General features: G+C 43.3%; 1 protein-coding gene across 1 annotated transcript; it reads left to right on the plus strand.

The window, feature by feature from the left end:
- The first annotated feature begins 8,364 nt into the window (after positions 1–8,364).
- MASP1 (MBL associated serine protease 1) lies at positions 8,365–104,187 on the plus strand. The gene is made up of 11 exons (XM_066602271.1): positions 8,365–8,451; positions 50,096–50,321; positions 65,494–65,671; positions 67,250–67,381; positions 78,485–78,681; positions 79,997–80,144; positions 80,393–80,511; positions 82,446–82,524; positions 86,990–87,127; positions 100,839–100,913; positions 103,296–104,187. Exons 1-11 carry the CDS (start codon positions 8,447–8,449, stop codon positions 104,153–104,155), a joined length of 2,157 nt encoding a protein of 718 aa, XP_066458368.1. The 5' UTR covers positions 8,365–8,446; the 3' UTR covers positions 104,156–104,187.
- Positions 104,188–144,179: the final 39,992 nt, after the last annotated feature.

The following is a 144,179-nucleotide window of genomic DNA, read 5'->3' on the forward strand; positions in this document are numbered from 1 at the left end:
TAGATACGTGGATTTTGGGTTGCAGTTTGGGCACTCAGTCTCTAAAAGGTTCGTCATCACTGCCTTATGGAGATGGCCAAATGTGAACACTCCAGGCAGCGAGTACTGGCTGTGCAGGAGATCTGGCTACAGCATCCGTCCCATAGATCGTTAGCGATAACAGACAGGATCCGGCTGCGCAGTTATGGCTGATCAGGCTGACTAGGTAAATATAGCTGATCTGGCTGCAGCATCCGTCCCCCCATGGATCGCTAGGGATAATAGACAGGATCTGGCTGTGCAGTTATGGCTGATCGGGCTGACTAGATAAATATGGCTGATCTGGCTGGCTAGGCGGACGTCCCCTCCTCCCTTATAGATGGAGGAGCTCCAGATCTCCAGACACACCAAGCATAACGCTGCATAGGGCCGTCTGTCCTGCTGGCATGGAGTTTTCTTGCATGGCTTAGCTATGTATGACATCGGTACAGTTGCCATAGTTACTGCAGGTGTATATCACCAAGAATAAGCAAAAAAGGAGTATGTGCTCACCTCACCAGCAGTATGTCCAATATAGCAGGGAAATCTGGATTTCAACGGGAGCTCCGTCCTCAAACAGCTGACGGCAAGCGGCTAAATTCCATGTAAGAAAAGTAAAAGCGGAGAGGAGCCGCTACCGTTAAAAAAATATGTTCTTTATTAATAAGAAAGCATACAGCTCACAGGTCCGCTAGTCAATAGTAAAAATACAAAAATCACATTGCACTTAAGAAACTTGCATTTACATTAGAGTGCAATTTTTTACTTTTGCTCCCATAGGAAATAATGGGTGATTCTCAAACAGAATCACCCAAAATAGGATACACTATGAGTTTTACACTCATTTTAAGTATTAGGTTTAGAGATGAGCGAACGTACTCGTAATGAGTACTTACGCACCCGAGTACCGCCATTTTCGAGTACTTCAGTACTCGCGCGTAAAGATTCGGGGGGCGCCGGGGGGCGGGGAGAGGCGCGGCGGTGTGGGGGGTAGCAGCGGGGAACAGGGGGGAGCCCTCTCTCTCTCCCTCTCCCCCCCCCACTCCCCGCTGCAACCCCCCGCGCCGCCACGGTGCCCACCGAATTTTTTCGCCCGAGTACGGAAGTACTCGAAAATCGCGGTATTCGGGCGAAAAAGGAGCGGGGCCGAGCACGTTCGCTCATCTCTAATTAGGTTCTTTTCACATGAGATTTCTGTGAATCTTGCAACACACATAAATTGCGCATGAAAATCGCCTGTGTGAATACACTCTTAGGAATGTGCAAACTGCACTGAGTATCAAAAGCAGCAGTCTGCACATCATTATATAGAAGAAGAGCTAGTGAGAAAATAGAGACTGAAGTAAAGGTTATGAGAGGTTGTATGCTTTAGGTTGCATTTAAAGAGAGCCTGTCATTTCTCATGACATGCTCCAGATTTCTTATCTCATGGGGAATGCAATTACTTACTAAAACATACGTGTCCGGAGAGGCCATGGGTCTTCTTTAAAGTCTGACACTACTGAGTTTTTTTTAGAATTCCCCAGTCATCATGTTGCATTTGGCAAAAACACATGGCCGTATGTGCAACTACACTCGCCGCTAAGGAGCGAAGTTGCGCATGGATATTCAAACTCCACACTATAGCTACAAGCGGGAAAGATAAGGCAAGCCCTATCTTTTCTCTCCTGTACTATTAGCAGGTAAGAATACCGCTAATGAAAACGAAACCATTGAAATCAATAGCTTTCGCTTCGCCTTGTTATGCAGCCGTAATTATTATGACCGCATAACTGGACAAAATCATGTCCTTGTGAAGAAGCCCTGAGGTTCATTCTTCCAGATTTTAAGAGAACAAGAAGTGTGATGTTCCATCATTGTATTCTATAGCTGGATTGTAGATTTATACATTAGTAATTATTTATTTGCATTCCATAAGTGCAATTGCCAATATTTTTTTTGCCTACCCTTGCAGCTCAGCTAATAATTTTGTGTTAATGTTATTCCTAATACTACTTCTACACATACAGCAAAGACTACACTTGTATAATGCGGAGCGCAAACAGTTTATTCTTACAACCATTACACAATAAGGATTCCTTAAGGCCAGTTTCACACAGGCGACAAAAACGCATGTATGTGAAGCCCTTGCTTTCCAATGGGTTCCTTCACATGAGCGGTATTTAGTAGGCTGCTACATTGCAAGAATACAAAATCACGGCATGCTCTATACAGCCACGATTTACTATGTTTTGTAGCCCATGTTTCGCTAAGGAGCCTTCCTTTCTGTTGTATCGCATGGCACGAAGATGCGGTTTTCTTGCGGTGTAAAAGCCCTAAATAAAGGCCTATCTGCATTTTAAAAAAAAAACAATACATCACCTAACAGGCGTTGTCGGCGCCTGTTAGGTGATGTATTGGTTTTTGGTTTTTTTTTAATGCAGATAGGCCTTTTTTCAGGAGAGGGTTTATATTTCAAGCCCCCCGAAAATCGCTACAAATTCACGCGACAAAACAGCGATATCGCACAGAACACAGATGCGATATTGCTGCCATTTTCTCACAGCGATATCGCTGTTGCCCGTGTGAAAGAGGCCTAAAGGGAACACGTCACATTGATAATGCAGTCTCATTAGGGGGTATCATGTTATAGAGCAGGAGAAGGCAAGCCGCGCTGAGCTTTCTGGGAAAATATTCAGTCCATACCAGATAGCTGTCAATCACTGAATAGGACCATCTACTCCATCTACAGAATAACCAGAGGTTTAAATCAGTAAATTACTAGTTTGACTGAATATCTTTCCACAAAAAACTATATATCAATCTGCACAGCTCCTCCTGCTCTATAACAGGATGCCAGCAGATTGGACTGAATTTTGAACATTGAGGCATTCACTTTAAGTACCTTGAGGGCCCGTTCACAGGGGCATCAAAATCGCACTGAAGTTCGCCACGCAAAAAAATTGCAGCAAATCACCCGAAAATCACCTGAATGGATGAATTTCTGCAGTCAAGTCCCGAACCTCATTAAAATTTAAATCGTCCCATTCACACGATTGGAAGAGGCGTGTTGCCGAAAAAATGCGCTGCTATTCAAAATTCACTCGGTCGGTAGAAATCCTCCTAATGACTTCTAATGTCTTAAATACAGGCAAATGTCTTCTAATCAGAGCATTGGACGCAGCTAAACTCCCTCCCCCTTCCTTCCATTTTTTTCCAGCTCCCATAAAAGTCTATGGACACTCCAGCATTTTTCAGTTAAAACATAGGTCAAGAGTTATCTTTATATGCAGCGGGTAATGTCAGTCGCTGAGTTCAGTCTCTTATATCCTATATTTTTAGGTGCGATTTTTTTTTTGTGCAGCTTAAAATCGTTCATCTGAAGGCTTACATAGGAAACCATTGGTTCTATAAGTCACGATTCTTTTTTTTAGCGTGGGTAACGTAGCTGCATAAAAATCGTCCATGTGAATGAGGCCTAAAGTTTGCAGTCAGTTTTTGGCCTGGAGATCACAGAGTATTTTTCCATTTTGCCTCACTGTATTCTGACAACTGTACCTTTTTGTTTTCCTGTTTACATACATATATGAGGGATTGTTATTTGGGGATACATATATGTTAGTATATATGTTTAATTTGTATTAATTTCTTTGGAGCGGTAACGCAAAAGCCATTCTGCTATTCTTTGCATTCCTTTTACACCATGCTAACTTTATACTGTACATCTACAGGGGTATGAAATATGTATGGTTTTCTATGTTTGTTCTCTTTTATTCAAGAAATGTTTAGTAATGTTATACATTATTTGAAAAGGATTTTGCAAAATACTACACTTTGGGCATGAGCAAAGAATGCATCTTGCTAGTGTCGTCAATAACTAACTCAAAAAGCTGCAACGTTGAAAACACCTTTAAAGACCACCATGATAAGTGCATCCAAGCTGAGAAGATATTCATAGTATGCAAATCCCTTAGAACAGTGTTCTCAAACCAGAATTTCCTTGTTAGGGGTTCCCCAATCCATAGCAGGAGAAACCTGTCACTTTCACAGTCGGGATGGCAAATTGATTTTACCCTGCTCATACATACTTGGCAAAACAGAACAGTCTGACTACCATGCCAGGTAAGAAAAATAGAATGCTTTACCTACCTCAAGATGAAACTTCTTTGACATGGAAATGGAGAGAAAGGCTCCCGGGAGTAGAAATAAGTTTCAGAGATCCTCACACAAAAAAATGTGAATCACTGCTTTAGGTCTCATGCACACGGTGCAAATTGAATTGTGGATCCCAGCGCGGGCGATACGCTGCTCAATTTGCCCATGTATGTGCGTGGAGATTTCTATCTCCACGCACATGTGCAGATTTTATTTGCGGACACAATGTGTCCCGAAAATAAAACGCAGCGGGCTACGCACGGACGGCTTTCATATAGCCATCAGTGACTATAACATTATTTTTACACTCAACAAAGGCATCCAGGCTCCACTTGTACTCTTTTAGTAATTTTGCCATCACCACATCCTCAGGCAGAGAGTTCCATAGTCTCACTGCTCTTACAGTAAATACCCCCCCCCCCACACACACACACACACACACACACACACACACTATGTCGGTGTAGAAACCTTCTTTCCTCTACACCAGGGTTGTCAAACTCATTTTCACCGAGCGCCACATCAGCCTTAGGCCTTAGTCAGACGGGCGTTTTTTGCCGCGATTTGCGCATGCGTCCGGCGATTTTATAAAACCATTGCTTTGCAATGGTATCGGACACATGAGCGCTTTTTATGCGCTCGTCCGATAAATTATAGAACAGAAATCGCAGATCGCACCTTGGCTGAGCCAATCAGGGGGCAGGTCTGACTCACACCCCCTTCACACCCACTGCAGGCCGGCCGCACGGAACTCCGGCTGCCGGGAGCAGGTAAGTATATATATATTTTTTATTTTAACACTTTTCTGGATGAATTGCAGGGAAGGGCTTATATATTTAAGCCCTTCCCGACAATTCATCCCACACTCGCCCGCAGCCCATTGCTTTCAATGGAGTCGGCTGTATTGCCGGCTCCATTGAATGCAATGCGCTGGACAGCTCCGGCCCGTTTCTAATGAAACGCGGCTAGGAGCAGATTTTCGGGCGATTTTCGGGCACTGGTCACGCGATTTGCGGATGCGCATCCGTCATGCGATCCGCAAATCGCGCGAAAAAACGCCCATCTGACTAAGGCCTTATGGTGACCTTCAAAGGGCCGATTGTAAGACAGTATAGTAAGGGCCTGTCCACACAAGCGTATTTGCATACATAATATGCAGTGAATAGAAGCCATTGATTTCAATGAGTTCATTCACATGATGTATATTTTCGCACAGCACGACCTATTTTTTTGTGTACTATGCACCCCAATAGGCCATTGGAGTGAATGGGCCACACAAATACATGGTCAATGCGCAGGAAACCTGTGTATTCACTGCATATTTGCAGACCATTTCAGTGGGCCCATCTGCGTTCTTTTTTGCATGCCCAAATATGCAGGGATAAGTGATTTTTGATTGCACAAATACGCAGCGTATTTGTGCGACCAAAATACGATTATGTCCGTGTAAACGAGCCCTAATAGTAACCTCCTATAGTGGTCGCAGTAATAATAGTGACCCATATAGTGGCCCTAGTAGTAATATTGACCCCCACAGTGGCCAAATTAGTAATAGCGACCCCCCAGTGGCCAAATTAGTAATAGCGACCCCCACAGTGGCTCCAGTAGTAATAGCGACCACCACAGTGGCCCCAGTAGTAATAACGACCCCTACAGTGGCCTCAGTAGTAATTACGACCCCCACAGTGGCCCCAGTAGTAATAGCGACCCCCACAGTGGCCCCAGTAGTAATAGCGACCCCCACAGCAGGCATAAGCGATTTTCAATTGCACGAATACGCAGCATATTTGTGCGACCAAAATTCGATTACGCCCGTGTGAACGACGCCTAAAAGTGACCCCTATAGTGGTCGCAGTAGTAATAGTGACCACTATAGTGGCCCCAGTAGTAATATTGACCTCCACAGTGGCCAAATTATTAATAGCGACCCCCCACAGTGGCCAAATTAGTAATAGCGACCCCCCACAGCGGCCAAATTAGTAACAGTGACCCTCACAGTGCCTCCAGTAGTAATAGCGACCCCACAGTGGCCCCAGTAGTAATAAAGATCCCCACCGTGGCCCCAGTAGTAATAACGACCCCCCCCCAGAGGCCCCAGTAGTAATAACGACCCCCACAGTGGCCCCAGTAGTAATAGCGACCTCCACAGTAATAATATTTACTCCCTCAGTAGTAATAACCCCACAGTAAAATTATCCCCTCTGCAATAATATTATCCCCCTCAGCAATATTAACCCCCGCCAGTAATAATATTATCCCCATCGGTAATGTTAACCCCCCACAGTCATATTAACCCCCCCCCACAGTCATATTAACCCCCCTCAGTAATAATAACCCCCCTTCAGTAATATAAACCCCCCTCAGTAATAATAGTTCCCCCCCAACCCATATACTTACTTCCTCTTTGCTGTCAGCGCTGCTCCCCCTCTGCTCGCGCTGATCCCTTGGTGCACACTGACATCACACATATTAACTTATTCCACAACACTTTTGCCCTATTCAGCAATTCCAGCAACCTAATTGGTTGTTTGGTGAATCAGTCAACCCAAACAACCAATCAGGTTGCTGGAATTGCTTAATAGGGCAGAAGTGTTGTGGAAAAAGTTAATATGCGCCCGGCACGCTTCCTCCCTGAGTCCTCTCCTGTGGAACTGATGAGCAGGGGACTCAGGGGAGGAGGATCCCGGCTGCACACTGACATTAGAGTGTGCTCCGGGATCAGCGCTAGGAGCGATTACCAGCGGGGAGCTGCGGCACCCCAGTTGGTAATCGCTTCAGTGGGGAGCAGCCGTCGGCATGCTGCGGGCCAAATAAAATAAGTTAGCGGGCCTGATTCGGCCTGCGGGCCTTGTGTTTGACACATGTGCTCTAGACATAGAGGGCGCTCTCTTGTTAAAGTCCTGGGTATAAACAGATGATGGAAGAGAGCTCTGTATTGTCCCCTGATATATTTATACATAGTTATTAGGACGCCCCTCAGCCGTCTTTTTTCTAAACTAAATAACCCCAATTTTGATAACCTGTCTGGGTATTGTAGTCCGCCCATTCCATTTATTACTTTAGTTCCCCATCTTTTTCCCCCTCAAGCTCTGATATGTCTTTCTTCAATACTGGTGCCCAAAACTGTACTCAATATTCAATGTGTGGTCTGACCAGTGACTTGTAAAAGGAAGAACAGTCTTCTTATCATGTGCCCAAAGACCTCTTAATGCATCCATGATCCTATTTGCTTTGGCAGCAGCTGCCTGACACTGGTTGCTCCAGTTAAGTTTGCTGTTAACGTATATCCCCAAGTCCTTCTCCATGTCAGTGTTACCCAATGGTTTCTCATTTAGGGTGCGTTCACACGAGCGTAGGCGTATTTACGTTCGCACGTGCGCAGCGTATAATCGCCCGAAAGAACGTTTTTCGGCAATCATGACCAGAGCTAGAAAGCGTATTATCGTTTGTTCCTACTTTGCAAACTATCTTTTTGGCCATCGAATATGCGTTGGCGCGTATTTCGGTCGCGTATGTTCCGTCTTTTTTTCGGGTTGCCGTTTTTACGCGCCGTAAAATCGCCCGTGCGAACGAATACATTGGAAACCAACGCATAAGATGATCACGTTTATACGATTGAGCGCAGAAACGCGCCGTTTATGCGCTCGTGTGAACGCACCCTTAGTGTGTAATGGTGACATGTATTTCCCCTGCCCATCTGTATAACCTTACATTTAGAGTGTTAACCCTCATTGACCACTTTTCTGCCCAAGCCTCAAGCTTTTCCAGATCAATTTCAACTATATACTGTCCTCTCTTGTGTTAATTACTTTACAAGTAATTAAGCACACAAAACACCATGAATATTAATTTCCATTATTCTATGCACATATACTATAAGTATTTTTATATATATAAATCATAATTTATATATTTTTTAAGTTTATAATATTGTTACCTATTGATCAGTGCAATTTCATAAAGCTTGTGGAGGTCTGGAAATTGTAATTGTGTTGCAGCACTTCAAGGAGTACATTTGTAAAAATACTTCAACTCTTTTTCCTTTTCTTGTTCTTCTCTTCCAACTTAAGTACTTATTTTAAAGTCCTGTCAGGCATTTCTTTTTTTCTCCTACTGAAGAACAGTTACAGACTAGAAGGCGTGACCAGAGTACAGAATAGCAGCACTCACTCCCAGGCACACAACACAGAAGCCACACAACAAAGATAGACCCAAGCAGAGCAGCAATTGGGACAAGGCACACACACACATACACAAAGGAGATACAAGGCAGAGAACAGCACAGGCTGCCAACATGAGGTTAGTAGGAAAAGTCACAAGGTGCAGAGGAAACTTTAAGAAGTCATAACTTGGAGGTGATTTAGAATGAGTGTCTGACTGCTCGAGTGCTGTAATAGAAAGTTAGAAACAATTGGTATTAAGAATCTGTGATATGGATGTTGTGTGTAGCTCAGCTTGTCTGCTAGTGTAGCTGGCATGTTTCATTATATTATTCAATTCTTCTGTTAGCATCTAATCTTTTGAGAAAGATTTCAAAGGCGACTGACAAAACCTCATTCTATTGCAATAATAGGATATATAGATATATATGTTATTAGTGATATGCAGCAGGTCACTGCATTATATATATCTTGCACATTGATGAAGATTAATTCAAGTTATTCTCACATGCTCTTTATATGTAACTATTACTGACAAATGTAAAACAATATGACATAATGTGAAATTTACATCTCATTAGGTATTACTGCAAGAGACTGTAGGTTATAATTAGTAGAGAATGTCACAATAAAAAGTAATTGCACTGAAGTGATATACAAATTTACAAGGCCACAGATTGATTATACAGGCCACAGTAGTACTGTGCCTCTATCATTAGTGCTACGTGTACTTTAGTTCATGTAGTAAGACTTCACAGTAATAAAAGATGGGAATTACCTTTAAGGTAAACCCCACACCCAAAAAAATGTGTTCTTGCACCAAACCCAGGTTGACATTGAGAAAAAAGGAGGATATCAAAGGCTGTGTAAGCACAAGTGCATGGTACTGTAGAGGAGTAGATTGCATAGATTATTGAAATACATTGCAGCACTATTCATTCTTATCACCAGATTGTGTGAATGATACAAAAAATCATCAGATTATGTCATTCATTCCTTATTGCACTAGTGTCATAGGCTACAACAGTGATATTAGGAACAAAACTTTATTGCAATATTTTATTACACATGGAAATAATATTAAAGGGATCACAAATGAGCAAATGTTGGGGTAATTTTGTTAAAAAAATTGTCATTCTCAGTTCCATGTTAGAGCTTACGCACTGAAATGTTGCACACATATTCACAATATATGCTGGATATGACTTAGAATAGGCTGACAGCTTTTTGGTATAGAAAATGTTTTACAAAAATGGTTCTAATGTTTTCCAAGTATGGCACGTGCTTGGACTGTTCTACTCCATGTCTAACCAATATCCCAGTTTGTGATGCGTTTTGTTGACATGTTCCCAAAACTTCTAACTTTCATGCTCAGCAAAAAATTAAGTCCCTAAACAATGCTATTGCAGTCTTGCTTATGGAGTGAGTTGTGTTTGTTTAAAGATGTCTCATGACCCTTGTCTATAGAGTTACTTCATGTGTAGTGTAGTGTATCTGTCAATGCAGATAAAGCCATATGGATGCAACAAGTAGTTGTCAAATCTTTCTCTGAAGTAATATATATATTTAAGGGCTCCTGTCCATGGGCGATAGTTCATTACGTTATCCGCAGTGAACGCTTTCCATAGTGTTGCTATGGAAATCGCAGGCCCGACGTCTACAAGCAGAGAATCATAGCGATTCTCCGCTCGCGGGATTCAAATCGCTGCATGCTGTCAGATAGGCTCAGCGCGGAGACCTGACAGCTCTTCCCCTCCTCCCCGCAGCGGAATATCACTTGCGATATTGTATCAGGGCCTTGGATGGGGGGGCCTAAGTAAGTATATTTACAAAAGGGTTGTCCCACCACAGCATGTATCCCCATATCCACATGGCAGGTGATAACATGCTGATTGGTGGGTGGCCAACTGCTGGGATCCCCAGTGATTCCAAGAATTTAGCTCTGGCGCATCCTTACATGTGAGAAGTGGAAGACATGCATACTCACCTCCACTCCATTCACCTCAATGGGACTACTGGAGGCAATGGAGTGCTTGAACTTGGCTCCAGTGCTTCTATTGAAGTGAATAGAGTGGATACTGGGCTTCCTCTGCTGCCCACACTTCAGGGTTGCATTCTTGGGATCGACCCAGCAGTTGCACGCTCACCAATCAGCAAACTTATCTCCTAACCTGTACCTAGGGGATAACTTGTGGTGGAAATACCCCTTTAATGTTGTATTCTACATATAGATGGTTTTAGGATAGTATTGTTACAGATGGTATTCAAAAGGTTTTTCTGTTTTTCCTAAATTTGTATATTCTTAATTAATGTACCGACACTATAAGTAAAATATTTAGTAAAAGTTAGTGTCAATGTACAGTAAAAAAGGCTCTTCACATTATTGTACCATAGTAGTACATAGTTTTTTAAAAGCCATACATACCACACCCATATGATTCTACAACTTAAGTTGTATGCATATGCTTCAAGGAGGGGACTCATGAGAACTTGTAATCTTATCTGGATCTCTCTGAGCTATGAAAAAGGAAATTAATTGAGATGAGCAAATATACTCGTTTCGAGTAATTACTCGATCGAGCACCGCGATTTTCGGGGGGTAGCAGCGGGGAACAGGGGGGAGCCCTCACTCTCTCTCTCTCCCCCCCACTCCCCGCTGCAACCCCCCACTCACCCACGGCGCCCCCTGAATCTTTTCGCTCGAGTACGGAAGTACTCGAAAATTGCAGCGCTCGGGCGAAAAAGGGGTGTGGCCGAGTACGCTCGCTCATCTCTAAAATTAATGTTTCATGTATTTTAATAGGCGACTGTAACCAACCCATAGACTTGTCAATCTAGTAATCTGATTTTTTTCTGTTGATAACATAAGTATACTATAGATCTGTGTGCATCACATTTTCTATTTACTTTTGGACACATTTAATTAAAAAACATGTTGATACTTCTACATTAAATAGTGTATATATAGAGACAAAAGGGATGTCAGAAATGTGTACTTTTAACATTTTAATAATGTCAGTTTCTCAGATTTGAAACTGTTTATAACTCCATTGTGGCAATGAAGATTTATCCCGCATTTGAGCTTCTGTCAAATTTCTCCCACATAGTTGATAATGTTCTAATTTGTGGACTGTTAATGCAAACTTCAGTCACTGTCTAAAAGCTCTTTATTGTTCTGCTAAGCACTTGGGTTGTATAGTTGTAAGCATAGTATTGGTTTAATATTAGATGAAGGGAATATGTCAAAAGGAAATCACCTACTGTTTAAGTCAAGTTTTTATGTTAAGCATAGTTTTTTCCATTTTCCATGTCACTGAATATTAAAAAAATAAGCCTAATGTTTGGCAGTGTTTGTTCTGGCCACTAAGGTTGGGTTCACACAGGGTGGATTTGCTGCGGAAATTCCGTCCGGAATTTTGCTGCGGCAAGTCTGCCTGCGGCCACTAATCCCTGGGTTAGCCAGCCATGAGGACGAGATTCCCTGGCCGCAGCATGTCAATCTTTTTTTTCCGTTGAGGCAAAGGAAAAGCATGTGACCAAGCCGCTCCAAAAGCTGCGGCCAAGTGCCGCGGGTTTTGAAGCAGCACTTTCCCGGCGTAAATCTCGCGTTTTTTCGCTGCGGCCAAGCCGTGAGATTTTCGGTGGGATTCCTCCCTGCGGAAACTCAGCCTGAGCCTAAAAATAGGCGGACACTTCTGATCATTGCAGGTAGAATTACAAAGTTGATACCTCTAAACATATAACACAGGATCGACCATTCATAATTCACACTGCATGGTCACAGCTCCTCTCCCTCCCTGCACGATGACCTCTGTAAAGGTCATAAAGCATGGCTTAATTTAAACAGTAGGTTATTTTCTTATGACACATCCCCTAAGAAGAACATTGATGCTCATTTTTGTCTAACCTAAATTGCTTCCGTGTTTCTTCAATTGAACTGGAAGTTCTTCAGTGGGCTTTCATGGCTTCATGCTTTTAAACTGTTGCACTGAATGCATTTGGCTTCTCGGTGGAAAATGATGTCTCTAACACTCTCATATTGCAAAAACATTTACTTTTTAACATATGCAAGTACTTGTAAAAATCTAAAGGAAAATAATATTTTTCAATTTATTAAGTCAGTACTGTCCAACAGCTTCAAATCCGAAGTCTCACAACTGTTGCACCAATCTGAATGCATTAATTTACACCACATGAGAGTCTCAGTGAGATTCTGTCTCCAGATCACTGCAGCTGCAAATGACTGCTGCGTAAGGCCGCCTGCAGACGAGCGGGTCGGATCCGGCGGCAAGAATTCTCGCTGCGGGACCCGACCTGAGCGCCTGCAGAGACGAGCGCGTACTCACCCGTGCCCAGCGGCCCCGACTCTTTCATGTACCGGCTGCCGGCGCATGCGCAGAGAGGAGCCGGCGGCCGGGTGAGTGACGTATCTGTGCGAGACTCTGCGAGCCCCGCACAAAAATAGGACATGTCGCGGTTTGTTTGCGACATTTCGCGCGGCCGTCTGCATAGGAATGCGTATTGTAATGCACTCCTATGCAGGCTTTGAGCGGCGGAAATCCAGCGGGAAATCCCGCCGCGGGATTTCCGCCCGTGTGCAGGTGGCCTAACTGTGATAGAACCACTGAGGCCGGTCTCTCACGACTGGATTTTAATTGCGAATTCCGCGATCAGCGTCCGTGCTGGCGATCTGCCGTAATATGCGAACATTGAAAGGCATGTGCGGAAGTTTCCTTCGCACCTGCAGGTATGAATTACGTATTTCATGAGCAAAAGAAAAGTCACAGCACGCTCTTTTTAGCACAAAATCCACAACCATAGAGCCTCATGTGCTTTATGGTCGCGGATATACTCACATCCCATACGCAATTGCATTGCATATGGCCTGCGGGTACTCATGTCCTCGCTAAGCGACGGTGAAGGAAATCCAAACAAAAAAAAAAGCTGTACTGCACTTGACCACCTGCGTGAGTATGTGGTCATACGCAATATAAATAAATGGCGTACGCAGGGTTACCCGGTGGGCGCACAGATGGAATCCACTGCAGGTCTCCTACATGCGGAATCCGACCAGGCCGTGTGAGCCCAGCCTCATGCAACAGGTATAGTTCAGGAAATCTGAATAATAAATGTAATGTAACCTTTGCAATTCATTCCTATTAGAATGCAACTCAAGGCCATACGTTTGTGTGAAATGAAAGATGACCTCTCCATGTAGCCCGGAACTTTCGGTTTAGTTCAATTAAATCAAAGTAACTTGAGAAAGGAAAACTGTATAATACCTTTATTTTTTGAATTAACTCAAAGAAGCATAAACTACTGCTGCTTTTAATCCCATTTCTGCCATATGCCTCTAATAAACAGTAAAATCTGGGGACATGGCCAATGCTTGACATGACAAATCACATGTCCTAAGTGCTCCAGCCAAAAGTCGATCAATCGATCCCATCAATCTTGTCCCCATCCTGCCAAAGACTAGAGTTCCAGCAGAGAAGCAAGATATATTGCACCTGCATAGGGGGAACAGCAGCACCACTGGAACCCTGAACTGGCATGATGAACTGCTTTGCGAGCGTGGCCTACCCGAATTTCTGCTCGCACTGGCGGTGGCTCATCCCTCTCTTTGGCCGCCTGCAGACGGCCAGGTCGGATCTGGCAGCGAGAATTCTCGCCAAGGGACCCGACCCGAGCACCTGCAGAGAGCAGCGCATACTCACCCGTGCCCCGCAGCTCCAGATCTTTCATGTGCGCAGACCGGAGCCGGCGGACAGTGAGTGACGTTTCTGTGCGGGGCTCGCAGAAATAGAACAGATTTTGCGCGGCCAAACCGCAGCCGTCTGCCTAGGATTGCGTTTGCTAACGCAATCCTATGGCAGCTTCCAAGGGTGGAAATTTCGCAGGAAATCCCGCCGCGGAATTTTCGCCCATCTACAGGCGGCCTCTTGCGGATAGCGTGGCTTTGTGGAATCACCAGCTGTGGCTATACCAGCTGAGGATGGTGGCTACAAGCTGCCTGATTGCAGCGACACTGCTGCCCTTCCTAATTACTCAACGGGCTGCTGCACCTTACCGCTAGCATCTCAAGGCTCTCACATGCTGGATTATTACCAGGCATCATATTGGGGTGCTGCCCTCAGAGGGACCTATCTAAGTAATACAGACCTCCTGTAGGACCCTTTGGTTCTACTGCCTGATATGCTGCTGAGCTACAACAGGAGGTTGGTGGATTACATTTGTGTGGCTATTGTGGGATCCTGCCTTAATAATTGTTTCAGTTCCTCTAAAGTGACTCCACTAACTACTACTCCCATCTTCTCTGGGCTTTTTAATTGACTGTGGGGAACAAGGAGTGTGTGTTGCATTCTTTCATTACTTCACCTCCAGACATATATATTCTTTGGACATTACATTACTTGCTCCTTGGGCACACAGACTCTGCTGGAGTTGTAGCCCCTGTTGATTGTGTACTTATTCCACAAGTGCATTCTACCATGGAGAAGCATGGCTGTAGCTCTGCAGGGAACCGCCTTAAAGAATTTGATTTAGACAACCAAGAGAGGATTCGCTTCCCCATCCTGCAGAGAACATCTGCAACTAGAACCAGCGCTCAACAGCCCTCTGACTCTAGCATATCAGACACAGTAGAGGACCTTACACTTAAACAAGTCTCTGACCACGTTCTAGCTGCAATTGCTGCCTGTAAATCATCCCTGACTGGGAAAATTGATGAGGTGAAGGTAAATGTTGGGCTGGTAAAACAACTTCTAAGAGAGCATGTGGAGCAAACTGAAAACCCTATTAGCTCCCTAGAAAACCATACTGCAGATGTTCAGAATATTTTATCAGATCTTGCTAAGAAAGCGGAGTTGCTCTAACAGAAGGCTGACCGTCTTGAAAACAAACTATGTGATAATAACATTAGAATTACGGAGAAAGTGGAGGGTAGAAACCCAGATGTACTAGTTGAATCCTGGCTGAAAGAGCTCTTTCCTTCGACCACTTTCTCGTCAGCCTTTGCAGTGGAACGAGCACACGGGTAGCCTGTGCGGCCTTCTCCTACTTGAGCCCCACCCCACACATTGCTTGCCCTAATGCTTAATTGTTAGGATAGAGACAAAGCTCTCCAATGTGCCCGAGCAGCGAAATAACTGCATTTTAAAAATACCCTGATCTAGATTTTTCCTGAGTTTTATCTGGATTTACAGAAGCACAGGGCCACCTTTGTAGATGTTTAGAGGCGCCTCCATGATCAAAATATCCCATACGCATTGGCATACCCTGTCTGTCTACCTGAGGTGGATGGAGACTGGGCACTTTTCTCACATCTCCCAGGGAAGCCAATGATTTGCTGCAACAAATGCAATATTCCCCTTATCACTGACTTGAGGACACGGCGTCAATATCATAGTTATCACTGGCTCTCCCTGACATTTACATTTAGCTTTATGTTCATTGATGATTTTTGTTTCTTATGCTTTTATGTCTTGTATAATTACCACTCTTTTTTCATCTGTATCGGCTGACCCAACAACGGGAAGCTTATGAACCTGAGGGATTGCTTCCCTATAGTGGGCTACATCCTTATATTATTTTAGTGCCACGTTACGCTTTGTCCTGTTGACGAAGCAACAATATCTAATGGCATCCTTAATATTTGTACTAGGTTCTGTTCTGAGTTCCAGCCTCATTGGCGTTATGTTTATTTATTCACAATCTCATTTCAACTGCAGATGTAAATCCCTCATTACTAGTCATATATAATAATATACAGTTGGTATTTGGCTTGGGATGTGTGCTGTAGGTGCGGCGGGCAAGCCAAATGTGGGCGAGACCACAGGTAAACAAGGTGGTTGTCACAGGTGGCTCTGCAATCCCTCCCAACAATGACGGCAAATGAGCCCAGCTCGGTTGCACGCAGTGGAACAAGAATAAAATTTATTGCGACTATGTCCAACAGTTGTGTCACGTGACGCCAGTACCTTTGGGGTGTGAATTTCCATAGATGGTAATAAAATAACTGAGATGGGTCCACTTCAGCTTTGTTGTAAATCGAAGGCACACAGTTTACTAAGCAATTTAGTAACTTAAAGCATTTATACAATTCACAGTATGCAGGTTTCAGTTTAGCCAAGTCAATAATGCTGGTTTCAGTACATTTAAGAAATTAAGCAGTTCTATCTTCGATAATCTCTCACTTGGTTTAAGATTACTCTAGACAGAATCCCATAAGGCTACGTTATTATGGAGACTTGGGACAACTGTACTTTCCCTGCTTTGGTGTTAACAGAGGCTTACATCACTCACTGTTGTGTAGAAAAGATCCCAATCTGTTTTCCTCCACACTGCATGTGTCTTTAGAAGCCTGTAGTCTCTCCTTCTCTCCAAACAGCCTTAGTTCCTGCAGCACTGCTGTACACCTCCTCCCTCATCTGCCTCTGTAGGACTACTCCTCCTAACGCCTCTTTCACTTCCTCTCTATTCTTCCACACTTGCTCTCTAACTCCTCCCCACATCCTACCTCGCCCTGCTCATTTTCCCAGGCTTACATCCTCCTCTTTTAATCAGGAATTTTTATGGCAGAAACCAATCTGGAGCCAAATGTTACCGGGCAGAATACGCCATCGCCCATGAAGAAAAAGGAACCACTGGGTCTTTCTGATGTACAATACCAGAAATGTCTCAGAAGAAGTACATAATCGGGTGTTTAAGGACCAGTGATTGTGTAACCATCCTGTTGAACATCCCGGGCCACTACAAAGGTTAATGGGCAGAGTACTGATCCTGAACTGATCATTTCAGTCATTTTAAATGGCAAATCTTCACGTATTCTCTTAGAATGTTAGAGGTCAATTATCTGCTCACAAACGTACTCTAATATTCTCTCAGATTCAAAAATATAACCCTCAAATTATCTGTTTGCAGGAGACACACCTTATTAAAGCATACTGTTTAGCATCTTCACAAGCCATGGATACTATGGGAAAAACACTTCCACCATATTTCATTTTCTAGAGGGGTACCGCTGTTGGTCCATCGCTCAATCACATGGGAAGAAATTTCCACTAATGTGGATTCTGAGGGCTGATATGTGTTCACATCTGTTAAGATCAATTTTATCCCTTTTGTTATCCTAGCTGTTTACTTTCTGCCTCCAGCGTCCCTAACAATTCTACAGATGGCTGCAGCTTTTGCAGCTCAGTTCCCCACTGCTAAGCTGATATGCATGGAAGATTTAAATTTATTGCTTGACCCGCTTAAAGAAAAATGTTCTCCTCTTCTCCCAGAAGTTCAGAACTATCTCCATCCAACCCCACTCTGCCAGCTGTTGGCAGGGTTAGGAAGGCATGATTTGTGGCACTTGAAACATCCCAAAACTAGTCTCTTTTCAAAGACACACCCTTTCTAGAATTGACTATATGATAGGGAATCTAGGTGTATTCTCTTTTGTTGATGCAGTGGAGTATCTACCACAACAATATTCCCCTATGCTATTGACTCTTTCCTTCACTAATAACTTATGACCTATACACTGGAAAATACACAGATTATTGCTGTCTCTTATTGGAAACAATGATGGAATTCCAGACCATTTAACTGTATATCTTGATGATAATGCAAACTACACAAATCCACTTATAAAATGGAACACCTTCAAAGCTTATTTGAGAGGATGCTGCTGGTCCACTATCTCTTATATTGAAAAGGTCATCTCTCTGAAAGAAAGTGAATTGGTGGAATATTCATCCAGTCCAAAGTGGTGTGTATCTCAGACCCACCAGATGTTAATAGGGAGGCCTGGCTGGGTGCGGGTACATTATATATGCAGCATCTGCATAACAAAGCAGCAAGATATCTGTTTTTTTTCACCAGGCAATCCTTTTATGAGCTGGGGAATCAGTCTGGCAAATTGATGGCTCATATGATCAGACAGTCTCAGTCGTCCCCTGCTGTGCTTCAAATTAGAGTAGTTGATGGTACTCTTCTCGTGGATAATTATGATATCTTGCTGTGTTTCCAAGATTTCTATAATACATTATATCAATCTGTCTCGTCCTCCACTCCCACGGAGATTGACTCTTATTTAGATCATATTCAATTCCCTTCTCTCTTCCCTACTTTTATAAACTTTGTTGATGCCCCTATTACTTTGGATGAAGTGTTGGAAGCTATAGGGGATCTTGCCAGTAGCCAATAGTCACCTGGCCCAGATGGGTTAATCATAGAGACATCATTGCACCATTGTTACACCAGACATTGAGAGAGGCTTTTGAGGCTGGTAGCATACCAGCTTCCCTCTATAATGCCAATATTATAGTTCTCTTGAAAGACTCCCTAAAGTGTGGTTTTTACAGACCCATTTCATTATTAAATAGCGATTACAAGATCTTGACCAATGTATTGGCTACTTGCCTAAATTCTGTCATCACATTTATTGTCCCCTCTGTAGTACTCATTCCTATTAAAAATACCTTCTATTAATGATGAGAGTTGAGTGGAGATCCTGGAGTTTCCGACACTCGTTTCTCCTGCAGCCAATAACAAACTAACTCGGTTATATATTATTCATCAGGCTGATTTAACACTGGTGCATCTCCTTAGAGTGGGAATAATTCCATCCCCATTGTGTCACAGGTGTCAATATGCACCAGTTGATTTCTAGCATATGCTTTGGGATTGTCCCTCCCTCCTAGCTTTTTGGGGACAAGTATTAGACACTATATCAGATGTCTTGGGTTTTCTTATTCCATCAGACCCCTTGATATGTATATTTGGTATTCTTTATGCAGCGCAGTGACAACATTACCACCGTATTTTCATTAGAGTAAGATTTTTTTGTTCGCAAAGCTATTGGTTTGCATTGGATAACTCCAAGACCGCGACGACGAGTCAATGGAAAGTCCTAGTTAATCAGGTTGTCTCATATGTCTACAAAAACCACAAATGTCTTGAAAAATTCACTCACATTTGGGGGCCCTGGTGTAACTCAATCGCTACTCTTAAAGGGGTTGTCCCGCGATAGCAAGTGGGGTTAAGCACTTCTGTATGACCATATTAATGCACTTTGTAATATACATCGTGCATTAAATGTTGGCCATACAGAAGTTATACACTTACCCCCTCCGGTGCTGGCGTCCCCGTCTCCATGGCGCCGACCAAAGCCGCCTTCTGCCTGGATTAGACGCGCTTGTGCTGAAGGGGCCGCTCCGGCGTGCTCGCACTGCACAGGTCTTCTGCGCATGCGCAGAAGACCTCTGCGGCGCGAGCACGCCGGAGCCGGACAGAAGAGGGCAGACTGCGCAAGCGCGTCTAATCCAGGCAGAAGGCAGCTTTGGTCGGCGCCATGGAGACGGGGACGCCAGCACCGGAGGGGGTAAGTGTATAACTTCTGTATGGCCAATATTTAATGCACGATGTATATTACAAAGTTCATTAATATGGTCATACAGAAGTGCTTAACCCCACTTGCTATCGCGGGACAACCCCTTTAATGCTACAAGGGCGATGTAAGTTGGGTGCAAGCTCTTGCCAACTGCATAATGGTTACTAATACTTTTCTTCTTTTCTTTGTGCATTACTGACTTCTAGAGTATGTTTTTACTTTTCCATTTTGTGAACACTTTACTGATTGTTTGACTTTGTTTTACACTTTGTTTAGTTAAGGGGGTTTTCCGTGAAAAATACTATTGATGACCTATACTCAGGATAGGTCATCAATATTTGATCGTCTGGGGTCCGTCACTCAGGTCCTCGACAGATCAGCTGAATGGGCGCATGCTGTCAGCACCGTAAATACACAGAGGTCGGAGCTGAAGCAGTGGAAATCTCTGCGCTGATCTCTGTGTAGTGGCCGGTGCTTGTAACTGCAGGCACAGCTCTCAATGAAATCAACACAAGCTGTGCCTGCAGTTACAAGTGCTGACCACTATACAGTGGTCGGAGCAGAGACTTCTGCTGCTTCAGCTCCGACCTCTGTGTATTTGCGTCGAGGACAGCATGTGCTCGCTCAGCTGATCGGTGGGGTTCCTGAGCAACAGACCCCAGTCGATCAACTATTGATGACCTATCCTGAGGATAGGTCATCAGTAGTATTTCACTGGAAAACCTTTTTAAGCAAATCACTTACCTTATCGCTTGCCTCCAAGACTTTTTCTATGCTGTATCTCTTTTATAGAGTTCTTGCTCTAACATTTTTCTTTCTTGTTAGGCCTTCTTCGCAAATGATGTTTTTGTTATATTTTATAAGATTTTAAATCCTGATCACACTTTCAGTTAATGTTGCAGCTTTTGATACAATTTTTCTTTGTTATACTAATGATGGATCCAAAAAGAAAGAAATGTATAAAGAAAAAACTGATAATTCTCTCTTGTATCTACATCTGTATTTGCCACTAAAACTGTATGTGTGATTCAAGACTTAATACTTTTATACTTTTCCTTATTTTTAATTACTGTTTTTGTCTTTGGCTAAAAAAAAATTACATTAAAGCCTCATCTGTGAGACTAGTCTAAAACTCCCAGTGCTTCTTTTAATAGCAGAATGAAACAGTTCTTGAATGCCAATTCTGGTTGGTGGGTAAAATTACAGGTTTTCACACATCTATTGAATGGGTGAAACTGATAGATCGTTGGGGTCCAATCGCTGGGACCACCACCGATCCTGAGAATGAGGTACCTAATTCAAAGTTCATGAACCCTTAGCCTATTTTTGTAGTGTTGTGGTGAATAGCCCATGCACGGTAGTGGCTCCATTCTTTTCAGTGGCTTAGACATATAGCTGAGCGTTATGCCAGTACTGCTTAATTCATTTCAATAAGACTGATGAAAATATGTTGTGCTCAGCTATCTCTGCCTTCCTCAATGAAATGAATGGGGCTGCGACCATGCATGTAACCTGCCTCTCTATTCATTTCAATGGGACAGCCAGACATAACCGAGCACAGCATTCGGCTATTTTCACCAGTTCCACTGAAATGAATGGACCGGCATTTAATTTTACCCTCCAATCCCAGGATAAAACAACGTGGCTGCATCGCTATGCATTAGGTAGTCACAAAAGTAGTGTAGCCATGTTGGTTTGTTCCAGGGCCGGAGGTTCACTTTAAAACAACCTTCTTAAATAAACACATTTTAGCATACTAAAATGTATGTAGGGTCATAACTAATAATGCCTAATAACCTACACTCAATATCTCTACTGTATAGCTGCAATAGCTAACATGAGATGAACTGATTCTTTTAGGATTTCATATTCACCAGAGGCCTCAGCATCTTTTAGGAGTTTAGTTGCAGAGGCTTCCGAGTGGATATGGGTACCTAGGAAGTTGACGCCCAAGTTGCCTCATTTCAGGTCGCTGAAAGAACCATCAGAAATGTGATGGAAAAAGTCTTCTCTTCTTTTTAATATGTGAAATCTACCAACGTATGCAGCAATTTACAATAAGGGCTGATTTATAAAGTTGGGCATGTACTGGCTGAGTAGTGCAGTAGTGAAAACATAATCTAAACCAACAAATAATTTGGATTTATTTTAAACCTCAATTACTCTATACAAATATATCAGAACACTGGTATAATTTCTTTGATAAATCTCTCCCAACATTCAGGGGAACACAAAATCAAACTCACAATAACAGTAAATGGAGTTAGTGTTTTAAAGTAAGCAACAATGTATAGCATTTTTTTTTAACTGACATAGCTTAGAATCACAATATGGGCAGATATAACAAATTGTATAGGTAGCCCACTCAAAATAAATCTATACAAATATACCAGTGATTTTCAATTTTAGCGCTCCAGTACCATTTAGATTCTGTTCAGACTATGTTGATGTATACGCCAGTGTACATGCAGAGAAAATATCCCAACACATACCCTAGATGCTATCTCTAGGCTTTTATGTCAAAAGAGTGATTATACATTCAGCATTCCCATCGGGAGAATGGGCCTCAAGGCCCATTTACACCAGCAGATGATCGCTCAAAGATCGCTTAAACGACAGTGACAGCTTTAAGCGATCATTTTGCATAAACTATTAGGTAGCTACTTAAATACCAATTAGGTGTGTAAATGAAGCCTTCCCTAAATGCAGTTCATAGCCCGAGGCTATTATCTGCGCTCAGATCCTTTGTTCTCCATGGGGAAACAATGCTATTAGCATTCCCCATGGAGAACTTCTGATAAGAGTGTACAATGATTTTTAGGTTGGACTGAATTTAATGGTCAGCTAGCAGTGCACGAAAAGCGCATGATGGGCGCACATTTACATGCACCGATTATCGCTAAAACTATCACCAATTAGTGATTTTTTAGCGATCATCGGCTGGTGTAAATGGGCCTTAAAGGGGTTGTCCCGCGGCAGCAAGTGGGTCTATACACTTCTGTATGGCCATAATAATGCACTTTGTAATGTACATTGTGCATTAATTATGAGCCATACAGAAGTTATCAAAAGTTATTCACTTACCTGTTCCGTTGCTGGCGTCCTCGTCTCCATGGTTGCCGTCTAATTTTCGCCGTCTAATGGCCAAATTAGACGCGCTTGCGCAGTCCGGGTCTTCTGCTTTTCTCAATGGGGCTCTGTGTAGCTCCGCCCCGTCACGTGCCGATTCCAGCCAATCAGGAGGCTGGAATCAGCAATGGACCGCACAGAAGCCCTGCGGTCCACCGAGGGAGAAGATGTCGGCGGCCATCTTCACCGGGTAAGTAAGAAGTCACCGGAGCGCGGGGATTCAGGTAAGCGCTGTCCGGTGTTCTTTTTTAACCCCTGCATCGGGGTTGTCTCGCGCCGAACGGGGGGGGGGGGGGGGGTTGAAAAAAAAAAAAAACGTTTCGGCGCGGGACAACACCTTTAACACATCATGATGTGATAATGTCCTATAAAAAGAACACTTGGAGAAATTCCTGGCCATAATTACATAAATACAGTACTAAAAAATACAAAATGACTAGTTGGGAATAATTAAATAAAGATTTATATTGTGGCCCCAAAGTACATAATCTAGACTATAATTCAATATTATTACTAGAGATAATAATAATAATCTTTATTTGTATAGCGCCAACATATTCCGCAGCGCTTACATAGACGGGGGGAACACAGAAAGACAAAATACAAACATTACCGAACCACGGTTACATATAGTAATCAGTTGATGGAAACAATAGGGGTGAGGGTCCTGCTCCAACGAGCTTACATACTACAAGTAATGGGGTGATACAGAGGGTAAAGGGGCTGGAGATGTGCACAGTATGGCGAGGTGCAGAGTGAGCGATGCTATACACATAGACAATGGTCAGACATTTAGCCGTGTGACGGCAGAAACGGTGTGACTGCAGGAGCGGTTTATGATGGCTAGCAGGGATTGCAGTCAGTAGGTCAGGGAGCATGTTATCAGGCGGAGTACAGAGAGGTTTGTTTAGGGAATGCGGTATGCCTCCCTGAAGAGGTGCGTTTTTAGAGCACGCCTGAAATTCTGCGAATCCTGGATTGCTCGGGTAGCCTTTGGTAGTGCGTTCCAGAGGACCGGTGCTGCTCTGGAGAAGTCTTGGAGGCGGGAATGAGAAGTTCGAATGAAAGGGGCACTCAGTCTGGTTTCATTAGCAGAGCGGAGAGCCCGGGCTGGTTGATGGATTGAGATGAGGGAGGCGATATAGGGTGGCGCTGTACTGTGGAGGGCTTTGTGGATGAAGGTAGCGAGTTTGAATTGAATTCTGTATTTAACGGGCAGCCAGTGCAGTGACCGGCACAGGACAGAGGTGTCCGAGTAGCGGCTGGACAGGAAGATGAGCCTGGCTGCCGCATTCAGGATGGACTGGAGAGGGTAGAGTCTGGTGCAGGGGAGGCCGATCAGCAACGAGTTGCAATAATCGAGCCGGGAGTGGATGAGGGCGACAATAAGCGTTTTTAACGTCTCCACAGTGAGAAAAGAGCGGATTCTTGCGATGTTCTTGAGGTGCAGCTGACATGTTCGGGCCAGAGATTGGATGTAGGGGGTAAAGGAGAGATCAGAGTCAAATATGACCCCAAGGCAGCGGGCGTGTTGTCTAGGAGTTATGGTGGCGCCACACACTGAGATGGAGATGTCAGGATGAGGTCGGTTAGTGGAGGGTGGAAATACCAGTAAGTCAGTTTTAGAGAGGTTTAGTTTTAGGTAGAGAGAGGACATGGTGTTAGAGACAGCAGACAGACAGTTAGTGATGTTTTGGAGGAAGGGTGCAGAGATGTCACGGGCAGAGGTGTATAGCTGGGTGTCATCAGCGTACAGGTGGTATTTGAGGCCAAAACTCCTGATGGTTTGTCCAATAGGGGCTGTGTAGATAGAGAAGAGAAGGGGGCCAAGGACCGAGCCCTGGGGGACCCCAACAGCAAGGGGAAGAGGAGGGGAGGTAGAGCCAGCAAAGGAGACACTGAAAGAGCGGTCAGATAGGTAAGAGGAGAACCAGGAGAGGGCAGTGTCCTTTAGGCCAATGGAGCGTAGCATACTGAGGAGGAGTTTGTGGTCAACAGTGTCAAACGCTGCAGAAAGGTCGAGGAGGATCAGTAGGGAGTAATCGCCCCTCGATTTGGCTGTCAGTAGGTCATTGGATACCCTAGTAAGGGCAGTTTCTGTCGAGTGTTGAGGTCGGAAGCCAGACTGTAGGGGGTCTAGGAGAGAGTTCTCTGATAAATAGCTTACAAGGCGGGAGTAAACTAGGCGTTCTAGTAGTTTGGAGATGAAGGGGAGGTTTGAGATGGGTCTGTAGTTGGCAGCATCAGTTGCGTCCAGAGTCGGTTTCTTTAGCAGTGGGGATATGATGGCGTGTTTGAAAGAAGAGGGAAAGATGCCAGAGGTCAGAGAGAGGTTGAATATAGTGGTGAGATGGGAGATGACCACTGGGGAGAAGGAACGGAGGAGGTGTGAGGGGAGAGGGTCGCTAGCGCAGGTGGTGGGGCGAGCAGAGAGGAGCAATTTGGAGACTTCTTCCTCTGTCGCTGGTCTGAGTACAGACAGTGAGCAGGAGCTAGATGCAGTGCTGACAGGACTAGGGTCAGGGCTAGTCTGGGATTGGGAAGTTATTTCCTGACGGATGTCGTCTATTTTCTTTTTGAAGTAAGCAGCCAACTCTTCAGCACTGAGATCCGTCACTGGGGGCTGCGGTTTTGGGCTGAGAAGGGAGTGAAAAGTATCAAAGAGCCGTTTAGGGTTGTGCGATAATGAGGAGACTAGAGAGGTGAAGTAGACTTGTTTGGCATGGTGGAGGGCGAGGTTGTAGGTTCTGAGCATGAATTTGTAGTGGAGGAAGTCTGGTGCCGTTTGCGATTTCCTCCACAGCCGTTCAGCACTTCTAGAGCACCGCCGGATGAAGCGTGTATGAGGTGTGAGCCAGGGTTGCCGTGTTCTACATCGAATGGCTCGGGTTCTGGGGGGCGCTGCTTCATCCAGGGCATGTTTGAGAGCGGTGTTGTAGTGAGCGGCAGCCAGGTTGGGGCAGGCGAGGAGAGAGATAGGGGACAGAGAGGACTGTAGGGATTCAGCAAAGTCCTGGGTGTGAATGGCCTTAAGGTTCCTGTAGGTACTGTAGGTAGGTGGGTCTGGAGAGATGGTAGGGAGCGTGACAGAGAAAGAGAGGAAGTTATGATCCGAGAGCGGGAGAGGGGAGTTGGTGAAGTTGGAAACAGAGCAGAGCCGGAGGAAGACCAGATCCAGAGTATTGCCATCCCTGTGAGTGGGAGAGGCTGTGAGTTGAGAGAGACCAAGGGAGGAGGTGAGTGAAAGAAGCTGAGAGGCAGATGGTGACATAGGGTCATTAGTGGGGATGTTAAAATCACCTAAGATGAGGGTTGGAATTTCACAGGATAGGAAGTGGGGGAGCCAGGCAGCAAAGTGGTCCAAAAACAGGCGAGGAGCACCTGGGGGGCGATAGATAACTGCTACTCGCATGGACAGCGGGCGGAAAAGCCGTAGCATATGTACCTCAAATGATGGAAAAGTGAGTGAGGGTACAGGGGAGATGACCTGGTAGGTGCATTTCGGGGAAAGAAGAGCACCTACTCCTCCGCCACGCCTGTCATCTGGTCTCGGGGTATGGGAGAACTGCAGGCCATTGTAAGACAGTGCAGCTGGGGAGGCCGTGTCAGACTGCTGGATCCACGTTTCTGTGAGAGCTAGCAGGTTTAAAGATTTAGCAGTAAAAAAGTCATGGATGGTGGGGAGTTTATTACATGCTGACTGGCAGTTCCAGAGGGCACATTTAAAGGAGTCAGGGGAGGCTATGCATGGGCTATCAGTTGGGCTTGGGGATTTTCTTAGTGAGTCAGGTAGGGGGTGATAGCTAGGAGCAGTGGAGGGTGGGCCAGGATTGGGAGAGATATCCCCAGCAGCTAGTAGCAGCAGAATAGAGAGGGTTAGCAGATGGCTGGGAGATTTATGAGGGCGGCTGTTATTTTTGTTAGTGGCACTAGGGGGTTGAGCGCGCACGCTCGGTAAAGGCAGATACTCGAGCAAGCATCGCTCTTCTTGAGTAACTGCATACTCGTCCGAGCAAATGTGGGAGGTGGCGGGAGGGAGCAGGTGGGAGCGGGTGAAGAGGGAGAGAGCTCCCCCCCCCCCCCCCGCATTTGCTCGGATGAGTATGCAGTTACTCGAGAAGAGTGATGCTCGCTCGAGTATCTACCGTTACCAAGCATGCTCGCTCATATCTAATTATTACCTTTTGAAGTTAAAAGTGGGTTTGTGAATACTGAACGTGATTCTCTTAATTTGTCATTATTTGTTCATTATATTACAGTAATACATTTTTTAGATGTATGTTAAATGATATTAGTAAAATACGTAACAAGTGAAATAAACATCTTGTTATTCTAGGGCCTTCAGATAATTCATTATTCAACAGTGAGAGTAAAGTTTGTTACATTCTGCTATATCTCACAACCTGTATTTAAACTGCCAATACAGGCTGAAAACATGTGAGTAATGTTCTTATTCATATTTAAAAAAAAAAAAAAAAAAACATAAAATAAAAAGCAGGAAACAATGAAACAGTGGCACAAAGAGTGGGAAGAATTCTAATAAAACTAGTGTCAATTTACTAAAATGTATAATTTTGTTTTCTCAGAGCTTCTAATTGTCATGTAAGTTTATTCCTCTACATACAAATGTGAATCTAAATCACTTGACTTGCTCCTAAGATTGCATTGAATAAACTCATTTACATAAGAATTATGTGCACGAAGATTGACACTCATGCACAAAATGGAAATCATTCTCGCTAATGTCTTGAGTTTTAGAAGAAAATCTTTGAAATGCAAAATGCTGCAGTAATCAAATCATTCCCACTGATATGCTCCATAGTACAGAATCTCAAGCGCCTGTTCCTATTCTGTTTTCTTTGGGATATATAAATCTGTAATAATTTATAAACAATTTCTATAAATTTCCCAAGAGTCTGATCCTAACTCTTATGTTGTTTAATTTTCATTAAAGAGATTATAAATATTAAAGGCCTGTTTTGGGTGACTCTTCATTCAATACATAGTGGAGTTGATAAAGAGATTTCTCATTTTACTCATAGATCAATGCTTTATGAAAATACGTGTAACCAGAAACCTAGCTGAAAAGAGAACATGATTTCCCAATGCAAACCACCCATGTTTTTTGAACTCTGCAACATTATTTATTTAGTTTTGTAGAAACATGATGACGTGTCATTGGGACATGGCCTACTTCATGATGCATTGCTGCTGATCTATTGAATTTATCTCTATGGAGATAAGCTAAATGAAAAAGTAAATACAATAATATAAATAGCACTAATTTCAGGCTGGATAGAAATCAATATAAATTAGAGTCAGATTAGCTTTTGAATAAATCAGTAGATTATGTGAATCTATGTAATATATTGTATTACTTATCTCTTTCCTGCAGTCTGCAGTTCCCCCATTTACTGCCACTAAGAAAAATCCATCTAGTATAAAACAGTAAGTGAGGATTGCGAGGAAGTTGTAGCAGTGTCTCCCTTTCATTGTCCACGCGAGACTCATGCTGGGAGAGAGTCAGGGAGAAAGGCATCTGATTGGCTCACAGCACAGAGCTCAGTTTGGAGACCAGACCAGATTTATGGTCGAAATTGGCCCCTATAGTACGCTAACAGCAACAAAACAAATGTAATCTCATCATAATAAATAATGGTGATGCTAGAGATTTTAGCTAATTTATATTTCGCCCAGTCTTTTTTTAATTACATTCAAAAACATTATTTTGTTGCTGGTTTCTTAAGTAGATTTTTCCAATTACAGTTTGAAAGAGAAGTAAGTGAGCCCTTTGAAATTATCTGTATTTATGCATTGATTGATGATAAATGTGGTCTGATTGTTATGTAAAGGTGCATTTACATGCAAAGACAACCTTTCAAAGGATTGAAAGATTCACAGTTTTAGCGATTGTTTTGCATAAGGTGTTAATGGACACTAATGTTCATTAACACTTTATCAGCTTCATTTGCAAGTAAAAAGGCCTCTGGGAGCTATTTGCAGAGCACAGCATTTGGTCTGAGCTCTGCACACAGCACCATTGTTCTCACACAGGCTGTTGGCAGAATACAATATAATCACTGACTCCCATGCAGAACACAGCATGCGGTCTGTGTTATCTCTCTCCCACTAAAAGATGGATTTTAATCGCACTTAAAAATCATCGTTCAGACGAAGAGTGAACGATGGCAGAGTTTACATGCAACAATTATCGCTCATATGCCATTCTTTGAAAAAATTTTGAGTGATAATTGTTGCTATTAAAGTCACAATTATAGACAAGCACAATCTGACTACGCTAATTACAACAAAACAGTTGTATTGTTCATGTCTTTTATTGAACACATTGAGTAGGTATACATAGTGCAGGGAGAAAAAGTAAGTGAACTCCTAAGTTACTATCTTTTCAAATAACTAATTGGCAAAAGGTTTTTTAGTTAAAGCGATAAGATCAAAAGTTTGGTTTCAGGTGCTATGCCTATTGTATAAAGGCATACAAAGCCTGGTTACTGACAAATCTGTTTTTCTCAAAAAGGATTGTTTAGTGGGAACTATACTTTGAAGACGTCACATGATGTGTTATAGAGAATCATGAAGCTGGAAAATACTATGAAAGCATTGCTAATGGCCTAGGTTTACATTAATTTGAGGTCTGACAAGTTATCTAAAAAAGGAGGAAATTAAGGATGATTGTTACTCTCCCTAGGAGTGGGCATCCTGTTAAGATCACTCCAACATCACCACAGGCAAAAGAAGTGAGAAAGAACTCAAGGGTGAGAGCGAAAGACCCACAGAAGACCTCTGTAAGCTTCAAACATTTGTTCATATGTCTACTGTTAACTAAACACTGAACAAGAATGGTATTGATACTGTCCCAGAAACAAATGCAGCCAATCCTAAGTTAGCCTAAGGCCACCTGGATGTTGTACAATGCTTCTGGCAAAATATTCTATAGATAGATTAAATACAATTTTAGCACAAATCCACAATGTTATGCTTAGAAGAAAAAGAACATTGCACACCAACACTAAAACATCATCTCAACTGTGAAGCATGTTGGATGGGGCATCATGGTTTTGGGGCAGCTCATTGAGGGAACAATGCATTATAAAGTGTACAAAACATTTTATGTTTGAATGCAAGGACAGCAAGCCATGACTTCAAGCTAAACAGATGTTGGGTAATGCAACCAGACAGTGACCAAAAACACACACATAAATTAACTAAAGAATGGTTGAAAAAGATTTGATTGAACCTTATTGAGATGCTGTGGCAGGACCTCAAATGGGTCATGCATGCAAGACATTCCAGAAATACTGATCGACAGAAACACATTTGCAGAAATAAATGATTTAAAGTTCCTTCTCAATGCAATGCAAAGCTTATTTGCTGCTACAAGATACATTTGGTGGTTGTTAAATTCAAGGATTTGCTTACTTTTTCTCAATGCACTATGGTTGTTTATTCAATGTGTTGAGTAAAAGACATAATGATACAACAACTACGCTAATAATGCTGAAATCCATGTAATTCCAAAGAGTTCACTTACTTTTTCTTTCAAGTGCACATGCATGCTTCGCCGACTGTGCATGTTGATTTCAAATGGGAGAGGGAAATAAGCTACTGCCAGACACCTCTGTCAGGAGCTTATCTTCCTTGGGAACAAAAAGTTGGGTATGTTGCCCAATATGCCTGATCTTTCTTCCCCCAGACTTCTGCTCTGTAATGTGTATGTGTACTTCTATATTAAAGTAATTCAGAAAAAAATAATTTCTAAAAGGAAAGCTAAGAGAAGGAAATCTGTCTTGAACCTAAATCAAATACAACTATACTTTACTGAAAGACCTTGCACACCAAACCTCTAAAGTAGCCAGTGGACAGACAGTGTTTGATATTAGGCTGCTGTTAATGAGAAATCACAGTGGTATAGAAATCTATATATAAATTTTTTGAAACCCTTCACAGATATAGATAAAAATTAATAACGTTTATTGAGTTATTTAAAAGAACGTGGGTTTACACTGACACGAACACGCACACAAATAGGAGACAAAAACAAGAAAGAAACCAAAGAATAAGACCCTGGTTTAAGGTAAACTGGGAGATTCAGCTCTTTGATGATGGAGAGGTAAGTATATTTATCCCTTTATGGTGTACGGATGGATAACCTTACGGGATTAATATGGACATAGTTTGTTGAGGGGTAGGTGATATCCAATATATCGGATCTGGATATATCGTTCGTACTAGGATATCCTCAAACCAAGTGTGTATATGTCCTTATTGAGAAAGAGATATCAATCTAGACCTCTATTCGTATATTGGATCCCCAGTGGTGCCACATTAATTTGAAGGTTGTTTTTAGCTAGGGTCTGGTCATAGTGCACTATGATAGTATTGTTGACCAGATCCCACAAAAAACATACTCTTACAATGCCAAAATTGGCTTTGGCGTACGGTAGAAGTAGGTCTACCGATTAAGCGTTCGCCAAAAGGTAATATAGTGGCGTAAAAAGTAGATTTATGCTCGGAGATAGACTCAAAAGCCAAGATTGGTTTTTGCGTTTGGCAGGTGTAGGTCTACCAGTTAGTCGTTCGCCAAAAAGTAATATATTGGCGTTTAAAGAGTAGACTTATGCTTGAAGATGGGCTCGACGCGTTTCCCTACCCAATTTTTTGGATAGTTCCTCAGGAGCAAAAGGTACGTATACCATCAATACAACTTTAGTCCTTTTCCTGTGGACCATTCAAAACCAGGGTTGGTGAAAGAGAGAATTTTCTACAATAAATTGATTCTCCGATGAATAATATCACCGGTTTCTTGTTAGAAGAATGCCACAACATATGTAGTATGCATTCCCACTATTACTCTTCTGTCTAGGTGTGTCCCTCAGATATCCACATTGGCTGTTAGGCCAGTCGATTATTGATCACAACCGTCGGTTCAATAAGTCGATATGTGGAATAGACTAGAGCCAGGTAACCATTGGTATATATCAGTGGCTCAGCAGGAAATCATCCTATTCTGAGTTAACACCGATACAGCCTTGGTTTCCTATATGTCTGAATGCTCAGTCTTTTTGAGAGGTTGCATAAGCAGGGTCCCCACAGGTTAGTGAATGACTCCTGTTTTATCGGTGATACGGCTATCGATCAGTTTCTATATAGCCAGAGTACCATACGATAATACTACTGCAATGTTCAGAAAGCCGGAGGCAGAAAGAACCCAATTGGTAATTACAGGGTTAATGCTTAGCAGAGCCGTTGTAGTTGTAATTGCAAGCTCAGCAAAGCAATTGCAGAAAAAGCAGGGTCCCCACAGGTTAGTGAATGACTCCTGTTTTATCGGTGATACGGCTATCTATCAGTTTCTATATAGCCAGAGTACCATACGATAATACTACTGCAATGTTCAGAAAGCCAGAGGCAGAAAGAACCCAATTGGTAATTACAGGGTTAATGCTTAGCAGAGCCGTTGTAGTTGTAATTGCAAGCTCAGCAAAGCAATTGCAGAAAAAGCCTAGACAGGAGGACAGCACCACCCCTAGAAATTAGCCCCATCCACAGTCAGATGGGACCTGGGTAAGTGGTCCAAATAGGGAGAGCAAAAGATAGTGCCTGCGGCTCTGATGGTGAGCGGCCGGCTATGAGGTGGTGAAGCTCATGTCAGGGGTTTTAAAGGGATCACTCCTCCTCTAGAGGGGAGGAGGAAGGACTGGGTAGCCTATCAAAGCCTTAAGGGGGCGGTCTCATCCGCACTTATTTACTACTCAATGTATGTGTATGTCCAAGGTAGTTATGTCATGATTTTTAGCACTGTAATTCGGGCAGAGTTATTAGGCGACCGAAACCGCAGAATCGCTGCAGTCGATTGCCCCTGCTGCCTCCCGATCGCTCTCCTCACTGGCGGTGTTGTTACTTCCGCGTTCCACCTTGGAACGCTCAGCATGATGCGTGGATGACGTCATCACGCTAATAGGACGCCCTCTAGTGTAGCGCAGTGACGTCTGTGGCGTGCCGCGTCACTATGGGGGTAGTCGGAGCGGGACGTGCGAGGCGACAGCGCTCCATGTTGGAACGCCCCGTACGCTGTGCAATTACGTCAGCACGTCAGGTGGACGCCAGATCGGCAGTGCCGCAGCTACGCCGCTGATGCGTTCCAGGCCGGAACGCATCACGTGATGTGCCAGCTACGTAAGCACCGCTGATCTCAAGCATTTGGAGAGCGTTATTGCCGACAAGCTGTCCCATATAATGGGCGGAGCAAGCTGGTCCAGGTAACATAGCGCTATAACTTGTAGTAAATTATGGAGAGTATATATATAGAGGTGGAGTTGCTGATGGTAATCATAGTGGGGAATTAAGGCTATGAGTACAGGATTCCCTGGTATTGTTGCTAAGTTTACAGACATAAACCCCTTTTTTGCATCATAATATAATAATTTTAGCATTAGCTTAGTCAGATGTAAATCCAGTTAGATTACATTGATGCCTATTTGATATGTCAGAGACTATATTTATAGGTGCCTAATAATTGAATATATATGGACAATGCCGTAGGGTAATACCTAGCTATGTCAATTTGAAGGTCCAATAAGTAATCATATTTTGAGGAATTAGGTAGTCAAAGCTTATAGAAAACAGTTGAAGTTCAGAATTGCGTTGAGACCGTCCGGTTTAACTGTGTTCAATCTAAAGATCCAGCTGGCTTCCTTTTGCAGGAGTTTTTTATCTATATCACCGCGTCTTGCATTGGTTCGTAAAAGTTCAATGCCTTGAAATTTTAGATCTTTCACTTCCCCATTATGAACATCGCGAAAATGATCTGCGAGTGGGGTCGATTCACCGCGGCAAATATTGCCCACGTGCCCCAGGATGCGTCGCCGGAATTCTTGGATGGTCTTTCCGACGTAGTTCCTGGGGCACGGGCAAGACGCCATATAGATGATGTTACGTGTTCTACAATTTATGAAATCACGGTTTTGATAAATCTTGCCTGTACTTGCACTTATGAATGTGTTAGTCTTGGAAATAAATTTGCAAGCTACACAGTTATGGCAGGGAAAGGTCCCGGATGGTTTCTGTCTAGTAAGCCAGTTTTCTTTAGGTTCCGTTGTTAGATGACTCTTCACTAAATGATCCCGGATGTTGTGTCCTCTCCGGAATGTGATCATCGGATCAGATGGCAAAGTTTCTGTAAGGTCCGGATCGTTTTTGATTATACTCCAATAATGTTGGAGTATTTGTCGCACCTTATATGTGTCAGTATCAAAGGTTCCAATTATCCTTGGAATCGGAGTCTCTTCTCTTGTTTTATGAACAAGCAGATCCTGTCTTGATTGTTTTTTTGCGTGTTCATATGCACTCTCAATGATATTACATGGATAGTCCCTGTCCAGAAATCTTTGTCTTAGGCCACTGCTTTTCTGTTCAAACTCGTGGTCGTCAGAACAGTTCCGTCTAACCCTCAAGAACTGTCCCTTCGGGATACCGCGTTTAAGGGCGAATGGGTGGTGACTATCCCATTTTAGGAGGCTATTCGTCGCTGTTGTCTTACGATGAAGTGTGGAGGAGATGGTACCATCCTCTCTTTTAGATATCAATAAGTCTAGAAAGGCTACTGATTTCAAGTTAATCTCTGCTGTTAGTTTCAGATTTAAGTCATTAATGTTAAGTGTGTTTATGAAACTTTGAAGAGATATTTCGGTGCCTGCCCATAGAATCAAGATATCGTCTATAAAGCGTAGCCATAATACAATTTTGTCTGACCACTCGTTGTTGGTATAGACGAACTTTTCCTCCCACCAGCCCAGGTAGAGATTGGCGTACGATGGGGCACATGATGTCCCCATCGCCGTCCCCCTGGACTGGTGGAAGTACTTCGTATCGAAAAGAAAGTAATTGTGGGTTAGCACAAAGGACAAGAATTCCAGGACATGGTGACTGTGTTGCGAGAATTGGAGACCCCTTTGTTCAAGGAAAAATTGCGTCGCTTGGATACCTCCTGTGTGAGGGATGGAACTATAAAGAGATTCCACGTCAAGCGTCACAAGAAGAGTATCTGGGTCAACAGTGATTCCTGTTGACCCAGATACTCTTCTTGTGACGCTTGACGTGGAATCTCTTTATAGTTCCATCCCTCACACAGGAGGTATCCAAGCGACGCAATTTTTCCTTGAACAAAGGGGTCTCCAATTCTCGCAACACAGTCACCATGTCCTGGAATTCTTGTCCTTTGTGCTAACCCACAATTACTTTCTTTTCGATACGAAGTACTTCCACCAGTCCAGGGGGACGGCGATGGGGACATCATGTGCCCCATCGTACGCCAATCTCTACCTGGGCTGGTGGGAGGAAAAGTTCGTCTATACCAACAACGAGTGGTCAGACAAAATTGTATTATGGCTACGCTTTATAGACGATATCTTGATTCTATGGGCAGGCACCGAAATATCTCTTCAAAGTTTCATAAACACACTTAACATTAATGACTTAAATCTGAAACTAACAGCAGAGATTAACTTGAAATCAGTAGCCTTTCTAGACTTATTGATATCTAAAAGAGAGGATGGTACCATCTCCTCCACACTTCATCGTAAGACAACAGCGACGAATAGCCTCCTAAAATGGGATAGTCACCACCCATTCGCCCTTAAACGCGGTATCCCGAAGGGACAGTTCTTGAGGGTTAGACGGAACTGTTCTGACGACCACGAGTTTGAACAGAAAAGCAGTGGCCTAAGACAAAGATTTCTGGACAGGGACTATCCATGTAATATCATTGAGAGTGCATATGAACACGCAAAAAAACAATCAAGACAGGATCTGCTTGTTCATAAAACAAGAGAAGAGACTCCGATTCCAAGGATAATTGGAACCTTTGATACTGACACATATAAGGTGCGACAAATACTCCAACATTATTGGAGTATAATCAAAAACGATCCGGACCTTACAGAAACTTTGCCATCTGATCCGATGATCACATTCCGGAGAGGACACAACATCCGGGATCATTTAGTGAAGAGTCATCTAACAACGGAACCTAAAGAAAACTGGCTTACTAGACAGAAACCATCCGGGACCTTTCCCTGCCATAACTGTGTAGCTTGCAAATTTATTTCCAAGACTAACACATTCATAAGTGCAAGTACAGGCAAGATTTATCAAAACCGTGATTTCATAAATTGTAGAACACGTAACATCATCTATATGGCGTCTTGCCCGTGCCCCAGGAACTACGTCGGAAAGACCATCCAAGAATTCCGGCGACGCATCCTGGGGCACGTGGGCAATATTTGCCGCGGTGAATCGACCCCACTCGCAGATCATTTTCGCGATGTTCATAATGGGGAAGTGAAAGATCTAAAATTTCAAGGCATTGAACTTTTACGAACCAATGCAAGACGCGGTGATATAGATAAAAAACTCCTGCAAAAGGAAGCCAGCTGGATCTTTAGATTGAACACAGTTAAACCGGACGGTCTCAACGCAATTCTGAACTTCAACTGTTTTCTATAAGCTTTGACTACCTAATTCCTCAAAATATGATTACTTATTGGACCTTCAAATTGACATAGCTAGGTATTACCCTACGGCATTGTCCATATATATTCAATTATTAGGCACCTATAAATATAGTCTCTGACATATCAAATAGGCATCAATGTAATCTAACTGGATTTACATCTGACTAAGCTAATGCTAAAATTATTATATTATGATGCAAAAAAGGGGTTTATGTCTGTAAACTTAGCAACAATACCAGGGAATCCTGTACTCATAGCCTTAATTCCCCACTATGATTACCATCAGCAACTCCACCTCTATATATATACTCTCCATAATTTACTACAAGTTATAGCGCTATGTTACCTGGACCAGCTTGCTCCGCCCATTATATGGGACAGCTTGTCGGCAATAACGCTCTCCAAATGCTTGAGATCAGCGGTGCTTACGTAGCTGGCACATCACGTGATGCGTTCCGGCCTGGAACGCATCAGCGGCGTAGCTGCGGCACTGCCGATCTGGCGTCCACCTGACGTGCTGACGTAATTGCACAGCGTACGGGGCGTTCCAACATGGAGCGCTGTCGCCTCGCACGTCCCGCTCCGACTACCCCCATAGTGACGCGGCACGCCACAGACGTCACTGCGCTACACTAGAGGGCGTCCTATTAGCGTGATGACGTCATCCACGCATCATGCTGAGCGTTCCAAGGTGGAACGCGGAAGTAACAACACCGCCAGTGAGGAGAGCGATCGGGAGGCAGCAGGGGCAATCGACTGCAGCGATTCTGCGGTTTCGGTCGCCTAATAACTCTGCCCGAATTACAGTGCTAAAAATCATGACATAACTACCTTGGACATACACATACATTGAGTAGTAAATAAGTGCGGATGAGACCGCCCCCTTAAGGCTTTGATAGGCTACCCAGTCCTTCCTCCTCCCCTCTAGAGGAGGAGTGATCCCTTTAAAACCCCTGACATGAGCTTCACCACCTCATAGCCGGCCGCTCACCATCAGAGCCGCAGGCACTATCTTTTGCTCTCCCTATTTGGACCACTTACCCAGGTCCCATCTGACTGTGGATGGGGCTAATTTCTAGGGGTGGTGCTGTCCTCCTGTCTAGGCTTTTTCTGCAATTGCTTTGCTGAGCTTGCAATTACAACTACAACGGCTCTGCTAAGCATTAACCCTGTAATTACCAATTGGGTTCTTTCTGCCTCTGGCTTTCTGAACATTGCAGTAGTATTATCGTATGGTACTCTGGCTATATAGAAACTGATAGATAGCCGTATCACCGATAAAACAGGAGTCATTCACTAACCTGTGGGGACCCTGCTTTTTCTGCAATTGCTTTGCTGAGCTTGCAATTACAACTACAACGGCTCTGCTAAGCATTAACCCTGTAATTACCAATTGGGTTCTTTCTGCCTCCGGCTTTCTGAACATTGCAGTAGTATTATCGTATGGTACTCTGGCTATATAGAAACTGATCGATAGCCGTATCACCGATAAAACAGGAGTCATTCACTAACCTGTGGGGACCCTGCTTATGCAACCTCTCAAAAAGACTGAGCATTCAGACATATAGGAAACCAAGGCTGTATCGGTGTTAACTCAGAATAGGATGATTTCCTGCTGAGCCACTGATATATACCAATGGTTACCTGGCTCTAGTCTATTCCACATATCGACTTATTGAACCGACGGTTGTGATCAATAATCGACTGGCCTAACAGCCAATGTGGATATCTGAGGGACACACCTAGACAGAAGAGTAATAGTGGGAATGCATACTACATATGTTGTGGCATTCTTCTAACAAGAAACCGGTGATATTATTCATCGGAGAATCAATTTATTGTAGAAAATTCTCTCTTTCACCAACCCTGGTTTTGAATGGTCCACAGGAAAAGGACTAAAGTTGTATTGATGGTATACGTACCTTTTGCTCCTGAGGAACTATCCAAAAAATTGGGTAGGGAAACGCGTCGAGCCCATCTTCAAGCATAAGTCTACTCTTTAAACGCCAATATATTACTTTTTGGCGAACGACTAACTGGTAGACCTACACCTGCCAAACGCAAAAACCAATCTTGGCTTTTGAGTCTATCTCCGAGCATAAATCTACTTTTTACGCCACTATATTACCTTTTGGCGAACGCTTAATCGGTAGACCTACTTCTACCGTACGCCAAAGCCAATTTTGGCATTGTAAGAGTATGTTTTTTGTGGGATCTGGTCAACAATACTATCATAGTGCACTATGACAAGACCCTAGCTAAAAACAACCTTCAAATTAATGTGGCACCACTGGGGATCCAATATACGAATAGAGGTCTAGATTGATATCTCTTTCTCAATAAGGACATATACACACTTGGTTTGAGGATATCCTAGTACGAACGATATATCCAGATCCGATATATTGGATATCACCTACCCCTCAACAAACTATGTCCATATTAATCCCGTAAGGTTATCCATCCGTACACCATAAAGGGATAAATATACTTACCTCTCCATCATCAAAGAGCTGAATCTCCCAGTTTACCTTAAACCAGGGTCTTATTCTTTGGTTTCTTTCTTGTTTTTGTCTCCTATTTGTGTGCGTGTTCGTGTCAGTGTAAACCCACGTTCTTTTAAATAACTCAATAAACGTTATTAATTTTTATCTATATCTGTGTAGGCTGCTGTTAATGTATTAGTGAGTTACTTTACATAAACTTCAGACAGTATAAATGTCTCAAGAACTATTAACATGGAACAAATATTACGTTTCCTTTAAAAATTCAATGTAGCAAAGTTGCACAGCAAGAAATTTTCTGGTCACCCTCTTGGTGTTCTAGAGAGAGAGAGAGCTTTGTTAAAGCCAGCATTTCATTCCTCCTCCCTATTAGGGCTTGTTCAGACAAGCGTGTTTATAGAGAGGTTCCTACTGAAAGGTTCACATGAGCGATTGTTAGATGCGCTGAATCAGCGCGTCAAAGATGGGAGCCTTAAAAGCACGCAGCCCGCACCTCAGAGCATGTGAATGGGCTGCTTCACTGAGCTTGAAGCGGCCCATTCACGCTATCTTTTCCGGACTATAGCAGCGCTGTTTTCCCGCTGCGGGGAAACAGTGCTCGTCTGAACGAGGGCTTATAGTTATTGAAGTAATTCTGAATTACACTTCAACTGATTTTTGAAAATTCATTTAATGGAAATGCTAAATTCTGGACTGTACCTTTATGTAACCAACTGTAAAGATGAAAGAAGCACTCCATAGTGCAGGTATACTTGAGAGATATAACATACAAGCCACAGCCAAAGGGCTCTCACCTGACTATGTTGTGTGAATAGCACAACACAATGGCAAACCTCTAACAGCTGCAGCCCTCTTCCGGATGGGTTGCTGATAGGCAGATCTGTAAGAATCTGAACCGAGAGAAACAAATACCAGGTGATTTGCAGCGCTGTTCATTCAAAAGACAGATCAGGGATCCTGGTTTAAGAAGGGTTATTGGCCATGCAATTCTGAGTTGGGCTGGTTCTTTCTTTGGGACAGTTACAGAAAGGGAATGGCTCAAGCCATTTAAACTTAATAGAGAGTGGTAGCACAGTGGTGTCTCATGTCAAAAGCTCCTTCTCAATTCAATATATATTTGCAACTGATATAACAATAAATCTATTAAAAAATTGATTTCCAAACATAAATAAAAATAGACAAAGTCACCTGAATGTTGCGATTGGCTTCAAAATCAGCTTCAAATGTGGTAGTCTTTTGAAAAATGTCTCGTGACCTTCATAAATCCATACTATTTATAATGAACACTGTACAGTCACCTAATCCTAATGTAATACCCTTTGGTACTCTGGTGGACATTTTACAATCTTCTCCTTAATTTACTATATACGAGGGCAAGTCAGACATTATTCTGCACTCTGGCCATATAATTTATGTTAATCAATTTTCAGAAAAGACAAATACATTATTTTTCTACATATTCTCCCTGCTTTTCAATGCAGTTTGCCAATCTGTCAACAAGCTTTCATATTCCCTCCTTAAAGAATGTTTTTGGCTTAGCTGCAAGCTATGAAAACCTAGCCGTCTTCACCTCTTTATCAGATGTGAATTTTTGTCCTCTTGGGGATATCTTTCAGGGGACCAAACAGGTGATAGTCCAATGGGGTAAGACCAGGACTATAGGGAGTATGGTTAAACAACCTCAAAATGAAGTTTTGGGACAGTGTTGGCATTATGAGCAGCGGTGTGTGGATGTGCAGTGTCATGCAACAACACAACACCCTTGGATAGCAGTCCTTTTTGTTTTGTTTGAATTTCAGGCTTCCGCTCTTCATTGAGCATCACACTGTAATGAACATTGTTGATTGTTGAAGTTTTTTCCTGATAATGTTCCAGCTTCTTCTTCATAGATGAAACTTGTGCGACCTTTCTTGAACTTTTCTATCCATTAATACACCTCTTCACAACAAAACACTTTCTCCATACTATGCATAAAGTCTTTGATAAAGATCGGCATTGGACACCTCAGACCACAAAAAATAAATCACTGCAAGCTGCTCTTCTTTCATGCAAATCACAAGTGGGCCAGCCATTTTTCTTACACTGCAGTCACAAATTAACTGATGTAACATATTGAAATCTGTACAGGAGTGACGGGGAGACAGCAACCTATAATGGAAAGCCTTGATATGATAGTGTAGCCAACAGAAGTTTTGATATAACTGGACTGTGGATAATTTTTGACTTATCCTCATATTTTCAACTGATATAACACAATGAATCTATTATAAAATTGATTTCCAAAGCTAAATAAAAATAGATAAAACTATCTGACTTGTTGTTCATATAATCCTAAAAAATATAATAAAACATGATAAAGTAGCTTAATAAAAAAGAGAGGAATTTATATGAAAACTTAAACCCCATTTACTCGGGGCGGCTGTCGGGCAAACAATGCCTGACACTTGTGTACTTGCGCCCATGCTGTCATACCAGAGCGAGTATCGCTGGCTCTCTAACAGAGCGGCCAGCAGGGGGCTGGGATGGCTGGAGGAGATTTCAGTCCTCGCTCTCCCCCATCTCTCTCCATTCACTTAACAAAGTGGCCATTCAGTACTGAATGGCTGATATTTACACTGAAGGATCATCGTTCAGGATCATCGCTCATTATTTAAGCTGCATAAAATCCTGAACGATGATCTTCAGTGTAAATAGCAGCCGTTCAGTACTGAATGGCCGCTGTGTTAAGTGAATGGAGAGGGGTGAAGGAGAGCGAGGAGAGAAATCTCCTTCAGCCACCCCACTGTGAGCCAATGATACTCGCTCCTGTGCAACAGCATGGGAGCGAGTACATTCGGGGACGAGTGTGTGGCATCGTTTCCCCGACATTCATCCCATGTAAATGGGACTATACAGTATTAACCTAAAATTAAACCATCTGATTGTTAATAATTATTGTCCTTAGACTTATATAGGAGACAAGCAAGCAAAACAAATTTTCAGACATATTGGAATACAACATGCCCAATCCTGGCTTCCCCAGACAACTACCATCAAGGACTAGTAGGCTTGATATAGATTACATAGTCAGTTGATCTCACCAAAATCACTGAAATCTGGTGACATTAATCTTCTAGTCATGGTATTCCTATACATTTATGGTATATCCTGTGTCTATGCCAAAAATGTCTAAGGTGGGAATAACTCTTTAGGTGTGCATACAGATAACATACAATAAAACGATATTTGTGGCCAAAAGAACTTAAAAGAAAGAACACGTTATACACATTAGAAACGTATTGCTTTCAGTGAATGTATGCCTTTATTCTAGTTTCTAATATCTTATGTGGTGAAAATACATACAGCTCTGTACAAAGTAAGATCACTCATTAGTGAAACCTATTTTTTATTCTAGTTTTAATGTTAAACATAGTTTCTTTTACATTTTTGGTGATTTTTAAAAAAAACTTTCCATATCACTATGTACAGTACCATACACCCAATTTCTTATAGTTTTACTAATTTGTCACATTTAGGCCTTAGTCACACGGGCGTTTTTTCGCGCAATTTGCGGATCGCATGGCGGATGCGCATCCGCAAATCGCATGACCGGGGCCCAAAAATCGCCCGAAAAATCTGCTCCTAGCCGCGTTTCATTAGAAATGGGCCGGAGCTGTCCAGCGCATTGAATTCAATGGAGCCGGCAATACAGCCGGCTCCATTGAAAGCAATGCGCTGCGGGCGAGCGCGGGATGAATTGTCGGGAAGGGCTTAAATATATAAGCCCTTCCCTGCAATTCATCCAGAAATGTGTAAAAAAAAAATATATATATATACTCACCTTGTCCCGGCAGACGGAGTTCAGCGCGGCCGGCCTGCAGTGGGTGTGAAGGGGGTGTGAGTCAGACCTGCCCCTGATTGGCTCAGCGCTGAGCCAATCAGAGGCAGGTCTCACTCACACCCATTCACGGCCGCGTAATCTACTGCGCATAACTGCCTACTCACACAGGCGGTCATGCGCAGTACTTTTTTTTTTGTTTGCATTTCCCGCGCCGTCGCTTAGCGATGACCCGGGTACCCGCAGCTCATACACAATGTATTTGCACATGGGCTGCGAGTATATTCGCCGTCACAGAGCACAATGGGCTCTAGGTCGCGGATATCCGCAGTAAAATATAGCATGCCGTGTTCTGTTTCTGCGAGTGGATTACGTAATTCCGACCCACTAATTGGGGGGAATTGTGTGATCCAATGCATGTGATTGATCCGTGGATTACCGCTGATCAAGCGCATGCAGAACCCATAATTCCTCTCCGGTCATGCTTGACCGGCCTAATGTTATATCGCTACTTTATCACGTGACCGGGGACCGCTCAGCGAGGCCTCCAGTCACTGCTCCAAGCACTCAGCGACCATTGGTCACTGGGAGCAAGGAGATTTAAAATTTCCTGGGCTCCCCGGCTCCTGGGAATGTGTCTGGCATTTTGCCGGCGGGCGCATGCGCAGCAGCCGGAAGGGTCCATGGAGGATAATCGCATCTGGATTCAAATGCGGAAGCCTCCGAGAAGATGTTTCATCTCCCCCCACCGATCGTATCGGTGAGGGGAGATGAAACTGCCACTTTTTAAAGAACTTTTACGTGATCGCCTTTATCCATTGGATAACGGCGATCACGTGACCAGTAACCACATACCGCGGCTCCCTGTGGCATCTCCAGGCTCTTAGTTACCTTTGGTAGCCAGCAGCAGGGAGATTTTACATTTCTTAGGCAATATCTCACTTTTGCTGATGGGCGCATGCGCCGAAGCTGGGGTAAGGTCCGCGGATCAACATCCCATCAGGGAACAAATCCGGGACCTTGGGTACGTAATTTCATCCCCCCTTACGGATACGATCTTTTTAAACTTTTTTTTAACTTTTAACTTTTTTTTTTTGACTTTTTAACTTTATATGATCACCGTTTTCCGATGGATAACGGTGATCATATGACTGGAAACCACATACAGCGGTCCCCAGCCATATCTCCCTGCACTCGGCTAACTGTGACAGCCGGGTGCAGGGAGATTTTGAATTTGCCGGGCTGACCGGCTTCTGCGCATGCGCGCCACATCGGCACATCGCAGAAGCCAGCGGGGGGTCCCGACACCGGCCGGAGGACATCGGCGGACCTGAGGTGAGTATTTTCACCTCCCCTCATGGATCCGATCCATGAGGGGAGGTGAAACTTTTCTTTTTTTACACTTTTTTTCACTTTTCCACAATCGTCGTTATCCATTGTATAACGGCGATCGTGGTACTGGAGACCACTCACTGCGGTCCCCGCTGACATCTCCTGCCTCCCGGCTACCTACAGGAGCCGGGAACCAGGAGATTTTAAGTCTCCCGCGCCGCCGGGCCTTCTGCGCATGCGGCTGACGTAATGCCGCCTGGCGCGCATGCGCAGAAGGACGGCTACGGCGCTCGGATGACAGCTCCATGCTGTCAGCTACCTGCGGACACCGACAGCATGGAGCTGTCACGTCCACAGCCCGAGGGGCTTTATTCTCTGCAGGAAGCATGTTTTTACGTCCTCAGAGAATAAAGCCCACTTCGGGAGGACGTAAAAACACGATGGGCTGGTCATTAAGGGGTTAACTCAAGATGACTGCCTATCCAAAAAAATGAAAATTAATTCTTCTAACTCATTAATTATCATAATTTCATTGCAATTTAAAATCCTGGACATAAACTCATCAAGAATGTCTTTAAAACGCACTGGCATAATCTTCAGAGTGCCCCTTTATTCAAAGATAGACTTCCTTCTGTTCCCAAAATAACGTACACAAGATTGCGCAATTTGTTAGCTCTAATCCATTTATGCAAAAAAACAAACACAAACAAGTTCTGTAGCATTTTTCTTTCTTTAGTAGGTTCGTTCAGGTGTGGCAGACCACGTTGTTGATGTTGCCACATGATTTCTCATAGAATAAAGAGCTGTTCATCTCTGGTGACCCAGGATGAACACTCTATCAATTCATTTTTGAACTGTGGCTCAGAATATGTCATATATTTAATTCAATGCCTGAGCAAATTTGTAGTTTGTTGGTCATACAATCCAATCCCTGCGTGATAAAATAAATAAACAGATCAAATATCGTTAACAGTTTGTCACTACATAGCGCGTCTAAACACTTTTTCATAGCCCATAACTATGGCCAAGATTTTTAAAGGTGACTCCAATTGCACAGATGCCATCTCATATTCCAAATAGGTTCCAGAAACTTAAAGGCAAATAGAATATTTTTAGATTTAGAATCTGAACACATTTTTTTTCTGAATAGGTTGAATGGATTAATTGAAACCACAGGATGTTTTCTACCATTATCGTTCATTCCATGAATGTATTTTATATATATTTTAATTCTTTTTTCAGATTTGATAGCATTTTTATATATTAGCGACTCCCTTTTTTTTCAATTTTGCGACTTTATCATTACTACCAGCATAAAGGTCCATATTACGAATTAATTTACATTATGTATAAAGTTTAATTACCTTTTTTAGAGTCAATGTATTTTATGAGCCTTTTATTTTTTTCAGTTGATTTGATTTGACTCCAACAGTGCAACCAATATTACTTAAGACATTATGTTTTATCAGTCTTTGCTTTATATTTTATTCTTATTGGTCCTTTTGTTTTTTATGTATTATAAGGCTTGCTTATTTGATTCTATCTCACGTTAACAAGGGAACCACTGTTTATTGTTTTATTAATTGTTTTTATTCTATGTTACTATGTTATTTTGTAAAGTGGGTACCTGTACTGCTTTACCATTGTCTTATTCATTAATCATTCAAGGATGATATAACTTATTAGTACAGCATTCTTTTGTTCAAGATCGCCCACACATGGCAATTGGTGGGGATCACTGTGACGTCAGATGCCCAAAATTCCCATTCCAATTAATGTTTTTAATGCTCCCTTCTTTCTCATAATTGTAAGTGGCCCACTGAAGGAGACTCTGTAACCCGTAACCCAGTAAAGATTTTTCCTGCGCTTTTCCTTTTATTGCTAATAGAGATGAGCGAGCATACTCGCTAAGGACAATTACTCGATCGAGCATTGTCCTTAGCGTGTACATGCCCACTCGGAAGAAAAGGTTCGGCTGCTGGCGCGGGTGAGAGGTGAGTTGCGGCAGTGAGCAGGGGGGAGCGGGGGGGGGGGGAGAGAGAGATCTCCCTTCCATTCCTCCCCATTCTCCCCCACCACCGGCAGCCGAATCCTTTCTTCCGAGTGGGCAGGTACTCGCTAAGGACAATGCTCGATCGAGTAATTGTCCTTAGCGAGTATGCTCACTCATCTCTAATTGCTAACATGAATAGCAGCACCAATCTTGTTCCTTTTATTGAATCTTCCATTGCAGCTCAGTGAAATTTTGGTAGACTGACTAAAATTTTGTTTTTACTTGGGTTATCTTTGTCTGATATTAAAAGTAGTTTGATAACCAGAAACACTTGAGTGTGACAAATATGCAAAAACAGAAGAAATTGGGAAGACAGCAAATTCTTTTCACAGCACTGTAGATACGTCACAGAAGTACTGTAAGGCTTGAGGCAGTAACTTCACTAGTTCCATCACTGTATGCTTAAAAAATCCTAATATCTTGCAGTATTCATTCCAGCCACCAAGCCTGATAATAGTTTAATACTGCCTGATCTGCAGAGAAAACTTTTCAGCAGTTACCTCATTATGATATCAGGAAGATCTATATGAAAGGTGACACATATATATAGACTAGTAATTATTAGGAAATTACTATATCAGTGTTTCTAGTGGCGCAGTGCGCCACTTACAAATATACTGTAGTGAATGTGATTAGAGTTGGTTAAAATATTTCTTTGCAAATAGTAAGGCCTAGTACAGTCTTGCTCACTGATCACCCCTCTGGTCATGTGACCCCTGACTCCTCGCACACAGGTGACTTGACATCATCACATGTAACGAACGCAGCCACTCATGACTCACACTGTCACTCACAGACAGGTGGTTGTTAGTATTTTGATTTGATAGTACCAGCGTTTCTGGTGACGCAATGCATTACTTACTCATATAATATAGTGAAGGGGATTGGAGCTGGTCAAAATATTTTCGTGCAAAGAGTAAGCTATTGGCATTATTTGCAATTTTTCTGAACAGTGCAAACACCTATGAATAGGAAAAGATCAGTAAATGTGCGAAATAGCAATACCAATACTTAGACATGTTTGCTTGTTGCTTTTGCATATGAGCTGCTCATGATTTATGAATTTTAACTGCTCACTGAAGAGACATGTTCGCTCGTTGCTTTCACATATCATCTGCATGAGATTTACAAACCTCAGCTGGTGGCTGAGGTGACACCGTGGCTTGTCGCTGTGTCAGGAAAGCTGCATTAGCTTCATGGCAGCGTTAAACCCTCTGTGGTAACATATTTGCATGTCAGCGACAGTTTGTTTCAACACTGGACAATGGTTCACAATTAGATGAAGGCTGGACTGGTGGTAGCGACATTAGCACTTATGATGACATGATATCACGTTCAGGAGATGTTTAGATAGTGGTGAAGGGCTATGCTGTAATGTTTTTGTATATGTGTGCATTTGTGAGGTGTCATTTATTGGAGTCTCTATACGGGTGTCCAGCTGTCTCACAACCAGCTACAAACTGCAAGATTGAGTACTGTTGTATCCGTAGCAACCTGACTAATCACATGATGGTGACAACATCACATGTAACCCACACAGTCAATCACTGACAGGTGGTCATTAGTGTTTTGATAACACAAGATCCACAATTCACAATAGCTTATTATCAAAGCTTTCCTACTGCTTCTCTGCACAGTTTACAGATTATGCCTAGAACACTCTCCCATAGAAGTCAATGAGTCTCTTCTAGTCTATTATTTCTATGGACCATGAGGCTGCTCTACAGAAAAGGCAGTCTCAGCCTATTATTTAACTTAGCGGCCAAAGTGAAAACAGCAGCATATTTGGATTTTTTATGTATATACATAGTAACATGGAAAATGTTTTTAAAAAATCACCCAAATTTGTTTTTTAATTTTACATAAAAACTTGATTTAAACAATTGTTCGTTTTCTGATTATACATTCCTTGAAAGCAGACCATAACTGGGAAAATGCATGAGTGTATATGCAAGTGCTCAAAAATTAGATAATGGTTATTCTATTGGAAGGTGTGGAGAACTTTTTTTGCACTTTTTCCTGTAATAAATTTCATCTAATATCAGCAGTGAAGTCCCAAACGCTAGTTTGAGGGATGTACACTGCTGCCAGCTACTTCTAAAATGTGCTTTCTGGCAGTGCAGCCTGAAATAATCCCAATGTACACTACCGTTCAAAAGTTTGGGGTCACCCAAACAATTTTGTGTTTTCCATGAAAAGTCACACTTATTCACCACCATGCGTTGTGAAATGAATAGAAAATAGAGTCAAGACATTGACAAGGTTAGAAATAATGATTTGTGTTTGAAATAATATTGTTTTTACATCAAACTTTGCTTTCGTCAAAGAATCCTCCTTTTGCAGCAATTACAGCATTGCACACCTTTGACATTCTAGCTGTTAATTTGTTGAGGTAAGCTTGGGAAATTGCACCCCACGCTTCTAGAAGCATCTCCCACAAGTTGGATTGGTTGGATGGGCACTTCTGGCGTACCATACGGTCAAGCTGCTCCCACAACAGCTAAATGGGGTTCAGATCTGGTGACTGCGCTGGCCACTCCATTACCGATAGAATACCAGCTGCCTGCTTCTGCTGTAAATAGTTCTTGCACAATTTGGAGGTGTGTTTAGGGTCATTGTCCTGTTGTAGGATGAAATTGGTTCCAATCAAGCGCTGTCCACTGGGTATGGCATGGCGTTGCAAAATGGAGTGATAGCCTTCCTTATTCAGAATCCCTTTAACCCTGTACAAATCTCCCACCTTACCAGCACCAAAGCAACCCCAGACCATCACATTACCTCCACCATGCTTAACAGATGGCGTCAGGCATTCTTCCAGCATCTTTTTATTTGTTCTGCGTCTCACAAACGTTCTTCTTTGTGATCCAAACACCTCAAACTTGGATTCATCCGTCCACAACACTTTTTTCCAGTCTTCCTCTGTCCAATGTCTGTGTTCTTTTGCCCATCTTAATCTTTTTCTTTTATTGGCCAGTCTCAGATATGGCTTTTTCTTTGCCACTCTGCCCTGAAGCCCAAAATCCCGCAGCCGCCTCTTCACTGTAGATGTTGACACTGGTGTTTTGCGGGTACTATTTAATGAAGATGCCAGTTGGGTACCTGTGAGGCGTCTGTTTCTCAAACTAGAGACTCTAATGTGCTTATCTTCTTGCTTAGTTGTGCAACGCGGCCTCCCACTTCTTTTTCTACTCTGATTAGAGCCTGTTTGTGCTGTCCTCTGAAGGGAGTAGTACACACCGTTGTAGGAAATCTTCAATTTCTTAGCAATTTCTCGCATGGAATAGCCTTCATTTCTAAGAACAAGAATAGACTGTCGAGTTTCAGATGAAAGTTCTCTTTTTCTGGCCATTTTGAGCGTTTAATTGACCCCACAAATGTGATGCTCCAGAAACTCAATCTGCTCACAGGAAGGTCAGTTTTGTAGCTTCTGTAACGAGCTAGACTGTTTTCAGATGTGTGAACATGATTGCACAAGGGTTTTCTAATCATCAATTAGCCTTCTGAGCCAATGAGCAAACACATTGTACCATTAGAACACTTGAGTGATAGTTGCTGGAAATGGGCCTCTATAGACCTTTGTAGATATTGCACAAAAAACCAGACATTTGCAGCTAGAATAGTCATTTACCACATTAGCAATGTATAGAGTGCATTTGTTTAAAGTTAGGACTAGTTTAAAGTTATCTTCATTGAAAAGTACAGTGCTTTTCCTTCAAAAATAAGGACATTTCAATGTGACCCCAAACTTTTGAACGGTAGTGTATATCAATTGATTCTAATCAGCCAAAATCATGACTTTTCGGTGATACTCAATAACTGGAAAGTCCAAAATGATGAAGGGATTCCTTCACTTTGGGACTCCCAATTTGCTTAATTCAAGCAGAAGATGCTACCAATGTGCATTCCCCTAAAATTCAGACAGTATAGGCAAAAGTGGCATAAAAAGTAAAATGAGATTGTTGCCTTAAAGTATTTTGTAAGAATCTGCCAGCATAAATGTGTGTATAATGTATAATAATATTGTATATTTTTCTTCTAGGTTTTTTCTTATTTTCACTCCTTTTCTATGGTTGCTTTGTCAAGGGGATGTCATAGTGCTCAGGGAAATGTATGGCGAGATCAGAACTCCCAATTTTCCAGATTCTTACCCAAGTGAAACAGAGGTGACCTGGAATATTACTGTACCAGAGGGATTCAGGATCAAGCTATATTTCATTCATTTTGATTTGGAGCCCTCCTACCTATGCGAATATGACTATGCCAAGGTAAAATGCATACTGTACCATAGAGAGAAAACTGTACTGAAAAGATTGTTCATTTTACTTTCTGGCTGTTGTTATTGTAATTATTTTCTTGGTGAACGAATACAGTTTTGTAAACAGTAGTGTCCCATGTAGCATCTACTGTGTCTACTGTTTGAGATGCACCCAAAATGATCCAGCAATGGGGCCCAAAGCTCAAACTAAGTGATTTAAGCAATTACTGACTGAGGGTGGATTCACATGAGCGTGTTCATGTGCGTACAATTGTGCCACAAAAACGCACGCCTATTAGAACCGATTCCTATGGTGTGCTCACATGTCCGTGTTTTACAGGCATGCAAACGCACATACCTGCAAAACATAGGACATGTGTGCACCATAGGTCATGGTGCGTGTCAACATTCCCCAGCGGGGAGTCCCCTTGTCACTGAATACTGTGACAGCAGTAAAGAATCCCCTGTCACAGCTGTGGCTGAGGATCGCGATGTTCTCACATTGCTTTCAATGGGAACGGCGCTTTTGCAGTCCCATTGAAAGCAATGGGCTGCTGGCAAGCCCTGCAGCGATTTTCGGGGAAGGGCTTTAAATTTTAAGAAAAAATATACTCTCCTCTCCTCAGCTGCCGGGGCTCAGGCGCATGCAGCCTGTCTTCTCCCAGCACTGCTCTGAATCGCTGATATTTAAAATCCCCGCCTGCTGAAAGGGCTGTATATGATTGGCTGAGCGCTCAGCCAATCACAGGCAGCGCCATTCTTAGAATTCAGTGAGTATATATATTTTTTATTTTTAACACATTCTAGGGATGACTATCAGTGAAGGGCTTATATTTAAAGCCCTTCCCCAAAAATCCTTGCAGGGCTTGCCGGCAGCCCATTGCTTTCAATGGGTTTGCAGAAGTGACGGAAATATTGAAAGCAATGGGAGAAACGTGCAATCCTCTGCCACAGCTTTTAATGGAAACTGTCCGGTTCATGGCATACCCGCAGCTGTCACTGCGGATGTACCGCGGATCCGCCGCAGATCTGCGGAAAGTAGGAAATACCAAAAAAGAAAAAAGGCATGCGCATGCGTCGGGCGCGTCGGCCAGCATGCCCTGACGCATCCGCCGTGCCAAAGAAAGAGGATCCAACCACGACGGATTACAGATTACATATACAATAGAGTTGTCAGCAGCACTTCTTATGCCCAAACAGGGCTGGACAGGAATCCTGCAGCGCCCAATATGGTCTGTGTCCAAAGCAGATCAAAAGTACAAACAGTCCAACAAATAGAGGTGAAGGCAGCAGTAGCGGTGCAAATAAGGAAATCCTTTTATTCCTCCCAACACAAACAGACGACGTCAAAGGCTCACTTGACAAAGGCTCACTGAGCCGAAACGTCGTCTGTTTGTGTTGGGAGGAATAAAAGGATTTCCTTATTTGCACCGCTACTGCTGCCTACACCTCTATTTGTTGGATTACAGATTACAGGGCGCATAAAGCTACAGTTTGGGGTCTTTTCCTTTTTTATGTATATATTTTTATTTTATTCTGTAATTTTTTTTACTTATTTTTGTTTTACCATCTATGTCCCTCATGACATCATATAAGACCTCTGGGGGACATTCACATGGTTTCTTTTTTTTATTACACACTTCTTCTTTCTCCTTTGGGTTCCCAGCTGTGACTGAAAATAACTAAGGCACAAAGTTGTGTGAACAGAAACTCTTATTTTCCTACTCACTTGTACCTGGAACAGAGGCAAAAACATGTTCATGTTAATGAGGATTTTTCTTTGTAGAATCACTTGCACTATAATTAAAGGTCTTTTTACATGGTCCAATATAACTCAAATGTCGTAGCTATAGGTGTCATAGGGATTGCAGTTGTGGCTGGGCCTCTAAGGCATTGAATGGGCTCTAGGCTGCACTTTAATATTTTAATATCAGAACCTGTTTCTGACTTCTCAACAGTCTGTCCAGATTTTGAAGTGTGAGAAACCCAAGTGCCGGCATTACTTATCCCTTGATAATCTATGCTGACACAGAATGCAGACCGTCCTTAGCTGCTGAAGAGAGAAGGGCGAGGGAGGCAAGCCAGTTAGGGGAGACATCTGGTTTCACTCCCGCAGCAGGCACTGGCACAGCCTCTGAAGAAATACATTATGCTTCTTTCAAATTAGCTTTGTGGGTTCTATTTTCCTGCTCCATTATGGGAGCAGAGGAATGGAATTCAGTGGCTGAACTTATCCGAACAGTGCTGAACAGACCCCATTGACTAGAATGGGGTCCATTTGGTTTATGTCTGGGTGTCCAGCATTTTCCTCGACAAAATAGCTCAGCCGACTGCACACTTTTGTCTGGGAATTAAACGGAAATCAGTAATGGAGGCTCCGAATGGAGTCCCAATTACTGATATGAATGAAACCTTTTTCACTGGGTAGATTCTAGTCTCTGTGCTAAAACTTAACTTTTAATGCTAATAAATAAAATTAGAGAAACATCTGACATACAAAAAGAAAGTGGGTATACATCCACCTATATAAAATCAAGAGGAGAAAAAATAGCGCAGTGCCCAAAAATTAATAAATGATGAGTAGACGAAAGATTGCCATCATTTACAACAAATCCAGTGACTTTATATTAGTCATAGGAATAGTATTAGGTATTGCACTACACTCCCAATGAATGTCTTTCCCTTAATTAGGTAAATTAGTGCTGTATTCCTTTAAAGTGTGACAGGGGTGGCACCAGAATGAATGGCTTATTCGGTCTCACTGTCAACTGTCAGACTAAAGGTTGCTGACAAGTTTATCCCAGAGTTTATCAACGACATCTAGAAATGACTTGAGGTTCGAAATTACTTCTGAGGTTCAACGCGTTTCCGTCACAATAATGTAGCCTCAACAGGAGCGTGTAATTTCTATAAAAGATGTGAGGATATTTTTAGATTAGCTTTAAATTCACCTCCAAACGCTTTCTTCAAATGTTATGTACTCTACATATTATAAAATGGTCTAGGGGAAATGAGTTAGATAACTCCTGGCATGGTGGTTGCTAGATGTCAGAGATGACAATAACCTCTATCGTGCACCACCTCCTTAAAAACATAGCCCTCAAAAACTCCCATTCATTGGGAGTGTAGTGCAATACCTAATACTATTCCTAGCATGAAAAGTTAAGTTTTAGCACAGAGACTAGAATCTACCCAGTGAAAAAGTCGCTACAGTGAATATGTTGTCATTTAGAGTGCTAGAGGGGTTAACAAAGACTGTGAACACTGTATTGGAGTATGGCAAGTTGAGGTGGGGCGAATCTATAGCGATTCTGCAGAAATCCATAGCATAAAATGATAACTGGCCAATTTAAGCTGCAGATTTTTTTCAGATTTGTTTGCACTGTAAGGTCTCATTCACACAAGAGAATTTGCGCAGCTAACTAACGTGTGCAAAAATACACAACTATTAGAACCAACGGTTTCCTATGGAAACATTCAGACAGATGAATTTTAGCCGTGCAAAAAAAAACTAACCTAAAAAGATAGGACATGAGCGACTGAAATTCCCTGCTGCGTGAAAATAAGGTCCTGACCTATCTTTGGTGTGCAAAGCGCAGAAGTCTCAATATATTCCTATGGGAGACTATGAGAGCGGGCCAGCAAAGTGAGATGAAGGGACTTTGGGGGGACGCGGTCTGATTTTATATTAAGTGTGTATATATTTTTATAGCCATACAAAGTACCAGTGGGGAAGGTGGGGTAGTAGTGGGAGGCCATGCCAAACGTTTGCACTCAGGCCCATGAGCCTTTAGCTATGTCACTGATAGGGTCTAACATGTAAGGGCCCTTTTACAGGGGATAATTATCATTCAGAATTGTTTAGATTTCCGTTCTCCCACAGGAATTTAAACAATAATCGTCTCGTGTATACGTGTAAGGACCTAGGGGTAAGTGATTGGCTTCAAAGTCAACTTTAAATGTGGTTGTCATCTGCAAGACATTTGTGGCCCATTATCGTGTTAAAACCTAATCATAATGTAGGACTCCATGATATTCTGGTTCCCCAGTCTGACCTTGAATATTATGGAAAGGCATCTCATGACTCTTGTTCCTTCATAAATCCATGATATTTATAATGGACACTATACTGTGGTACACGGAGTCACCTAATCCTAATGTAATACCCTTTTGTACTCTGGTGGACCAGTCTGAACTTGAATATTTCAGAAAGACATCTCCCAACTCTTGTTCCTTTAATAATCCATACTAATTCCTATGGATACAGCCAGGAATGTGTGTTTGTATAAAAAGTGTAGTAGAGGATCTTATCTCTAATAGGCTTCATTGCAGAGTATACAAACCAGACAAGTGTCCTTCACCCTTGAATAAACACAGTGGTCTCTGTTCAGAGTTAATATTTGCTGTTTCCTGTCCTATCGCACTTAACTGCCTGACGGATGTGCACAGAGATGTTGTTGCTAATTAAATGGGTTTTTTTCTTGCATCCCAATAATGATGTAAACATGTTAAGATGATTGACAGCTGAACTATTCTTCTTGTGGGATTCTTTCTTTAAGTGCAAAATAAGGATTACGTAGAAGATGGGGGAGGGTAATAGAGCACTCACATCCAGTTCTTCCATGGTTGTAATGTACTGTTCAGTTTAATGGAGAGTACAATATCTATATAACTATGAATGGATTAGTGTAAAGGTAAATCTTCACATCAGCAGCAATTATTTTTCATCATGAGTAGATATATTCCTGCTCTTTATCAGCGGTTTACACATCTCTGGTCATTTTGTTCACTGGAACTTTGGAGGTTGTGACCTGTTCCCTGCTGATATGTCACAATAGTCAGCATTGGTATTACCTGAATGCAGTCTTTTTGTTCCTTTTCTTCTTCCCTTTATACCCTCACAGCTTGCATAACCCTTGCCCTTAAAACATGAGTTTGGATTCAAGTAGATGAAGTGGAGCTGTATAATTTATATGAGAACAAAATTCCTAACTCATATAAGCCTGGCTCCATTCCTTTTCTATTTATTCTCTTTTCTCTATGCCTGTTATTCCCTATCTAAATATATTAAAGGGGCATTCTGGTCTATTTTAACTGATAATCTGTCCCCTGGATAGGTCATCAGTGGTTGATAGACGGTGGTCCCGAGTGGCAGGCTGGATGTTATCATCATTAGTCATAAGAAGCAGGGACAGTGCCAGCTTCACTCCCATTGAAATCAATGGGAGAGCCATGCTGCTCCTTCACTTCCTGCTCAGGACAGGAAATGACATCCTGACCTTGAGAGGAGCAGAAAGCCGTGCGGAGCTCCCATTGATTTCAATGGGAGTGAAGCCAGCTCTGTGCCTGGTTCCTCTAACCATTAAGGACAACGTCCAGCCTGCTGCACTCTGTGGCAGACCCCTGTCCATCAATTGCAGGGGAAAGGTTAGCAGTTAAAATAGACTGGAAACATCCCTTTAACTCTTTCCAATCCAACTTGTATCCTGGTTTTCCTAGGGGGCTTACTCTTTTTCTGCCGTTTTACAACAACGCTATATGCTGGCTACAGCCAGTACTGCATGAGGTGACATGTTGGATAGGTTCTGACAGCAGAGAGGCTGGCAATAAACAGTAAGAGAACCCTGATGGACGTCTTCCAACTTTGGAGCTGTACAGCCTTAAATCATAATGTCTAAAGACGTCCAACAGTGGATTGGAAAGGGTAATATCTATGTCTTTTTCCTGTATATCAATCTTAAAAAAGTTGAGTAGTTCGTACACTCTGCTTTTTTAGATTGATATATAGTTGGACGCAGTGGCTAAGCACTTGGTGTGTGTGTGCAGGTCTTGTGGAATGTCCTTGATTCTTAGCCAGTTCCCTTTACTTGTATGTAAATTCGTGAGTATCTCATGCTTAGAAACAACAGCTAACTCAAATAGGAAATTTACTACAGTACAGCATTTGATTCTTTTAATCATAAAACAATTAAGTATTGGAGTAGCCATCCATTTTCCTCACTGGAATATAATCTATAGGCAATGCCATTGACGTATCCATAGAGTTGTTCTCTCCTAGAAGCAATGTTTTGAGGGAAGAAAAGTTTTGTATCTACATGATCCAGTGAAGCATGCCACTTTTTTTTTCTTTCAAATCCATATGGAATTCCACTAAAAACACCTGTGTATAAAATAGAACTAAGTGACTCTGTGTACATTTATTGCATAAGAATTTTGTTTTGCTGCTTTTCTTTTTTTAGCTGAAGAGATTATGCTAGTTAGTAGAAAAACTAGTAAGAATACTCCCATATGGCTGAGCTATGTTTAAACAGTCCATTCACTATGTTAGGGCCCTTTTACACTCACTAATTACACTGTGAAACAACAGATAAGCAGATAGGCGGCTCCTAGTAACTTTAGTGCGCTGAATTCAAATATGATATCCCTTTTTTTCTGCCACAGGTTTTCCAATTATGGGGTATAATGTAATGTAATTGCCGTTGTATTGTATTTTTGGAAATATGCCTATACAGTTATTCCAGTCAGCTCACCATTAACCTTGCTTAAGGAAAAAAAACTATTTCACAATCACTGTTACACACCGTGTGCTGACTGAACACTATAAGGGTAGGTTTATGTAACATATAGGGTGTAAAAACTGCGGATCCTCCACCAGTAAGTTGTAATTAATGAAGTGTGGTTTTGCAGGTCATTGGTTAGACTCAATAAAAGAATCAAAATCATAAAACAAAAATTCATGTTTGGTATTGCTGCGTCCATAAAAGTCTGATCTATTAAAGTAACACATTATTTACTCCACATGGTGAACGTTGTCCGAGAAAAAAAATTAAGAACCCCAGAAAGGCACTTTTTTGGTCATTCTGTCTCCACGAAAAAAATGCAATTAAAAGCGATCAAAAAGTTGCATGTATTCCAAAATGGTACTAATGCAAACTATAGGACATCCTGCAAGAAATGAGCCCTTGCACAACTATTTGGACGGGAAAAAAAGGTTTTTGCGCACAGAAGATGGCAGCAGAAAATAATTTAAAAAAAATTAAATATCTTTGAAAAGAAATAAAAGTAGTACAGCATAAGTTTGGTATCATAGTAATCGTACTGACCCATGGAATAACGTTATCAGGCCATTTTTGTTGCAGTTTGTGGGCCGTAGAAACAAGACGCACTGAAACATGGAGGAATTTCATTTTTTTTTTTATTTTACTCCACTTAGAACTTTTTAAAAGTTTTTCAGTATATTATATGGTACATTAAATAGCACCAACTTGTCCCACGAAAAAAACAAGCCCTCATACAGCGACGTCGATAAATAAAGGAGTTACTATTTTTTTAAAACAAAAAAAAAGCTTGGTCACAAAGGGGTTAAATAACGTGAAAGTGAGACGTGCTGCTATTATTCAGTTTTACCAGTATAATCAGCTGGTTTGAATTTTACAGAAACATATCAATTACTTTCATTTCTGAAAATGTTTAAAAAATTTTTTGCACAGTGTGAGACCTCATTCACACGAGCATGAATTTGCACATACATACGCGCATGCAAAACCGCATGTCCACACACGTGTCAAAACACACGTGAACAAGGCTCCGTACCCATTGCTTTCAATAGGGCCACACCAATATCCGCTACGTGTGAACGTACCATTACTATATAGAGTCTGTATTTCAGTGCATTATATGGTAACTATTATTTAGAATTATACTAAAGTTGAGCCATTGTATCAAAGCCCACCACATTATAAAGATTGTCCTATAGAATCTATATAATTTTTTTGGGGGGAAAGCAAGTTCATGTATGGCACAGTGGAAAAATCCACAGCAAATCTGCACCAAAATTTACACCATTTGGTATGGATTTTTGTACAGATCCACACAGTTGAAGGGGTTAAATCTCGGGCAGATCGATAACAAATGGTTGTTGTCGTGGCTGCTTACTTAATGTTTTACTAGAGAATATTCTACTGGGGCACTGCGTTGTGTGTGAGTGGGTCGAAGTTGTGTGAATAGCCCTGGCCCCTGGTCCCCTTAATCTGAAATTGTCCTTCACAGCACTAATGTAACTGTGCTGGGGACTGAGAAGAAGAGGGAAGCCATGCCAGGGACGAAGGAGAGGGAATCTATTCTGGGGACTGAAGATTGGGATCTGTGAAGGTACTACTATGTATTTCACCCTGTGACTCCCAAGCTAGTTTGAAGTGAAGACTACTGTCATGCTCCATAAGTCATTGATAGGGTAAACTGGGAAATCATAGGTTTAAAAACAACTGGAGTAAACTGTTTTGATATTAAATTTACATTTTAGCTCTCGTTCACATCTGCATTAGAGGTTCCTCTCAGAGCCTCCTTCAAAGGTTTTCCTTAAAATCCAGGATGAAATAGGGAAGCATACTATTTAGTTCTGGAAAATGCCAGAGGGCATTCCGGGAATCAGATTGTAATGCCCTAATGAACTTACTGTATGTATGGCCGGTGGCCTAGTCCCTATCATGGTGACGCCACATTCTAATTGGACACCCCAGATGATATGCCGCAGAAATAACGGAGACGAGTCCAGTTTAGTTTAGCAATCTGAGACTGAGCAGATTTACTAACTTTGGTCTATGCAACAAAAGGTTAACTTCACAACTCTCTGTAGATGTATTTATCAGGTATACAAGGATGCATTACTAAGCAGGCAAGATACAGCAGTATTGACTTGATGATACTCTGACTTCAACACTCTCTCTTTCTCTTTTATTTTACTGAATATTGATTTACTAGACAATTTCCCCACTAGTCAATTTAGATGAAACAATTTAGTTAGATTTGACTGTAGGATTTTACGAAGCAGAGGGACAAGTGGCTGATCTGGCTTTGACTTCACCAGCTAGCTATAAGTCACTGTTGGATGAAGGTGGACCTCAGAAAGGATTTTCTGTTTTCTCCTCTGCGGGATGCCAAGGGAGTGGGTTGATCACCACACTCTACAATGTAACGATTACTTGCTGAACTACTCCTCCTCTCCGACCGAACTGCAACCTCTCCTTACTCACTCCTGGCTGAGTCTGACTAACTGCTTTGTGTTACTTTCTTTAATAACTTCTCTCCCTCCCCGCACTCTTGCATAGGGACTTGTATCTTTGCTTCCTGCCCTTGGGCTCTGCACCAGTAAGATTAAACCTGACTGTCAGCCAATGAGAGACCAGCTGACATCAGTGTTGAGCTCAAGGCTTAAAAGCAGAAGGGAAGAAACAGTGTCTCTCCCACAGACGGCACCTTCTGTATTCATGGACGGCATACAGATGGGTGAGACAGGACAAGTGTGCGTAAATGTTCTGTACGACCCGCTGGGCCACTACAAGATGAACCTAATTAAAGTCTCCTTTTTTCATTGCTATCTTGTCAGATAAAGGGCTTTTCATTTTTCTGATCCTAAGATAAAACATGAAAATGTCAGCCCTAATGGTGATGTGAGCCCTTACACATACTTTACAAGGCTAGGTACAGGGCAAGACAAAATTTTCCAGATACTTGGAATTAACAGAAAATATCATAATATAGCTTTATTTTCTATATTGCTGTATATAAACTTTGTCATTGATGACATGATTGAGTGTTTAATCATTCTCTATTTTTATTACTGTGCTGTACATGCTTGCTGACTGATTGAAAGACTTCAACTAGCATTCCATATGCTTTTGTCTTTGAGAGGTCCACTCCCATAAAAGGCCCTTTTTTTGTACAATTTGGATTTCACTGCATGTTATATTTAAAGATATATACTGTAAGTAAGGGTCCTTTTACATGGAAAGACTGTCAGGTGTTTGAGCGCCCGAAAGTTGTCCCAGCAGTAATTACTCCTGTTCTTTTACATAGGAGCATTGATCAATCAGTGAATGGAGGGGAAGCGGGCTGACTATTGCTTGGGTCACACACCTCAATTCACAGCAAACAGTCATTTATGCCCTTTAAAAAAATACTTTGACACAGGCGCCAGGATCGCTCAGTCCAGGGAGGTAAAGCGTGCCAAAACAATGCCTGGCCCGCCTGCCTCTTTTCACAGCAAACAGGCTGTGTTTCATAGATAAACGACTACCTGTTTACGCGGGCCGACCGTGGTTTAATTTTTTTTCAATCGCTGCCCTCAATTACACTGAACAATTATAACTCATATTCCCACAATCCAGTGAGAATCTGAATGATGAACAGGCCGTGTAAAAGGGCTTTTAGGCCCTTTTCACATCATGTTTGAGAGATCCACTCTCACGTATATTTTTTTTATCAAAACCGGGATTGGATCACAAGGGAAAGAGGAAACAATCTCAAATTATATATCATGGGAAGTTTCCTGTCTTATTTGGTTTGTGTGATCTGGTCCCCCTGTTTCTAAAAGAAATTACCTAGTGAAGAAAGGATCTCCCGATTGCTATGTGAAAGGGCCCTAATTTTGATTTATTCTGCTTCTTTTTCACAATAAATGTTCTGTCTTTTTCATATGTAAAATGTTATCTCTTAGGCACAAATGCTCATGTTATGCTTGAAATCTTTGTGAGCATACCCAGTTTTTGTAGTAGTTTTGTGGAATTTCTGGCAAAGCTAATGATATTAATTGTGGATCATAACTAGTGTAACAGTTAGTAGATCAGGATTACAACTTGAGGGCTTGTTCAGAGTGCTGTGGGCGCGCAGTATAGCCACGTGGAAAGATTGTGGCTATACTGCTCTAAAGACAGCGTGAACAGGTTAATTCCTGCTACTTGAAGTATTCTGTTCACACGATCCGAGGTGCGTGGTGCATGCTTTCCAGCTACCAAAGGAGTCTATGAAAAGCACGCACTAAAGATAGGTCAGGTCCTATCTTTGCACGCACCACAGAGCTTAGATGTGAATTGCACTCACATGTCCCATCTTTGTTAGGTGAGTGCATTTAGCACACCTAACAATCGTTCTATAGGAACCCATTCGTTCATAGAGAAGTGCTTCCTGTGTGCGCCTCTAATGTGCACAGACAGCGGTCGTGTGAACGAGGCTTAACAAACATGTATGAAGAATTCTCAGTCATTGTTACAAGGTTTGTATAAAGAGTCTAACAATGACTTGCAGGAATGCCGCCCTCAATGGGTGGCGCTGCAGAGGTGTCCTTCCATCTCCCTTATTTGCATATATTTCCCAGAGGAGCATGAATGTCCATATAAGTCACCTCACATACCTTCTAGGTGCTCTTCCTAAGGAGAAAAGATAGTGTAACTGTCCCACATAATAGGCCTCTCGCTAGCAAAGCCAGAAACCTACTGCAAACTGATGAGGGACAAACACCCTGAAACAGCTGTCTGTGAATGGATTCTGTCTTGGCTTTCAATTCCCAGTCATTGTTACAAGGCTTGTATAAAGAATCTAACATTGACTTGCAGGAATAATGTCTTCCAATAGGTGGTGCTACAGAGGTATTGCTCCATATTTACATATTGTATATAGTTTTGTGCTACTGTGTTGAAAGGATATTTGCATGTCTGCTTAAATGGCTAGAGTAAGTTGCAGTGTTATTATTCAAAAAGGTCTATCTATGGGCACACTTCAATATGTTATATCACTTCAAACCATTGGCAACAGTGCCTGCGGCAGCTCAGGGTGGAGATGTGGCTGTATTCCCTACGATAAGGCCATTTTCAGACGAGTGCATTTTATTTCCGCATTTGGTCTATGTTTTGCGGAGCTAATGTAAATATATGTATCTATTGACATGGCTATATTTTAAACTGCAGCATGAGCTATTTTTGTCTGTCGATATTAGGGATCCATATTGTGGACGTGTTATAATACCCTCTTATGAAAGCCACGTAACCCTGAGGATGGCAATAACCATCCTGCCTTAGGCCGGTCTCACACGACCAGATTTGGATTGCGGAATCCGTGATCATCACTTCAGAGGATGATACGCGGTATTCCTCATCCATTAACAAGAATACAGCATTAGCATGTCCGCTCACTTGCTCTATTCTTATGCAAATTCCGCATGGACAACTTCCATTGAAGTCAATAGAAGCCGTCCGATCCCCGCCCCATCCGCAATTGACATTGAAGATAGGTAGCGGGTACCGCATTGATCAGTATTTGTTCATATTCAATACAGAACATGTGGTATTTATGAACTGGCATTTTTAAAGAATATTAATGAATGTATTAGTCATGTCTTCAGCTGACTTAGTGATCTGTGCTGTGCAACAGTTGAAAGGTTTATCACTGAGTGTTTACAGCAAGTGATAATGACCTCTAGGTTAATGTCCTACCAGGAATAGAACAGAATGAACTGATGACTGCATAAATATATATTCTTTTTTCATTTACCACTTTACTAAATAATAAGACACAAGTAACCATTAGACAGTTGACCTTTCCCTTCTTGGCTATTTTTTAAGAAGTTAGAATTTAAATTCTTTTACAAATTAATATTTTTAAAAACTTATCTGGACTAGAAAGTTGAAAAAAAAATATTTCCAAATTATACAGAGGATATTTATCAATGACCTTTATTTATTTTGCGCTGCTCTTGGCACTTTAAAAAAAATGAGGTGGGGCTTAATATAAGGTAGTGAGGCTTCTTGCAGCCCAACACATTTATTATCACTTACACCAGAAATTGGCAGAAATTATAGTGGGAGTCTTCAGCAGATCATAACTGGCATTGATGTCATTTTCTGGTACATGCACTGCCAAAAATGGGTGTGACTCTTAAATTTGGTGCGACACTTTAGTTTAAGGCTGACCTATGAAATACAGACAGTATTTGTAAATTTGCCCCTATGTGTCAGCTGATACGCTGTGGCACACTAGTTAATTGTAATGATAGAGCCTACTGGTATTTCGCACTGCCCATTGTTAGGGCAGCATCAATCTGCTCACACATTGCTTTTAAGTAAGATGATTTGTTATAAATACAAGGAATCAAAATGCTTCAATGTATTTTATTATATCAAAGCTGGGAGATCTTGACAAGCACTTATACGGGCAACCTTACAAATCTGTTTCAACAAACGGGGCAACCTTACAAATCCCCTGATTCTGGGAGACGTTTATTGGGAGTGGGCATAGTCAACAACTTTAAGGCCAGATTCAAATAAGCATATTATTGGTACATTTTTGTGCCGCTATTAGGGGTGAGCTTCCCTGCACTGATCCATAATAGAATTTGCTTGTTATACACTGATCTGAAAATGACCTTGAATAGATTTATTAACCCCTTCCCGCTCCAGGACGTACATTTGCATCCTGGAGGGCAACCTCTCTTCATACAGCGTGGGTGTCAGCTGTTTATTACAGCTGACACCCGCAGGCAATAGCCGCGATCGGCCGTTCGGCCATTAACTAGAGATGAGCGAGTATACTCGCTAAGGCTAACTTCTTGAGTCCAAAGATTTGGGTGCCGGCGGCGGGCGGGGAGCGGCGGGGGAGAGCGGGGAGGAACGGAGGAGAGATCCCTCTCTCCCCCCCCCCTCGCTCCCCCCTGCTCACTGCTGCAACTCACCTGTCACCTGCGCCGGCAGCCGAATCTTTAGACACGAGCGGGCATATATGCGACTAAGGCACTACTCGCTTGAGTAGTTAGCCTTAGCGAGTATACTCGCTCATCTCTACTACTACTCAGTGCTGACAGAGGCATTTAAATCCCCCGAACAGGCGTCATGGCAGCCGGGGGCCTTCTGAAAGGCCCAGGACTGCCTTGAAAGACTGGCTTGATAGGCTGCCCGTGAAATTGCAGTATGACGTAATGCTGTAGCATTACGTCATACTGCAGGAGCGATCAAAGCATCGCATATTGTTGTCCCCCAGGGGGACTTGAATGTAAAATTAAAAAAAAGATCAATAAAGTTTTTTTAGTTGTAAAAAAAACAAATAATGAGTTTAAATCACCCCCCTTTTGCCATATCTATAATTAAAAAATCTAAATAATAAAATAAAAATACATATCTGGTATCACCGTGTTTGTAAAAGTCCACTCTATCAAAGTAGCACATTATTTTCCCCGCACAAGGAAGTTAGTCCGAAAAAAAAAAATAAAGAACGCCAGAAATGCACTTTTTCAGTCACCCTGTCTCCAAGAATAAAAAGTGATCAAAAAGTGTTATGTATTCCAAATTAGTACTAACAGAAACTTCAGGACATTTCGCAAAAAATGAGCCCTCGCTCAACTACTTCGACGGAAAACCTTAAAAGTTGATGACGGCAGAAAATAATTGAAAAAAAATTAAATGTCTTTGAAAAAAAAAAAAGAGTAGTATAGTAAAAAAAAACCTATACAAGTTTGGTATCGTAGTAATCATACTGACCCAAAGAATAAAGTTATCATGGCGGTTTTGTTGCAGTTTGTGCGCCGTAGAAACAAGACGCACTGAAAGATGGCGGAATGTCGTTTTTTTTTTTCATTTTACTCCACTTAGAATTTTTTTAAAGTTTTTCAGTACATTATATGGTACTTTAAATAGCACCATTGAAAAATACAACTCTTTCCACAAAAAACAAGCCCTCATACAGCGACGTCGATGGATAAATAAAGGAGTTACGATTATTTTAAGGGGGGGAATGAAAATGGGGGGAAAAAGGGGGCTGCATCATGAAGGGGTTAATAATAAAACTATAATATTATGCAAATCTATGCCTGCTACAAGCTGGTGTAGATTTCATTATCCAATTTTAAGATAGTCCAAAATATGCTAAATCTATTAAAAGGTGTGTGCCTATTAATAACTCTGATGTGATTCATTTCCACTATCTTTTTTTTTACATATATAACAAAAAATGCATACAGTAGATTATGAGACATGTGATCATAAAGTAGTTATGGTTTTCCACATAGCAATAATATCATTAGGTTTTAACGTTAAACTACCTTTTTTTGGAGACTGGAATATAAAAATGCCACCCTGGATAAATGTAGGGTTTAATAATCTCTTTCAAAAATCTTATAACATTTTCAACAATGCCAGAAAAAAAGGAATTTTAAGAGGGAGTGAATTTTAAAAAGCCACAGGAAAAAAAGTCTGTAAAAAGTTATGTTCCAGTTAAAAAAAATTGCTTTTATTTTTTTACATACTTTTTTTTGGTTAGAAAAACACCACCAAAAAAGTGTGTGTGAAGAAAGGCACAATTGTGTTGTTTCCATCATGTCAACTAGATATTAAAAAAACATGTTTTGGTTTTGATTTCAGGTGGAAACCGATGAACAAATATTGTTTGTTTTCTGTGGAAGGGAAAGTACTGACACTGAGCAGGCTCCCGGGCAGCAGGTGATCGTGTCACCTGGGAACTTCCTAAGCCTTACCTTCAGATCAGACTTTTCCAATGAAGAACGTTACACAGGCTTTGATGCGCATTATAGTGCTGTTGGTAAGTTAACGTGTCCTTGAAGTTAGTAGCATGAAACTCAATGATACAGCATATCAACACTTTGACCATAAACTTTATACAGAGCGTATTTATACTTGGATTGAATTTCTCCCGTTTCTCTCTCACTTAAGCTACAAACTGGAAAAATCCTGCTGAAGTTTAATTTGTCTTCAGTCCTCTCCCAGTAATATTCAATCTCCTTGCAGCTCCTCAACCCCCAATACCTACTATCTACAAAACCTGAATTCTATTCATGAGAGACTATTTATTCATGAAATGCCAATGCATACTCCGCTTCCCTGAAGCTATAACTTACAACACTGTTTCCAAAATTCCCTATCATTAAGGAAACAAGAAATGAACACATTTTTGAAACTTTGTTTTGCCAGTGATTTGGTTAAAAAGTAAAATCCTTCTGCAGATCTGTGCTCCCCCGGTAAAAGTTAGAGGATCCTAGGAAAATGGCTCTATATTATAGATCTGTATCTTTTTTACTTCCTTGGATTCTACTGGGAAAATGTGGATCTCTACTGTTAGCTGTGATTCTGATTTTGTTCGCAATTTTCTTTTTTAGTTTATTTTTTAACTGGAACTATATTTTAGAGAACCTAAATTATGCTTCAGCTTTCAATGATTTTATAAAGAACAGCAAGTCTAATCATCTATACACTTTAAGCTTACATGCGTTTCAACTTACCGTATATACTCGAGTATTAGCCGACCCAAGTATAAGCCGAGTCAATATGTTTTACGACAAAAAACTGGTAAAACGTATTGACTTGAGTATAAGCCGAGCTATACTCGAGTATATACTAGGTGAAAAAAAGACACAATACTCACCTCCCAACCGGCATCTGTGTCCCCGGTGCGATGGTCTCCCCGATGGTGCGGCAAGCTGCTTGAGAATTCTCCCCGCTGTCATCTCCCTAACTCGGCTTTGAATTCCCCCGCTGTCAGCGCTGTGTAAGTAAGCTCTGTGATTGGATTGAGCGCCAGCCAATCACAGCCGACGCTCGATAAACCAATCACAGCCATTCAGAGAAGTCATTCACTGAATGGCTTTGAATGATCGAGCACTGGCTGCGATTGGCTGGCGCTCGATGCAATCAGAGCGCTTACTTACACAGCGCTGATGGTGGGGGAATACAAAGCCGAGCATGGAGATGACAGCAGGGAGAATTCTCAAGCAGCTTGCCACACCGCCGGGCACACATACACAGGTGAGTATTGCAGGGTTTTTGGTGTTTTTTACCTCACTCGAGTATAAGCTGAGGGGGGCTTTTTCAGCACAAAAATAATGTGCTGACAAACTCGGCTTATACTCGAGTATATATGGTATTTTATTTCTATTGTCTAAACTTGGAGGTACCTGAATTGTGACCAACGCAAATATAGTTTGTACAGAATTTGGATTCTTCATTTAGCACTTGCAATATAATGCTGATACTGTAAAGCATAAATAAAGCACTTGTTCAAATCCATAAGCCAGTAAAGCAAAGACAGTGTTTTATTAATGAGCTTGAATTACTACCATTGTGACTATGGTGGCTAACACCTTTGTATGATGATTGTTTTCAGATGTCGATGAGTGTGCAGAGCAAAATGATGAAGATATGGTCTGTGACCATCATTGTCATAACTATATTGGTGGATTCTACTGCTCGTGCAGATTTGGTTACCTTCTCCACTCAGATAACAGGACATGCAAAGGTTATTTTTCATAATATTATATGTATATTTCATTTTGTGTTTAAGGTGCTTTCACATATAGCATTTTTTGGAACAATGTCACTATAGTTTTTGATGCAGTTTTTTTAAGTGACAGGCAAAGCAGTATCCAGCGGGACAGAGGAATCTAAGTTATTCCTTTATATATCTCATTCCTTTTGAATTCTCTTTTGGTTTTTGGCTCAAAAAATGGCCACAAAAACTGTGCCATTATTACAAAAACATGAAATGAAACCAACCTTACTGTGAGTGTACTATATTACAATGTGAAAATACATCTTCAGTTGCAATATAAAATAAGTGAACCCTTTAGAATTACATTGATTGCAGCATTGATTACTAATAAAATGTGGTCTAATTGTTTTACAGTTATAATTAGAGATGAGCGAACGTGATCGGCTCCGCCCCTTTTCGCCCGAACACCGAACTTTGGAGCAATTCCGTGCTCGGGCGAAAAAAGTTCGGGGGTCGCCGTGGCAGCGCGGGGGGGTGCGGCGGGGAGTGGGGGGGAGAGGGAGAGAGAGAGGGCTCCCCCCTGTTCCCCGCTGCTGCCGCCCGCGCCGCCGCGCCTCTCCCCGCCCCCCGGCGCCCCCCGAAGCTTTACGCGCGGACACTAAAGTCCTCGGCAAAGCCGGTGTCCGGGAGCGTAAGTGTTCGTTAAGAACACGTTCGCTCATCTCTAGTTATAATGCATTAAAAGTCAAATTAACATTCGCTACATCTGTAATTAGCAATAAATATTTCAATTAAGGAGATACATTTTAAAATGTGTGTTTCACAGGTGCTTTGCCAATCAAATAAAGCATACAATGCCTGGTTGCTGACAAATTTGTTCTTTTCAAGAAAGATTGTTCAGTATTTGAGATGAGCGAGCGTACTCGGAAAAGCACTACTCGCTCGAGTAATTTGCTTTATCCGAGTATCGCTGTGCTCGTCCCGAAAGATACGGGTGCCGGCACGGAGCGGGGAGCTGCAGGGGAGAGCGGGGAGGAACGGAGGGGAGATCTTTCTCTCCCTCTCTCCCGCCCGCTCTCCCCTGCTCCCCACTGCGACTCACCTGTCAGCCGCAGCGGCACCCAAATCTTCAGGGACGAGCACAGCGATACTCGGATAAAGCAAATTACTCGAGCGAGTAGTGCTTTTCCGAGTACGCTCGCTCATCTCTATTCAGTGTGAACCATGCCTCAATGCAAACAACTTTAAGAAAATCTCAGAAGATGTGTTATAGAGACACATAAGACTGGAAAAGTCTACAAAAGCATTGCTAAAGACCTAGGCCTACATGAATCTACAGTTAGACAAACTATTTACAAACAGAGAAAATCAGGACAGTTGCTACTCTCCCTACAATTTGTCATCCTGCTAAGATCACTCCAAAAGCGCAATAACAAATGGAACTGAGCAATAATGGTATTCATGAAAGGACACCACAAAGGAAGCCAATGCTACGCAAAAGAAATATTCTGATCCATGTCACGTTTGTCCTAGACCACCTGAATATTCCACACTGCTTTTGGGATAATGCTCTAAGGGCAAATTAGAAAAAAAACAAACTTTATAGCACAAATGCATAACGCTGTTGTCACGATTTATTGGTCATGACGGGGTCATGGTATAGTGGACTCGACATGTAGACAGACTGGCTGCACTGTTCTGGTCTGTCCGACAGGTTGATGTTTGTGTTTTTGTCATTTGTTATTTCTTTAGGCGTTACATTGGTCGTTTGTTTGCATTCCTTCAGGGTATGTGGATTCTTCCCTGGTGTTTGTGCAACTCTCTCTGTCCAATTGCATTGCCTCAGTCATTATTTAAATCTGCTTCTGGGTAGTGAGAGGACATGTTTGTGGTAGTAAGAGTTCTGCTGTAAAACTAAGTGGTGCTTTTGTTTGTACATTACACATAACAGGACTGTTCATACATCTAGTATGGCCACTGATGCCAAACACATCACTGTTCACACACAAAAGAAACATGCAAGAAAGCAAAACCCTATAGTGAAGGGAAACCAGCATCCTCTAGCTAGAGGAGGCTATATGAGCAGCAAACCAGGGGGATTAGCTGGCTGGAGAAATCCACACCCTGCCAGCTCAATTAACCCACACCTGTAAAGGTGTGCTGCTGGAAACCTATATAGAACAACACATCCCAGCAGCACAACTTGACAGCAGTAACCTAAAGTACACAAATAAATCACCTAAAGAATGGTTGAAAAATAAGAGTTGGGTTTTACAGTGGTCAAGTCAGAGGCCTGACCTTAACCCTATCAAGATACTTGAACTTGAACTCTGAAGAGAGATGTGCATGAAACTCATCTCATATTGATGAGTAGAAATCTTGCGCAAATCTTATTTGCTGCTACAGCAAATGTTTGATGGATGTGATTCCTGCTAAAGGAGGATCAACAACTAATTCAATAGAAGGGTTCACCTACTTTTTCTCCCTTCACTGTTTACTGAGTGTCCCCAATAAGACATGAAAGATACAACTGTTTGTGTTTTATTAATTTAGCTTGTATTCATCTATAATTGTGACTAAGATTACAATGAACCCACTTTTTAGTAGCAGTCAATGCAAAAATCCAGGTAATTCCAAAGGGTTCACTTGCCTAAACAGCCGCTCTGCTAAGAAATACCACTCAATTATGAGCGGTATCTCTGTTATAAAAGAAAAAAGAAGAAGAATAGGAAGAGAAACAATGGATCACATCTACAGATGAGCGAGCACCAAAATGCTCGGGTGCTCGTTACTCGGGACGAAATTATCGCGATGCTCGAGGGTTCGTTTCGAGTAACGAACCCCATTGAAGTCAATGGGTGACTCGAGCATTTGTGTATATCGCCGATGCTCGCTAAGGTTTCCATTTGTGAAAATCGGGGCGATTCAAGAAAGTGATGGGAACGACACAGCAACGGATAGGGCAGGCGAGGGGCTACATGTTGGGCTGCATCTCAAGTTCCCAGGTCCCACTATTAAGCCACAATAGCGGCAAGAGTGGGCCCCCCCCCCCAACAACTTTTACTTCTGAAAAGCCCTCATTAGCAATGCATACCTTAGCTAAGCACCACACTACCTCCAACAAAGCACAATCACTGCCTGCATGACACTCCGCTGCCACTTCTCCTGGGTTACATGCTGCCCAACCCTCCCCCCCCCCCCCGCACGACGCAGTGTCTACAGCGCACACTAAAGTGTCCCTGCGCAGCCTTCAGCTGCACTCATGCCACACCACCCTCATGTCTATTTATAAGTGCGTCTGCCAGAGGAACCGCAGGCACACACTGCAGAGGGTTGGCACGGCTAGGCAGCGACCCTCTTTAAAAGGGGCGGAGCGATAGCCCACAATGCTGTACAGAAGCAATGAGAAATATAATCCTGTGCCACCGCCATCAGGAGCTGCACACGTGGGCATAGCAATGGGGAACCTATGTGCCACACACTATTCATTCTGTCAAGGTATCTGCATGCCCCAGTCAGACCGCGGTTTTTTATAAATAGTCACAGGCAGGTACAACTCCGCAATGGGAATTCCGTGTGCAGCCACAGCATGGGTGGCTCCCTGGAACCCACCGGCTGTACATTAATGTATCCCATTGCAGTGCCCATCACAGCTGAGGTAACGTCCGATTAAATGCAGGTGGGCTTTGGCCCACACTGCATGCCCCAGTCAGACTGGGGTTCTTTAGAAGTGGACACATGCAGTTACAACTCCGTGTGGACCGACAGTATGGGTGGGTGCCAGGAAGCCACCGGCAGTACATAAATATATCCCATTGCATTGCCCATCACAGCTGAGGTAATGTCATGTTTAATGCAAGTGGGCTTCGGCCCACACTGCATGCCCCAGTCAGACTGGGGTTCTTTAGAAGTGGACACATGCAGTTACAACTCCGTGTGGACCCACAGCATGGGTGGGTGCCAGGAAGCCACCGGCGGTACATAAATATATCCCATTGCATTGCCCATCGCAAGCTGAGGTAATGTCATGTTTAATACAAGTGGGCTTCGGCCCACACAGCATGCACCAGTCAGACTGGGGTTCTTTAGAAGTGGACACATGTAGTTACAACTCCGTGTGGACCCACGGCATGGGTGGCTCCCTGGAACCCACCGGCGGTACATAAATATATCCCATTGCAGTGCCCAACACAGCTGATGTAATGTCAGCTATAATGCAGGTGGGCAAAAAATTAATCGGATTACACTGTAGGCGAGGGCCCCAAACAATTGGTGTACCAACAGTACTAATGTACCTCAGAAAAATTGCCCATGCCCAACCAAGAGGGCAGGTGAAACCCATTAATCGCTTTGGTTAATGTGGCTTAATTGGTAACTAGGCCTGGAGGCAGCCCAGTTAAAATAAAAATTGGTTCGGGTGCAAGTTTCAATGCTTTAATGAGCATTGAAACGTATAAAAATTGTTTAGAAAAATTATATGACTGAGCCTTGTGGCCCTAAGAAAAATTGCCCGTTCGGCGTGACTATGTGAGGTTTCAGGAGGAGGAGCAGGAGGAGGAGGAGGAATATTATACACAGATTGATAAAGCAAAAATGTCCCCGTTTTTGATGGTGATAGAGAACGATGCTTCCATCCGCGGGTGCAGCCTACGTATTGCTTAGGTATCGCTGCTGTCCGCTGGTGAAGAAGAGAGGTCTGGGGAAATCCAGGCTTTGTTCATCTTGATGAGTGTAAGCCTGTCGGCACTGTCGGTTGACAGGTGGGTACGCTTATCCGTGATGATTCCCCCAGCCGCACTAAACACCCTCTCTGACAAGACGCTAGCTGCAGGACAAGCAAGCACCTCCAGGGCATACAGCGCGAGTTCAGGCCACGTGTCCAGCTTCGAAGACCCAGTAGTTGTAGGGGGCAGAGGCGTCACCGAGGACGGTCGTGCGATCGGCTACGTACTCCCTCACCATCCTTTTACAGTGCTCCCGCCAACTCAGCCTTGACTGGGGAGCGGTGACACAGTCTTGCTGGGGAGCCAGAAAGCTGGCAAAGGCCTTGGAGAATGTTCCCCTGCCTGCGCTGTACATGCTGCCTGATCTCTGCGCCTCCCCTGCTACCTGGCCCCCGGAACTGCGCCTTCTGCCACTAGCGCTGTCGGATCGGAAGTTTACCATCAGTTTGTCCACCAGCGCCCTGTGGTATAGCATCATTCTCGAACCCTTTCCTCTTCGGGTATGAGAGTGGAAAGGTTCTCCTTATACTGTGGGTCGAGCAGTGTGTACACCCAGTAATCCGTAGTGGCCAGAATGCGTGTAACGCGAGGGTCACGAGAAAGGCATCCTAACATGAAGTCAGCCATGTGTGCCAGGGTACCTGTACGCAACATATGGCTGTCCTCACTAGGAAGATCACTTTCAGGATCCTCCTCCTCCTCCTCCTCCTCAGGCCATACATGCTGAAAGGATGACAGGCAAGCAGCATGTGTACCCTCACCAGTGGGCCAAGCTGTCTCTTCCCCCTCCTCCTCATGCTCCTCCCCCTCCTCCTCCTCCTCCTCCTCCTCAACGTGCTGAGATATAGACATGAGGGTGCTCTGACTATCCAGCGACATACTGTCTTCCCACGCCTCCGTTTCCGAGTGCAAAGCGTCTGCCTTTATGCTTTGCAGGGAACTTCTCAAGAGGCATAGCAGAGGAATGGTGACACTAATGATTGCAGCATCCCCGCTCACCATCTGGGTAGACTCCTCAAAGTTTCCAAGGACCTGGCAGATGTCTGCCAACCAGGCCCACTCTTCTGTAAAGAATTGAGGAGGCTGACTCCCACTACGCCGCCCATGTTAGAGTTGGTATTTCACTATAGCTCTACGCTGCTCATAGAGCCTGGCCAACATGTGGAGCGTAGAGTTCCACCGTGTGGGCACGTCGCACAGCAGTCGGTGCACTGGCAGATTAAACCGATGTTGCAGGGTCCACAGGGTGGCAGCGTCCGTCTTGGAGTTGCGGAATTGTGCGCTGACTCGGCGCACCTTTCCGAGCAGGTATGACAAGTGTGGGTAGCTTTTCAGAAAGCGCTGAACCACCAAATTAAAGACATGGGCCAGGCATGGCACGTGCGTGAGACTGCCGAGCTGCAGAGCCGCCACCAGGTTACGGCCGTTGTCACACACGACCATGCCCGGTTGGAGGCTCAGCGGCGCAAGCCAGCGGTCGGTCTGCTCTGTCAGACCCTGCAGCAGTTCGTGGGACGTGTGCCTCTTCTCTCCTAAGCTGAGTAGTTTCAGCACGGCCTGCTGACGCTTGCCCACCGCTGTGCTGCCACGCCGCACGACACCGACTGCTGGCGACGTGCTGCTGCTGCTGACACATCTTGATTGCGAGACAGAGGTTGCGTTGGAGGAGGAGGAGGAGGAGGGTGGTTTAGTGGAGGAAGCATACACCACCGCAGATACCAGCACCGAGCTGGGGCCCGCAGTTCTGGGGGTGGGTAGGACGTGAGCGGTCCCAGGCTCTGACTCTGTCCCAGCCTCCACTAAATTCACCCAATGTGCCGTCAGGGAGATATAGTGGCCCTGCCCGCCTGTGCTTGTCCACGTGTCCGTTGTTAAGTGGACCTTGGCAGTAACCCCGTTGGTGAGGGCGCGTACAATGTTGCGGGAGACGTGGTCGTGCAGGGCTGGGACGGCACATCGGGAAAAGTAGTGGCAACTGGGAACCGAGTAGCGCGGGGCCGCCGCCATCATGCTTTTGAAAGCCTCCATTTCCACAAGCCTATACGGTAGCATCTCCAGGCTGATCAATTTGGCATTGTGCACGTTTAACGCTTGAGCGTGCGGGTGCGTGGCGGCGTACTTGCGCTTGCGCTCAAACAGTGGCGCTAGCGACGTCTGGACGCTGCGCTGAGAGACATTGCTGGATGGGGCCGAGGACAGCGGAGGTGAGGGTGTGGGTGCAGGCCAGGAGACGGTAGTGCCTGTGTCGTCAGAGGGGGGGTTGGATCTCAGTGGCAGGTTGGGGCACAGGGGGAGAGGCAGTGGTGCAAACCAGAGGCGGTGAACGGCCTTCGTCCCACCTTGTGGGGTGCTTGGCCATCATATGCCTGCGCATGCTGGTGGTTGCACACCACTGTTCGTCGGTTGTCAGGCGTCTCTGTGAAAAATTGCCACACCGTAGAGCACCTTGACATCTGCAGGGTGGCATGGCGCGAGGGGGCGTTTTGGGAAACAGTTGGTGGATTATTCGGTCTGGCCCTGCCTCTACCCCTGGCCACCGCACTGGCTCGGCCTGTGCCCACACCCTGACTTGGGCCTCCGCGTCCTCGCCCGCGTCCACGTCCTCTAGGCCTACCCCTACCCCTCAGCATTGTGTATTACCAGTAGTGCAGAAACAGAATGCTGTAATTAAATGTGCCGCTTATTGGCCTGTGGTTGGAGGCTGACTTCGTTTACCGAACGCACAGCAGAGCCAGGAAATAATTTTGCGCAAGCCTGCTGTAACACTTAGCTGGCTGCGTATGAATTAGGAGGACAACTACACCCAGCACAGACCCAGTACACTGAGGACAGTCACAGGCAGCCCAAATACATTTTTTTTCCCAAATGTTTTTGGAAAGGCCCACTGCCTATATTCAATAAATATATGTCTTCTGTCCCTGCCTCACCACTACTGGCCCTGGAGTATGTAAAATAACTGCAGACTGTTGCACTGTGGACTGGAATACAGCGGTGATGTAACAGCTAACACAGAGCCAGGAAATAATTTTGCGCAAGCCTCCTGTAACACTTAGCTGGCTGCGTATGAATTAGGAGGACAACTACACCCAGCACAGACCCAGTACACTGAGGACAGTCACAGGCAGCCCAAATAGATTTTTTTTTCCCAAATGTTTTTGGAAAGGCCCACTGCCTATATTCAATAAATATATGTCTTCTGTCCCTGCCTCACCACCACTACTGGCCCTGGACTATGTATAATTACTGCAGGGCGCAATGCTCTGCACGGCCGATATACAAAAAAAAAAAAGTGCAACACTGCAAAAAGCAGCCTCCACACTACTGCACATGGTTAGAAGGACCGTTGGGGTTCTTGAAGCCTAAAATACTCCTAACACTCTCCCTATAGCAGCTCCGGCACCAACAGCACTTTCCCTCCTCTATGTCAGAATAGATCTGTGGCGAGCCGCGGGAGGGGCCGATTTTTATACTCGGGTGACACCTGATCTCGCCAGCCACTCACTGCAGGGGGGTGGTATAGGGCTTGAACGTCGCAGGGGGAAGTTGTAATGCCTTCCCTGTCTTTCTATTGGCCGCATGGTGCTCGCCTCTAGTAACGAGCATCTCGAACACGCTAATACTGGAACGAGTATCAAGCTCGGACGAGTACGTTCGCTCATCTCTAGTCACATCCAAAATGTCCCGAAAAGCTGTCATAAGAGTGATTTTACATGTGAATTTTTGCTTTTAATTATGTTTTTGGTCACATCATTACCGGTGTTTTTACTGTGTTTTTGGTGGCAGAAAATGCTATGGGCAGATGATAACTGTAGGTAAATATGAAGTATGAAACGTACTACATATTGTTTTGTTTTATTTTTTTAAGCATTTTTTCTTAATTGCCCTGTATTTTTTGGATTTTTTAGGAATTATCAGAAATTAAAAATACTTGGAATATTGATGCACAGATCCAAGAAATTTTAATCTGACTCTTTTTATTGGTAATACTAGCACAAAAAATGTATTTTGAGGCATATATACCCCTTCCTCTGTAATTCTGGGGGTACATGTCTATGCAGGCCAGGGAGACATCAGACGTGCACCAGTGTCCAGAGAAGTAGATTACTTTTCAAATGTAGAATGCTTTAGGGTTGGTGTTTTTTTTCAGGAGTTTTCCTATGGACTTCTCTATAAGTGAAAAAAAATGTTTGAAAAAATGCATAAGTGTATAAAAAAATACTTGAAGAAAAAACATGAAATTCATTGCATTTTTTACAAGCTTTAAAAACTATTCCCAAAGGAAGCTCAAGTATGGTTTTACATAGTGTTTTTACAAAAAAAATCTATGGGGATCATTAAAATCATACAATGGTAGTGTTGGAAGGGACCTCCAGGGTCAGCGGATCTAATTTGTGTCTCCTCCCTTTCAGTTTCATCCCATTGCTTCTAGTCTTTCCTTGTACAAATGAGAATAGGGCTGATCCCTCTTCACTGTGTCAGCCCTTCAGTTCCTCTCCTCTAAGCCTTCTTTTCTGCAATCTAAACATTCCCAGATCCTTTAACCATTCCCTATAGGATTAAATTGTGTGACTTTACACCAGAAAACTGATGTTGAAAAGTCACAAAATATTACACAAGGGCTTCTTTCATAAAAATGTTGCAACTTTTTAGCCTTCTGCATCGGCCTCGCCACTTTCAAGGAAAATAGGATTAGCTTGACAGAAGGGGCATGGCTGCCCTGGACCAGTAACTGGCATAAATTATGCCAGAAATGTAATCCTGGTTGGGATCAGGTGTACATTTTTGTGAAGGCGCACGGAGCTGTGCTTAAAACATGTTCCTCTTCATGTGGTAAGCACACCATGCGCTGGTGGAAATTATACTAAGCCCAGTGTTTGAAAGAGCACACTGTGTCTTAAATCAAAGATTGCAACTGTGACATGTTAGCTGCAATTCAATAGGGAAATATTACAAACAAAGTATCTACTGGGTGGCATATTACTTTCACCTGATTTGTGTTGGGTTTTTTTTTGGGGGGGGGGGGGTCAATGGTCTTTTTCTGTAAAAGTATGTTTGGAATTTTTTTTTGCCATTTTTCAATATTCTTCTCTAGAGGGTAAAAGACGCCTGAAAAAAGCACATGCAAAAGTGTGTGAACAAAACTAATTGCATCCTAAAAATGCTTGTAAGGGCTTAGTCACACGGGCGCATCGGCGCCCGTGTTACTGCAGGAGGGAGACGGACGCACTTCAGGACGGACATCTCTCTGTAGCGCCGGGAGGAAGAACATGTGACTGGCTTCATTGCCGGTCATGTGTTCTTTCTTCTGCGCTGCGAGGAGTAGTCCATCCTGAAGTACGGCCGTCTTCTTCCTGCAGTGAGGGCTCAGTCACACGGGCACATCGGCGCCCATGTACGGGTGCCGATGCGCCCGTGTGACTAAGCCCTAAAAATGCATGAAATATTTCCTCTCATGTTTACATTTACAAATATACTGTGTAAATCTGGTAAACTCTAAGAATCCCTGGCAAAGGAAGAAATGAGCATTTTTCTAAACATTGAATCTACTGTGACCTTCGTCACCACAGTACTGCTAGTGACGTATCAATGAGCCTATGCTACATTTTTGGGCTGACTTGAATGATGCCAGTTGGGAAATCCTGATTTACAATACCAAGTTCATGTCATAAGGGTGGTCTTACACATGGTGGAATATTCTGGAAAAATTCACACTAAAACTCACATGTCTAACATGCGGATTATGAAGCAGATTTGTGGCAGAATCTGCAAATGGCGAAATCCTGTTTGAAAATACTGTATACATATGTAGGAATGTATCAGCATACAATAACATGCCCATTTCTTATCCTGGTAAATTAGATACGGTTTTCTAGTACTCAGCATACAGAATTATGCTTGAAACTTTGTGGTCAATGATCATGTGCCAACATGGAGTACAAATGATAGAAAGGTAGAGGCATTCCGATTAGACATTGTTTGCAGGCTAGAATAAATTCATATTATGTAGTGCTACGTTTGGCATATACTGTACATTGGAAAATGCTCCCAACATCTAATATCCCTATAGATCTCTTTTCACCTATACCTAAAACGTATCTTTTTGACATATTGTACGTTTAGCCCAGGGGTATACGTATAGGGGGTGCAGAGGGTGCGGTCGCACATCTTCCCCAGGAGTCCTAGGGGCACATAAAGTCTCTCTTCCCCATATTGCAAACCAATACTATCAACATAGGGGGTCCAGTTCCAGATTTTGCACTGGGGCTCCTAGGCTTCAAATTACACCTCTGGTTTAGCCAGTATATATATGTCTGTACTCCTTTCTTTCAATGATATTGTGAAGCATAGTCTACTTTAGCTACAGTATAATGTAGACCGTTTCTTACTCACTCTTGATTGTTCGCAGTGGAGTGCAGTGATAACTTATACACACAGAGGAGTGGAATCATTTCCAGTGCTGATTTTCCAAGCCCATATCCAAAGAGCTCTGATTGTCTGTATAGAATTGAGCTGGAAGAAGGATTTGTCATTAATCTTCAGTTTGATGACAACTTTGATATTGAAGACCACCCAGACGTATCATGCCCATATGATTACTTAAAGGTACAATGTCAGTTTCTTCTAATTACATACTTCCCCACAATTGTTGAAATCTGTAGATAATTAACCTGACTGTAGTATTGTTTTAAGGAGGAATGCATTTGATTGCACTTTACTTTATTACGCTAAAAGGATTGATTGGGATCACTGTAAATGCCCTCCCTGCAGGGATTAACAGAACCTTCTGTGAGCTTTTCATTCATTGGCCATGAACTTTGTCAGGTGATGGCATCCACTAACAGAGTACTCCTACAATGCCAGGTATTTTACCAATAACATTCACATGACAAGGTACAGGACCTATACACAGCCTTTTGTTCAGATATAGAACCAAAGGAAAAGAAAAATGTCCAAAGCGTTACCCGGGAAAAAAGAATCCACTGGGTGGATATTATTTGATATAGTTTAATGCAACGCGTTTCAGCCTGTAAAAAAGGCCTTTCCTACAGGCTGAAACGCGTTGCATTAAACTATATGAAATAATATCCACCCAGTGGATTCTTTTTTCACGGCTAACGCTTTGGACATTTTTCTTTTCCTTTGGAGCTATTTACTATTGGGTCCCCTACAGTTAGGGGTACCCAAAGATCCAAGCAGCTCTCCGCCGAGGATAGGGAAGAAGGATCAACCACTTTACAGGCATTCCAGGATTTGGAGGTACTAATGAGGTATCCTACTATTGGGTTCTCATTAAGTACCGGGTAAGTCCATTATTTTGTATTAATTTATCATTACCAATACCATCCACCTACTACTGGAGGAGCGCTAACCTGATCCCAGTACTTCTGTTGTTCAAGTATAGAAGGAGGTCATATTTGGGCTGGGTCATGTCTGCAATGTACATATGCTGTTGTGGCCTTAAAGTGGTGTTCCAGTGACTGACAAAAACCAAAATTTTAATAACATCATTTAGATTTTTATAGAAATTTCTTTAATGAGTGGATGGCTATAAAGTAGTACTAGACAGACATTGAAGTTGCATTTTCACTTTTTTCTACTTACACATAATTTGGATCATTTTCAAAGTAATACTTAGAAGTGCATGTGATTTTATAACTACGTACATAGAGGGTTAATAGATAAAACAGTTGGCAAACCAAGCATCCTTGCATTTGCAAGTCTGCTTATGATGAATCATCTTGTCTGCTGGTGTCAATCGCATGCATCATCATCTATCTTTGGTCCCTTTGGATGAAACCACTAGTGGTACTGGCAAAGACTATGTATGTCAGGAAATATAATGTAGCTTAAACTTACTTGTTACTTTTTATATACATATATACAGTTATAATTTGTGTGTTATTTCATGATTGGGTAGATCAAAGCTGGAAGAAAGGAATATGGTCCAATATGTGGAGTGAAATCGCCTGGAAGAATAGAAACGGAAAGCAACAGTGTTCAGATTCTGTTCCATAGTGATAACTCTGGGGAGAATGGAGGATGGAGACTGTCTTATACAGTCACAGGTAACCTATTGAAGGTTTTTATCTTTGTATATTTTGAGCTTTATCGCCACTTTCTACATGAGCAAAATTTTATTATTGCCTGATGAGACATATAAATGTCTACGAGTCTTTCAACTGTACAATGCACATATAAGACATATAAAGATCTCTTATTGCTTCAATATATTGATACATTTCTTTCTTGCCTACTCTGTCATATATAGAGAAATAGATAAACAAGCCATACTCTTAACAGAATGTCATTTTAGGCGTTTCCTGCTCTGACCTACGGCCACCGACAAATGGGAAAATTGAACCCTCTCAGTCAGAATACACCTTCAAAGAACAAGTTGTAGTCACCTGTAACCCTGGGTATCGAATTATAAAGGTGAGCCATAGTCATCCTAATCTGTAATACATGCACCTAAACCAATCCCACCAACCCTACTATGAGGCACCTGAGTGGGCTTAATAAAAGAGACGATGTACCTCTTAGAGTCAGCTCTGATCTCACTGCTGCCATGCCGTCTATGGAGCAAAGTATGCTGCTCACTGAGAAGCATGACAAGGGAGGACGCCCTCTATGCTGACACGCGATATTAATGGCAATGGACCGATAACCTATCAGGTTTGAAGTTTTGGCACAAGGCCTATTAGTAAGGGCAATGCCGAGTGTTTAGTTAGAGGCCAGACAATCAGGTTTTGATTTAATGTTTTGTACTGAAACTGTGAATGTTTTCTGTGAAGAGATGCAATAAAGCTGTCTGAAGAGTGTTTAGAGAGGATCTCTGGTGTTGGACTGAGTTCATGTGGGTGTGTGCCAACCATTTTGCCTAAGAAATGGAGATCCAGCAAGTGGACTAATTCCATTATGGTGAAGGATGCAAGCATAAAATGGCACATGAAGTCTGTTGCTGAGAAATTTAAAGGGCCAGAAGACAAATTTGAAAACCTGTGCTTTCTGATAAATTGATGACTCAAAATTAAAGGATCAGAAGCCTGAATTTAAATAGTGTGTTTTGCTGAGGAACATAGACTGTATTTGTTGCCGCAGTATAGTAGCAGAATATGTAACATAGATATTGGAAATAAAGCATTGAGAAGGTATAAAGCTATGCGGGAACAGAGAGGAATGAAAATGCTACCAATAAAAGCTACAGCTGGACACTAAAAAAACAAGCCCTCATATAGCCATGCCAACGGAAAAATAAATGTTATAGCTTTTGAACAGTGGGAATATAAATCCCCCCAAAAAAGGTTGCATTCTTAAGTCCGAAACTGTCCGAGTGACTAAGGGGTTAAATAGGATTTTTTGTGTTGGACTGAGTTCATGTGGGTATGTGCCAACCATTTTGCCCAGAAGATGGCAATCCAGGAAGTGGACTAACGCACGAGGTATTATAAGAGTCAATGATCTCATAACTTGTGGAGTATATTAATGTCAGCATTGACATTTTTCCTCTAATATGGAATATGTAAAGGAAATTTCCAGCATCTAATTTTACCTATAGATAATTGAATTTGCATAACATTTGAGTGTATTAGTTGAACTGATCCTGATTTAGGCTACTTGTGCACCACATTTGGGATATGCATTTCTCTGTACACCTTTTACCAAGTAAAGTAGGAACAGATCCTAATTAGGCATGAGCGAGCGTACTCGGAAAAGCACTACTCGCTCGAGTAATTTGCTTTATCCGAGTATCGCTGTGCTCGTCCCTGAAGATTCGGGTGCCGCTGCGGCTGACAGGTGAGTCGCAGTGGGGAGCAGGGGAGAGCGGGCGGGAGAGAGGGAGAGAAAGATCTTACCTCCTTTCCTCCCCGCTCTCCCCTGCAGCTCCCCGCTCCGTGCCGGCACCCGAATCTTCAGGGACGAGCACAGCGATACTCGGATAAAGTAAATTACTCGAGCGAGTAGTGCTTTTCCGAGTACGCTCGCTCATCCCTAATCCTAATGCAAAGGAAAATGGAAACAATCCTCAAGTTTTACTTAATGAAAGTTTCCATTCTCTTTTAACCAGCCTGTATCTTTCTAACAGCCTGTATTGTGTAGTCCAGAGCTGCATTCACAATTCTGCAACTCATCATTAAGAACAGTTGAAAAGCTCCAGCTCAAAATTCCCTCTCTTTAATTTAGGACAAGATAAATTGTATATTTATTTACACATTTCTGTAGGTAAATTTTATATCTAAACTTTAAAATAATGCTGAAGGTAGAAATACCCTTGAAGCTCTGTAACTATTGTTGAAGTATTGTTGCAAGTTCTACAGTGAACAGAATGAAAGACTAAGATGAAAGGCTGTTTTTTTTTCTTTTACTAGGATAGTGTGGAAATGGAAAGTTTCCAGATTGAGTGCCGGAAAGATGGAACATGGAGTAATGAGGTTCCAAGATGTCAAAGTAAGAAGCATGCTACTGTCTGATATATAGCAGCAGAAAATGTCTTCAGTACACATCATTATCTCTTATTGTAAGGGTTGTTCCATGGGATTGCAAATTCTTCAGCAGAGCACAACTAACTTTTGATGCAAAGAACTGCATACTATTTCGCATAGCTCTCTATAAACTGCATTTAAGATATCACAACTTAATTTTCAAGAGCTATTCTCCTAATGGACTATATTTATTAAAGTACGTAGCTAAAAACTTAATCTGCAAGGGAAGCAAAGATTTTTAAAAAGAGAGTCCAACAGAAATGCCCATATTCATCACATTGCTTTAATGTTCCGCTTTCATATTGCATGCATACTTTTCTCGCTCTTTAAAACATCATGCAAAAGGATTCTCCACTAACTGCAGTGGAACCACTTTTCATATCTACTCTATTTACTAGCTCTATTCTGCAAAATGACTTTCCACAATGTGTTAATGGAACGCTCTCCCTCTTCCCTGCTTGTTCCTAATTTCTTTCCTAAGAGGGTTAATGATACAGTACTCTGGTGGTCAGTTTTCTGCATGAAGCTTGTTTGCATGAACACTAATGTCCCTTTCTTCTTATCTCTTTTTGTCTCCCTTCTACAATCCCTTTTGTTACTTTGTTACTTGCCATCTTTGCATGAAACTACAGAGAAGGATATCAGGATGAGCTGAAGACCGGAATGAGAACAAGCTACCATGGGCCTGTTATCATTTGTCCCAATGTTAAAGAACACTTTGTTTACCTCATATATTATCCGCACAAGGCAGATCAATGTGTGAAAAGTGCAGCATTCTACTGGAGGTCTCCGCTGAAGTCAATGCATACAATAAGCAGGCAGCATCTTCTTCCAGTTCAGCCTGTTGCTTTCATTAAGTACTCAAAGCACATTTGCCAGGGGACACAATTATTATTACACAGACTGAAAAGGCTGTCTGCTGACTTCCCGCTCTACTAAAATGTAATTTGCATATGCTTAGTTGTGACTTTAACATTCAAGGCGCATTCCTTCCAATAAAGAACAGAATCCCTTATATCTGGGCATGCTGACAGAAATATCACTTGTGAATATAACATACTTTTGGAACTTTAAAGAAATGTTATGTTACACTGTGATCATTTTCAATATCATTATTATTATATTTTATTTATCCTCTGCATGTTATAGGCTTCTTTCTCTATGCTGTTTATTTGTACATTATCAATACAATTACATACATAAATACAACTAGTCCTAAAAACTCAAGAGGCTGAAATACTGTTCTACATGACTAAATATAAATCTTGCTAAATGGGGCGTATTTATCACTAAGAAAGCTTGGACTTTTACTACTATGACTTGTATAGCAGCATGGTTTTGTTAAAACCTGTATTCATCAATTTCTAACTTTTCACATTGTTTGAGTCATAAGAATGAAAAAAAAAGAAATGCAACAAAACATCATGCTCTATATGGCTGACGGCACATGGCCATATTATGGTGAATGAAGACTCTGCTGTGCCTCCAATTTCAGACAGAAGTTTTTATTATACTGTATGTTAATAAAACCATATCCATCATGGTATACATGGAGGTATTGCTTGTAGGGGAGAATATTTCTGTACATATCCAGTCCAAGAAAGCCTGTATGGCAGTGCATGGCATGTACTAAAGAACTGCTTCCATGCACTGCCATACAGGCTCCATGGAGAGGGCTCTCCTTAGGCTTAGCGTGGCTTTAGATGACCATCTGCACATTGGCTCATGCTTCAGTGCAAGGTATTTGTGTAGTGAACTAGTTTATTTTGCTCGCATATTGGCGCATATTACTGTACTTTTTATGCACGCAGGGACTATTCACATACACACACAAAACCCCCCTGCAGTGATTTAAGACGCTATTCAGCCTATTGAGGTCCTGATGTGTTCTCTTTTTCATGAAATTGTGCAGTGTATTGCGCATGTTCCTGCATTTTGCATGCGGATTTCCGCATCTCCTGTGTATTTGTATATGCACAGATACACAGGAGAAGAGAGCAGGTCCTTTTTTTGGTGCCTGCAAAAAAAGAGAGATGAGAACGAATTTATTGAAATAAATGGGTTCTATTTTCTGTGTTTTGCGTATGCAAAAAAATGCATCTGAAGCTGCCTTTAGTGTGAGCATGCGCATGTAATATGCAAGAGGATGTGTGAAAAACAGCACAAAACTGCAGGGAGAAAAACAAATCTGGACCTCATTAGGCTAAATAGCCTTTTAAATCAGGGCAGGGGTTCATAGCGCAAATATGTTGTGTTGAATTGTGTGCATTTGCGCATACGTCCGTGTAAAGGAGTACTAATACACCATGTATTAGGGAACACAAGTGGCTTTCTCAGGAGTAAAGTGTCAATAAGGGATGCATTATTTTTGAGAACTGTGTGAGCAGTCAGGCCACACAAAACATGTTACAAAATATGTCACAAATTATAGCACAGATCTACAGGCACAAACTCTAGAATTATGGATAGAGACGAGCGGGCGTACTCGTTAAGGGAAATTGCTCGAGCGAGTATTTTTCGAGTGCCTGCTTTCCCGAAAAGATTCAGAGGCCAGCGGGGTGAGTTGCGGGAGTGAGCAGGGGGGAGCGGTGGGGGGAGGGAGAGAGAGAGATCTCCCCCCCCCCCCCCCCGTTCCTCACCACTATCCCCCCACCGCCCCTCCCCCCCCCCCCCCCCCCCGACCCCGAATCTTTTCGGGCAAGCAGGCATGTACTCGAAAATGGGGATACTTGCTCGGGTAATTTCCCTTATCGAGTACGCTCACTCATCTCTAATTATGGACAATGTGGTCTCAGAAACAGATTATTAAATTATTCAGCGCAGTTTTGACCTCACGTATAAAAAAACTCATTCAGAGGACGATAGTGTAAATAACTATACCAGAGGCATTCAAAAATGGTCATTATCATTAAGATGTAGGAGGTGTTGCGTGGATGCAGTATGCTGTTTTATGACTTACAGGTAAGAACATGAAAATTAAAGTAAAATGTAGGAAAAATGTGTTATATTAAAGATGGAAAACAAAACAAAAAATGTCATATAGAACTGAACAAATGTTTATTTGTGATTTGAATTCTCTGGAAGAGCAATTTATGCAGGAGTTGCACTAATCCGATGCAGATGTGGCATATCATGCAGCAGGGATCTAGGAGTCAAGGTAAGGTTCTGTTTACACTGCCATTGGGGGCTCCTTTCAGAACCTCCGGCAGCAGTTTCCGCTGCTGTGATGGAAAGCCTTGTGCTGCATACAGAGCTATTCTTTCTGTCAAAATCATGGAAACCACTTCACCACCTGATGAATCAATGAGTCTGGTGGAATTCGTCGTACAACAGATCTGAGAATACGTTGGGCCTTCAGTTATAAACCAAAGTCACAATGGTAGTGTAAACAGAGCATGAGCTGTAAGTAGTATGTATGTTGATACATAAATGTATATGAGATGGAAGCAAGTCAACACATAAAAAATAAGAATGTTACAATATAGTAAATGCCTCAGTAATATGGCATTCAATGTAGCATAATACTATTTTTTTACTGAAACTTCTATGTGCTACTCTTTAAAGTGATGCTCCAGTCCACGAGAGACAAAGATGGCCACACCACTTCTCCGAATACCTGAAGCACAATCTGCATTCACATACATCATTAGTTTAAGACATTACGCAAGCTGCATTGATTGGCCAGTGCTGCCCACATGATCAGCATTGACCAGTCAGAGCAGCATGTAGTGTCTTAAGGTCCATTTACACGCAAAGATGATTGCTCAAAACTCACCAAAAACTGACAGTTTTGAGTGATCATTTTGCATTAGCTACTAATGGGCTAATCAACCCATTAGTGGCTAACTAGCTTCATTTGCATGTATTCAGAGACCAGCGGGTGTTCTGTTCTCTAAATACATCGCTATTGTTCTTCAGCAGGACAGAAGCTGAAAGAATGTTATCAGCACTGCCCACGGAGAATACAGCATGTGGTCCGTCTTATCAGGGATGATGGATTTTATGCTGAGCTGAACTCAGCGATGGACAAAGAGTGCAAGGTAAGTGTGCGATGGGCGTGCATTTACACGTAATGGCTATTGCTCAGAAGCTGTCATTTCGACGAATTTTGAGCGCTAATCATTGCGTGTAAATCAGCCTTTAGACTATCAATGTATATTAATATACATTGTGAATCAGGTAGTCAGAGAAGTGGGGTGGCCATCTTTGTTTATCCTTGATTGTAGGGTTGCTTTAACATCGGAGCACATAAAGGTGTGTACTGTTTCTACAGAATTTTATGAACATCAAATGTATTGAATGAATCCATAATGTGTGATTGTGGCCTTAGGGGGATTATTGATTAATTGATGAGTTATTTTTAAGTAATTAGGAATAAAGCTGAAAGACAAAACCACCCAGTGCTGAACTGTTTTTTGTTCATTTTCTAGTTGTTAACTGTCATTCGCCAAAAGAGCTTGAGAATGGATATGTGACTTTCTCTACATCAGAAAACAGCACCACCTATCAGTCAACTGTCACATATTTATGCCAGGAGCCTTACTACTCAATGATCCCAAACATTACTGGTATGTACTATATGTACCTATATAATTAAATAACCTGTATAATTAAATAGGTAAAGGTAACATGGTTTTCTGGAATAGAAAAAAATTAGTCGTATCTTGCCCAGCAGTGGAAATCCACAAAGAAGTAGGCAGGCATCCATCTACATTATCTGATCACGTTTAAGAACTTAAGCAGTTTTGCAGGTAGATTGTTACATTTCTCCAAATATTTAGAATAACTAATCTTTTTCAAGGCATGGTATGAGAAATTGTCCATGAGTGTTTATGATATTGAAGTTTATAGTTGGCTGGTTCCCAGGAAATACTGGAGTAGCAAAAGATTATAATTCCTGTCCAAGAGTAGTCTGCTTCTGAAGGATTATTTCTGGACACACACTGCTTATGGCACTGTGAATCTTTTAAAAAGACTAATAATTATTAGGAAATTACAATACCAGTGTTTCTGATGGCGAAATGTGCCACACAGCTGTGCTACATGGTACGTCCATTATGATCCCCACACATCACACAAACAGCTGTACTGCATCCATCCTGACTCCACACATTACACACACAACACATTACACACACAGTTCTAATGCATGCCACACCAGCTATAGTACAGCCATTTTGATTCCCACACATTACACACACAGCTTTGCTACAGTGTACTTTTATTAGGATTCCCACACATCACAAACACAGCTCTACTACATCCATCTTGATTTCCACACATTACACACACAGCACATCATACACACAGCTCTACTACATGTATACTGATGCAACACATTACACACAGCTCTGCTGCATTGTACATCCATTTACATTCATCCTGACCCCACACATCACACACACAGCTCTGATACTTCCTGATTAACACACATCACACACACAGCTCTGCTATCCCACACATCACCAGACTCCTGAATACAGTGATCACCCCATGTCATGTGATTCCTGACTCCACCCACACAAGTAATCACATGATGGTGACATCATCACAGGTCCTGGTTGTAGCAGCTGTCTGTTTGTCCACAATACAGCCCTTTTTTAAACCTGTACAATGGCTCCTTCCACAGCAGTGATGTCACAGCAGGTCCTTCAGCCCTCCGGATCTCAGTGGTAGCGGTAGGCTGATGTCTTCTGTCAGGATCGCTGAGTTGTGTCTGAGATAATAACGGCTTAGTTGTAATCTCATTTTGTTATTTTTGTCCTCCCCTTCCAAGAGCCCTATCTTTGTTGTTCTTCTGTCAGGCAGGCTCTGTACTTTATATATGTTGTAGGACCTTCGATGACATCAGCAGGGGGTGGAGTGATGACGTCACCAGGGGTGGAGCATGAGAAGCACTCACATACTAACTGACAAGTGGTCGTTAGTAGTTTGATGGAAAATTTTAAGGCATGCTACACACATGCTTACTTTAGTACAGTCAGGAATCATCATGGAAGCTTAGATTTCCAGTTCAATGAGGGCTTCAAAATAAGCCAGAATAACTCCTCTTACCAACAGGCATTTGATTGCATGGCAGATGCCTCTCTATAGAAAAGAATGATGTTCAGAAATAAACTTGTTACCTACTAGTAACTTTATTATAATAAACAGTGAAAAGCAAAGAACTTTAGGCTGTTTTCACATGTGGCGGAAAAACCCTCCACAGACAAATTTGCACCAAAATCCTCATGTCTTACATGTTGACTTTGACATAGACTTGCCATAGAAATGCTGTGAATTTACAAAATCATGTAAGAAATACAGATTTTAGTGTGGATTTGTCTGTGGTGGATTTTTTTTGCTACATGTCAAAGCACCCTTACTTGATTTCCCATTGTATTTACAAAATTTTCAAAGCGAAGTGTGTATAAATGGTGAACCTGGTTGTCAGCACTACACTGATTATATGAAAGTTTATACTGGCTCATTTGTGTTTAACTATAAACAATGACAGATTTTAAAACTAAACAGAAAGATAATTACTAGAGATGAGCGAACGTTCGAGTATTAGCGTGTTCGAGATGCTCGTTACTAGAGGCGAGCACCATGCGATGTTCCAGTTACTTTCACTTTCATCTCTGAGACGTTAGTGCGCTTTTCTGGCCAATAAAAAGACAGGGAAGGCATTACAACTTCCCCCTGCTACGTTCAAGCCCTATACCACCCCCCTGCAGTGAGTGGCTGGCGAGATCAGGTGTCACCCGAGTATAAAAATCGGCCCCTCCCGCGGCTCGCCACAGATGCATTCTGACAGAGATCAGGGAAAGTGCTGCTGGTGCCGGAGCTGCTATAGGGAGAGCGTTAGGAGTGATTTTAGGCTTCAAGAACCCCAACGGTCCTTCTTAGGGCCACATCTGACCGTGTGCAGTACTGTTGAGGCTGCTTTTAGCAGTGTTGCACAATTTGTTTTTTGTATATCGGGCGTGCAGAGCATTGCGTCCGCAGTCTGCAGTCATTGTACAGCGTATAGGGCCAGTACTGGTGAGGCAGGGTAAGAGATATTCAGGCTATATAGGCAGTGGGCTTTTTCCAAAAAATTGGGGAAAAATACTATATTTGGGCTGCCTGTGACCGTCTTCAGTTTACTGCGTGTCTGCTAGGGGTAGTAGTCCTAATTAATACGCAGCTAAGCGTTACAGCAGACTTGCGCAAAATTGTTTCCTGGATCTGCTGTCTCCGTTACATCAGCGCCGTCATCCCGCCAGAGGGAAACAGTATACATAATATTATACGCTGCCTACAGTATCTATCTGCTGGGAGTAGTAGTCCTAATTAATACGCAGCTAAGCGTTACAGCAGACTTGCGCAAAATTGTTTCCTGGATCTGCTGTCTCCGTTACATCAGCGCCGTCATCCCGCCAGAGGGAAACAGTATACATAATATTATACGCTGCCTACAGTATCTATCTGCTGGGAGTAGTAGTCCTAATTAATACGCAGCTAAGCGTTACAGCAGGCTTGCGCAAAATTGTTTCCTGGATCTGCTGTCTCTGTTACACCAACGCCGTCATCCCGCCAGAGGGAAACAGTATACATAATATACGCTGCCTACAGTATCTATCTGCTGGGGGTAGTAGTCCTAATTAATATGCAGCTAAGCGTTACAGCAGGCTTGCGCAAAATTGTTTCCTGGATCTGCTGTCTCTGTTACATCAGCGCCGTCATCCCGCCAGAGGGAAACAGTATACATAATATTATACGCTGCCTACAGTATCTATCTGCTGGGGGTAGTAGTCCTAATTAATACGCAGCTAAGCGTTACAGCAGGCTTGCGCAAAATTGTTTCCTGGATCTGCTGTCTCTGTTACATCAGCGCCGTCATCCCGCCAGAGGGAAACAGTATACATAATATTATACGCTGCCTACAGTATCTATCTGCTGGGGGTAGTAGTCCTAATTAATACGCAGCTAAGCGTTACAGCAGGCTTGCGCAAAATTGTTTCCTGGATCTGCTGTCTCTGTTACATCAGCGCCGTCATCCCACCAGAGGGAAACAGTATACATAATATTATACGCTGCCTACAGTATCTATCTGCTGGGGGTAGTAGTCCTAATTAATACGCAGCTAAGCGTTACAGCAGGCTTGCGCAAAATTGTTTCCTGGATCTGCTGTCTGTTACATCAGCGCCGTCATCCCGCCAGAGGGAAACAGTATACATAATATTATACGCTGCCTACAGTATCTATCTGGTGGGGGTAGTAGTCCTAATTAATACGCAGCTAAGCGTTACAGCAGGCTTGCGCAAAATTGTTTCCTGGATCTGCTGTCTCTGTTACATCAGCGCCGTCATCCCGCCAGAGGGAAACAGTATACATAATATTATACGCTGCCTACAGTATCTATCTGCTGGGGGTAGTAGTCCTAATTAATACGCAGCTAAGCGTTACAGCAGGCTTGCGCAAAATTGTTTCCTGGATCTGCTGTCTCTGTTACATCAGCGCCGTCATCCCGCCAGAGGGAAACAGCATACATAATATTATACGCTGCCTACAGTATCTATCTGCTGGGGGTAGTAGTCCTAATTAATACGCAGCTAAGCAGTACAGCAGGCTTGCGCAAAATTGTTTCCTGGATCTGCTGTCTCTGTTACATCAGCGCCGTCATCCCGCCAGAGGGAAACAGTATACATAATATTATACGCTGCCTACAGTATCTATCTGCTGGGGGTAGTAGTCCTAATTAATTCGCAGCTAAGCGTTACAGCAGGCTTGCGCAAAATTGTTTCCTGGATCTGCGGTCTCTGTTACATCAGCGCCGTCATCCCGCCAGAGGGAAACAGTATACATAATATTATACACTGCCTACAGTATCTGCTGTATCAGCTCAGCATTTTAAAAAAATAGAAGCAAAATACTTAAGGCCTACTACTGGCCTTTGGCCACTTGACTGCTTCTGCGCTGTGAATTCCACTAGCTCAGTCATATGCACCTACGTCTCACTACAGGCGTGCGCAAAATTGTTTCCTGGCTCTGCTGTGCGTTCTGTAAGGGAAGTCAGCCTCCAACCACAGGCCATTTAATTACAGCGTTCTGTTTCTGCACTACTGGTAATACAGCATGCTGAGGGGTAGGGGTAGGCCTAGAGGACATGGACGCGGAGGCCCAAGTCAGGGTATGGGCACAGGCTGAGCTCCTGATCCAGGTGTATCGCAGCCGACTGCTGCAGGATTAGGAGAGAGGCACGTTTCTGGCGTCCCCACATTCATCTCACAATTAATGGGTCCACGCGGTAGACCTTTATTAGAAAATGAGCAGTGTGAGCAGGTCCTGTCGTGGATGGCAGAAAGTGCATCCAGCAATCTATCGACCACCCAGAATTCTGCGCCGTCCATTGCTGCAACTCTGAATCTTCTGGCTGCTGCTCCTCCTTCCTCCCAGCCTCCTCACTCCATGAAAATGACACATTCTGAGGAGCAGGCAGGCTCCCAGGAACTGTTCCCGGGCCCCTGCCCACAATGGCCAGCAATGGTTCCTCTCCCACCAGAGGAGTTTGTCGTGACCGATGCCCAACCTTTGGAAAGTTCCCGGGGTCCAGGGGATGAGGCTGGGGACTTCCGGCAACTGTCTCAAGAGCTTTCAGTGGGTGAGGAGGAGGACGACGATGAGACACAGTTGTCTATCACTCAGGTAGTAGTAATTGGAGTAAGTCCGAGGGAGGAGCGCACAGAGGATTCGGAGGAAGAGCAGCAGGACGATGAGGTGACTGACCCCACCTGGTTTGCTACGCCTACTGAGGACAGGTCTTCAGAGGGGGAGGCAAGGGCAGCAGCAGGGCAGGTTGGAAGAGGTAGTGCGGTGGCCAGGGGTAGAGGCAGGGCCAGACCGAATAATCCACCAACTGTTTCCCAAAGCGCCCCCTCGCGCCATGCCACCCTGCAGAGGCCGAGGTGCTTAAAGGTCTGGCACTTTTTCACTGAGAGTGCAGACGACCGACGAACAGTGGTGTGCAACCTTTGTCGTGCCAAGATCAGCCGGAGAGCCACCACCACCAGCCTCACCACCACCAGCATGCGCAGACATATGATGGCCAAGCACCCCACAAGGTGGGACGAAGGCCGTTCACCGCCTCCGGTTTGCACCGCTGCCTCTCCCCCTGTGCCCCAACCTGCCACTGAGATCCAACCCGTCTAGGCACTACCGTCTTCTGGCCTACACCCACACCCTCACCTCCGCTGTCCTCGGCCCCATCCACCAATGTCTGTCAGCGCACCGTCCAGCCATCGCTAGCGCAAGTGTTGGAGCGCAAGCGCAAGTACGCCGCCACGCACCCGCACGCTCAAGCGTTAAACGTGCACATAGCCAAATTTATCAGCCTGGAGATGCTGCCGTATAGGGTTGTGGAAATGGAGGCTTTCAAAGGTATGATGGCGGCTGCGGCCCCGCGCTACTCAGTTCCCAGTCGCCACTACTTTTCCCGATGTGCCATCCCAGCCCTGCACGACCACGTCTCCCACAACATTGTACGCGCCCTCACCAACGCGGTTACTGGTAAGGTCCACTTAACAACGGACATGTGGACAAGCACAGGCGGGCAGGGCCACTATATCTCCCTGACGGCACATTGGGTGAATTTAGTGGAGGCTGGGACAGAGTCAGAGCCTGGGACCGCTCACCTCCTACCCACCCCCAGAATTGCGGGCCCCAGCTCGGTGGTGGTATCTGCGGCGGTGTATGCTTCCTCCACTAAACCACCCTCCTCCTCCTTCTCCTACGCAACCTCTGTCTCGCAATCAAGATGTGTCAGCAGCAGCACGTCGCCAGCAGTCGGTGTCGCGCGGCGTGGCAGCACAGCGGTGGGCAAGCGTCAGCGGGTCGTGCTGAAACTACTCAGCTTAGGAGAGAAGAGGCACACAGCCCACAAACTGCTGCAGGGTCTGACAGAGCAGATCGACCACTGGCTTGCGCCGCTGAGCCTCCAACCGGGCATAGTCATGTGTGACAACGGCCGTAACCTGGTAGCGGCTCTGCAGCTCGGCAGCCTCACGCACGCACGTGCCATGCCTAGCCCACGTCTTTAATTTGGTGGTTCAGCGCTTTCTGAAAAGCTACCCACGCTTGTCAGACCTGCTCGGAAAGGTGCGCCGGCTCTGCGCACATTTCCGCAAGTACCACACGGACGCTGCCACCCTGCGCACCCTGCAACATCGGTTTCATCTGCCAGTGCACCGACTGCTGTGCGACGTGCCCACACGGTGGAACTCTACGCTCCACATGTTGGCCAGGCTCTATAAGCCGCGTAGAGCTATAGTGGAATACCAACTCCAACATGGGCGGCGCAGTGGGAGTCAGCCTCCTCAATTCTTTACAGAAGAGTGGGCCTGGTTGGCAGACATCTGCCAGGTCCTTGGAAACTTTGAGGAGTCTACCCAGATGGTGAGCGGCGATGCTGCAATCATTAGCGTCACCATTCCTCTGCTATGCCTCTTGAGAAGTTACCTGCAAAGCATAAAGGCAGACGCTTTACGCTCGGAAACAGAGGCGGGGGAAGACAGTATGTCGCTGGATAGTCAGAGCACCCTCCTGTCTATATCTCAGCGCATTCAGGAGGAGGAGGAGGAGCATGAGGAGGATGAGAAGGAGGGGGAAGAGACAGCTTGGCCCACTGCTGACGGTACCCATGCTGCTTGCCTGTCATCCTTTCAGCGTGTATGGCCTGAGGAGGAGGAGGAGGAGGAGGATCCTGAAAGTGATCTTCCTAGTGAGGACAGCCATGTGTTGCGTACAGGTACCCTGGCACACATGGCTGACTTCATGTTAGGATGCCTTTCTCGTGACCCTCGCGTTACACGCATTCTGGCCACTACGGATTACTGGCTGTACACACTGCTCGACCCACGGTTTAAGGAGAACCTTTCCACTCTCATACCCGAAGAGGAAAGGGGTTCGAGAGTGATGCTATACCACAGAACCCTGGCGGACAAACTGATGGTAAAATTCCCATCCAACAGCGCTAGTGGCCGAAGGCACAGTTCCGAGGGCCAGGTAGCATGGGAGGCGCAGAGATCAGGCAGCATGTAAAGCACAGGCAGGGGAACACTCTCTAAGGCCTTTGACAGCTTTCTGGCTCCCCAGCAAGACTGTGTCACCGCTCCCCAGTCAAGGCTGAGTCGGCGGGAGCACTGTAAAAGGATGGTGAGGGAGTACGTAGCCGATCGCACGACCGTCCTCCGTGACGCCTCTGCCCCCTACAACTACTGGGTGTCGAAGCTGGACACGTGGCCTGAACTTGCGCTGTATGCCCTGGAGGTGCTTGCTTGTCCTGCGGCTAGCGTCTTGTCAGAGAGGGTGTTTAGTGTGGCTGGGGGAATCATCACAGATAAGCGTACCCACCTGTCAACCGACAGTGCCAACAGGCTTACACTCATCAAGATGAACAAAGCCTGGATTTCCCCAGACTTCTCTTCTCCACCAGCGGACAGCAGCGATACCTAAACAATACGTAGGCTGCACCCGCGTATGGAAGCATTGTTCTCTATCACCATCAAAAACGTGGACCTTTTAACTTCATCAATCTGTGTATAATATTCATCCGCCTCCTCCTGCTCCTCCTCCTGAAACCTGACGTAATCACGCCGAACGGGCAATTTTTCTTAGGCCCACAAGGCTCAGTCATATAATTTTTCTAAACAATTTTTATACGTTTCAATACTCATTAAAGCGTTGAAACTTGCACCTGAACCAATTTTTATTTTAACTGGGCTGCCTCCAGGCCTAGTTACAAATTAAGCCACATTAACCAAAGCGATTAATGGGTTTCACCTGCCCTCTTGGTTGGGCATGGGCAATTTTTCTGAGGTACATTAGTACTGTTGGTACACCAATTTTTTGTGTCCCTCGCCTACAGTGTAATCCAATTAATTTTTTGCCCACCTGCATTAAAGCTGACGTTACATCAGCTGTGCTGGGCACTGCAATGGGATATATTTATGTACCGCCGGTGGCTTCCTGGCACCCACCCATGCTGTCGGTCCACACGGAGTTGTAACTGCATGTGTCCACTTCTAAAGAAGCCCAGTCTGACTGGGGCATGCAGTGTGGGCCGAAGCCCACCTGCATTAAACATGACATTACCTCAGCTGTGCTGGGCACTGCAATGGGATATATTTATGTACCGTCGGTGGGTACCAGGGATCCACCCATGCTGTGGGTCCACACGGAGTTGTAACTGCATGTGTCCACTTCTAAAGAACCCCAGTCTGACTGGGGCATGCAGTGTGGGCCGAAGCCCACCTGCATTAAACATGACATTACCTCAACTGTGATGGGCAATGCAATGGGATATATTTATGTACCGCCGGTGGCTTCCTGGCACCCACCCATGCTGTCGGTCCACAGGGACTTCACAATAGGGAGTTGTACCTGCCTGTGTCTATGAATTAAAAACCCCGGTCAGGTTGGGGCATGCAGTGTGGACCGAAGCCCACCTGCATTTAATCTGACATTAGCTCTGCTGTCCAGGGCTCTGCAATGGGATACATTTATGTACAGCCGGTGGGTTCCAGAGAGCCACCCATGCTGTGGGTGCACACGGAATTCCCATTGCGGAGTTGTACCTGCCTGTGACTATTTATAAAAAACCGCGGTCTGACTGGGGCATGCAGACACCTTGACAGAATGAATAGTGTGTGGCACATACAGTAGGTTCCCCATTGCTATGCCCATGTGTGCAGCTCCTGATGGCGGTGGCACAGTATTATATTTCTCATTGCTTCTGTACAGCATTGTGGGCTATCGCCCCGCCCCTTTTAAAGAGGGTCGCTGCCTAGCCGTGCCAACCCTCTGCAGTGTGTGCCTGCGGTTCCTCCTCATGGCAGACGCACTTATAAATAGACATGAGGGTGGTGTGGCTATGAGGCCAGCGTGTGGCATGAGTGCAGCTGAAGGCTGCGCAGGGACACTTTGGTGTGCGCTGTGGACACTGCATCGTGCGGTGGGGGGGGTTGGGCAGCATGTAACCCAGGAGAAGTGGCAGCGGAGTGTCATGCAGGCAGTGATTGTGCTTTGTTGGAGGTAGTGTGGTGCTTAGCGAACGTATGCATTGCTAATGAGGGCTTTTCAGAAGTAAAAGTTGTTGGGAGGGGGGGCCACTCTTGCCGCTATTGTGGCTTAATAGTGGGACCTGGGAACTTCAGATGCAGCCCAACATGTAGCCCCTCGCCTGCCCTATCCGTTGCTGTGTCGTTCCCATCACTTTCTTGAATTGCCCAGATTTTCACAAATGGAAACCTTAGCGAGCATCGGCGATATACAAAAATGCTCGGGTCGCCCATTGACTTCAATGGGGTTCGTTACTCGAAACGAACCCTCGAGCATCGCGAAAATTTCATCCCGAGTAACGAGCACCCGAGCATTTTGGTGCTCGCTCATCTCTAATAATTACTCCTTGGTTCAACTTACATCAGCAGTGACATAAACTATCATAGGACATCCATGAAGCAGGGAGTAAATATTACATTGGAGGCTCATAGTTGGGCCAAAGTCCTTTATTATGACCCACAGATAATTTACACTAGGCTTGACATTCCATATAAATTGTTAGCAAATCTTAAATAAATCTAAAACTGACTATACATTCTGCTGACCGCTGTTTGACTGGTTCAAGTGTCCATGTGTTCTCAATCGGGAATATGTTGCCATACTTCTCTGGCTGCACTTTATCTCCCTTGAGAACAAAAGGATCAGGCATGTTGAAATCCAACTGCCCAATCCTTCTTTCCACTGACATCTGCCTTTAGAAGGGAGTCAAGACTCCAGCATACACATTAGATGGTTAGCTAGCTAGTCTTGATGGTATTTATCTAATATGTGTGGCCATCTTACATATTTAATGGGTTATTTTGCCTTGGTCTTCTACTGACTCTGTTTAGCATCTGACCACAACCTTCTTTCCTTTATCATCAAGAGTCTTGTCTTTCTCAGCATGCTTCTATCTATCACACACAGAAAACTACAAGCCATTCAAGTGACCCTGCACTTTTGGAACAAAATTCATCCCTGGGACGAGAAGGGGTGGAGAGTAGATAAGCAGCAGTTGTTCTTCTCTGCTGTCCCTCTGATCCACTGGTTTCAGGTCCCATTTTTGGTCGTTCAAGATGACCAATGTAATCTTAGACTACTAATGTACTATACCAGCTCTCTGATTGGCTAAGGCTGCTCATATAGTCAGCACTGGCCAATCAGAGAGCAGTGTACAGTGTGAGTTAGGCAGCTAAAAAATTGCTGCAGCGATCTTGGATAGTTAAACAGAGCCCGAAACTGGCAAACTGGAGGTGTGACACAGAAGAACAACTGTACATAACATATCCTCCTACCCTCCTGTTCCGGGATAGAATTTTGCTGCAAAATCAGAGGGTCACTTTAATACTTAGCAATTTCTAAACTACTTACAGTTATTACTGTCCTCAATGTTTTCCCTATCCGGTCCTGATATGGTTGCCAAACTTTATAACAAAACTCTCAAAAGTGCCCAGGACAAACAGCTCTCCTTATACTCCCACCCTCTTGACACAGACTGCAGTAAACTTGGCATATGCCTAATTTCCTAATTAACTATGTGGAAATCTGAAGCTTGCTAGAAATCAGCAGTGGCCTAGGTTGGCATAAAAGGTACTGGAGTTCAGTTTGATGATTTAGATGGACATTTGAAATAATGGCAATAAGTGGAAATGTTAGGAAAATTTTGAAAATTTTGCCCAGTCTCTGGAATACTCCTTTAACTCTGCCTTTCAGCATGCTAAACAAGCCTATTTCACCACTCTCATCTCCTCACTATCCAATAACCCTAAGTGAATCTTTCTTAGAATCCCTTTACAGGGGATGACTGTTGGACACTCCAGCGCCCAACAGTCATGCCAGCAATAATCGCTCAGTGAATGGAGGGGGACGGAGATCGCTTCACCCACCCGCTTCTGTTAAGAGTAAACAGACCAATCATTGTTTGATTTTCATGCCTGCAGAAACTGAACGACAAGCCAATTTTCGTTCGTTGTTCAGTTGCTGCTGCCCTTTACGTCAAATGTTTCATTCAGATTCCTGCAATCCAGTGAGAATCTGAATGATTATTGCCAAGTATAAAAGGGCCCTTATTTTTCGCTCTCTTCTTAGACCTAAAGTGCAGGCTCCTATGATAAATCTCAGTACTGAAAGGCTGGCTACTTATTTCAAAGAGGAAATTGACAACATCTGACAGGAAATAATTTCCTAGTCTCCAAGTAATTTTGATTTCCTTCCCTCCTCCAACTCATTTTGTTCACTCTCAGCATTTGACCCAGTAACAGAAGAAGGTCTACGGGCTTGTCTCATCTTCTCGCTCTACTACCTGCATTAGTGACCTTATTCTCTCACAGCTTGTCCAGTCTCTCTCCCCTGTTGTCACTAGCCACCTCACTGCAATAGCACTAGCATCTTCCTTCCTCTTAAAATGCTGTCATATCTCCATTACTAGAAATCTCTTGACCCGTCCTGTTCTGCTTACTACCAATCTGCCTCTAATCTCCCCTTCATCTCCAATCTCCTGGAACAATTGTTCCACTCTCGCCTAATCAGCTATATCCCTGCTGAATCTCCTGCACCTGAGACACCGGTTACTGCTTCTGTTTCAGCACGCCTTGGTATCCCCTTTTACTTCCAGCATCTCTTCCATATTTCGAAAAGGATGCACTTTTCCCTTGTCTTTCACCTCTACGCAGGAGCAGAGCTGAAGGCTCATGGGCTCTGGTGCAAAAGTGCAGCTTGGTCCCCCCCTGTGAAGCTATTCTGCATGGCTACCAACTGTGATCCACCCCCCCAAAATACACACATACATTTTATACAGGGTGGAGTCAAACAGACTGATCCAGCGCTATATCTCAATACTGGTGTCCTATATTGAGATAACAATAGTGTACTTGAAAAGAAAGGCATGGATGTGCTACCCACTGGGACGGCAGAAAGACACCTTGGGCCCAAAAATGTGGCCCCTGTAAGAGAGTAAAACCCAACTACACGATTGAAGAGTAGCATGTGAAAACAGAAATCCGATTTCCACGTCTCTCTAAGTCTCATAGAACTGCTACTATGACTGAAGTAAGGAAAGCGTACTTGAAGTGGCCTCCTTCTGCTATAATAGATGCATGGAGCTGTCTTGGACTTTCCAGGGTCTCTTAGCACAGATTGGTAACTGAATGTGCTGCAGATGACACAGGATGACTTCCTGGATGATCTACTCCTATTGTTACAGAAGGAGGCCACTAAACTTTCCTTACTTTAATCACAGCACAGGCCCTATGGGACTAACATAAACATGGAAAGCTGATTTCTACTTCTCACATGCTACTCTTCAATTTACAATTGGGTTTTACTCTCTATCTCTTTCAGCTACCACACTACAATTGAAATCCATGTTCTGGGGCCCTCAGGGGCCCATGCTCCGTACCATCGTGTTGTGCATTCATGTCTTCCTATTCAAGTATGCTACTGTTATTTCAACATAGGACACCAGATATAGTGCTCGCTCAGTCTTTTTGACTACACCCTTCATATCAGACAGCATATCTTAAGAGAATATTTATAACAGGACTGGTGAATGATGGGAGCTGGAAAGGGCTCCTGCAAGTTACTGGCTGTAACCCTTTCACTGGTTGACCTGTGTTCCTTACAATGCAGTGCACTAGAGTTCAAGGGTTATTCAATGTAAACATTCCACTGAGTCCTGTAGCCTATATAGTACATATAGCAGGGGTGCACATTACACACCAAGGGATTTCCAACAGACGACCGCTCAGGGGCCTTCTATAGTGGCAGGAAGAAGGCCTCTGAGCAGTCATCTGTCGGAAATCCCTTGGTGTGTAATGTGCCCCCCTGCTATATGTCATTTGTAAGTTCATGAGGGTCTTCCACATAGGGAAGTTCAGACTATTGAATGCTTATATGTAATTGCTTATTACATTCACTTCAAGACATAAGCTGTAAAACCATTGTACCAAACAAGTCCCGCAATGTTAGAGATGAGGGAGCCCTTAGGCTACTCTGGTTTATTGTCCTAGGTGCAATTGTAACTCCTGCTGATCTCATAGATTGTAAGCTCTTGTGAGCAGGGCCCTCACTCCTGTTGTTCAAACAGTTTATTAATTTAATATTGTATGCAAGGTTTGATTTTATCTATTCATGCTGATTTGCAAAGTATTGAGGAATATGTTGCTGTTATATATATAAGATCAATTTAGATTATCATTATTATTATTTTGTGTTTTCATGCAGCTGAATACACCTGTAATGCAAATGGAATGTGGATAGATTCTGAAATAGAAGATAAACTTCCAGTGTGCCAGCCAGGTAAGTAGTGGGCACACAATTACATGCAGGATACAATGTCAATGTGCTGTAATTGCCTTTCTCTAACCAAATGGTTTATGTTTTCTACTTAAAAATGCATTTTCAGCTTGTGATGTAAAATACAGTTTATTAACCGAGACTTATTTATCAATATACCACTGTGTAATATCTTGAATTGTTGCATATCTAAGGCGGGGCTTACATGACCGTGTGTTTACAGCTTATTATGCGGCTCTGTACACCCGTGTGGTATGCGGTAACTCGCAGGCAATCAATGACATTACCTTACGTAGTTCCGCTCACACTAGCATGTTGAAATTTCATAATATACAAGCGCAAAAAAGAACTCAGCATGTTCAAGGTGGATTTACAGTGTTTTTCAGAATTTTTTAGTATTTCCATTGGCAGCGAAATGTTACTTAAAAATCTATAGTGCAATATAAAAAATACTTCATACAAAGTATGTTTGTTTTTGGTAGTGTTGTGGCATTATTGACTTTGTTCCAAAACGCAAGGAGCTTTGTGTATGACATTTTTTCATGCCATTCTGATATAGTATTCTCTACAGCATTTGAAAAATGTCAGAAAAAAATGCATGTTTTAATTGTTTCCAAATAAAAACAGCATTAAAATACTTGTAAAAAAAAGTTATGAAAAATGCATGAGACGCTTGGTGTTTTTTACAACTCTTTAAAAGAGAAGAGGCCTTGGCTATATGAATGTTTGTTTAGAAACATGTGACATTCAATAAGTTTTGCCCAAACCATGATGTGTAAGTTACAAGTATACTATTAGAAAGTAGGTGCATATAGTGTAGATATGAGTAGGGTAATAGATTCCAAGTTTTATTTGTATTGGACACTGCAAATGTAATAATTCAATATATTTAATAATTCAAACCATAAAATATTTGTGTTTTTAAGCTTAATTCATACGGTAGATTTCATTAATAATATTGCTAATGTTTTTATAATAAAACCCCCTGGTAATATACAATAATATAGCCTCTTGTGACTGCTAACAGTTCTGTATATAGAGTTCTGGAGACATCCAAACATGCCCCAGACTGCTAGGAAACCATATTTTCCAGCAATTCCTGTTCCCATAGAGACCTCTGTTTATAAGTGATCTTGAGGCCAAGAACTATGGAACATAGTTGTGGTTGGGATGTAGGCTCTAACATTTATTGCTTGGTTATAGTGTACTGCTCTTCATTTTCCTTGGATGGCTAAACCAGCTCTGCCATATTTCACTTTTCTTCCTATATTATTCTTTATCACGACTTTCTATCTTCAAATCACTTTTGCAAAAAAAGAGTCTAATATGCACAATGCACACATGAATGAAGATCTATCTCACCACTGATTAAATTGGGGTTCACATCTGGATTCTGAAGAACATCCTTTGCAAAACTTTGGTGCTATTTTCCTGGTGCTCTGAGGCATGTCACTAAAAATCAGGGTCATGCTGGAATGGACTAATATGACCACTAGCAGGTATTCAAGGTTTCAAATGTGCAATGATGTATTAAACCTCAAACTGATACATCATTGGTAGTGGATTATCCCAGGACAAAACAAATTAGGCTATACATATTTTAACACAGCAACGTAATACATATCCCCTGGATATACAGTACATTAGTTAATCAGTACAAATATTGATTGACATGACTTACGAAACAGTTCTCCTTTAGAGGGAAGAAAACGGTTTCTGTAGTGCCACCTAGCTATGCTGTCCAACTCACTGGCGTAACTATAGGGGATGCTGTTGCACCGGGCCCAGGAGCCTTAGGGGGCCCATAAGGCCTCTTTTCCCCATATAGGAAGCCTAGTACTATGACTAAAGCATAATAGTTGGGGGCCCTGTTACAGGTTTTGCATTGGGGCCCAGGAGCTTCAAGTTATGCCTCTGCATTAAGGGGTTGGGAGAAGTTGGGGGGCCCCAAGATAAACATTTGCACCCAGGCCCATGGGTCTTTAGCTACACCCGGGTCCAACCCCCTTGAGTATATCCACAAGTTGCAAATCCACTGCAGATTCTCCAATTGGTGCAGATTTTTCTCTAGATGTGGTGTGGAAATACTGCGGATTTACCATGGATTTCAGCACTTCATTTCAAGGGGTAAATGCAACAAAATTATCAACATTGTATAACATTTTAATAAATTTATTGCAAATAATGACAACGTGACAACGTTGTCTCCAGCAAAACTGATTCGAGAAATACTGCACAAGATTACTTTCCCCCATAGAGTTTGAATACCTCTCCAAACAAAAAAATAGGGCATACCTGGCATAATCTACTTGACAATATATACATGCTTAGCTATAATCTGTTACATATTCACTGTATTTCTATCCTACATTTTTGTTTCTACAGTTTGTGGAAAGCCTACACAACCACTTCCAGGAATAGTAAAACGCATCATTGGTGGGCGTAATGCTGAACCTGGATTTTTTCCATGGCAGGTTCTGATTGTGGTTGAAGATATGTCCCGTGTTCCTGAAAACAAGTGGTTTGGCGGTGGAGCATTACTTTCTGACTTTTGGGTGTTAACAGCAGCTCATGTGTTGAAATCTCTACGACGCGACAACACTGTAATACCAGTTTCAAAGGAACATGTCACTATCTATTTGGGGTTGCATGATGTGAAAAATAAACATGATGCCGTTACTAGAACAGTAGAGAAGATAATACTACATGAATCTTTTGACCCACAGACTTATAACCATGATATTGCACTGGTGAAATTGAAAGAAAAGGTAGTAATGAACCAATTCATAATGCCAATATGTCTGCCAGAGCTGGAATATGAGTTAGAAGGTCCTCAACCCAATACTCTTGGTCTTGTAGCTGGATGGGGTATCTCCAACCTTAATAATACTACAAATGAAGTCATTAACTTTGACATGAGAACATCTTCACATAATGTTCTTCAATATGTGAAACTTCCAGTAGTACTTCATGCTGAGTGTAAGCAGAGCTATAACTCCCGCTCTGGGAATTACAATGTAACAGAAAATATGTTTTGTGCAGGTTATTATGAAGGTGGCAAGGACACCTGCCTGGGAGATAGTGGGGGAGCCTTTATAATTCAAGACCCTGACTCAAAGAGGTGGGTGGCACAAGGGCTGGTATCATGGGGAGGGGCTGAAGATTGTGGAAGCAAACAAGTGTATGGTGTATATACCAAAGTGTCAAATTATGTCAACTGGTTGGATAATCAACTCAATGCATAAGGATGATGTTATCTCTCAACTTGAGGGCTTAAGCACATGGGTATGTTTTAGTCCGGTTATGTGGCTGTGAAAATCACGGCCGTGTAACGGGATGAAACAAAACCACTGATTTCAATGGTTTCTTTTTCACTATCGGTTTTCTTGCGAGTTAAAACTACATTCAAGAAAAGATAAAACTTGCCCTATCTTCTCGTTTTTTCTTACACTCACACGCACGCAATTTGCGCAGAGTTTGAATATTCAAAAAAAAAAAACAGTTCATGCTCTAATACGCTCCATAGCAGCAAGCGTATTAGCACATTCACCCATGTATTTTTGCCCTAACATTTAGTGATATCCAGTATGTCCACATTTGGAAGACATCTATGCCAATTCCAAAACTATGAGTCAACTTACTAATTATGTTATGGGGATTACAGTTAAGTGCAAAATAGGAGACCCTTTTTGTCATAGTGCACTGTTTCACCATTACTGAAGCATCAGTTGGTGTTCTTAACATTGATATTTAAAAGGGACTTCAAAACGTAAAGAGGTTTTCCATACAAACACTATTAATATACCCTCAGCATAGGTCATCAATAGTTGATCAGCTGGGGTCCACTGCTCGGGATGCCGCAATACACAGGGGGTGGAGCGGAAGCTGCTGCTTGGAACACTGTGCAGTGGCCGGTGCTTGTAATTGCAGGCACAACAGTGATTAAAATCAATTTAATTAAAGTCTGAGGATAGGTCATCGATAATATTTGCATAGAAAACCCCTTTAAAAAACTCTTTCAAGTAAGCCAAACATATGTTATGTAAATCGCAAATATGTCTTACTTTTCAAAACCTCATTCTGATGATTCCATGGCCCCCTACAAGTTTAAGTTTACAAAGTTGCATCAATAACATTACACATACACATGGCAGCCAACAGCGTTGACTTTACCAATGCTACTGTTTTGACCAGTGATTGATCTTGTGTTGGGATAACGCCTCATTACTGCAGCATGGCAAACAATGACAGTGATGCTAGGGGGGGATTATAACCTTTTTTTTGTTACTTTACATATACACAGCTACATATATGGCAGCTTATTTGAAATTCTGTACAGGCCTGGAACTCCCTTTAAGACACTCCAAACACAATGGGGCTTATTTAATAATACCGTCTAAAAGTTACACAGTACAAACTTAGATTGTTGAATTTTAGGACTGTCTAGTCTAACTTTGGACCACCTATTACTTGGCTTAGTTTACGCAAAACAAATTGCCCCAAAATTTTGCAGCAATTGGCAAACAATTTGGTTCAATTTTTGGAGCACTTTTGGCCATGCCTCTTTCTTTGGCAAGTCAGAAAAACTGTGCGAAAGTGTCTAAAAACACATGATAAATATGGCGCACACATGTAAGACAGTTTTCTGTCATAATTTGCGCCAGAAAACTGTCGTATTTTGAATAGTAAATAAGCCCTATTGTTTTATTTTTATTTGTGTTGTTTTGTGTATTTTATGTTTTGCTAGTTTTTTATTGCTTCTGCATTGCTTGCTTTCTGTTTAGAGCAACAGTCTGCAAATGAGATGATTAAAAAAACAGAAACATGTTTCATACAGTTTCAAGCCTATAAATGATTTGTATTGGCTAATAAAATTCCTGGTTTGATACATGAAAAGCTCTTGCATTGGCCAGAAAGACTTTAGACATGCCTTATACAGTATAATTGCTTAATGGTATTCCCATTTAGGGAAAGGCAGATTCAGATCACGTAAAACATTTCAGTGTCTAGTTATAATAATCAATTTATATGAAATAAACTATTATTGCTAAAAAGTGCACCTGTGGCCAGCAAACACCTTTGGGCCGGTTTCACACAACCGGATAGGAATTGCGGATTACGCGATAACACACAAAAATAGAACAGACAGCACTCGAAAATTGGGATGTTTTAATTGCCTCGATTTTCGAGCGCTATTTGTTCTATTTCTGTTCAAGTGCAGGTCTTTGGGGCCCCATTGAAATCAATGGGAGTGTTGTACCACAATTAGTGCGGCATTCGGAATGCTACGCTAATCGTGGTAAAAAGTGTCCGGTATGAGAGCGGCCAGCATATTTGCACTAGGTTTTTTTGCAAAAAAAAACAAAACAAGAAATAGATTCTAAACATAAAGAAGCGTAAAGAAATACATTCTCTTATATTTCTCATTACTCGTTTTTTCCGCTCCTCTTTCATGAACTAAAAGGGACCTAAACTTTAGTACAGTTCCAATTAAACAGAAGAAAAATCTTATCAGTATGATTGTTTTATAGCGTTCATCTGCCAATTTTTTATATAATTAAATCTCATGATATAATATCTAAAGAGTATGTAAAAGTAATTACTCTTCCTCCTATTGTACTATACACAGCAGCATTATTCCACACACATCATTTATTTTCAATGGACATTATGTTAACTGAACATTATTACAGCACAAATTTGGAGAAGCTTATTCATTTTAACTTAATTTCCGAGTCTACTATATTTTATGTTTTGAATTGCGTTTTAGGGATTATATTGAAGGTGTCCAGCCCTTATTGGACAACTCAATCAACCTATGTTAATAACTTCTCTCCATTTTCATTCAAGCCTGAAATATTCAGAACAGAAATAACAAATAGGAATGTAATTTCCAGCAAATATAATACGGAATGTGCTGCTGACTCCAGTAAATGAGATCTGACCATTTAAAGGGTTTCTCCGGATTTATTATTTTAATTTTCAAGAAATACATTTTGTCATTGGAAATGAAATTCAGATTTTTTTCTAATCTAATTCCAGTGTTTATAAAAGATGCACCCAAAGACATAATGGAGCTTTCAAATAACATCAGTGCAAATACAACTAATAGGCGGTAACCCTACATGGTGCAGTGCAAGTATTTGTGTGACTGGCACCCTATCCAAGCCTTATTTATGTGCAAGTATCAGGGCTGTAGAGTCAGAGTTGTGGAGTTTAAGAGGGAGTCAGAGTCCCATTTTGGTAGAGTTGGAGTCGGAAGAAATGTACCGACTCCTACTCCGGGTTTTAAAAGAAATATATATATATTATAAGTATGGTATAATTAATTCAATGCAGAAGTCAGAGTTGGAGGTTTGGCTTAATGACTCCACAGCCCTGGTAAATATAACAGTAAGCAGCAAACCCACGTTCCCCAGTACATGGTAGGTGTTTGAGTGCTTGTTCATTTGTATTTTGCAGCTGTGCTATCACCCTCATATAGCATTTTGCCTGTTCTGCATGCTGCTGGGAGGTAGTATTTATACCTGCCCTTGTATTTTTGTGTCAGTAAATATGTCCCTTTTCTGTGATTTTTCATTTGATTTGATTCACTTTTTCTCCATGATTTATGTATAAGATATAATTATCATAATACAATAATATTATTATTACATATAACTTGCAGCATGTTTTTAGGTGGATCAGGTTTGGGTGTTGAACAGTAAATATGACAGGTATAGTTTCTTTTTTAGAGAGTACAATGTGGTACAGTTTAATTTTTATGTGTCTCACTGCCTGTTCGGCCGCCTTCACATGGGCCCAGAGGCGTAACTTAAAGCTCCTGGGCCCCACTGCAAAACCTGTAACAGGGCCCCCAACTATAATGCTGTATTTATAGTACTAGGCTCCCTATATGGAGAATCGAGGCCTTATGGGTCCCCTAAGGCTCCTGGGCCCGGGTGCAACTGCACCCCTGCATCCCCTATAGTTACACTAGTGCATGGGCCATATCCGTCGCAGGCTTTCTGTAGCAGAAAAAATGCAGCAGATATGCAGGAAAACTGCAGATAGCAAGTTTGCACCTAAATGCTGTAGATTTGGCTGTGTTTTTAAAGCAGATCTTCTGCAGGGTTTAACCCTTGAATTTCATGGTTTTGTTTTGTTTCGTTTTGTGAGCTTGATTTTCACGCCCACAAAACGGGACCAAAACCATGGTCATCTGTTTAGGCCCTCAAGGGTTAAATTTCGCAGCAGAAATCTGACATTGGGCAGATTTAAAATCCAATGATTTATCAAAAATGCTACAGATTCCTTGCAGAAAATCTCTGGACCGTATTAAGGAGATTTCTGAAACCTTCTCTGCATGACTTACACTGTGCAGGCTTATAATTTGTAGACCTACATTATAAATGACAGAGATGGTAAACGCCTTTTTTCACGCATGGTTAACCTAGAAGGAAAATAAATGGGTGTTTTTCTACAAAAAGTTGGGAAGTCTTTAACAGAACTGTCACACTTCAGATATTTATTGGGAATGTTCAGTTTTCATACCTCAAGTCTAAGCACAGTCTTTTATTTAATATGAAAACCATCCAATACATAATCCTCCCCAAAGCCTTCATAAATATGCAAACATAAATACCAAATTGTGTTAGCGCCTGCATTTTGTGATGTTACAATATACCTGTGTTACACTTTTCTCTGTTTTTGTATTTCTATGTGATCTATTTTTTCATTTGTATTATTGTTTTACTGTAAAACAGAGCCAAAAACTGTTTGGAACCCCAAAACATGAGAATAAGGGCAAAACACATGGGCCTGTTTATCTTCCATTATACTGCCCTGAAACGGGACAGAATGAAACCACAGATTGCAATGGGTTTCAGTGGTTTCGTTTTCACAAGCCCTTTTCTCGGCCATGAATACTATGGCCGAGAAAAGATAGGACATGCCCTATCCTCCTATCGAGCAGCACTTATCTTCCCGCAGTCTTTTTCAAACTCCTGCACTATGGCGCAGAGTTTGTACAGCCGGCAAAGGGGAAGATATTCCCCTCATTCAGGCGCAACTACTCTCCGAACCGGCGAGCGTAGTTGCATCTACAGCCGTATGTTTTCACCCTAAAGTGCCAGTAGTCTATGGATCCAATGTATTGATTTCTCTTCAGAACTGGTACTCTTGGTTACATTGAAAATTTGTGCACATTATGTTATATTAGTTTGTCAATTTACAGGAATATAAAGCATAAGATAATGATAGCAGACCGTTGTAAACTGTATTTTCTGTAGTCTATCTTGTCACATACAATTTGTTATAAAGTCATCTATACAAAATGATAAATGTGTAAGATTTGTAGCACTTTTTTAAAACAGTATGCAATTATCATTATGTAACTTCAAATAAAGAACATTTTGTATCAGAAATTTTGAAATAAAAGACTCTTTCTGTCATTTTATATTTAAACGGATTGTCCAAAGAAACCAAGTTATCCCCGATCTACAGGATAAGGAACAACTATTTGATCAGTATGGGTTCAACTACAGGGACCCCCACTGGTCACAAAAATGGGGGCCTGGAGGTCCTTGAATAAATGGAGCAGTGGTCACATATGTGCACCGCTGCCCCACTATCTTCAGTGTAGCTACTGGAGAAATCCGAACACCTAAACAATTCAGAGAGTACAATTACAGGTAAAATTGCACATTATAAGGTAATAAACTGATCAATAAATCAATCAATAAGAGTGAGAGCCATGCTTGCAAAAGTGTAAACATAGGTATAAGTGGCATCTATGAGGTTTTTATTTTTAGGATATATTTCACATCTCAGGCTCTACTTGGATCAAACTTTTACTCACAAAGAAGAATTTCTATGTATTTTGTACAAAACGTTCAGGTTTGATGCAAAATTGTATGAAGCCGCCCATAAGTAAAGTGCTGTGTAGAAGTATTCAAGAAAAGTGCCAGAGTATACGTCCGGAGACTGAAGAGAAATAGGGAACAAGTAAAGTGACATAGAGGGGTCTGGGCACGACCTACTTGTACCCAGGGCCAATGCTACCTTTATTTGTAGACTAAAAGACCAAAGATTCTGTATAAAAACTCGTTTCCTTCTACGACACCTCATGGTCCAATATGAGAACCAACTGGTGGCTCTATAGCATGACAGTTGTACTATAACAGGAGTCTGTAATTTTTAAAAATGTATCTTAGTTCCCATGAATTTTGACAGAAGACAAAAAAACTAGTAATCAAACTGATATTTTTTGATTGGATTTGATTTGTTAGGAATAGTATACTTTACTCTGCTTAGAGTCTGAGGCCTCGTTCACACGAGCGCTGTTTTCGCACATTATAGACAGGTGAAAAGATTGCTTCCAAAGGAACCAATGGTTTCCTATAGAAGCGTTCACATGAAAGAATTTTATACACGCAAAAAGCTTGCACCTAACAAAGATAGAACATGGACTGCAAAGTCGCATCTAAGGTCCGTGGTGCGAGAAATGATAGGACCTGCCCTATCTTTGGTGCGTGCTTTCCATAGACTCCTATAAGAGCTGGGAAACACGCACCTCTGATTGTGTGAACAGGGCTAATTAAAATAGCTGTAATTCAACCGTTCATGCAATCTTTAGTGCAGTATAGTGGCGATCTTTTCAGGCGCCTATACTGCGCTAAAACAGCCCTTGTGTGAATGAACCCTGAGTCACATGTCATACTGTATTTATAAATTACTCATGTGCTTACTTCTAAAAAAGCCCATTATATGCTCCAAGCTAATGTATGCCCAGAAAATCTTGTTTTCAGTAAAAATGCAAGAAATTGAATGCCAAAGGATTACAGCATGAAATAATCTATAATTACGGCTAAATAAAATCACCACCGGTATGCCTTAACAGGCTTTTACATGGGATAACCCTTGGGACCTTTATCTAGTCCAAAGTTGTCATTGAGGTTTCTCAGATCCTGGAGTAGTAGTTCCCACACAATCATTTTGAAATTACACCATACCAAGTTACTTCAACTACCTGAGACCCTTGAACTGCTATTACATCTTGATGCTTAAAGAGCTTCTATAAATTATTTTTATCAAGGACAAGAAAAATGAGTACTATAGAAGACAAAAAAATGGTGCAAGGGAAAAGAGGAGTTGTTGCCTTTAATAACCAACAGTTTCCGCTTTTCAATTTTCAAGACAGGCATTTGATATGAAAGCAGCAACCTGATTAGTTATTTGGGCACTTAGGGATTGTTCACATCAGTGTTAGAGGTTCATTTGGAACCTCCACCTCTGAATTCCATTAACAAACAGGATGAAATAGCACTGCACACAGAGCTAACCAGACACCGAATGGACTCTATTATAGTCAATAAGGTCCATTGGACGTCATTCAGTTTTATCATAGGATGGATCCATCCAGCCAAAGGGTTTCCTGCTCCCTTAATGGAGTAGGAAAATGGAACACCTCTGTACAGATATGAAGTAGCCCTTACTCCACTTTTCCCTGCACTAGTCTTGAAGAAGTAATCACATATTTACATGGTTAACTATTACTAAGACAGTCAGCAGCATTATATAGAAAATAAATCAGTTCCCTTATATTAACCCCTTAGTGACGGCCCCATTGCCTTTTTACGTCCTAGCTAAATGGGCTTTAATCCTAGAGGACGTAAAAACATACATCCTCTTTGGATTAAAGCCCTCTTAGCTTAGGATGTGACAGCTCCATGCTGTCAGTGCCCGCAGGTAGCCGACAGCATGGAGCTGTAATCCTGGGCATCCTGGGTAGCGCCGATCGCAATAAAGTGAAAAAAAAATTTAAAAAGTTAAAAATTCAGCTGCCCTGATGGATCGTATCCATTGGGGCAGCTGAAATTACTTACCCGCCTTGTCCGTGGTGTCCCGCGGTGAAGGGGTCCGCCGGGACCCGTCCCCACTGTTCTGCGCATGTGCGCTAGACAAATGACGTCACGCGCATGCGCAGAAGGCTGGGTGCCCCGGTAAATTTAAAATCTTTTGCCTCCCGTCTCCTGAAGGTAGCCGGGAACCAGGAGATGTCCAATGGATAGCGGCAATCACAAAAAAGTTTTTAGAAAGTTGAAAAAAAGTTTACTTCACCTCCCCTCATGGATCAGATCCATGAGGGGAGGTGAAAATACTCACCCCGGGTCCTCCACCATGTCCTGGTCTTCCCAGGCCTAAAGTCCCCTTCTGCGCATGCGCCCGATGTCAATCATCGTGCGCGTGAACAGAGGGGCTCAGGCCCCGGGAAATTTAAAATCCTTCTGCTCCTGGCTACCATGTGTAGCTAGGAGCAGAGGGATGTCACTAGGGACGTGATCACTGTTATCCAATGGATAACAGTGATCATTTAAAGTTAGAAAAAAAGGTATAAAAAGGAAAACCAAAAAAAAGTTTGAAAAAGTAAAAAAAAAAAGATTAAGAATAGAGATGAGCGAGCACCAAAATGCTCGGGTGCTCGTTACTCGGGACGAAATTATCGCGATGCTCGAGGGTTCGTTTCGAGTAACGAACCCCATTGAAGTCAATGGGCGACCGGAGCATTTTTGTATTTCGCCGATGCTCGCTAAGGTTTTCATGTGTGAAAATCTGGGCAATTCAAGAAAGTGATGGGAACGACACAGCAACGGATAGGGCAGGCGAGGGGCTACATGTTGGGCTGCATCTCAAGTTCACAGGTCCCACTATTAAGCCACAATACCGGCAAGAGTGGGCCCCCCCCCTCCCAACAACTTTTACTTCTGAAAAGCCCTCATTAGCATGGCATACCTTAGCTAAGCATCACACTACCTCCAACAAAGCACAATCACTGCCTGCATGACACTCCGCTGCCACTTCTCCTGGGTTACATGCTGCCAAATCCCCCACCCCACGACCCAGTGTCCACAGCGCACACCAAACTGTCCCTGCCCAGCCTTCAGTTGCCCTCATGCCACGCCACCCTCATGTCTATTTATAAGTGCGTCTGCCATGAGGAGGAACCGCAGGCACACACTGCAGAGGGTTGGCATGGCTAGGCAGCGACCCCCCCATAAAAGGGGCGGGCCGATCGTCCACAATGCTGTACAGAAGCAATGAGAAATCCAATCCTGTGCCACCTCCATCTGGAGCTGCACACGTGGGCATAGCAATGGGGAACCTATGTGCCACACACTATTCATTCTGTCAAGGTGTCTGCACGCCCCAGTCAGACCGCGTTTTTTTATAAATAGTCACAGGCAGGTACAACTCCGCAATGGGAATTCCGTGTGCACCCACAGCATGGGTGGCTCCCTGGAACCCACCCGCTGTACATAAATGTATCCCATTGCATTGCCCATCACAGCTGAGGTAATGTCGTGGTTAATGCAGGTGAGCTTCGGCCCACACTGCATGCCCCAGTCTGACTGGGGTTCTTTACAAGTGGACAGATGTAGGTTAAACTCCGTGTGCACCTACAGCATGGGTGGGTGCCAGGAAGCCACCGGCGGTACATAAATATAACCCATTGCATTGCCCAACACAGCTGAGGTAACGTCAGATACAATACAGGTGGGCTTCGGCCCACACTGCATGCCCCAGTCAGACTGGGGTTCTTTACAAGTGGACGGATGTAGGTTAAACTCCGTGTGCACCTACAGCATGGTTGGCTCCCTGGAACCCACTGGTGGTACATAAATATATCCCATTGCAGTGCCCTACTCAGCAGAGCTAACGTCAGATACAATACAGGTGGGCTTCGGCCCACACTGCATGCCCCAGTCAGACTGGGGTTCTTTAGAAGTGGACAGATGTAGGTTAAACTCCGTGTGCACCTACAGCATGGGTGGGTGCCAGGAAGCCACCGGCGGTACATAAATATATCCCATTGCATTGCCCAACACAGCTGAGGTAACATCAGATACAATACAGGTGGGCTTCGGCCCACACTGCATGCCCCAGTCAGACTGGGGTTCTTTACAAGTGGACAGATGTAGGTTAAACTCCGTGTGCACCTACAGCATGGGTGGCTCCCTGGAACCCACCGGTGGTACATAAATATATCCCATTGCAGTGCCCAACACAGCTGAGGTAATGTCATGCTTAATGCAGGTGGGCTTCGGCCCACACTGCATGCCCCAGTCTGACTGGGGTTCTTTACAAGTGGACAGATGTAGGTTAAACTACGTGTGCACCTACAGCATGGGTGGGTGCCAGGAAGCCACTGGCGGTACATAAATATATCCCATTGCATTGCCCAACACAGCTGAGGTAACGTCAGATAAAATACAGGTGGGCTTCGGCCCACACTGCATGCCCCAGTCTGACTGGGGTTCTTTACAAGTGGACAGATGTAGGTTAAACTCCGTGTGCACCTACAGCATGGGTGGGTGCCAGGAAGCCACCGGCGGTACATAAATATATCCCATTGCATTGCCCAACACAGCTGAGGTAACATCAGATACAATACAGGTGGGCTTCGGCCCACACTGCATGCCCCAGTCAGACTGGGGTTCTTTACAAGTGGACAGATGTAGGTTAAACTCCGTGTGCACCTACAGCATGGGTGGCTCCCTGGAACCCACCGGTGGTACATAAATATATCCCATTGCAGTGCCCTACTCAGCAGAGCTAACGTCAGATACAATACAGGTGGGCTTTGGCCCACACTGCATGCCACAGTCAGACTGGTAATATGTACCTTGACAGTAACCTCGTTGGTGGTAATGTGGTGGTGACTGTGGACCTAGTAGCGCGGTTTTATGTAGTTGGTTTTCGGAATGTGGCCATGATTAAGTGGTCCGTGGCGGGGGGATGGTGGTGGTGCTCTCTTGTTGTGTCGTTAAAGGTGAAATTCTTGGACTGCCACCAGACGGACCAATGCAAAAGGTATTTGCCAAGAATGTTTTCATTGTTGCAGGAGGAGGGGGATGTTTTGGAGGCACTATGTGTCCTCTCCACGTGTCCGTGGTTATATGCACCTTAACAGTAACAGCGTTGGTAGGAAATGGCCTCGCCGCCATCATGTCTTTGTGAAGCCTCTGTTTCCACACCCCAGTGACATACCATTAGCTGCGGTATAGGCAGAGCCCAGAATTATTAACATTTCAGCGGTAGTATTAGGGACAGGCCCCACTAACATATCACTAGCAGCAGTATAGGGGAAGCGCAGTCTTAGTTCAATTTCAGTAATAGTAGCACTCAAGACAGGCCCCAGTAACAATTCCGAAGCAGCAGTATAGGAGGAGCGCAGTCTTAGTTCCATTTCAGTAATAGTAGCACTCAAGACAAGCCCCAGTAACAATTCCCATTGCAGCAGTTTAGGGAGATAACAGTCTCTTTCACATTTCAGTAGCTGCAGTATAGACAAGGCCCCAGTTACATTTATGTAGCAAAAGTGTAGGCCAACCCCACACACCTTTCTGTACCATGAGTGCAGGCGAAGAACATAGAAATTACAATGATTACACTGTAGGTGAGGGCCCCAAAAAATTGGTGTAGCAACAGTACTAATGTACCTCAGAAAAAAATTGGCCATGCCCAACCAAGATGGCAGGTGAAACCCATTAATCGCTTTGGTTAATGTGGCTTAATTGGTAACTAGGCCTGGAGGCAGCCCAGTTTAACGAAAAATTGGTTCAAGTTAAAGTTTCATCGCTTGTAAGAGCATTGAAACGTATAAAAATTGTTTGGAAAAATTATATGAGTGAGCCTTGTGGCCCAAAGAAAAATTGCCCGTTCGGCGTGATTACGTGAGGTTTCAGGAGGAGGAGCAGGAGGAGGAGGAGGAATATTATACACAGATTGATGAAGCAGAAATGTCACCGTTTTGGATGGTGATACAGAACGATGCTTCCATCCGCGGGTGCAGCCTACGTATTGCTTAGGTATCGCTGCTGTCCGCTGGTGGAGAAGGGAAGTCTGGGGAAATCCAGGCTTTGTTCATCTTGATGAGTGTAAGCCTGTCGGCACTGTCGGTTGACAGGCGGGTACGCTTATCTGTGATGATTCCCCCAGACGCACTAAACACCCTCTCTGACAAGACGCTAGCCGCAGGACAAGCAAGTACCTCCAGGGCATACAGCGCGAGTTCAGGCCACGTGTCCAGCTTCGACATCCAGTAGTTGTAGGGGGCAGAGGCGTCACGGAGGACGGTCGTGCGATCGGCTACGTACTCCCTCACCATCCTTTTACAGTGCTCCCGCCGACTCAGCCTTGACTGGGGAGCGGTGACACAGTCTTGGTGGGGAGCCATAAAGCTGTCCAGGGCCTTAAAGAGTGTTGCACTGCCTGTGCTGAACATGCTGCTCGATCTCTGCGCCTCCCCTGCTACCTGGCCCTCGGAACTGCGCCTTCTGCCACTAGCGCTGTCGGATGGGAATTTTACCATCAGCTTGTCCGCCAGGGTCCTGTGGTATAGCAACACTCTCGAACCCCTTTCCTCTTCGGGAATGAGAGTGGAAAGGTTCTCCTTATACCGTGGGTCGAGCAGTGTGTACACCCAGTAATCCGTAGTGGCCAGAATGCATGCAACACGAGGGTCATGAGAAAGGCATCCTAACATGAAGTCAGCCATGTGTGCCAGGGTACCTGTACGCAACACATGGCTGTCTTCACTAGGAAGATCACTTTCAGGATCCTCCTCCTCCTCCTCCTCCGCCTCCTCCTCCTCAGGCCATACACGCTGAAAGGATGACAGGCAAGCAGCATGGGTACCGTCAGCAGTGGGCCAAGCTGTCTCTTCCCCCTCCTCCTCATCCTCCTCATGCTCCTCCTCCTCCTCAACGCGCTGAGATATAGACAGGAGGGTGCTCTGACTATCCAGCGACATACTGTCTTCCCCCGCCTCCGTTTCCGAGCGCAAAGCATTTGCCTTTATGCTTTGCAGGGAACTTCTCAAGAGGCATAGCAGAGGAATGGTGACGCTAATGATTGCAGCATCGCCGCTCACCACCTGGGTAGACTCCTCAAACTTTCCAAGGACCTGGCAGATGTCTGCCAACCAGGCCCACTCTTCTGAAAATAATTGAGGAGGCTGACTCCCACTGCGCCGTCCATGTTGGAGTTGGTATTCCACTATAGCTCTATGCTGCTCATAGAGCCTGGCCAACATGTGGAGCGTAGAGTTCCACCGTGTGGGCACGTCGCACAGCAGTCGGTGCACTGGCAGATTAAACCGATGTTGCAGTGTCCGCAGGGTGGCAGCGTCCGTGTGGGACTTGCGGAAATGTGCGCAGAGCCGGCGCACATTTACGAGCAGGTCTGACAAGCGTGGGTAGCTTTTCAGAAAGCGCTGAACCACCAAATTAAAGACGTGGGCCAGGCATGGCACGTGCGTGAGGCTGCCGAGCTGCAGAGCCGCCACCAGGTTACGGCCGTTGTCACACATGACCATGCCCGGTTGGAGGCTCAGCGGCGCAAGCCAACGGTCGGTCTGCTCTGTTAGACTCCGCAGCAGTTCGTGGGCCGTGTGCCTCTTATCTCCTAAGCTGAGTAGTTTCAGCACGGCCAGCTGACGCTTGCCCACCGCTGTGCTACCACGCCGCGCGACACTGACTGCTGGCGACGTCCTGCTGCTGCTGACACATCTAGATTGCGAGACAGAGGTTGAGGAGGAGGAGGAGGAGAAGGGTGCTTTAGTGGAGGAAGCATACACCGCCGAACATACCACCACCGAGCTGGGGCCCGCAATTCTGGGGGTGGGTAGGACGTGAGCGTTCCCAGGCTCTGACTCTGTCCCAGCCTCCACTAAATTCACCCAATGTGCCGTCAGGGAGATGTAGTGGCCCTGCCCGCCTGTGCTTGTCCACGTGTCCGTAGTGCCTGTGTCCTGAGAGGGGGGTTGGATCTCAGTGGCAGGTTGGGGCACAGGGGGAGAGGCAGCGGTGCAAACCGGAGGCGGTGAACGGCCTTCGTCCCACCTTGTGGGGTGCTTGGCCATCATATGTCTGCGCATGCTGGTGGTGGTGAGGCTGTTGGTGGTGGCTCCCCGGCTGATCTTGGCGCGACAAAGGTTGCACACCACTGTTCGTCGGTCGTCAGGCGTCTCTGTGAAAAACTGCCAGACCTTAGAGCACCTCGGCCTCTGCAGGGTGGCATGGCGTGAGGGTGCGCTTTGGGAAACAGTTGGTGGATTATTCGGTCTGGCCCTGCCTCTACCCCTGGACACCGCACTGCCTCTTGCAACCTGCCCTGCTGCTGCCCTTGCCTCCCCCTCTGAAGACCTGTCCTGAGTAGGCGTTGCACACCAGGTGGGGTCAGTCACCTCATCGTCCTGCTGCTCTTCCTCCGAATCCTCTGTGCGCTCCTCCCTCAGACTTACTGCCCTTACTACTACCTCACCGATAGACAACTGTGTCTCATCGTCATCGTCCTCCTCACCCACTGAAAGGTCTTGAGACAGTTGCCGAAAGTCCCCAGCCTCATCCCCCGGACCCCGGGAACTTTCCAATGGTTGGGCATCAGTGACGATAAACTCCTCTGGTGGGAGAGGAACCACTGCTGCCCAATCTGAGCAGGGGCCCGAGAACAGTTCCTGGGAGTCTTCCCGCTCCTGAGCATGTGTCATTGTAGTGGAGTGAGGAGGCTGGGAGGACGGAGGAGCAGCAGCCAGAGGATTCGGATTTGCAGCACTGGACGGCGCCGAACTGTGGGTGGATGATAGCTTGCTCGAAGCACTTTCTGCCATCCACGACAGGACCTGCTCACACTGCTCATTTTCTAATAAAGGTCTCCCGCGTGGACCCATTAATTGGGCGATGAATGTGGGGACACCAGAAACGTGCCTCTCTCCTAATCGCGCAGCAGTCGGCTGCGATACACCTGGATCAGGAGCTCGGCCTGTGCCCACACCCTGACTTGGGCCTACGCGTCCTCGGCCGCGACCACGTCCTCTAGGCCTACCCCTACCCCTCAGCATGCTGTATTACCAGTGATTTCCCAGCCAGGAAATAAATTGGCGCAAGCCTGCAGGCCAAATAGAATTTTTCCCTTTTTTTTAAAAGGAAAGGCCCACTGACTATATTCAATCAATAACAAATGTGTTCTGTGGCCCTGCTGTGTGTCACAGAAGTGCAGTGTTATTAACTGCAGCAGAGCGGTGATTTCGCAGCCAGGAAATAAATTGGCGCAAGCCTGCTGTTAAACTTAGCTGGCTGCGTATGATTTTTTTACGTTCTCCACCCACCACACACGTACCCAGAACGCTGAGGACTGTCAGAGGCAGGCCAAATAGAATTTTTCCCTTTTTTTTAAAAGGAAAGGCCCACTGACTATATTCAATCAATAACAAATGTGTTCTGTGGCCCTGCTGTGTGTCACAGAAGTGCAGTGTTATTAACTGCAGCAGAGCAGTGATTTCGCAGCCAGGAAATAAATTGGCGCAAGCCTGCAGGCCAAATAGAATTTTTCCCTTTTTTTTTTTAAAAGGAAAGGCCCACTGACGATATTCAATCAATTAACTAATGTGTTCTGTGGCCCTGCTGTGTGTCACAGAAGTGCAGTGTTATTAACTGCAGCAGAGCGGTGATTTTCCAGCCAGGAAATAAATTGGCGCAAGCCTGCTGTTAAACTTAGCTGGCTGCGTATGATTTTTTTACGTTCTCCACCCACCACACACGTACCCAGAACGCTGAGGACTGTCAGAGGCAGGCCAAATAGAATTTTTCCCTTTTTTTTTTTAAAGGGAAGGCCCACTGACTATATTCAATCAATAATATATGTCTTCTGGCCCTGCCTACACAATTCTGTCCCTGTAGTATTACTGCAGGGCGCAATGCTCTGCTCAGCCGATTTTGAAAAAAAAAATGTGCAACACTGCTAACAGCAGCCTGCACAGTACTGCACACGGTTAAATGTGGCCCTAAGAAGGACCGTTGGGGTTCTTGAAGCCTACACTCACTCCTAACACTCTCCCTGCCTAACCACCACTTCTGTCCCTGTAGTATTACTGCAGGGCGCAATGCTCTGCACGGCCGATTTTGAAAAAAAAAAAAATGTGCAACACTGCTAACAGCAGCCTCCACACTACTGCACACGGATAGATGTGGCCCTAAGAAGGACCGCTGGGGTTCTTGAAGCCTACACTCACTCCTAACACTCTCCCTACAGCAGCTCCAACACAATAGCACTTTCCCTCAGCTAACTCACAACGCATCTGAGGCGAGCTGCGGAAGGGGCCGATTTTTATACTCGGGTGACATCTGATCTCCCCAGCCACTCACAGCAGGGGGGTGGTATAGGGCTGGAACGTCACAGGGGGAAGTTGTAATGCCTTCCCTGTCTTTCAATTGGCCAGAAAAGCGCGCTAACGTCTCAGAGATGAAAGTGAAAGTAACCAGAACATCGCGTGGTGCTCGTTAAGAGTAACGAGCATCCCAAACACCCTAATATTCGCCCGAGCATCAAGCTCGGACGAGTACGTTCGCTCATCTCTAATTAAGAAGCTTACGTTTCATCTCCCCCCACGGATCATATCCGTGAGGGAGGATGAAGTTACATATCCAAGGCCTCTGGATTTATCCGCGGACATTACCCCAACTTCTGCGCACGCGCCCGTCGCCAAAACAGCAGACGCATGCCGTGGATTGCCAGGGTAATTTAAAATCTCGCTGATCTTGGCTACAAAACTTAGCCGAGAGCCTGGAGATTTCACGGAGGGCTGCGGTAAGCGGTTCCTGATCACATGTTCGCCGTTATCCAATGGATAATGGCGATCACGTAAAAGTTAAAAAAAAGTTGAAGTTTCATTTCCCCTCACCGATACAATCGGTGAGAGGAGATGAAACTTTTTACCGGAGGCCTCCATATTTGAACCCCGATGGGATCCTCCTCCGTGGACCTTCCCAACATTCTGCGCATGCGACCGCCGGCAAAATGCTAGACACATGCGCAGGAGGCGGGGAGCCCAGGAAACCTAAAGTCTTCTTGCTCCCACCGACCAACAGTCGCCGAGAGCCTGGAGCAGTGAGCGGTCCCCGATCACATGATAATCCCTAGCTGGTATCACATGATCGGATAGGAATTACGGATTACGCATGAGTCTCAGATTACACTCACATTAGTGGGTCGGAATTACATAATCCACTCACAGAAAACAGAACTCAGCAGGTTCTATTTTACCGCGGATATCCGTGTCATGGAGCCCATTGTGCTCCATGGTCGTGGATATACCCGCAGCCCATACACATCTACATCGTGTACCGCCTGCTGGTACCCGTGTCATCACTAAGCGACGGCGCGGGATATACAAACAAAAAAAAAGGTGTACTGCGCATGACCGCCTGCATAAGTAGGCAGTTATGCGCAGTACATTACGTGTCCGTATGCAGCGTCACGGCCAGGTTCACAGCTGGGATCCGCTGTGCGCCTCCGCAAGCAGATTCCACTTACGGCCGTGTGAACCTGGCTTTATTCTGATTGCTACTTGTAGTCCGTAATTTACGAGAAGCCCGGGAACGCTCGCCTTCTTGCAGCTCCAGGAGCAGCTTGTTGAGTGCCTTCTGTGAGACCGCCGCACCTCCACAAACTTACGGAAACTCAGAGCGCCACTTTTTAGGCTGGGTTCCCACTGGGCAGATTCCGGGCCGGAATCTCGCAGTTTGGCCGCAGCGAAGAACCACAAGATTTTTGCCGGGAATCCGCTGCTTCAAAACCCGCGCACTTAGCTGCGGGTGTTGAAGTGGCCTGGCCACTCGCTTCTCCGCTGCGGCTGGCGCTCCTATAGAGGAGAGCACGGCCGCAGCAGAAGAAAAAAAACGAACATGTTGCGGCCGGCAAATCCGCAGAGCCGGCTCATACCGGCTTTGCCATGGCAGGTTTGCCATCCCGTGTGGATGAGATTTCTGAGAAATCTTGTCGACATCGCTGGCCAAGCATAAGATTAGTGTCCGCAGGCGGATTTGCCGCAGCAAAATTCCGGACGGAATTTCCACGGCAAATCCGCCCAGTGTGAACCCAGCCTTACACCCCATCACTGCCACTGAGTTCAAGAAGTACCCCACAAAAAGCATGAGAGGAGGGGGGATACCCGGTTTTATTGCCCGATGTACCCATCCCAACCAGGCCCCCGTAATTACCCGAGTCGTCGAAAAAAACCACACAGTTTACATAATTACTTTTATCTAAGATTTGGGGAAGGCCAAAAAGGGCGTAGAGTGTGTGTGTGTGGGATTATTTTTAGGTAGTCAATTTTTTTTTCTGCACAAGGGAGCAATGGGGCCTGGAATTTATTCAGTTGTGCCCAGAAATCCAACGGGTGTTCCCTGCATTATAGGCCTAGCCATGTGTCCTGTAAGAGATTAGGGCCACAATTAATGTTTCTGAACACGGGACAAATGGGTGGATCCATTTTGGGGTGAATGTCTTCATTCCTATGTACACTGTACAAAAAAGACTGTTTTTAAATTGACACAAATGAAAATCGTTACTTTTTTCCTTCTGCTTTGCTTAGATTCATTCAAATACTGTGGGATCAAAATATGCAATACACCGCTAGATGAATTCGTTGAAGGGTCTAGTTTTCAAAATGGGGTCATTTGTGGGGGTTCTTCATCGTTTTGGCTGCTCAATGGCTCTGCAAGTGGGCAATGGGGTCTGGAATTTATTCAGTTTTACCCTGAAATCCAGCGGGTGCTCCTTCCATTATAGGCCTAGCCATGTGTCCTGTAAGTAGATTAGGGATACTATGGGTATGTTTCTGAATACGGCACAAACAGGGGTATACTTTTTGGGGTGAAAGTCTTCATTCATATGTGTGCTGTACAAAAAAAAAACAGTTTTTAAATTGACACAATTGCCAAAAAAATGAAAATCGTAATTTTCCCCTACTGCTTTGCTTAGATTTATTCAAAAATTGTAAGGTGAAAATTCTCAGTACACCCCTAGATGAATTTGTTAGGGGTCTAGTTTTTAAAACGGGATCATTCGTTGGGGTTCTCTGTCGTTTTGGCCGCTCAAGGGCTCTACAAGTGGGCAATGGGACCTAAATCACCTTCATGCAAAATGTCTGTTCTGAAAGCCACCGATTACTCCTTTCTTTTTGGGCCCCATTGTGCATCCAGACATAAGATTAGGGCCATAATGGGTATGTCTCTGAACACGGGAGAAACAGGCGTATCCATTTTGGGGTGCAAGTCTTCATTCATGTGTGTGCTGTACAAAAAAAGCTGTTTTTAAAATCACAGAATTGCCAAAAAAACGAAACTCATACTTTTTCCTTCTGCTTTGCTTGAATTCATTCAAAAACTGTGGGGTCAAAATGGGCAGTACACCCTTAGATAAATTCATCAAGGAGTCTAGTTTTAAAAATGGGGTCATTTGTGGGGGGTTTTCTATGGTATTGGTCGCTCAACAGCTCTACAAGTGTGCAATGGGGCATAAAGGACCTTCAAGCTAAATTTCTGTTCTGAAAGCTACCGACTACTCCTTTCATTTTGGGCCCCTTTGTGCATCCAAACATACGATTAGGGCCACAATAGGTATGTCTCTGAACACGGGAGAAACAGGGGTATCCATTTTGGGGTGCAAGTCTTCATTTATATGTGTGCTGTACAAAAAAAGCTGTTTTTAATATGACAGAATTGCCAAAAAACAAAACTCATACTTTTTCCTTCTGCTTTGCTTAAATTCATTCAAAAACTGGGGGGTCAAAATGGGAAGTGCACACCTAGATAAATTCGTTACGGGGTCTAGTTTTCAAAATAGTGTCATTTGTGGGGGTTCTCTGTGGTTTTGGCCGCTCAAAGGCTCGACAACTGTGCTATGGGGCATAAAAGGCCTTTAAGCAAAATTTCTGTTCTGAAAATCACCGACTGCATTTTGGGCCCTGTTGTGCATCCAGACATAATATTAGGGCCATAAGGGGTATATTTCTGAAAACAGGACAAACAGGGGTATCCATTTTGGGGTGCAAGTCTATATTCCTAAGTGTGCTGTTAAAAAAAAAAGTTTTTAAAATGTCAGAATTGCCAAAAAAAACGAAAATCACAATTTTTTACTTCTGTTTTGGTTGAATTCATTCAAAAAGTGTGGGGTCAAAATGGGCAGTATACCCCTAGATAAATTGGCTATGGGGTTTAGTTTTCAAAATGGGGTCATTTGTGTGTTTTTTTTATGGTTTTGGCCACTCAAGAGCTCTACAAGTGTGCTATGGGGCCTAAAAGGCCTTCAAGCAAAATGTCTGTTCTGAAAGACACTGACTACTCCTTTCATTTTGGGCCCTGTTGTGCATGCGGACATAATATTAGGGCCACAATGGGTATATTTCTGAACACGGGAGAAACAGGGGTATCCATTTTGGGGTGTCAATCCTCATTTTCATGTGCACTATAGGAAAAAATATATCTTTAAAATGACATATTTGTAAAAATATGAAATTTTATTTTTTCTCTTCTAAATTGCATTAATTCCTGAAAAAAAACTATGGGGTCAAAATACTGATGACACCTCTCAGTGTATACATTAAGGGGCGTAGTTTTTAGTAGGGTCATTTGTAGGGGTATCTATCATTCTGACAGCTATGAGTCTTTGCAATCTTTGCTTGGTGTAGGAAAACAAAGTGTTCCTCAAAATGCTGAAAAGTAATGTTAAATTTGTACGTCATCTAAATGGTTAAAAAAAACACGAAAGTTTTTCAAACGTGCATTCAGAATAAAGTGAACAGATGGAAATATATATCTTCGCCAAAATTTGTACAGTATGCTTGCATATATTTGAGATATTACAGTTGAAAATGTGAAAAAATGACAATTTTTTCAAAATCTTCCCAATATTAGCAGTTTTAATAGATATACACAGGTTCTATTGGTCTATATTTACCAACTAAATGAAGAACAATATGTGGCGAAAAAACAATGTCAGAATCACTTGGATATGCAAAACCTTTACGGAGTTATAGTATGTTAAGTGACTCATGTCACATTTCCAAAATTTGGCTCCGTCACTAAGGCGCAAACAGGCTTCGTCACTGAGGGGTTAAAAGTATAGCTTTTTCTATCTAAAGTCTGCATGCAAAAAAAAATCTCAGTAGTCTTAAATCCTTGAACATAATTTCCATATTTCTTCGAGTAAATTTTCAGCACAAGTAACATTAAATCAGTTTCCTAACATTGCGTTGACATATTGTGTTATTTCATGTGGAAACCAGATACCCGGGCATAGATATATTTTTTGGCTAGGCTTCATATTCATGCATAAGCAGGGATGTGTGGCAGGTTATTTCCAGACAGCAGAGAATAGGAAAAAATTTGGTAGACATTCACACACCATGTTAAAAATACAGAACATAACCACAATATAACGACAAACATTAGGATTTGCATTCTTCGGTTCAGTTTTTCCAGGACTGGAAATTATAAATGAATTCCCAGTAGATTAGCTCTGTCCAAGTACTTCATAAAATAGGCTAGGCAAATACCATCCCCTGCCTCAATGAGCAGCAATATTATATTTATGGCGCAGGGAGAAGTTGTAATGATTTTTGTTCCTCTGATATATTTATTGTAGACTAAGCATGTTTCTAGAGATAGATAGTTCTGATTAATACTTGATATAAGCCATAAATTTAAGGGGAAACCAAAGCTGGAAGTTTGTCATATGAATTTACCAACACAAAGCTAATTTTTTACATTGTGAGCTTTAAAGTCTTAGCAAATATAGTATCTTATATTTGCATCAAGTAATGCCTTTTTTGCATCAAATAATGTCTTTAACCCCTTAAGGACCAGGGTGTTTGGAACCTAAAAGGACCAGACACTTTTTAGGGATTTTACCCATGTGGTGGTCTTACTACCCTATTTTTTTTCTCAAATTACAGGGTGCAAAAGGGGACAGTTTTGGTTGACGTCGGCTTTGGGTCATTTTCTTTTTTATGCATATATTTTTATTTTATTCTGTAATCTTTTTTAACTTATTTATGTAACTACTGTTTTTACCATCTATGTCCCCCATTACGTCATTTTAGAACTCTGGGGGTCATTCACATTGTATTTTTTTATTATACACTTTTCCACTGCAGCTAGTGCATCCATAGATGCTGCATCCATGGGAGCCTCAGTTACAGGGGAAAATATCCCCCTGTAGTGGCAATAGTCACTGGCAGAGGTAATCAGGGTCTGCTAGAACCCTACAGTTCTACTGTAACAGGAAGCTCTACTGTAAGAGGGACCCGGCGGTCACGTGACTGCCGGGTTGCATAGTGGAAGAAAGTTTTCGACTTTCACTTCTTAGTACATAGCACTTATTGAGCGCTATGTACCCAGGAAAGGTGAAGGCAGAAGCAGGTAAAAAAAATGCTTCTCCCTTCTCCAGGTTCTCAGCTGTGACTAACAGCTGACAACCCAACCTGCTCCTGCTTGATTGCCGGAGCAGTGGCTTTAATCCCGTGCCATATTTCTCTAATCAACTGTGATTAAAGCCCAGGACTAAGCTCCGGAAATTTACAGCGCTTGGTCCTTAAGGATGTCTGGGAACTTTGGGACTTTTTCAGTTAAAGAGCTACCCTTAGGTTAGGTCATAAATAGGTGATTGGCGGGGGTCCTCAGTACGCGATCCCTGCTGATTAATTGATTACCAGCACTGCTGTCAGTAAGGGCAGCACTGGAGGCATATGGCGCTGCCCATATTGCAGCAACCTGATTTGGTTCTGCAAGCACAACTCTCATTGAATTCAATGTTAGCTGTGCCTGAACTACCAAACCAGGCTACTGCAATACAGACAGTGCTATTTGTTTGCCTTTTAGCAATACAAAGTGAAACTGACCCTCTCCTAGGGATGTAACGATAGTGGGTGTAGAAGATGCCGTCATCTATAGGCACTATGGCCTCGGATGGTCAATGGATACTCTGCCACAATACAAATGTTACATTTCTCTGTACTTTTACATTCTTGTTTATTATCCTTGTGCTGTCTGTGACATTACTCTTAAAACATTACCTTTTATGTTTATCACTATGTGGTGTGACATTAATGTGTTAAAGTGTACCCACACTTCCAGATGACTTTTCATACCATAATAAGCTGCTGTGTGTACATCAGAAATAACACTATATCAGACCCTTATATGACTTGCATCCTGTATTTTTGCAGTTTTCCCCTCTACAGGTTCCATCTCTAATTTCAGTTCTGTCTGAGCTGGTGGGGTGGAGACTAGCTGCTGCTATGATGTCTCCTAAAGACTACCCATGGAGAAGATAGAGAATTCTGCTCCTAAACTCCCTATAGCACACACCCAGAGGAATAACATCAGCATGAAGAGCTAGAGAAGTACCGATCAGTGTAGACCAGCAGTACTAAGCAGTCTACTAGAGAAGTGCTGAGCAGTGCAGATGCAGTTGCAGCAGCTGTAACATAAATCACTATTAGCTGTGTTAGGGCCCTTTTGCATGGGACAAGAATCTCATAATTCTCATTTGCCTTTGCTATATGAGGGTAATAGCACAGCTGCAAAAAACAAAAGAACAAGCACTTAAACACCTACCATGTATTGGGGAACGTAGGTTTGCTGCTTACTGTTATACTTACCAGGGCTGTGGAGTCAGTAAGCCAAACCCCCAACTTCTGCATTGAATTAATTATACCATATTTAAAAATATATATATTCTTTAAAAGCACCACGCGGTGTTCGAGTCACTTCCATTTTCTTCCCAGAAAAGTTTGCGCCGTTTTCTGGCCAATAGAAACACAGGGAAGGCATTACAACTTCCTCCTGTGAAGTTCCAGCCCTATCCCACCCCCCTGCAGTGAGTGGCTGGGGAGATCAGGTGATACCCGAGTATATAAACTGGGGCCGGCTGCGGCTCGCCACAGATGCACGCTGAGAGACATTAGGGAAAGTGCCGTCCTGCTGTAGCTGCTATAGGGAGAGTATTAGGCTGTTATCTTCGTCTTCAAGAACCCCAACGGTCCTTCTTAGGGCCACATCTGACCGTGTGCAGTACTGTTGAGGCTGCTTTTAGCAGTTTTGCACTTTTTTTTTTTTTTTTTGTATATCGGGCGTGCAGACCATAGCGTCCTCAGTCTGCAGTCATTTTACTGAGTATAGGGGCAGTACTGGTGAGGCAGGGACAGTGGTACAGGGAAAGAGATATACTGGCTATATAGGCAGTGGGCTTTTTCAAAAAAATTGGAAAACAAAATCTTTGGGCTGCCTGTGACCGTGTTCAGTTTACTGCGTGTCTGCTGGGGGTAGTAGTCGCTCACTATTACCCCGCTAGGTGTTACTGCAGCCTTGCGCATAATTTTTTATGGCTGCACTGTGCTTTCAATAACCACAGTCATCCTCCAACAGGGAAATACATATACAGGCTATATAGGCAGTGGGCTTTTTCCCAAAAATTGGTAAAAAATACTATATTTGGGCTGCCTGTGACCGTCTTCAGTTTACTGCGTGTGTGCTGGGGCTAGTAGTCGCTCATTATTACCCAGCTAAGCCTGTGACCGTCTACAGTTTACTGCGTGTCTGCTGGGGGTAGTAGTCGCTCATTAATATAATGAGCGACTGGGGCCTGTCTAGACTGCTACTACTACTGAAATGGAACTAATATTGTGCTCCCCCTATACTGCTGCTTCGGAATTGTTACTGGGGCCTGTCTTGACTGCTACTTTTACTGAAATGGGCGGATGGGCAGCATGTTACCCAGGAGAATTGGCAGCGGAGTGTCATGCAGGCAGTGATTGTGCTTTGTTGGAGGTAGTGTGGTGCTTAGCTAAGGTATGCCTTGCTAATGAGGGTTTTTCAGAAGTAAAAATTGTTGGGGGGGCACTCTTGCCGCTATTGTGGCTTAATAGTGGGACCTGTGAACTTGAGATGCAGCCCAACATGTAGCCCCTCGCCTGCCCTATCCGTTTCTGTGTCGTTTCCAGCACTTTCTTGGGTTTTGCAGATTTTCACAAATGAAAACCTTACCGAGCATCAGCGATATACAAAAATGCTCGGGTCGCCCATTGACTTCAATGGGGTTTGTTACTTGAAACGAACCCTCGAGCATCGCGGGAAGTTCGACTCGAGTAACGAGCACCCGAGCATTTTGGTGCTCGCTCATCTCTATTCATTATGCCTTTGGGTGCATCTTTTACAAACACTGTAATTAGATTAGAAAAAAAATCTGAATTTAATTCTGTAATGTGTATGGGGGGGGCCTTTACTTCCATTTCGTCATTAGTCCTGATCTATCTAAGATTACCTCCTTTATTTATTTTCCCTGTGTAGAGATATCACAGGTTATCTATGTAGTACAGAATCACTATATTTAAAGCGACCCTCCAGGCTAAAGATGGCTGCACCACTTCTCTGAATACCTGCTACACATTGTGCATTGGTTTATAAAATTAGGCTAAAACATTACATCTGCTTGGATTAACTAGTGTTGCTCAGTTAGATTAGCAGGTAGTGTCCTAAACTAATGATGTATACCAGAGGCGTAACTTGAAGCTTCTGGGCCCCAATGCAAAAGCTGTAACAGGGCCCCTAACTATAAAGCTTTATTCATACTACTAGGCTTCCTATGTGGAGAAGAGAGGCTTTATGGACCCCCTAAGGCTTCTGGACCCGGGTGCAACCGCATCCCCTGCATCCTCTATAGTTACGCCCATGATGCATACTATGCACAGTGTGCATCAGGTAGTCGGAGAAGCAGTTCAGCCATCTGTGTTTGTCCAGGACTGGAAGATCACTTTAAGTTATACCTCTGCTTCTCTTGGTTTTTGTTGAAGTCCATTAGTATACATTAGTTTTTGTAAGAATTCTGTGGTCTGAGTTTCAAGCTGTTTATATTTCTTTTACTCCATTTTTCAATTCAGAATTCAATCAAAACTGAAAATGTATGATAGATAAGAAACTATTTTATAGTGGGGGAAAACAACTTATTGTGACAGATCAGCCTATAGAACCTATGGGACAAAAGTACGGACGAGCCCTTTTGTAAAATACAATCATGGTTGCATCTAAATTGACAGATTATTGTCTGCTAAGAATGTTCTAAAATAATTTCACTGTTACTTCAGTGACACCTAGTGGAAAACTTAGAGGATATCATCTGAAGTTAGAACACTCTTAAAAATTATAAGTATAGCAATAAGTATAATTCCAAAATAATAAGTTCTTTTAGTGATCCTTATGATAAAATCCACTTTCTTAGGCTGATGGGCCTGCCTCCATTATTCCTGCACAAGATAGCTGGGTTAATACATTGCTTTATATACCTTGCCACATGACCAAATCCTCCACTACATCTAGCACTGTACATATCTTCTGCCCCTAGATTGTCAGATAGATCGTATCTATGTTAAAATTAGCAGCCACAAATAATTATCTAATTTGTTCAGCCAGGTTAACAATTCATCAAAAGGTAACAAAGCTGAAATACCTTGCCCTAAAACAGATGGACTGATACACAAGCGTAATACTACTCTACAGCAGTCAACCAGCCACATACCAATACATATAAAATATGTATTACATGTAAAAGCATTTAATGGAATGGATAAGCCACAGTGGCCTCAGTAGTAATAATGACCCCCACAGTAGCCTCAGTACTAATAGTGACCCCTACAGTGGCCCCAATAGTAATGGTGACCCCCATAGGGCCCCCAATTGTAATGGGAACCCCCACAGTGGCCCCAGTAGTAATGGTGACCCCTACAGTGGCTTCAGTAGTAATAGTGACCCCCCAAAGTGCCTTCAGAAGTAATAGTGTCCCCCACAGTGACTTCAGTAGTAATAGTGACCCCTACAGTGGTCACAGTAGTAATGATGACCCCCACAGTGGCCCCAGTAGTAATATTGACCTCCATATTGGCCCCAGTTGTAGTGGTGACCCCCACAGTGGCCCCAGTAGTAATGGGGACCTCCACAGTGGCCCCAGTAGTAATGGTGACCCCCATAGTGGCTTCAGTAGTAATAGTGTCCCCCACAGTGACCTCAGTAGTAATAGTGACCCCCACAATAGCCTTAGTAGTAATAGTGACCCCTCCAGTGGCCCCAGTAGTAATAGTGACCCCCATAGTGGTCTCAGTACTAATACTATTACTACTGGCAAATCACAGTGGTATGAGAAATCTATATAGTTAGAGTAGGGGCCGTCACAGATATAGAAAATTAAAAAATTAAAAAATAACTTTATTAGAGATAAATTTAAAAATCAAGGCCAACAAAAAGGACAATCACGACAAACATATAGTGACAGGACAGACAAACAAATTGAGAAAAAGAACTACAAAAAATGGGGGAAAAGGAGCCTCAATCAGAGGTTTCCACCCAATCTTGACTCGGGTCCCCAAGAGTCAATTTAGAATCTTCCCAATGGGGGAAAAGATTAATACCCCAATTGGAGGGAATATATTTGATAAAGTTTAGTGTGTTGTTTGCTGATATATACTCCAAGTAAGATTATTATTTTCAGTGTAGGTATGTATTTGCTGTTGTCACCTAATTCATGCAACACAAGACTCTTGTTTTAGGGACACTTGTAGATCTTTTTAATATATTCAGCTCAATAGAATATAGTGTTTAATATTGCACAGTTTGTAAATGTTCCAATATTTTAGTGCTCACTCTTGGAGTGTAGTACAGAGTGATGGATTATTACTGTACGTTGCTGATAATTTTAATTATGTACTTTTTGCTTGTGTTGTTTTGCTTGACGCGTTTCCCTATCGGAATGACCGATAGTTCCTCAGGAGCAGGGCATTGATAAGGCCCCAAATGATGTGAGCAATATTTGAATGAATAGTTTGATGATTGGCTAAAATACGCCTGTCACTAGTTAATGTATGAAGTATCGGTCATTCCGATAGGGAAACGCGTCAAGCAAAACAACACAAGCAAAAAGTACATAATTAAAATTATCAGCAACGTACAGTAATAATCCATCACTCTGTACTACACTCCAAGAGTGAGCACTAAAATATTGGAACATTTACAAACTGTGCAATATTAAACACTATATTCTATTGAGCTGAATATATTAAAAAGATCTACAAGTGTCCCTAAAACAAGAGTCTTGTGTTGCTTGAATTAGGCGACAACAGCAAATACATACCTACACTGAAAATAATAATCTTACTTGGAGTATATATCATCAAACAACACACTAAACTTTATCAAATATATTCCCTCCAATTGGGGTATTAATCTTTTCCCCCATTGGGAAGATTCTAAATTGACTCTTGGGGACCCGAGTCAAGATTGGGTGGAAACCTCTGACTGAGGCTCCTTTTCCCCCATTTTTTGTAGTTCTTTTTCTCAATTTGTTTGTCTGTCCTGTCACTATATGTTTGTCGTGATTGTCCTTTTTGTTGGCCTTGATTTTTAAATTTATCTCTAATAAAGTTATTTACTATTACTACTGGGGCTGATATGGGTGAACAGGTTACCGCGGGAGGTGGTGAGTTCTCCTTCAATGGAAGTGTTCAGACAAAGGCTGGACAGACATCTGTCTGGGATGATTTAGTGATCCTGCACTGAGCAGGGGGTTGGACCGATGACCCTGGAGGTCCCCTCCAACTCTACCATTCTATGATTCTATGATATAGGAGATACTATTAGTAATAGTGTCCCCTATATGAGCCCCAGTAGTAACAGTAGTAACAGTTACCCCCCACAGTAATGCCAGTAGTAACAGAGCCCCCCCCCCTCCCTTCCGCTGGGGTCCCGGCGGAAAGCAGGAAACGGGTTCCCAAAGTGGGACTGTCCTGCCTAAACCAGGACATCTGGTCACCTTAGGATCATTGCTTTTGGTGGGATAACACAATCAACTGTTACAATGCATAAATAAAAGGTTAGAGGTGTGTGGCTACATTATATTATAAATGCACACTGGTAATGCCGGTGTCAGTACAAATCTGCTTTGTATCTTAGGGCAATGTAAACTCAGTCAGACATTAATTCCTTGCTAAAAATGCAGGAAGCAAGAGAAAAATCAATGGCATTAATGCTATTTGCAGGCCAGCACAAGTGAATACATCAGAGCTTCAGAACTGTCAGTTGAGAGAATCCCTGTAGGCATAAACTAGAGTTATGCAAATATGATCAGAGAAATACACCTTTCAAGGATGCTAAAATTGACTTTCTATTACTGCGCTTAAGTTACAAATATATTGCCATTGGATACTGCCAGTGGAATGCTTTGACTAATAGAGTCATCAGAATATTGCTGAACAAGATAATAAACTTAGACCGTGACCTGGCTATTGTTTAGATCTATAGCATGATGAGCTTTGTAGTCTTCAGCAATGCTTTCTGTTTATCTGTATTTGGAAGTTCTAAAAAGAAGCATCTAGCAAAACTGTATGTATTGAAAGTGTTGGCAATCGAGATGGTCGATTCGGACTCCCAAAGTTAATGTGAATACAAATCATGGTCACTAATTTGCCCTCCAGAAGGTTCCCAATGCAGCCAAAGCCTCCCAAATTGCATGGGAATACAGCCACACATCTGGGGAACACTGTGCTTCTCCCAAAAGTGGATCAAAATAGTGTGCAGTGGTGTGAGGGTCAAAAGAAGGTCCATGTAGGGTCTCCTAGATCAAAAAGTGCATGAAGGAAAACAGCAGGTGTCCTACTTAAAACGATATAATACATTTTCCTAGGACAAACTCTATCTGGTGAACAGAACACTCACAGTCTTGTTCTACTTGTTTTAAAATCCATTTTGTAAATTTTATAAGGACTCGTTCTACCAGATCAACACAACACAGACCTCCTGCTTCTCCTCCAAGTAAAAGCTGTAAAGCTTGTTTTAAAAGCAGAGGACAAATTCTACCAGGTGAACAGAGCAGTCAAGCACGGGCCTTCTCCAAGGAAAAGCTCTAGAGCTACAGATGTTTCTTGGGACTTAGAAAATGTTCAATTTGGGAGAAGGAGGAAACATGGTGGAAGCAGGAGAAGGAGAGCAGTACCACCAGCAACACCAGCAGAAACAGCACCTTGAGGGCAAAGTGTGCTCCTCATAGAAACATATTTTAAAGGCATCCAATTCCTAGTTATTGCTTATGACAAGAGCATTTTTAATTTTGGTTATAATAGGACTGGATTGGATTCGGAGCCTCTCTCACTTTTTTGTCTGTCCTCATGGAAACATGAGAGCTGGAGCTCCATATTTCCATATTTAAAAATTTTGCATTTGGGAGGGAAGTAGGAGGACAAAACATATCGGAAGCTGGAGAAGGAGAGCAACAACATCACCACCAGCAACAGCACTTTATGGGCACAGTGTGGTCTTTGGTATAAATCTTTGCTCAGTTGTATGTAATTAATAGCTATTCGGTGGCGGGTCGCCTCTCCCTTAATGCATGAGATTTAGGACAGTATGTTGGCATTTCCTACGTGTAGCACTGCATGGCAATGTGGAAAGTGTTGAAAAGTGGTGCAAAGAGGTGGAGGAAGTGAAGTAGGAGAGGGGAAAGGAGGAAACAGACAAGGATGACTTGGGGCAGGGATGTAGTTATAGGGGGTGTGAGGGTAGCAGACACCAGTATTATAAACAACACATGGTAGGTAAGGGGTCATGTTATTGATTTCGGATTGGGGCCTAAGAGCTTCTAGTTTCGCCTCTGCTTGAGGGTACCATGAAACGTGAACTATCACTTTTGGCATTGTGCCCCATCTGCAGGACATTGATCCAGTGTGCATATCCATGGTCAGGTGTACCCTGTCTCTTACAGCCTCCTGAAATGCCAAGGACACTTTATCACTTACTTCTCTCTCTGATTGTTAACACTGCTTCATTGACATCCATGACAGTGAACGATGAAACAGCTACTCAGACTGATCCATGTGGACTGCTTCAAAGTGTCCGGAAGATTTGGCATGGTGTCAAGTAGTGGGGCCATGTTTATGGTCGACTGTTGCAGACTGACTGCTGTGTGCTGTGAATGGGAGAGGAGGTGGTGGTAGTTGAGGCATGCTGTGTCATCCACTCTAGGATCTGTTCTGCATGCTGCAGATGTAAAGCACAGGCAGAACCACTTCTAAGAAATGGCAGTGGGCTTGTCTCACCCCAGCACAACACGGAGCTGTTGCTTCAGTAAAAGCCACTTGAAGTGACAACTTAGCTCATCCTCTATTACTTCCACCGTTATCAACATTCCCCTGCCCCTTGCTTTTTTCATGTTTCCTTTGTAGTTTTTTTATTTATTTATTTTTTTACTTATTCTTTTTTTGTTTACTTTAGTGTAGTTTTATGTTACTTTTCAGCTAACTGCAAGCTGCATAAAGCTGCTTTCACATCTGGATTGGAACCTCCATTCGGAGGCTCCATCGCAGATCCGGGACAAAATACCAGAAGAAATAGTGATGCGTGAAGTGCTTTTTCTTCTGGTAAAATACCAGACAGCTGAGCGAAAACCGAACAGACCCCATTATAGTTAATGGGGTCCATTCAGTGCTGTTCAGTTCCGTCATAAGACTGATCCATTCAGCCAGTAGATTCCCCTTTTCTGCTGCGACTGGGGAAGGAAAGCAGAATCCCCGCCATAAATGTTCAAGCCTAAGATCTGCATTATAATTTGTAGTGTCCGAACCCGCAACTTAACAACGTTTGAGGCCACTGACATGCACTGTGTGTATTTGCTATTTACCTGTTTGGGATTCTTTTTGTTGTATATTCACCAAAAACTAGGGACAACTAACTGGGCTACAATCTCTGGGCTGCACGATGTGTATGCATCTCTGTCCTATTAGTATATCACTACTTCTGTATCATGTATCTCTGTACATTTTTCGTGCTGGGCATCTGCTTCTGCCATTTGGCGATATGTGTGAGTGGCTTTCATATCAGTGTTTTGCACTTTTGCAACACTCCTCATTATTTGTGCTTTGGCTGATTGCATGATTGTTTGTATCAGTATCTTTTGCAACATGCGGTGTTCAGTGTATCAGGGTATCCAGGGTATCAGTGCCAGCACGGTTTGCTCTCTGTCATTCTTCAGCCTGCTTCATCTTTATCTGTAGGGCTTTGGATATGCATTGGGTGGTTTGGCCTGGTATTCTTGCATATATTTTCTATCTATATGCAGGTGTACCAATGTTCCCTTTCCTTGGGTTGGTCATGTGAGCTGTTGCTCATTAACAATCAATTTTTATTTGTGTAAAGAGACAGCTCAAGACTGTAATTACTACTGATGGTCATTTTACATGGGCCGACAGTCGTTTGAATGACTGCACAAGTGCTGATGTCACTGGTAAGGTCGTCAATGCTCGTGCAGAGCGTTTACACAGAAAGACTTCACCACTGGATCGCGGGCTTCTCATCAGCTTCTCGCTCTGAGATTCATCTCTTAACTGAAGCGGTAAGTGGGAGTGTTTACACCGGATGAGAGGCCAGCAATCCAGTAATGGTTTTTAAGCAGACTAAAAAGTTGGCTTAAAGGGGTTGTCCCGCGAAACAAAGTGGGAGTATACACTTCTGTATGGCCATATTAATGCACTTTGTAATGTACATTGTGCATTAATTATGAGCCATACAGAAGTTATTCACTTACCCCATCCGTTACTGGCGTCCCCGTCTCCATGGTGCCGTCTAATTTTCAGCGTCTAATCGCCCGATTAGACGCGCTTGCGCAGTCCGGTCATCTCCCTTCTCTTGGGTCTCGGCAGCAGCGGAGTTCTGGCTCCGCCCCCTTCTTCGCGTCATCGCATAGCTCCGCCCCGTCACGTGTGCCGATTCCAGCCAATCAGGAGGCTGGAATCGGCAATGGAACGCACAGAAGACCTGTGGTCCACCGTGGGTGAAGATCCCGGCGGCCATCTTCGCAGGGTAAGTAAGAAGTCACCGGAGCGCAGGGATTCGGGTAAGTACTATCTGTTTGTTTTTTTTTTATCCCTGCATCAGGTTTGTCTCGCGCCGAACGGGGGGGCTATTGAAAAAAAAAAAAAAAAACGTTTCGGTGCGGGACAACCCCTTTAACAACCTGTGAATAAAAAGTGAGTGATTTTTCCACATTTACTCTGAATAAAATTATCACTCAAATTTTTTCACTGGAATGAATTTTGAGTGACAATCATTATGTGTAAATGGCTAATTACTTTGATAAGATCATTAGTTGTATGCATAGATACTATTGTAACCAGGTTGGTACAATAACTAATAAGAAAATGACTGAATACGCAATATTCAAGCATGTTGTTGCTCCTTCTTTCAGTGTGTGGCTTTCCAAAGTTTACCAGATCAAAAGTTGCAAGAATTTCACGAGGAAGTACAGCGCAGAGAGGTATCTCTCCCTGGATTGCAATGCTTTCCCGTGCCTCTAATAATATGCCTTTCTGTGGTGGCACTTTGATTGGTAAGAACAACTGCACAAACAAAAATACAGAATTCCACTGTCTTCAAAAATAATTATGAAAAATTAAGCAAAGGCTCATTTTTACAGAATCTAAGTTGCATCTATACTTAAAACAATTTATAAACATGAATTCTGCTATACATGTCCTGTATGAATAGGATAACAAATTAGGCGGTGCAATCAGGAATCAGAAGGAAATTGGTATATCATTAAAACACTGCAGGGTTGTTTATGCACATCTTCATTCTCTTGTGCTCACTTGCTTATCCACCGGACTGTCAGACATGTCACTTCTTTTCTTTTAATATGTTGACTGCAGTTGTGATTTTGTAATTCGTTAAACTTAGTGTGATTCAAAAATGCAGGCAGCCAGAATAATTGTTGGTGATAATACGCTTATAACAACAGGTACATTTAAAAACTCTGAAGACAGAAAAAAAAATTGCAGTATTTTACAGCATAATTTTACAGTATGTTACAAAGTGTGGGCATTTTATGTGAACGGACAGCTCCTATAAAAATGTACTAAAAATTGGTTGAGAAGATGGATAAAATACTTACTAGCATTCCATGTTTGTTCCCCACAGGTGCAGGCACTTTATGCCCCAGATCACTTAGTAAATTCAATTAAGTATTTTTAAACTATCAGCAGATAAAGATATGCTTCACATCTACAATGTAATCAGCACTCCCTATGAAGAACACAGCATGCGGTCCCTGCTATCAGCTCTCTGGCTGCGCGATGAATTTTATGCTCACCTAAAAATCATTGTTCAGTCAAAGAGTGAAAGATTGGAGCATTTACACACAATGATTATCACTCAAATGATGGCTTTTGAGTGAATTTTGAGTGATAATTGTTATATGTAAATGGGGCTTTAGTGACATATTCAGATATTGAAATATTGTGCATTTGAATTACGTGATTTACTTACAATGTGTATATAATCTAGGTGATAGGTGGATTGTAACAGCTGCCCACTGCCTACATGATGAACTGGATGAAGAGAATGTAGTTCTTACTCAAGCACATCTTTTATCTCCATCTTCTTTCAACATTATACTTGGTAAGTGGATATTTGAAGCATAATGTAGGTAAAATATCAGCCTTTTCCATATGTTTCTTTTGGGTTAAAAAATGCACCTAAACTATCCTAAGAAAATAGTGTTCCCCAAAACAGCAGCACACATCACACAAACAGCGTTACTGTAGATTTTGTTAAAACTAACAGGGTTTTCCGACATTGAGAAAAAAGGCAACCGGAAGCAACTTACGTGACTTCTCACCAATCACTGGACTCAGCGGTCTTGTGAGCCATGAACAGAATGTGACCACTGCAGATATTTACAAGATTGGATCAGTGTTGGACAGGAGAGCCTCTTGGGCTATTAGACAGGTGATTCTGGCTTTTTTTCTTTAATTTCGACCTTTATCTGCTCCTTGCCTTTTCTTAAAATCTCAGAAACCTCTTTATGTTCTCTAGATGGAAAATGCCTGAAAAAGCACCACACTAAGGTCATAAAGTGTGTTTGCAAGCAACACTAATTTGCTACATAATGTTTATTCCACACTACCTGGGCTAGAGATCCCAGAAGCAAAAACATATTTGGGGGTAAATTAATAGTGTCACACTCTACAAATGGTATATCAGTTTAAGTTGAGGCTTCTGGCCGATAGAAAATTGAACTAAATTGGTATTTTCACCTGTCTTTGCGTATAACTGCAAGTCTGGTCCTTTTCTCTAAAATAATATTTCAATATATAAACTATAAAATGGGCTTCAAATGTGAACTACACAACCTTGGAGAAGTTGACTCATGAAGACAACCCCTTTTAAATAAATGCTGTGGGTCACTCTTCATAAATTTCCAGCAATTAGCTGCTGGACAAAGCAAAGAAAATATAATATTACATGGTGACTATAGAAATAAGTGGAGAACACCAAGTTATGCAAGGATGGTCAAGAAGGCAACCTTTGTTTATATGCCCAATTATGTAATATGAACATATTAGAGCAGTCTCCCACTTGAGACCCCACTATGATCCAAAAATGAGAAGCACTCTGTAAGGGCGGTTCCCTTTCTTATGGTCCTTGTGCCGTCTTTGCATCAAAGGTCAACCAGTCATATGTATAGCCACTCTTTGGCCATGAACACATCTCGCCCACAGGGTGATATTTGTGTGTAGCACAAATAGTGGAGTGTGGCACGCAAGCATAGTTATTGCTGTTGTGATGGAGTGTGCAAGCAAGTATGAGAGGTCTGTGGAAAAGGTTGGTTATGGCCTGTAGTTATGAACCATAAGAGAGGCCTGGAGCCTGTTGGGAGATTAGCTGCAGTCAATAGCACTGTGCTGCGAGAAAACACTGGAGCCTCATGACTTTTTGAACAGAATAAGTTATGGTCATTGACCTGCTTTATTGCTGAGAAAGTGGAAGGCTTTATACAGGAGATTGTGAGTGCATACCATTATTGTCGCAGCAGGTTTGGGTTTTCATTCATGAAGGTCTGGTTTATGCCAGCACAATTTTGGATTTTCCTCTCAGCTTTCTCTAGCACTGGTGGGAGTGTCTATGGGAGTGTTCTGCTATCTGTTGCACCTGCTTAGTAATTAGGGAGAGCTTTTATTCCTGTCTTGCTGTGAATCTGTGCTGATGATTCTCAGTCTTCATCTGATGGTTGTTGGAATCAAAGCTGGATCTTTGTCTCCTGTCTTTCACTGCTTATCTAAAGCTACGTACTGTGGTTATTGTATTCTTACTTAGTTGTTTACTTCTGTTGCTGGTAGGGACAGTGAGTGGCCGAGGGCCATGGCTTGGGTGCGTTCTTATCACGATAGGACATCCACTATAGGCAGGTATGGTCTCTCATTCTGAATCATACAGGAAAAGTTCCTCTCTCCATCTGCTACACTGCATGTTTTCTGTGATGGTTTATGTTTTTTGTTTCACTGTGTGAACATAGCCCGGGAACTGTTTGGGAGACCGGTTTGAGACATCCTGATCAGATGTGGCAATTATGAGTTATCCAGTGCGTCCCTGAAGCCACACCAAGTCTGTTGTGTGATTAAAGAGACTGTAATTTGATCCCGCAAGAGCAGAAAGAACATGACAGTGTTTCCAAGTTTCAAAACTGTGTGCCAACATAGAAAGACTGTACTGTTAAGTACAGTAGCTCAGTGATTAGCACTCTTGTCTTGCAGTGTTTGGGTCATGGATTCAAATATGACCAAGAACAACAAAAAATTCCAATGCAGGAAAAAGTGTAATACCACTGACAAAGGCTCTGTGCAGCCGATACGTTGCTAGTTGGAGATGTGTACACCTGGCAATTTTAAATATGACTAAATAAAGGAAGATTACAAATTTTACTCTGCAAGCAAGCGTGGATTACACTTTTTCCTGCATGGAATTTTTTGTTGCTTAACCCCTTAACGACCAGCCCATAGTGTTTTTACGTCCTGCCCAAGTGGGCTTTATTCTCTGAGGACGCAAAAACATGCGTCCTGCAGAGAATAAAGCCCCTCAGGCTCTGGACGTGACAGCTCCATGCTGTCAGTGCCCGCAGGTAGCCGACAGCATGGAGCTGTCATCCTGGGCTGCGGGCATTCCCCCCAGGCATTGCGATCGGCGCTATCCAATAAATAGCGCCGATCGCAATAAAGTGTAAAAAAAAGTAAATAAAGTTAAATATTCAGCTGCTCTGATGGATCGGATCCATCAGGGCAGCTGAAAATACTCACCCAGGTTCCCCGATGTCTGCCACGGAGAAAGGGTCCTCCGGGACCCGGCGCGGCTCTTCTGCGCATGCGCGCCAGACGAATGACGTCACGCGCGTGCGCAGAAGAATGGGAACCCCGGGGAGTTTAAAACCTTCTGGTTTCCAGCTCCTAAAGGTGCCGGGAACCAGGAGATGTCCCGGGGCTGGACCCGCGATCGCCGCTATCCAGTGGATAGCGGCAATCGCGAAAAAGTTTTTAAAAAAGTAAAAATCAGCTTAATTTCACCTCCCCTCATGGATCGGATCCATGAGGGGAGGTGAAAATATTCACCCCCGCTCCCCTTCTGCGCATGCGCGCCCGATGATTGACACACGGGCGCGTGCACAGAGGGGCTCAGGACCCGGGAAATTTAAAATCCCACTGCTCCTGGCTGCCATGTGTAGCCAGGAGCAGAGGGATGTCCCTGCAGAGATGATTACTGTTATCCAATGGATAGCAGTGATCATTTAAAGTAAAAAAAAGTGTAAAAAAGTAATTTAAAAATAAGGGTAAAAAAGTTTAAAAAAAAGTTTCAAAAGTAAAAAAAGAAAGTTTCAAAAGTAAAAAAAAAAAAGTTTAAAACGCTTATATTTCATCTCCCCTCACAGATCATATCCGTGAGGGAGGATGAAATTACGTACCTAAGGCCCCTGGATTTATCCGCGGACCTTACCACAGCTTCTGCGCACGCGGCCATCGCCAAAGCGCAGACGCATGCGCAAAAGCCGTGGATTGCCAGGATAACTTAAAATCTCCCTGCTCTTGGCTACAAAACTTAGCCGAGAGCCTGGAGATTTCACGGGGGGCCGCGGTGAGCGGTTCCTGATCACGTGTTCGCCGTTATCCATTGGATAACTGCGGTCACGTAAAAGTTTTTTAAAAAAAGTTAGTTTCATCTCCCCTCACCGATGCGATCGGTGAGAGGAGATGAAACTTTTTACCGGTAGGCCTCCGTATTTGCACCCCGGCGCGATCTTCCTCCGTGAACTTTCCCGGATTCTGCACATGCGACCGCCGGCAAAACACCGCACACATGCGCAGGAGTCGGGAAGCCCAGGAAACTTAAAATCTCCTTGCTCTCGGTGACCAACGGTCGCCGAGAGCCTGCAGCAGTGACGGGTGGCCTCGTTGAGCGGTCCCAGGTCACGTGATAAAAAGGTAGCGATCTACCTTAGGTCGGTCTCACATGAGCGGATACGAATTACAGATTCCGCATGCGTTTGATTAGCGGTAATACACAGATCAATCACATTGGATTACACAATTCCGCTCACATTAGTGGGTTGGAATTTCGTAATCCACTCGCAGAAAAGAGACCGCAGCATGTTCTATTTTACTGCGGATATCCGCAACACAGAGCCCATTGTGCTCCATGGTCGTGGATATACCCGCATAAAGATATATCTATAAGGTTATTAGGGTCAGCTGACAGCACAAAAACAGAGGTTATAAAGTAAATTTGAATACATGCTTGATATTGATTTGATTTTTATTTTGGCCAGGAAAACACAGAACTTCAAAAATTGATGATACTGAACAAGTGCTTCAGGCCAAGAACCTAATTCTGCACCCTGAATACAATAGGAGTACATTTCAAAATGACGTTGCCCTGCTGGAGTTATCATATAAAGCTTCCCTCAATGATTACGTGATGCCTGTTTGTTTACCGCAAATAGAAGTTCTGCCAGGTACTGCAGGTTCGGCACAAAGTATCACATAACCAATACGCATTTCCACAGAATGGCTGTGAAGAATACATCTTATGGAGCAGCTATATAGTGCATTTTTATTAATTAGATTCTAAAATCATAAATGATCCTTTTTGACTTTCAGATGACTTTGTAGTGGTGAGCGGATGGGGCAAACAGTTCTTAAAACGATTGCCTGAGGCTCTTATGGAGGTATTTCATCTTTCTTTATTATATATGCAGTTTATAGTATTTGGAACATGCAGATAAAGTAAAATTTAAACATACAATAACTGTGCAAAGGTTTTAGGCAGGTTTGGAAAAATGCTGCAAAGTAAGAATGCTTTCAAAAATAGAAGTGTTAAAAGTTTTTTTTCAATCAAATGGCAAAATGCAAAGTGAATGAACAAAAAAAAAACAAGAGTACTGGAGATGGCCAGCAGAGGGCTCCCTAATAGTGTTCTGGCAAGGAAGAAGTGCCTTTACTAATTATTTAAGTTGCAACATGTATCTATTATCAGTTTTTAAAAAATCGACCCATCAAAATCAGCATATAGGCCCCTTATAGGCGGCAGTGCATTATTTATATAAATTTCCTTCAAAACTGTGTTTTTTGAAGAAACAGGGCTATGAAAGTTACGTAAAAGAGGGAGCGTCTTTGTTGCTTGTAGCAACCAATCACCGCACAGCTTTCATTTTTTAAGAACAGAATATGAAATGAAAACGGCAAAGTGATGGGTTGCTATGGGCATCAAAGACAGACTGTCTTTTAAGGCAGTGGTCCCCAACCTTTTTGGCACCAGGGACCGGCTTCAAGCAAGACCATTTTTACAAGGCCCAGCAGGGTTGGGCGGGACATGGGCAGGGCTTTGGTTATATAGGGCGGGGTTATGAAGGGGGTTGGAGTTTAGTGCATTCTTATTTAATTATGACATTTAGAATGTCCTGGCAGTACACACATAGGGCAGTATATAATCTATCCCCCCCCCGCGCACACACATAGGGCAGCATATAATTTAACTCCCCCCCCCCAGTAATAGACAGCCCCCATCCCTCAGTAATAGACAGCCCCCACCTCTCAGTAATTAGCAGCCTGTCCCCCTGTAATAAGTAGCCCCCACCCCCAGTAATAAGCAGCCCCCCCCAGTAATAAGCAGGTCTCCCCCCCCCGTAATAAGCAGGTCCCCCCCAGTAATAGGCAGCCCCCCCAGTAATAAACAGCCCCCCCTGTAATAAGTAGCCCCCCCACCCCAGTAATAAGCAGCCCCCCCCCCCCAGTAAGCAATCCCCCCAGTAATAGGCAACCACCCAGGAATAAGCAGCCCCTTCCCCTGTAATAAGTAGTATCCTCCCATTAATAACCAGCCCCCACCCCAGTAATAGGCAGCCCCGCGTAACAGGCAGCCCCCCCAGTAATAGGCAGCCCCCTCCCCTGTAATAAGTAGCCCCCACCGCCCCCCAATAATAGGCAGCCCCTTCCCATGTAATACGTAGCCCCCACTGCCCCCCAGTAATAGGCAGCCCCTTCCCCTGTAATAAGTACCCCCCCCCAGTAAAAGGCAGCCCCCCGTAATAGGCAGC

This window comes from Eleutherodactylus coqui, chromosome 1 (genome assembly GCF_035609145.1).
Source record: "Eleutherodactylus coqui strain aEleCoq1 chromosome 1, aEleCoq1.hap1, whole genome shotgun sequence".
Classification (NCBI taxonomy): domain Eukaryota; kingdom Metazoa; phylum Chordata; class Amphibia; order Anura; family Eleutherodactylidae; genus Eleutherodactylus; species Eleutherodactylus coqui.

Excerpts from the sequence above, each read along its gene's own strand:
- MASP1 (XM_066602271.1), top strand. Across the intron at positions 80,145-80,392 it reads ACTGTCTTATACAGTCACAG|GCGTTTCCTGCTCTGACCTA; the intron begins GTAACCTATTGA and ends ATGTCATTTTAG. Across the intron at positions 100,914-103,295 it reads ACTTCCAGTGTGCCAGCCAG|TTTGTGGAAAGCCTACACAA; the intron begins GTAAGTAGTGGG and ends TTGTTTCTACAG.